General features: G+C 47.5%; 6 protein-coding genes, 1 long non-coding RNA gene and 1 pseudogene across 25 annotated transcripts in view; 2 read left to right on the top strand and 6 right to left on the bottom strand.

Moving 5' to 3' along the window:
- PPP4R4 (protein phosphatase 4 regulatory subunit 4) overlaps positions 1-16,366 on the bottom strand; it is a 120,608-nt gene extending 104,242 nt beyond the window's left edge. For all 3 annotated transcript variants that reach the window (XM_027120456.1, XM_027120455.1, XM_027120454.1), the window contains exons 1-2: positions 16,097-16,366; positions 14,550-14,623 (exon numbers count right to left, since the gene is read on the bottom strand). Coding sequence is in view for 1 of the 3 variants with exons in the window: in XM_027120454.1 (XP_026976255.1) it covers positions 14,550-14,623; positions 16,097-16,213 (191 nt within the window). In the remaining 2 variants the exon portion in view is untranslated. The remainder of the gene's footprint in view (positions 1-14,549; positions 14,624-16,096) is intronic.
- A 42,094-nt stretch (positions 16,367-58,460) lies between these two features.
- LOC113627618 (interferon alpha-inducible protein 27-like protein 2A) lies at positions 58,461-60,357 on the top strand. The gene is given in 5 exon segments (XM_027120453.1): positions 58,461-58,657; positions 58,797-58,826; positions 59,397-59,558; positions 60,082-60,182; positions 60,184-60,357. Coding segments are annotated over 5 exon segments (459 nt in total). The 5' UTR covers positions 58,461-58,650; the 3' UTR covers positions 60,343-60,357.
- Positions 60,358-70,228: 9,871 nt separating this feature from the next.
- On the bottom strand, positions 70,229-75,114 carry LOC113627803 (uncharacterized; the record flags this gene model as incomplete). Its single annotated transcript, XM_027120866.1, has 4 exons — positions 70,229-70,487; positions 71,008-71,232; positions 73,648-73,848; positions 74,754-75,114. Coding segments are annotated over 4 exons (870 nt in total), but the record flags the coding sequence as incomplete, so codon positions are not given.
- A 1,594-nt stretch (positions 75,115-76,708) lies between these two features.
- LOC113627615 (interferon alpha-inducible protein 27-like protein 2) lies at positions 76,709-91,649 on the bottom strand. Of its 16 annotated transcripts, none has more exons than XM_027120443.1 (7): positions 91,569-91,649; positions 86,983-87,108; positions 86,434-86,583; positions 85,668-85,881; positions 78,702-78,731; positions 77,517-77,678; positions 76,709-76,966 (listed from the first exon to the last, which is right to left on the bottom strand). In XM_027120443.1, exons 2-7 carry the CDS (start codon positions 87,019-87,021, stop codon positions 76,758-76,760), a joined length of 804 nt encoding a protein of 267 aa, XP_026976244.1. In that variant the 5' UTR covers positions 87,022-87,108; positions 91,569-91,649; the 3' UTR covers positions 76,709-76,757. The 16 variants fall into 16 exon arrangements, with proteins under 16 accessions (XP_026976244.1, XP_026976242.1, XP_026976236.1 ...); XM_027120441.1 differs by lacking the exon at positions 91,569-91,649 and adding an exon at positions 89,673-91,547; XM_027120435.1 differs by lacking the exon at positions 91,569-91,649 and adding an exon at positions 90,914-91,547 and having other exon boundaries at positions 86,983-87,922.
- Positions 91,650-91,657: 8 nt separating this feature from the next.
- Positions 91,658-111,453, top strand: DDX24 (DEAD-box helicase 24). 2 transcript variants are annotated; one of them, XM_027120434.1, is made up of 10 exons: positions 91,658-91,766; positions 92,371-92,468; positions 93,066-93,785; positions 100,944-101,450; positions 102,526-102,679; positions 102,940-103,455; positions 105,468-105,543; positions 107,697-107,885; positions 109,273-109,402; positions 110,898-111,453. In XM_027120434.1, exons 3-10 carry the CDS (start codon positions 93,071-93,073, stop codon positions 111,167-111,169), a joined length of 2,559 nt encoding a protein of 852 aa, XP_026976235.1. In that variant the 5' UTR covers positions 91,658-91,766; positions 92,371-92,468; positions 93,066-93,070; the 3' UTR covers positions 111,170-111,453. The 2 variants fall into 2 exon arrangements, with proteins under 2 accessions (XP_026976235.1, XP_026976234.1); XM_027120433.1 differs by having other exon boundaries at positions 100,911-101,450.
- A 1,722-nt stretch (positions 111,454-113,175) lies between these two features.
- On the bottom strand, positions 113,176-116,054 carry LOC113627617 (uncharacterized). Its single transcript, XR_003435623.1, has 2 exons — positions 115,117-116,054; positions 113,176-114,502 (listed from the first exon to the last, which is right to left on the bottom strand). It is a non-coding gene; the product is annotated as an uncharacterized LOC113627617 (long non-coding RNA).
- A 29-nt stretch (positions 116,055-116,083) lies between these two features.
- Positions 116,084-135,561, bottom strand: OTUB2 (OTU deubiquitinase, ubiquitin aldehyde binding 2). Its single transcript, XM_027120432.1, has 6 exons — positions 135,348-135,561; positions 122,949-123,044; positions 121,461-121,579; positions 118,054-118,138; positions 117,278-117,472; positions 116,084-116,429 (listed from the first exon to the last, which is right to left on the bottom strand). The coding sequence occupies exons 1-6, from the start codon at positions 135,348-135,350 to the stop codon at positions 116,223-116,225; spliced, it is 705 nt and encodes a 234-aa protein (XP_026976233.1). The 5' UTR covers positions 135,351-135,561; the 3' UTR covers positions 116,084-116,222.
- Positions 124,428-135,156, bottom strand: LOC113627790 (regulatory factor X-associated protein pseudogene; annotated as a pseudogene).
- Positions 135,562-136,159: the final 598 nt, after the last annotated feature.

Raw genomic sequence — 136,159 nt, 5'->3', positions numbered from 1 at the left:
TTAGTATTTTTTTAGAAAATACTAGTCAAAAGAATCAGAGCTGACTAATATATCCTGAGTTTGGGGGGGGGGGGCGGTTAGCTAGAGAAAAGTAAATAATTTTGAAGGAGAAGAGAAATGTATGTACTAACCACCTGAGGAAAGCTGATAACCAGGGTGAGCACGGAGTTAAGTTTACAGAGTCACAGAGCAAGGAGAGTCTCGGCAGCATGATTAGTACAGCTCCCTCACTTCACCGACAGAATTCAGAGGAGCTAAATGATGCTCCCAAGGTCACACAGGTGGTTTGTGGCTGTGCTCTGTGTTTCTTAGCAACAGGGATTAAAAGAAAAACGCAAGTTACATAGCTCTCACTGCTGAATAAAAAGAGACATAAAATTAGCCTAGAGACGGATTATATATACTCCTGTATAATAAATAAGAGACTAGAGTTAACTAATAAAATATATGCCATTTTGGAACATTAAGAAATATTTTTCTGGAAGAAAAAAAAAAAAAAAAGAAAGGAGGCCACATCTACTTACCCACCATTATACCGAAAGAAATGAGTAAAACGCTGGAATTTATGACCCTCCAGCAGGTTTCTGCTAATCCAATATTTGAAAACCATCTTGATGAAACAAATGTTTTTTTAAACAATGTGTATCTCAGAAAACTACAGAAACCGTGTGAATGTTCCCACTTTGTTAAAAAAAAAAAGATTTATTAATCTGCTTAAATAGCGACGAGGAACAGGAAAAACTGAGGATACTCCCAGGTTTTTAACCTGTGACATTAAGTAGATGTTGGTGCCATTTATCCTAGATAAGTAGACAACCCAAATTTGAGAAAAGATCTGAAGGAAGTGATAGAGCTAGCAATGCAATGCGGATATCGAGGAAAAAAACATTAAAAGCAGAAGGAACAGCAAGTGCGAAAGCCCTGAGGTAAATGTGTACTTGGTGTATTTAATGAATAGCAAGGATGGCTGGAGAACACACTAAGCGAAGAAGGGAATAGTAAGAAATGAAGTCAGAGCTGTAATGGGGAAAAAGGGGAGGTCATAGAAATCAGAGCAAGTACATGCTCAAACCATAATGGAACTAAATTAGAAATCAGTAACAAAAAAATATGCAGAAAATCTCCAAATATATGGAAATAAAACAACACACTTCTAAATGACTCATGAGTTTCATGAGTCAAAGAAGAAGTCTTGAGATAAATTTAAAAACTTTTTCAACTAAACAATAATGAAGATACAACATATCAAAATTTGTAGGATGCAGCTAAAGGGAAACTTATAGCATTAAAATGCATATATCAGAATAGAAGAACGATCTAAAAATCAATAACCTGAGCTTCCCTTTAAGAAACTAGAGAAAGAAGGGACTTCCCTGGTGGTGCAGTGGTTAAGAATCTGCCTGCCAGTGCAGGCGGCATAGGTTCAATCCCTGGTCCGGGAAGATCCCACATGCCACAGAGCAACTAAGCCCATGTGCCACAACTACTGAGCCTGCGCTCTGGAGCCCGCGAGCCACGACTACTGAGCCCACGTGCCACAACTACTGAAGCTCGCGTGCCTAGAGCTGGTGCTCCACAACAAGAGAAGCCACCACAATAAGAAGCCCATGCACTGCAACGAAGAGTAGCCCCCTCTCGCGGAAACTAGAGAAAGCCCACACGCAGCAACGAAGACCCAATGCAGCCAAAATTAAATAAATAAATTTTTAAAAAACTAGAAAAAGAAAACTAAACGTAAAGCAAGCAGAAGGAAGGAAATAATAAATATTAGAATAAAAATCAGTGAAATTGAAAACAGGAAAACATTAAAAAATAATAATAATAAATAGAAGAAATAAATGACCCAAATACCCATACATCTATTTATTTCAAGAAGAAATAAATGACCCAAATACCCATATATCTATTTAATAAGTAGAATTTTTAGTTAAAAATCTTTCAAAAATAAAATTCCAGGCCCAGATGGTTTAATGGGTGAATTCTACCTAACATTTAGGGAAGAGATAATATCGATTCTAGACAATCTCTTCCAGAAAAATAGAAAACCACTTCCCAAGTCATCTCATGAGCATTCCCCAAAAACTAGGCACAGATATTACAATAAAACTGCAAAACAATATCTCTCATTAAAATAGATGCAAAAATCCTCAAAAACATAGTAGCAAATAGAGTCCAGAAACATATAAAAGACTCATACATCATGACCAAGTAGATTTCATCCCAAGGATGCAAGGCTGGTTCATCATTTGAAAACTGATCAGTGTAATTCACCATATTAAGGACTAAATAAGAAAAGCCATATATGATGTCAATAGATTCAGGAAAAAAACATTCAACAAGATTTAATATTCATTCATGATTTTAAAAAAACTGTCAGCAAATTAGGACTTGAGGAAACTTCCTTAACTTAATAGTATCCATAAGAAACCTACAGCCAACATCATACTTAATGACTTAATGATGAGAGACTGAATGCTTTCCCCCAAAGATCAGGAACAAGGCTGGGAGGTCCTCTCTCACCACTCAAACAGTGGAGGAATCTGGCAGATGCAACTTCAACTAAGTGATCAAGATTAACATCACCAGTGATAAGTCATGCTGATGTCATGTACCCCTGAAATGATGGGATGAGAGAGGCACGTCTCGTCTACGGCATTCTTCCCAAAAGCCCATAACTCCAATCTAACAGTGAGAAAAACATCAAGACAAACACAAGTTGAGGGACATTCGACAAAACACCTGACCAGTACTCTTTAAAACTATCAAGATCATGAAAAGCAAGGGAAGACTAAGAATGTGTCATAGCCCAGAGGAGATTAAGGAGATGGGATAACTAAATGCAATGTGATATCCTGGATTAGATTTTGAAACAGGAGAAAAAGCACATTAGTGAAAAAACTAGTGAAATCCAAACAGAGTCTGGCACTTAGTAAATAGTGTTACACCAATGTTAATTTCTTACTTTTAACAAATATACCATGGTTATGTCAAACGTTAGCTTTAGGGGAAACTGGTAATAGGCATACCGTAACTCTAAACTATCTTTGAAACTTCTCTGGAAATCTAAAATAATTCCAAAATAAAAATTATTTTTTTAAGAAAAGTAAAAGGTCATTAAAAGATATACTGTGTAAACACTAACCAAAAGAAAGCTGGAGTGAGTATATCACTATCAGATAAAGTAGACTTCACACAAGGAATATTTCTAGGGATAAAAACAAACATTATATAGCTACCAGGGGTTACTTCACCAAGAAAATATAACAACCCTAATTGTATATGCGTTAATTACAAATATCAAAATACAAAAACGACTGGTAAAAATGATATATTTGAAAGCAGTAGACAAATCTGCAATTATAGTTAGAGATTTCAGTATTCCAGTTGTTTAGTCAGTAGAACAAGTAGCAAACATCCTTAGAGATACAGAAGATCTGAAATATATCAACCAAGTTTACTAATTGACATTTATAGAACATTACACCAACAACGGGAAAATACACATTCAAATATACATGGAATAATCACCAAGATCGACCCATGTTCTGGCCAAAAAACAAACCTCAGCAAATTTAAAAGAAATAAATTCAAGCAAAGTGTGTTCCGTGCCCATTACGGAATTAAACTAGAAACGAATAACAGGAAGGTATCTGGAAAAACCCCGCAAATAATTGGAAAATTATGTGAGATACACACACACACAAACTGTATGTGTAAATCATCCCCCCTCCCTCCCTCCCCACCATCACCAGAGCTACAAGGAGAGATGCCCAGGCTGTACTTTTGTGAATCCTTTTCCTCTGCAACAATGTCTACTACTCAAGGAGATATAGTTTATAATTTTATTACCAAAAGTGTTTCCAAGCAAATACAGTTTGCAAGCTTATTACCAAGAGAATTTCGATGAAAATTCTAAATCCATCAGACTTCTCAGTCTAATTTTTCACCTGAATATGTAAATGTTTTTATGCTAGCCATATAACTCTCATTCTGCCCCAAACATATTAAAACCAAATATACAGAACTCTTTAAAGAAAATATTGTTCTACTCTGATATTTTTTCGGTGACAAACAGTATTTTAGGTTTTATTATAATATTATTGCATCTACTCCTTAATGAAACACAGGCACTTTCTGAATTATGAATATCTTCTTCAAAGGTGACCTTTTTTAAAAGCTCTGAAACTGTTCACCTATCCAAGGAGTTTTTGCCCTTACAGGGATGTCCATTAGCACCGCCTAGTGGATGAAATAAGAAACTGAGGTTCAACATCTTTTCCTTATCTTCTTTCTTAGAATTGAAGACAGCCTGCTGAAACAAGATGGAACTTTAAATTCTGAGGTCCAACCCATCATATCCTCTGGAGAGAAGAGGGGGAAACGATGTCTGAAGAACTTAAGTGACTTGAATGTGATAGCAGAGATAAGACACCAGGTCCCCTGATTCTTACAGTAGCAAACTGGCCCTTTTCCACTGTACACTACAAGCTATGTGGAAAAAAAAAATTAACTTCAATGCTTACCTTACACCACATACAAAATTTAAGCGGAAATGAATCAGAGACCTGAAATTAAGAGCTAAAACCTCAAAACTTCTAAAAGAAAGCACAGGAAAAAAATGTAATTGACCTAGATTTGGCAAAGATTTCTTACATATAACACAAAAAGCACTAACTATAATGAAAAAAAGCAATGAATTAGACCTCATCAAAATTAGACCACAGCAATCTGACTCATAATCACATGTAAAGACGTTCAAATGTCCACTGGTCGTTTGGAAAATCTGAATTATAAATACAATACACTAGACCACTGGTAATACCACCAGAATGACCTAAAACCAAAAAGACGTATCATACCAAGTGTCGGTAAGTATTATGGAGCAATTCAGACTCTCACACTCTCCTGGTGGAAACGTAAAACTGTATAATCACTTGAAACAGTTTAGCAGTTTCTTGAAAATGTAAACATACGCCTACTATATGACCCAGCCATTCCACTGCTAGCTATTCACCAGAGGAAAGAAAGCACATGTCCACACGAAGATCTGTACATGAATGTTTACAGCCACTTAGTCTGTAATCGCCAAAAACTTGAAGTTACCCAAATGTCCATCCACTGGTGCATGGATAAACAAAATGTGCTATATCTTTAAAATGGAATAATTAACAATAATAAAAAGGAATAAACTATTGATACATGCAACATCATGAGTGAAATTCCAAATAACTACGTTGAGTAAAAGAAGCCAGACGGAAGAGTAGCTACTGTATGATTCCTTTCTATAAAATTCTACAAACTGAAAACTAATCTGTAGCGTCAGAAAGCAGGTCAGTGGTTGCCTGGAGCGGAAGAGGCTATCAGAAGAAAGGGAGAAGCAGAAACTAACACACTATTGTAAAGCAATTATACCCCAATAAGGATGTTAAAAAAAAAAAAAAGAAGAAAGGGAGAGGATATTACAAAGTTACTTTGGGGAGTGATGGGTATGTTCATTATCTTACTGGTGATGATAGCTTTATGGGTATATACATAGAGGTCAAAATTCATCAAACTGTACAGTTTAAATATGTGCAGGTTATTAGATGTCAATATACCTCAACAGAACTGAAATGAAGTGTATATATACTCATCCAGTGATCCAGCATTCCATTCTTAGGCATTTATCCAAGAGATATGAAAACATGTCTACATTCTAGAGCAGAAGAATCTGTCACTAATGTATAGTGACAAAAAGCAGATCATTGGTTGCCTAGGGTCACGGTGGAGAATTAACTGCAAAGGGGCACCATCTGGAGAGAAAATTTTATAACTGCATGAAGTTTCTGGACAGGAAGTTGCCTATGCATCCAAAGTAAAGTATGCTCTGAAGTGCCAACAGTTGATTTAAAAGACCAACAACAATTATCCTTTACTGAACACAACTCTACACCAAGCATTGTGTCCTCTGCATGCACTTCCTCTAATCTTCTCAACAATCCTGCAATGTAGGTTTTACTCTTCCCAGTTTAGATTAGGAGGCTTGGACTCAGATAAGCAACTTACCCAAGGTCTCTCAATAGATAAATGAGCAGGCCTCGGCCTCCAAGAATATTTCTGGGCCTGTCTTAGAGCATTTCCGACACTACATACTGCCTTCTCAATGCCCAACATACTTATTAACTAGAGGTGACTACTATTCTAGTGAAACTTCAGAAAAGTGCATTTGCTTCTTTAAACAAGTACTTCCTTGAACACAAGTATCTGCTGGTACAATGCCACTTGTTCTCCAGGAGACGCCTAACACATACTAAGTACTCAATTAATATTTTGTATGTTTTAACCTGAACTCCTAAGATTCACTCTAAAGTAACTATTAGTTGCATTATAAATCTCCATTATTAACATCTCTGATTTGGAGGGAAAATTACACTGTAAGGCACAGCCACAGACGAGGATATAATAGATTTTGCGATTATGTCTGACCTGATTACCACATACCAATATCATAAAGCCAAAAAGGCGGTGACTGTGAAGAACTAAGTCTGAACACTCTCTCCCTGCCTCCCACATTTGGTGGCCACCACGTACAACAAAAGGCACTGCAAAAAGCAAAATATGCAAGTTGAAAGAGGTACAGATACAAAGATCACTGGACTTTCCTCTGCGGTTTAAGGGTACTGAAGGTGGTACGCATGAAAGAAGACCTTCTAACCAAGCAGTCTAGCAGAATAAAAACTAATTGTAGAGACTTCCCTGGTGGCGCAGTGGTTAAGAATCCACCTGCCAATGCAGGGGACACTAGCCCTGGTCGGGGAAGATCCCACATGCCGCGGAGCAACTAAGCCCGTGCACCACAACTACTGAGCCTGCGCTCTAGAGCCCATGAGCCACAACTACTGAGCTCGCGAGCCACAACTTCTGAAGCCCGCGTGCCTAGAGCCCGTGCTCCGCAACAAGACAAGCCACCGCAATGAGAAGCCCGCGCACCACAACGAAGAGCAGCCCCTGCTCACCACAACTAGAGAAAGCCCGCGAGCAACAAGGAAGACCCAACGCAGCTGAAAATAAATAAATAAAAACTAATTGTAAAAATTTATTGAAACTCTCTTATAGGGAAAGAAAAAATTTAGGTGACCTAAGTAAATCATACACAGAATAACAGAAAATTCTATGGGCTATTAGGTAGGTAGTTCATTACGGATATACTAGAAATTTATGTACTAGAAAGTTTGTCATTTTTGTTTCCTAAAAAATATAGGGTGGGACCACTCCTGCACTGCTGGTAGAAGTATAAACTGGTACAACCACTTTGGAAAATTGTTTAGCAGTAACTTCTAAGCTGGACATATGCATATGCTGTGACCAACACTTCTAGTTCCATGAAGACACCTAAAAGAAATGCCTACATATATTCACCAAAAGACTTGTACAAGAATGTTCATAGCGGCATTAATCATAATAGCCAAAGACTGAAAACAAGAGAAATGTCCACCAAGAGTTAAGTAAATGATATGGTATATTCATATAACGGAATACCATACAGGAATGAGAATGAACAATCTATTTCTCCATGCAACAATATGGAAAGATCTCTTTTTTAAAAGGCTGAGAAAAAGAAACTAAACACAAAACAGTATATTCCGTGGTTCCTACTATATAGAGTTCAAATTCAGGCAAACTAACCTACGGTGTTAGAAGTTAGGGTAGTACAGTTACCCTCTGCAGGGAACGGGGAAAACTAGACAAGGGTAAATGGGAACCTATCAGGCTAATACAACAGGTTATATCCTATTTCATAATCTGGATGCTGGTTAGATGGGTGTTTTTTAACTTGTGAAAATATAACAAGCTGTATATTTATGATGTGTGCTCATTTCTGCATATGTTCCAAAAGTTTGTTTTAAAAAACAAATAAAATATATGTTTATGAAAGTACCTCTTTAACTGAGATTCTTAATCCATTAATTTCTTTTTTTTTTTTTAAGAATAGAACGGTGAAGGAAGAACAGACCAGACCAAGAACCCAACTCAATGCAGAGACAAGAGAGGAATATCATGGGTATCCAAGGTTGAAGCAAGATCATCTCAGTGCATGTTCTGAAAAGGGATGGTATCTCTCTCAACAAGGTGTTAAAAGACTCTCCCAACTAAGCAACACTCTCCACTTCCCTGCCAAAGGCAAACTGAAAGCTTATAGCTAATAGGCTACTCTCTGAAATGCCCACATGCTTCTGCTCTAACCAGTTGAGTTGTAACCAAGAGTCAGCTGTGTTTGTTCTCACACCAGCTTATCCCAATTTACTTGATACTGCAATTACATAATTAAGTATTACATAAACATATGAATGCAAAGACAGAGTCGTTTCTATGACAACTAAATTGAAAGTTTTAGAAAAACTCAACAAAGATAAGTTGCCAAAGGAAACGGCTATTGAATTAGGAAGAACAAGACAACTTGCAAAAGCGGAGTAAAAAATAATCAAAAACAGGGCTTCCCTGGTGGCACAGTGGTTGAGAGTCCGCCTGCCGATGCAGGGGACGCGGGTTCGTGCCCCGGTCCGGGAAGATCCCACATGCCGAGGAGCGGCTGGGCCCGTGAGCCATGGCCGCTGAGCCTGCGCGTCCGGAGCCTGTGCTCCGCAGCGGGAGAGGCCACAACAGTGAGAGGCCCATGTACCGCAAAAAAAAATTAAAAAAAAATAAATTTAAAAATAATCAAAAACATCTAAGACAGGCTTTCAGACTGCTTCATAAGCATCTTTAAATTCTCACTCAACTTTAAAGCTTCCCTGGCGGCGCAATGGTTAAGAATCCACCTGCCAACGCAGGGAACTCGGGTTCGAGCCCTGGTCAGGGAAGATCCCACATGCCACAGAGCAGCTAAGCCCGTGCACCACAACTGCTGAGCCTGTGCTCTAGAGCCCGCGAGCCACGGCTACTGAAGCCCGCGCGCCATAGCTACTGAGCCCATGTGCTACAACTACTGAAGCCCACGCACCTAGAGCCCGTGCTCTGCAACAAGAGAAGCCACCGCGATGAGAAGCCTACGCACTACAACGAAGAGTAGCCCCCACTCACTGCAACTAAAGCCCGCACACAGCAACGAAGACCCAACGCAGCCAAAAATAAATAAATAAAATAAACAAATTTATAAAAGTAAATAAACAGTTATTAAAAAAAATTCTCACTCAACTTTAAAGAAACCTGAACGTGACATTATAAATGCATTATGGGGGTATTTATGCAAGAAAAAGGATTATGAACTGTATTAAGCAGACCCATACTCAAAAGGTAGTGGACCTACAACAAAAGATAAGCAAACAAATGTGTTTTTTTACACTAAAATGAAATCCTGAAAGTATGGATCCTTTTTATGACTCCCCACATTAATATTAACCAATTTGGGGTGATTAACCACTTCATCCCAACTGTGAGGGATTAAAAACTGTGATGTGCCTCTCCAGCACAACACTCGAGAAAACCGGGCATGCAATCCTGGCTACTCAAGGCCCCCTCGCGCGCACACACACACACACTCTCTCCCTCTCTCTCTCTCTCCGTCTCTCTCTCTCTCTCTCTCTCTCTCACACACACACACACACACACACACACACACACACACACACTCTCTCTCTCTCTCTCTCTCTCTCTCTCTCTCTCTCTCTCTTTCTCTTTCTCTATCTCACACACACACACCCCGTAAGCACCCCACCTCACCAAAACAGTACTAAATGACAGGTGTCAAAAAAAAAGAAATCAAAAGAATAGTAAAGGCAAAAGAAATGTGGAGATACAGAAGATCTTAGAAATAAGGGCATACAAAGGAGATTTTCACACAACTTTTCCCATTTGCCAAGCAAATAGGACAGGTAGTCTTAAAGATAAAACAACCAAAAGCTAGCTGGTAGCAAAGTTCTCCCTCATGACCTCCTTGCTACCCTGTGCTAGTCTTGAATGCAAGAGCTCCCAAACGTGATCAGCAATAGGCACAGTTCACAGCACTTTTATTTCCAGATTTGGCTGCAGATTCTCACTCTGTGCTATCACTAGGGGGAGCACTTACTCCTGTTTTTTTTTAAAAAGGGGAGGGGGGTGGGGGGGAGAGAAAGAAAAAGGAAAAAGTTCCTAATTAACGATGTACTTTATCTGACTGTCCCTAAAAGGCAAAGGGCGAAATGTTTTAAAACTCACAGTGCAAAGTGACAAACGGTTTTTAAATGACCGTAAAAGTAAGCAACATAAAAGTTAGGTTAGGTACATTAACCAATCAACACATTTAACGCATAATATAAATAGCAAATATTGCTTAAACAGGCTGACCTTACCATCAGTTTAAAATAAGTATAACATGTGAAGATTCTGATAAATACTATTAGCAAAGGAAGTTAATAGATATCTATCACAAACTTCAGTTGATATACTTTACTTGCCTATTACTTTATTAAATTATTGGAAGACAAAATTAATACTGCTATCCTCTTTTAAAAGTTTGTAATGTACCTTGAGCACCTAAGGAGTAAGGAATTAGGGACATGGCAAAGGAAACAGAAGGGAATTAATATTAATTGGGTACCTTTTTGGTGTTTGGGGCTAACCACCTTGGGAAACAAGAATTATTATTTTCCACTTTGCAGATGAGAAAACCAGGATTTAACAACCATCATAACTTGCCCATGGTCACGCAGATAGTAAGTGGGAGGACATAACGTAAATCTGTCTGATTCTATTGCCTACGATACAAAAAAGTCAAAAGTTGCTTAATTCATCTGGCACTTCGGTCATCTTAAGGTAAATAAACACACTTTATTCCATCAAGAGGTATATATTTATATCATAGCACAGAACAAGAAAGAACCAAAACAACAATAAAAAACAGCTTACCCTCTAAGAGCTTACAGTCTATTGACGACAACGTATGCGCACACACACGTTAAGGAAAACAAAGGCATGCAGCCACTAAGTGATATGGGAGCTCACAGAGCCTGAGATCCCATGTAGTGTCAGCAGTTAGGAAAGGCCTTAGGAAAGATGCAAGATTACAGCTGGATCCTGGGGATGGAAAATACTGGAGAGGTATAACGAAAGGTATTCCAGGATGGGGAAAAGCAGAGTTAAGGATGAACGTGATGTATCTGAGTAACAGTGAATAAGGCAGCACGACTGCTTCAAAAAGTGAAGGACTGCGTGGAGACAACCCGAGTGTATGAACAAACAAAATGTGATACACTCCCACGGTGGAATACCATTCAGCAGTAAAAAGAAACAAAGTACTGACACGCTACAATGCCAGTGAACCCTGAAAACATTATACTAAGTGAAAGAAATCAGTCACAAAAGGCCACATATTGTATAATTTTACATAAAATGTCCAGAATAGGCAAATCCGTAAGAAGGTAGACTAGTGGTTCCCAAAGGCTGGGAAGATTGGGCAGAAGTGGGGACTGACTGCTAACAGGTACAGGGCTTCTTCTGAAAATGCTCTAAAACTGATTGTGGTGATGAACACACAACTCTGTGAATACATGAAACCACTCAACTATAAATGGGTGAACCATATGGCATATAAATGACACCTCAATGATGCTATTAAAAAGAAAAGTTGAGGGCCTGGTGGAACATTCCATTGCAGAGCTAAGATGGAGTCACTGATGCCAAGCTTAAGGGTCTGGAATTTATCTGACAGGCAACTAGAGATATGTGAGTAAAGGTTTACCTAATGAAAGCACAGTGTACAAACTTAGGACCCTTCTCTAACAAAATTATTCCTAAAATATACACCAAAATCACAAAGAAGAGAGAGAACTAAAAGAAGATACTGTGATATGATTTTGACTAAGCCACAAGCTGTGACTATTAGGAAAGTTGTTTTGTTTCAGTGCTAAATGCCACAGATGGGTACATTAGCATCATATTCACGTAAAACCACAGAATCATCTTTGTCAGATCTTCAAATACTGTAATGTTCTAAACTTAATTATGAAAATAGCATTAATAATTGATCTGCCATATTTTAGGGTAATATAATGAACAGTGTAATTTGTTTTTCATTGGACAGCAGTCCAATATAATGCTTTTTTAGTTACTAGGTTCGGTTTAAATACTATCAGAACCTCCACTAACATAAAGCATTTCCTACTGATACTTATACATTTGACCCTAAAATCTAATGTAACATAATCTTCCAAGATAGATTTAATGTACAAAAATAAGAGAGCTACAGAAACAAATCTGACATTCAAAAACAAAGAGGAAAATTCTGGATATTAAATATCCAAAACAGACGAAAAGGTAAAGCACTCAAAAATAAACCTGAAAATCATAGAGGGAAAAAAAGGACTCAGTATTAGATTCTACAGCCTTGGGAAGTACAAATAGGAAAAAAAAGGAATAAATTACATTTAAAATAGAAGGCTCAATACGTGAGAGAAGAGGCTTTAACAGCTTTAACAGAGGCAAAGTTTGGAACATGTCCATAAGACAATCCCACACCCTCTCCAGAATCCCAGGGAAGAAAGAACCCTTCAGGCAGGAGTCTTGTTATCCCTTCAGAAGCTGGCCTAAAGGTGAAATCCCGCTTTCCCCCAGGAGGTGGTGAGATGGTAGGAATACAAAAGAAGAACTCAGCTGGAGAGCCCACGCACAACCAAGGTAGTGTTTGCCTTTTGAGTCACCTTGCAAGCCTCCTTCAAGGTAGATGCGCCACTAGAAACTAAAGAAGATATCAGATCTCTTTTAAAACTCTCTTGCCTAAGAATGAGAGGACCCATCTGCCTCTGTAAGGGCTTTGTCAGTTCCAGAACTGGATGAAACTTACGTTCTTTGTCTGAGAAATTCAAACAACTTAGACGACCTGGTTCGCCAACAATAAAAGCAAAATAGAAAATAAGCTATCCTAAAAAAGAAGCCTTGTCACTGATACCTAAAATAAGGTATCTGCTGTCGCAAGTAAGTAGAGCAAAACTCTCTATTTCCTCACTGTCAGCCAGCATTTATACGGAGAGAATTAAGTAGGAGTAAGTAGGCACTGACTTCAAGTCATTAACTGCTGTATGCTAAAAGAAGCTTATCCAAATTTTCACCCGTTGTCTACCTACTCCAAACAAAAGAAATGTGGGAAAAGGCAGATGCTTACAACTACTGTTCACCATATTGGACATGTTAATCATTAAGGAATAAAGTACTTCAAATATTACACAATTACCAAACTAAGTTAAAAGGCATATTCTCTATGAAACATCAAAAACACATACTGTTAATTCATACATAGATAAAACCATTTTCCTTTAAAATAAATAGGTAGATATATACCTGAAACTGACACAACGTTGTAAATCAACTATACTCCAATGAAAATTTTAAAAATAATAAAATAAAACAAATAGGTAGAAACGATGAGAGCAGGCTACCATAAATCACCAAAAGATGAGGGGAAATAACCCTAACATAAGGTCTAAGATCCAGAAACATTTTAAAGTAACAGAATTACTGAAGAGAATGGTCTAAATTGTAAGCATGCTAAAATTCTGACAAGAATAGAACCCAAGATGTCACTAATGGGCTACAGAATAATTAAGAAAATGGAAATCAAGGAGAGATTTTTTTTTTTTTAACAGGGTCATTCAGTGAATATCATGGGACTAGAAACATGATCTATAAAACAAGAAAGAAGAAGAAATTTGCCAGCACCTGAAACCGGCAAAGTAGACCTGAGCTAAGGAAACAAGGATGACAAATATCCCAGGAGGTAAATAACACCAGTTTTCAAAATCTGATTCCAAAAAAAAAAAAAGCGAAAACTAATTTGCCAAAAGGGGGTAAAAAATGTGCAAGAAAAATTTTAAAACAATGTACACAAAATGCCTTAGGAAAATTTCTATTTCTGAAGTATTTTTATAGATATTTTCACTAATGTTCACATCAGCTTTTAAGAAGTTAAATCCACAACACAATTTTTAAAATAGTTGAGAGAAATCTTGTAAATATTTGTAATAACCATTTGGCTTAGGCAATTCTGTAGAGCTTGTAAGATGAAACTTAAGTGAGAGTAGGTGCAATTAAATTTTAAAATCTCTCAGGCAAAATTATAAAGCGCACATAGCAGAAGTAATATAAACAGGATATCCTGAGGGAAAAGAATTGAACTACCATATTTGTGGATTTTTTTTTCTGTACAGTAAATAGCATATAAAGTTCATACTCTGCAATTAACTTAAAATTAATCACTGGATATTCTTAAGTCTCATCTAAATTTATTGGATCTTATGGGAGGACAGCCAAAGCTGCAAGATTTTTTTTTTAATGAGATTCAACTCAAACCATTAGTTGCTCTGCTCCTCCTCCAAGCAATATTCTATAAGCTAGGTATCTGATTTGATTTCGGTTCTCAAGTTCATAAGTCCATATCTAAATCTTAATTTATAACATAATTAAGTGCTGCGCATGCAAAAGTACTCTGTTCAAGTGGTTAAGTAAATCTGAACAGAACCGTAACATGACATTTCAGAAATCATTTGTGGATGCTGCCACAGGAAAAGCAGCAATTATCACAAAAAGACTTTATGAAATACCTGAGCAGATAAACAGCCCTTTCAATATCACTGAGGTCTTCATCAACTGTCAATCTTTCTATTTCTTCTGGTGTCTGTCAAGTGTAAAACACAAATTATGCACACAAACATCGCATCGGTCTTGCCTCCAGGGACCCTATCTGAGTATGGACTAATGAAAAAGTTTCACAATTTAGCGTTGTCACTGAAAACTAATCAAGGGTCTGACGCCCTCAAACCTCAGACATCTCTAATTGTTGGGTTTAGGTGGTGGAGTTTGGGGGGTTGGGGGCTTTTTTTTGTTTGTTTACTCTTCTAGCTTCTAGATTGAAGCCTGAGAATCACATTGTGGGCTTCAGAACCTTGCTGAAATCAATTGTATGTATATATATATAAAATATATACATACTTTTAGTCTCTAATATCCAAGACTGTTTCGCCAGCATTTCCATCCCAGGAAATGCTTAAAAGGGGGAATGAATACTGCAGCCGAGGGAGAATGAGAAAGACGAAATCTGGAGTGGGGGAGGGAAGGGAATAAACTCTGGGACTGGAAGGAAATCAAAGATTCGAGATATTGCGGCAGGTGGGAGTGAAAAGAGCTATAATGGGGGGCGGAGGGGGGCGGTCACTAGTTTTGCCAGCATTGAGGGCTGGAGCCTCTGGGAGGCTGGGAGGAAGATGACTCTGCGGGGTCGGGGAGCTAGCGGGAGGTGGGGGGCCTAGTGAAGGTTGACTCTCTTAAGGAGGTTAGGGAGCAGGGTCCCAGCTAGAGTCCTGGAGGGGCTGGAAGGTAAGGACACGTGGTGACTCAGGATCGGGACAAAGGGTCGAGAGGGCTTTGAAGACCCGTAGCAGGACGGCTCTAGTATGGGTGCTAGTTGGGAGGAGAAGGGAGGCCCGGGCTGACTTGGGTACTGGGGGACCGGAGCTCGCTCTGATGGGGGAGGAGGGGGATGGGATCTGGGGTGTCTCTGGGAGAGGTAGGGGAAGAGTCGGGGCCGTGTAGACTGAGAAGTGGGACTGGGGCCTGAACCCGGGCAGCAGCACCGGGGAGCCAAAGCGGGGGGAGGGGGAGCCCCAAGGAGAGGAGGCGGGATAAGCGGGCTGCAGCTGCGAGGGGCAGCTCCTGCAGGGCCGGGGGAAGAAGGACCGCAACCGAGGGGCTCCGGCTGTGCGAGAGGGACGGCGCGGGGGAGGACGCCGGGCTGGCCCGAACGACAGGGGCTCGACCGGCCGTTCCTGAGGGGCGGGTTGGGGAAAGGGCCCGGGGCGGGCTGGGCCGGGGGACTAGAAAACCGAGGGCGTCCGAGGGATCGCGGGCTGGCTCCGGATGCCCGTCCCTCGGGCCTGGGGGTCCAGGCTGGGAGAACCCGAGCCACGTCGAAGAAGGGGGCCCGAGAAGGGCCGGGTTAGGGTAACACGGCGGCCGGGGACTGGAGGAGGACTGGGGGGCCAGCAGGACTCCGAGAGGGTCCCGGGCCGCCTCGGGGAGCGGACGGGCTGGGGTCGGGGTAGGGGCAAGCCGCCGGGCGCCCTGCGGGCAGTTCCTCCTCCCCGGGGCGCACCTTGAGGCTCCGGCGGACCGGCCTCTCGATGATGGTGAGCTCCTGCAGGTCCTCCATGTAGCCGAACAGACTGTTCTGACTGAACTCCATCGCGGCGGCGGGCGGCGGCGGATGCATGGACCGCCGGGCCCCCTAGCCGCCCGGGCCGGAGCGGCACCGGGATGCCGGACGCGCGCAGCCCCGCGGCCGCCCACCAGCAGGACTTTCTCCCGCTCTCGGCCGAAGGAGCCGGGCGAGAGGCGAGCAGGCGGCGGGAGAAGGAGCGCGGCCGCCGAGGGGGTGGGGCAGCCAAGGTGAGGGGGCGGGGCAGCCAAGGCGAGGGGGCGGGGTGAGATGCGCGGGTGGGCCTAGGGGGCGGGGCCTGGGTGGGGGCGCCGGCCTCAGCCCCGCCCCCTCCCGGGCGTCGCGTGCACGCGGGCCAGACGCAACTGCCGCGCAACGTCGCGGCGGCCCCCTACCGCTCTCGTCTCTCTGCTCTTCTCTCCCCTTGCCCCGCCCCCGACCGAGCGCGCCCGAAGCCGCGGCGCGTGCGCAGAGCCTCCCACTCCCTGCGGCCAGTGGAGGAGTGGGGTCCGTAGCCGGGGGCGGAGATGCTGAACCAATAAGAGGCGAAACAAAGAAGAGGGAGGTGGGCTGGGATCTTGCTTAAGTTGCTAGAATTATCATGCGGTTATTCGTGGGACCGCCCACCCCAGCGCACGATCTGTGGACGCGAACATCTCCGTAACTCTGCTCTATCCCTGAGGGAGGGGTGTGTACCCAAAATAAGGAAATAGAACCTGATGTGGGCGGGATTGATGCGGACGGGGTGCATGGGCATACAGTCCGGGAGGCGTTAGCATGTGGGAAGGGCAGCCGTCAGAAAAAGGATTCCTGGAGAGGAGACGCTTAAACTGGATCTTAAACAGGATTTTTCCAAGAGAAGTAAGAGTAAGCCCATTTCGAATTGAAGTCTGGGTGTGTTTGGGTTGTAGGAAGTGCAGGCAGAATAGAGCTTGAAGTGCGGGGAACCGAGTGCTTGGCAAGGTAGAGAGGTAGGTCCTTTACGGAAAAAAGCCCAGGTCTGGGCAGCCACGCTGAGTTGCTTGCATTTGATTCTGTTAAGAGTAGGAAACGATGGAAGGGGGATTGGGGCCATTTTTTTGGACCTCAGCGACAAAAGTTTTGTTGATCATACTCTTCCCTCCTAAGAGTCAGCAACACCCAACTCTTTTATTTTATTATTTTCCACTCATTCCCTCTCCACCCTCCCGTTTCTCTACCCCGCATATGCATTCTCTCTCGTTTAAGATATGTCCCAGTACATGTATATGTCCTCGAAAGATACTGCTTTTAGTTTAAGTATCTATTTTTAATATACACGAATGGTATTGTGATAAGAACTCATTCTGTTTCTTGTTTTTCCCCTCAACTTGATGTCTTAGCGATCTGCCCGTGGGGCTGTGTATACCAGAGGTTCATTAATTCTGACCACTAAAAGTATTTGATTTGTGTGTCTAGCACATTTTACTTACCAGTTCCTTAATCAATGAACACTTAGGTTGCCAGCAGTTCCTTGTTATCACGGACAATGCTGGAATGGGTATTACACGTGTCTCTTATGGACCATAAGAGAGAAATGGAGTTGGTAAATCATGGAGTCTACACTGCTTGGTTTCACTCTGCCATGGTACTCTCCAGAATGGTTTTGCCAGTTTGCGCTGCCACCAATGGCACATGAAGATAGGAAGGTTCCTGTTTCTCCACTTTATACGCTAACATATGTCCCAATTTCTATTAATCTGGCATTGGTAAAGTAGTATCACATTTTAATTTTCATGATGAGTGATAACCATTTTTCCATAAGCTTAAGAGCCATAGAGATGTTTTTCCTTCCGTGAACTACCTGCTACATCTTTTGTCTATTTTTCTGCTAAATTTCCTATTATTTTTCTGAGTGAGTTTTTAAAGTTTCTTACATATTCTAAATATTTATCCCTTGTCAGCCTTGGACATTGCCAGTATCTCCCAGTCTTTCTTGCATCCTTTTAACTTGGTCTTTGCGTCTTTGCTATCCTACAGTGTAGGGGAAATCCTTAATTTTGATGTAGCCAAATGCATCCAATCTCAGCCTTGTGAAGAGTGCTTTTAGGGTCTTGTTTAAAGATCTTTTCCTACGCGTGGCTGCAAAATATTCTCCTACATTTTTCCCTATTTTGCTTCATACTTCTACCTGTCACATGTCTTAACTCATCTGGAATTCACCTCGCATGTACTGCAAATAGGAATACAATATTATTTTCTGTGCATGCTGAGCCAGTTTTCCCAGCAGTACCCACCAAACAATCCATCTTTTCCCCACCAAGATGTGACGGCATCTGTGTCGTAAGCCAGGTCTCCATAGACACCTGTCTCTGTTTCTGGGCTCTCGTTGCTCTTCTGTTGATCTAGATCTGTTCCTATACCAGTGCTACATGGATTTTATTGCTATGACTTCGTTATATATCCTAATATCTGGTAGAGTGAATCCTCCCACTCTTCGCCCTTTTTCCTTTTTTCTTTTTCCATATTACCTTGAAAGTCAAAGCAAAAAACGGTCAGGCGTTACCCCAAAGCTGAAAGTCAGGTTTTCTGATACCCACTCCACTAAGGAGAATTCAAGGGAAAACGAAAAGAGGTGCATCTTGATGGGATCAGGATGGAGAAGAAGCAAAGACCTGGTGGAGGTGGTTTTCCTTAGCAAGTACCTTGCAGCCTCCCTCTTCTGTCAGTTTCTGAAATTTTCTTCCTTTTCCCCTTGATTTGTAGCTGCTACTAAATAATACTTGTACGCTTTACCCTGTCTCAGCTAAGAAGTGTTAGCTCATATCTGAATTTTGTAACAGCATCCTCTGAGACTTGATGACATTCTTAATGAACAATTGATTAGCTACACAGACACAGCTTTCATGGGCTTGAGGTTGATGAAGGGCAAATAGTCTCTGTGAACAGTTGTGCCTGCTATAGTTACCACCCTGTGGTGGAAATAGACCACCTTGCCAGGAAACCTGAGTCCCAGTCCTGGCTCTGCCAGTGACATGCAGTGGAATGACTCTTGGAGCCCTGTTTTCCTTATCTGAACCGCTTTGTTACAGCTTGTCTCAATGTGTCCTCAAAGCAGCCCCGTGAAATGCAGAAGAGCTGCACCACTTTTCCAATTTTATAGAGAAAGAAACCGAGGCTCAAAGAAGTTATGGGACTTAGGCTTGAGCAGCTAAGGAAAGCTAGATTTATGTATTTATTTTGTTCATTGAACAGTAACGTGGTGGTTGGGTGCATGGACTTAGGATCCCAACTGCCTGGGTTCGAGTCCTGGCTCTGCCATTTCCTATTGTAGGGAAGGTACTTAATGACTTTGTCCCTCACTTTACTCATTTCTAAGATAGAAATAATAGTACTGGCCTTAGCATAAAGTCATGTAAGTATTAAATGAGGTAATATGCATACAATGCTTAGAGAAATTCCTGGTACACAGCAAGCATTCAGTGCTTGCTATTATTATTATTATTATTACAACCAGACCAGTGTTTCCCAGTACCCAGGTTCAGAAAAGGTTAAATAAATTGTGCTGAATCAGTTGATTATTGTGGGAGGCAGAATAATGCTCTCCCAAAGATGTCCACATCCTAATCCTCTGAATGTGTGACTGTGTTACCTTACGTGGCAAAAGGGACTTTAAGGATGTGACTAGTTTAAGGATTTTGAGGTGGGAAGATTATCTTGATCCAGATGGGCCCAGTGTAATCATAAGGGTCCTTATGAGTAAAAGAGGGAGGCACAAGGGTCAGTGTCAGAGTGATGTGATGCAGGAGAATCTTGACCAGCCATTGCTGGCTTTGAAGATGGAAGAGGGCTCAAGGGGACAACTTCTAGAAGCTGGAAAAGGGGGGGGGGGGAACTTCTCCTAGAGCCTCCAGATGGGAATGCAGTGCGGCCCCTGCTGACACCTTCATTTTAGCCCAGTGAAACCCAGTTTTAAGTTCCAGAGCTGTAAGATAATAAATTTTTGTTTTTCAAGCCACTAGATTGGTGGTAATTTGTTACAGGAGCAGTAGGAAACTAATGTAATTATAATGCAATAATGAGAAAAATATTTAAATTAGATTTCTACCTCAGACCATAGACAAAATCAATTTCAGGTGAATAAAAAAGAACTAAAGACAAATCTTTCAAACTTTTGGAAGAAAATATAGAAGAATAGTTTTATGACGTCAGAATAGGGAGAGTGTTCTTATACAAAACGAAAAGCACATACTATAAAAGTGATAAATGTAACTATCTTAAAATTAAGAACTCGTATTCATCAGAAGACACAAAGACAGTAACAAAAATAACTATAGACCGGAAAAGATATTTACAAGAAAATAACCAAAGAAGAATTGCTGTCCAGAATTAAGAATTCCAAAAAAATCAGTAAGAAGACAACTAAGTGGAAACATGAGCAATATATATACAACCATTTTGCAGAAGAAGAACCACTAATAAACCTATGAAAAAAAGCTCAACCTCATTAGTAATCAGGAGAAGGTAAATGTAGACACCCACCAGAGAGGCAAAAATGTTAAAGTCTGGCTGCATCTGGTGTCTGAAGGATGTAGAACAAAAGGAACTCTTGGACAGTGTCGGTGGAAGTGAAAATTGGTGCAAACACTTTGGAAAATAATTTGGCATTAACTTGTAAAATGGAATTTACCTCTTCAAGGTATGTACTATGTACCCTAGAGGAACTCTTTGCACACTTGCACAAAGAGACATGCACAAGAAAGTTCACAGCAGTACGAATTATAATGGCAAAAACCTGGTAACAACTCAAATGCCCATCAACAGTAGCATAAATTAGTTATATTATACTCAATCAATGGAAACTATGACGGTAAAAATGAACCCGAACTACGTAATTCTACAAAGATAAATCTCACAAACATGTTGACCAACAAATGCAAATCACCAAAGATTTTCTACAGTGTGATACTATTTACATCATGTTCAAAAACAGTAGTATATGTAATATCCATATGTGGTTAAAGTGATGAAAAGGAAAAAGAGATGATAGACACAACATGCAGTCTTTTGTTAATCTCTAGGACTGAGATGTGATCAGGGAGGGGCACGTAGACATTGGTGATGTGTTTTTTTTGTTTTTTAATTTTTTGGTCACGCCGCACTTGGCACGTGGGGTCTTAGTTCCCCGACCAGAGATCAAGCCCCTTGCACTAGAAGTATGGAGGGTTTTTTTAGTATTTATGTATGTATGTATTTATTTATTTGGCTGCGCTGGGTCTTAGTTGTGGCACGTGGGATCTAGTTCCCTGACCAGGGATCCAACCCAGGCCCCTGCATTGGGAGCACAGAGTCTTAACCACTGGACCACCAGGGAAGTCCCAAGTGATGTGTTATTTTTTGAACTGGGTAGTATAGTGATAGGTGAGTGTTTTATTGTTAGGCTTAAAGTATACATATGTTTTCCATATCATGTTTTATGCATGAAGTATTTTAGAATTTTTTAGATCTGGGAGATGATATGGTCTCCAGTTGTAGTGTAGCCACTGTACTCGTCCATTCATTCATTCAAAAAACATTTCAAGAATTCTACTTTGTATGTTATATTAAGGCATTAATTATAGGTATATTATCGGCATTGTTCTACGTCTAGGGATACGTAGCAAGCCGGGTACAGGCCCTACCATCAAGGAGCACACACCCTAGGGATAGCAATAGAAATTAATCCAATAATCATATAATGAAATAGATAATTACAAAGTATGATAACTGCTATGGAAAAAATAGAGTTAGGAGACTGACGGATGAGGACCACCTTACCTACTTTTGCGTAAGTCAGAAATAAACCTTTTTTGTGTTAAGCCACTGAGAATTCACTGAGTTTTCTGTTACTGCAGCATGGCCCATCTGTCCTAACTAATAAAAGATTCTGGGGGCACAAGAGTGACGATAGAGGCACCAGGTAGGAAATGACAGTTGCTTGGACTAGAGTCATGATGATAAAGATGGAGCAATGTGAATAGCTACAAGAGAGATTTTGGAGGTAACTGGGAATGGATTAGGGGTGGAGGGGTGGGGGTCAGGGAGACAGAGGCATTAGGATGATTTCCAAGTTTTAGGCTAGGTGAGCTGTCACCCACCCAGTGCTCGTTCTGTGTTTTCTTTAGTGTCTGAGTAGACAGCGACTGCTGACAACTGCTGCAGAGGTCCACCTGCAGCCCCAAGCGGACGTCCCCAAGTCAGCACCTGCTCCCTGTAACAGCTCCCTTCTCGCCAGCTTGAGTCTGGGTGAACTAGACGAGGGTCCTAGTGGGCCACAGCTGTTGGAATCTGCCCAGCGCCTGGGACAAGTTAACACATAGTAAGTGTTCTGTTAATGTTTGTTGAGAAAGTGAAAAGAGAAAGAGGGAGGAGGCAGGGAGCCCTAAGCTGGCATAGTAGATCTTCTGCCCCCCTGGCCAAGTCACCTGGATTAACAGAGCCTCTGTTCTTCTTTTTTTTTTGGCTGCCTTGGGTCTTCGTTGCTGCGTGCAGGCTTGCTCTAGTTGCAGAGAGCGGGGGCTACTCTTCGTTGCGGTGCCCGGGCTTCTCATTGCGGTGGCTTCTCTTGTTGTGGAGCACGGGCTCTAGGTGCAGGGGCTTCTGTAGTTGTGGCACGCAGGCTCAGTAGTTGTGGCTCGCGGGCTCTAGACCGCAGGCTCAGTAGTTGTGGCGCACAGGCTTAGTTGCTCTGTGGCATGTGGGATCTTCCTGGACCAAGGCTCAAACCCATGTCCCCTGCACTGGCAGGTGGATTCCCAACCACTGCGCCACCAGGGAAGTCTGCCTGTTCTTCTTTTGAAGTCACTCCCAACACAGCCAGAATGATCCTGTGCTCTAAACCAGGGCTTCTCAACCTTGTTACTATGCGGACCTTGGTCATTCTTTACTGGGGAGCTGGAGGGAAATGCTGTCTTGTGCATTGTAGGATATTCAGCAGCATTCCTGGCCTCTACCCACTAGATACCAGTGTCTGATCCTGACCTCTCCTCACTCCTCCTCAGTATTGACCATGGAAAATATCTTCAGGCATTGCCAAATTTGGATGCAAAATCCCCTTCCTCCCAATTGAGAACCACTGCTCTAAACTCCGCAGTAACTCTTCATCTCATGCAGAGAACGTCCTCCCACATCCCGTCACGTCTCTGGTCTCACATCCTCCCGATTTCTGCCTCACCCACTCTGCTTTCTGTGTGCACACTGGCGTCTTTGCTATCCCTTGAACACTTGAGGTATGAGCCCAGTCAGAGCCATGAAGCCTGAGGTCCCTCTGACTGGGATGCTCTTCCGTCGGAGTTGCAAACAACTCACCCCATCACATCCTTCAGAGTTTTCCTCAGATGTCACCTCAGTGAGGCCAGCTCAGGACACCTTTTATGAAAATAAAATCCATTTTAGTTTGCTAAGGTGACCATGACAAAATACCACAGACTGGGTGACAACAGAAGTGTACTGTCTCACAGTCTAGAGGCTGGAAGTCCCAGATCAAGGTGTTGGCAGGGTTGGTTTCTCCTGAGGCTTGCAGATGGCCGCCTTCTCACTGTGTCCTCACAGGGTCTCTTCTCTGTGTGTGGCATCCCTGATGTCTCTTCATGTGTCCAAATTTTCTCTTCTTATAAGGACACCAGGCATATTGGGTTAGGGCTCACTATAATGGCCCCATTTTAATGACCTCTTTAATGGCCCTATCTCCAAATACTGTCACATTCTGAGGTACTAGGGGTTGGGACTTTAACAGGTGAATTTTGGAGGACACAGTCCAGCCCATAATATCCAACCATCACTACCACCAGCCCTTATCAGTCTAACATTCTGAGTATTTTACTTATCTCTTTTACGGTCTTTTTTTCCCTCTAACCCTCCGCTCAAATGTTGTCTTCCATAAAAGGAGGGATTTTGTCCATGTTATTCACTGCTGCATTCCCAGGGCCTAGAATAGTGCCTGGTACGTGGTAGGTGCTCATTAATTCGTCGTTAAAGTGATGAATAGGCATAGCTTCTCCATTAACTAGCTGTGAACTTGAGGAAATCACTTAACTTCTCTGGCCCTCAGCTCCCTCTGTCAAATGAGGGAATTAGGCTAGATAATATCAAATGAGGATTCAGTCCTCTTTCAATCTTAGTCCTGACTTAGCCCAGATTCCCTAGAAAACCCTTCCTTTGGAGGTGCAACCCTAGGGCAGCCAGAGAGAGAGTGAAGCGAGGTGGGGCAGGAAAGGAAGCAGATGCAGGTACTGTGCTGCCAAGCTGGCCACCAGTTCGTGAAGAGGCACAGCCCGGTGCTCAGCCACAGAGGACATCTCCAGGCAGGCTACGCAGAAGCCCGGCCCGGGGAACCGCCCGTGGGAAGCAGGTGGGTAAGGCTTCCTTCTGCTGTCTACCTTCTGTTGGTCACAGTTGGCTGCTTGGGGAGTTAAGTCCCGAGCACTCTAATGGTTTCACCTGGCCCTTTCAGCAGCTTCTGGGGGAGCCAGATTCCAAGTCCTCAAGAGTAAGGTCTCAGTCCCAGTTAGGAAATGAAGGCTTCAACCCCTCAGGCTGCAGGGAACTGAGAAAGTTAAGGTAATCAGGACAGCAATCCCTGGTCCTTAGGGTTGAAGAGGCTCAGAGCCTAGGAGACAGTGGAGACACAGAGAATCTGAGACGGCCTAAGATGTGCCCAAGCAGGCGGACGAGGGAAGGAATAATGAGGAGGGGAACAGCTGAGGTGTCTGCCGTCCAGGTCAGCATGGAGCTGGTCAGGAGCATTGACTGGCTCCAGCCATTGAGGAGGGAGATCAGAGAAGTTCAGGCTAGCAAGCAGGGCATTGAGTGGGCTGGATGGAATTGGTCCTTTAGAAGTCCTGAAGGGGACTCCATGGCCCCAGCAGCCCAGCCTCGTGAAAGCATCCTGGCAGGTCCTTGCACGGGGCGCCCAGCCCCATCACCTGCAGGGGCAGGCTCCAGGTGACTGTGGTGATTGAGGGGGTCCCGTTTCCTCGACAAAGCACGCTGGGGTTGGGCAGGCAGGGGGCTGCTTCGTTAATAACAGGATCTGGGCACCCAGCTTCCGCCCAGTCCCCCCCGCCCCGTTAGCTGCCTCAGCCCCTCTCCTGATCATCACTTTGCAAACTCTTCCAAACTCCAGCCGCCCCCTCAGCTGTCTCTGGAGGGAGAGAGGGCGTTCGCTGCCACCGCGCCCCTCCTCCGGGAGGGGGTGTTTCTTCTCATGTGTGGGCCACGTGTGTTGGGCTGTGCCCCAACTCGAGGGCAGATTCCTCCCTCCAGAGGTGATGGTACGCACCAGAAGCAGATTGCACAGTCGTCTCCTGGGAGGCAGTGGGCGAGGGAAGCGGGATGCAGCGTGCGAGCGTGGGGAGGGGTGTCTGCAGTTCGGTGATGGGGTGATGGGCCCTGAGAGCAGGGAGCTGGCGCTGCTGCCTGTGTAGAGGCGGCGGGAGGCTGATTACAGGGCTGGGTCCCTTGGCCCTGGATGTAGGTGCAAGAAGCTGCGTACGCACTTGACTGTCAAGCTGGGGGTAATGGTTACCCTGGTGACGGGGCTAGGAAGTGGGCTGGCCTTGCAGGCGGTAATGCTGGAAGGAAATACAGTGAGCACCAGTTAGGGCTTCTCTCTTCCAGGTTAGGTGGGGCCTTGTCACCGTAAGTGAAGAACAACGTTCAGTGCTTGGGCCCACCGTATCCTCTGCTGGTGTCCTGTGAGCACCCCACTCCACACCTTGAAGCCCACTAAGCTGGTGTGCAAGACCTGGATGCTAGTCCTGACTCACCCTGGGACCCCGGGGAAGTCACTTCCAGTCTCCAGGCCCCACTCAGATCTCTAAGACCCGCAAGATCCCTTCGTGTTCTGATTGCTGGGCCCCCAGACATTCTGATTCAGTAGGTCTGGAGCTCTGCCCAGGACTCTGCATTTTAGCCCTTCCCCCTCCACACCCCCAGGTTCGCCGTACCTACATACAGTTCAGAACCACTGAAACTCAGCGCTGAGAGCACAGGCATGGGAATCAGACAGACCCAGATTCTCATCTCAGCTCTGCTGCCTATGTGGGCAATTTATCTACAGCCCATCTGAGCCTCAGTTTTCTCACCTCTGTATTGGGGGAAAGAAGACTGCCAGAGCGTTACAATGAGAATCAGCTGAGATGAGGCTGCAGCAGTGCCTGGCACATGAGGAGGGTCCCATAAGTGTTACGCTAAATTTTACTTGTTATTCTGTATGAATCTGTAGTGTCTCTACTATTCTCTCCCCTTCCCAGCAGACCCGTTCCATCTGCTTTTCTTCTCCAGCCAAGTCCCACGTCCAGGAAAATGGTCTCTGCAGTAAGCAAGGGAGCATCCGGCTGGAACTCAGGCAGAGGAGGAGAGACAGTACACTCACAGCTGGGGCCCTCACACCCTGTTCCATCTGTTTACTCTGTTGCCACGACAACTCATAGCTTACCAACCTCTGTGGGGTAGAATGACTTCCAGCATCAGGGGCTCTGGATGTGAACGGTCACTTTCCCAAGGCACCAGGAACTGGGAGAGTTCCATGCCCACCCCCCATCCCGTCCACCACATTTTCATTTCAGGGTAAACTGAGGGCTTCTCCAGGATGAGTATTTAGCTGAATTTTGCTTCAAGGCCCCAGCACCTAACACGGTGCCTGGCCTACAGCTTGAGAAATGCCGGCTGAATGAATACATAAATGTAGTGTAAATTTGATTCTCTTGAGTTTCTTAATCAACGACGATATTCACTTAGGAGAGAGTCAAAATGAAATTCCAGGCGTACGTCATTTGATTTCTTCCCCACCTACCCACTTTGGGAAAATTGCATTCCAACCTCTTTCAGTGGCATTGTTTTCACCTTGGCATCGACACATGAATACATAGGAAAGCCCAGGGCCTCCAGGCCCCCCAAAGGATTGTGGTAATGTTGCCTCGACAAGTTTGTTCAACTAAGCTTTTCTGAATCAGGGTGGTTATTAATGTATCAAATTCTGTACACCAAGAACATTAATCTTTCCTTTGCAGGGACTTGCTTCCCCCAACCATGAATTTTCCATGCCCCCCTTTCCCCCCCAGCCCAGTTAAAAGTAAATCTAGGATTGTCAGTCCATCAGCTTTCATCATAGTGGCCTGTACTTTTCAGATAACATATCCTCCTGTCTGGAGACAGAGGCATAGCTGAGTAAGAGTCTCTGACTTTTTAGACACAGTTGTTTCAGGTGTATCTGATCCCTATTTTGTTAAGTCACATGTGCACAGGGAGAAACGGAATGGTGTTCCTACCTTTCTTGACTTTTAAAAATTAAGAACAAAAAAAAATAATTGAAAGCAAAACAGAACAAAATCAATTCCCATCCTCCTGTCTCGAGGACTACCTCTCTCTAGCAAAAGACGGAATTGGTGAAACTCAGATCTGCTCAGTACCGCAGCTGATTAACAAATCTCAAAAAAAAAGAGATTAAAACTCTTGACTCCGAAGTTTTTTTCAATATCTGAGAGAGAAATTTTCTATGAGGTCCGCCATAATAGACAATTGTGAGATAATAGAAAATATATACATTGGTCTCTGCCCCTGGTTCCTGGCACAGAGTTCCTAAAACCCTTGTAATTTCCTAAGTGATAAGCACACTAGGAGTGGGGAGTTCCCTGCTGGTCCAGTGGTAAAGAATCCGCCTTACAATGCAGGAGACACGGGTTTGATCCCTGGCCAGGGAACTAAGATCCTACATGCCTCGGGGCAACTAAGCCCGGGCATCACAGCTACTGAGCTTGCGTGCCGCGAGCTACAGAGCCCATGTGTCCTGGAGCCTGTGGGCCACGACTAGAGAGAGAGAAAAAAAATAACCCGCACACCACAGCTAGAGAGAAGCCTGCGCACCTCAAGGAAGAGCCCGCATGCCTCAACAGAGATCCCACGTGTCCCAACTAAGACCCGACACAGCCAAAAAAAAACAAAACTCTAGGAGCATCTTTTGTTCTGTTGAGGCCACTCTGGGTGAGCTCCTGGATGGGGGCTGGTCACCAGCATGACCAAGCCTTGATTAGAAGCTTAGGATTTTCAACGCCCCGCCTTGTCCTCCAGAAAGGGAGAAAGGCGGGAATGGACTTAGTAATTGATCATGTCTCTGTGAGGAAGCCTCCATAAAATCCCAACAGCAGGGGCTCGGAGAGCTTCCAGGTCAGTGAACAGGTGGAGGTGATGGAAGAGTGGTACACAGAGAGCGTGCGGAAGCCTCACGCCCTCATCGCTTCCATCTGGCAGTTCGTCTGTATCCTTTATCATACCCTTGTATAATAAACTGGTAAATGTAAGTAAACTGGTCTGAGTTCTGTGAGCCGCTCTAGCAAACTAATCAAACCCGAAGAGGGGGTCGTGGGAACCTCTGATTTACAGCTGATGGATCAGAAGCACTGGTGACAACCCGGACTTGTGATTAGCAACTGAGGTGGTGGGGTGCAGAACGGGGGGGCTGAGCCCTTAACCTGTAGGATCTGATGCTACTTCCAAGGAGATAGCACCAGAATTGAGTTAGACTGTAGGACGCCCAGCTGGAGTCGAGGAGAATTGCGGTGGGTGTATGAGAGAATCCCCCCACCCATATTGTAATTGGGTCCTAGAATAATTCCGACAATTGAGCTTTGGTGAATTAAGCCTGGTCTTGAGAAGTAACATGTGTTCATTCATTAACCAAGCATTTGAGTACTTAGTATGTGCTAGGCAGGGCCAGCTTCATGGGCCTGCAGCCTGGACAGTAGCACAGGGAGGGCCTTGTGCTCAGAAGAGCCCCAAGCTTGAGGTTTAATGCTCTGCTGTCACCATCCTGAAATTCTTGGCAACTTTATCTTTGAACTTGTGTTTGGTAAGTGAGGTCCGATGGGACACTGGCATCTGTGCGGAAGCAGAGGAGCTAAGCACAGTGTGTGGACCAAGGCAAGCTTCCCTCACCTGCTGGGTTCTGAGGCTGGGTTCTGGGTTTGTTTACCAACGCAACAATATTTTGTTTTGTTTTGTAGTTTGGATTTCAGAGCTCTGAAGGGAAGCAGTGCCACCTAGCTGCCTGCAGCCTCACCGCTCCCTGTTGGCATAAACCTGGCCACATCACACACTTGTTACTTGTCTGTGTTTTTATTGTATTATTTTTTAAATATATAGATAGATAGATACAGATTTTTTTTTTTTTTACCACGCCGCATGGCTTGTGGGATCTTAGTTCCCCAACCAGGGATCAAACCCAGGCTGTCTGCAGTGGAAGCTCGGAGTCCTAACCACTGGACCGTCAGGGAATTCCCACTTGTCTGTGTTTTTAACCGTGAATTTATTCAGCAGTTCCTTCAACAAGCAGAGTTAAAAGCTGGTTTGGGTTCCTGTTCTGCATACCCAACTCTGTTGCAAAAAGGAAGGGACTCCTTTATTCAAAGCCAATGCAAAAGCATATTCCATCTAACAGAAATATCTGTAAGGCGTCACCCAGCACCATGCTTGGAGCTAAGCAGGAACAAAAGGGGTGAAAATGAGATGCAGCCCCCGCCTATTTGAGCTTATGATCTAAGAGGAGAAACAACATACGCAAACCATTAACAAAGGCAGCTTTATGTAATGACCATATAAGTGTTTTAATACCAAAACTGATTTTAGTTACTCAAGTGTTATTTCTTAGACAAAGCAGGAGCGTGGGGCTGGGGTGGAGGAGAAAGTGTGTGATCAAACTTCTATCCGTGGATAAATCAATTCTTTATACTACTCCATTGTAAATCAACTATATTTCAATAAAAACTTTAAAAAATAAATTAACTTTAAAAATTAAACAAAATAAAATTAGTAAAATACATAGATATACTACTCACTCTTTCCCCTTAAAAAGACAGGTAGGACAGGGAATAACACCAAGGAGGGTGCTTCCTGTTCAAGGAGGTTGCCTGAATGAAACTTTAGCCAGCACAGGTCTTCCCTGAATCATTTAGGGGGCAGGAAAGAAAGACACCCCTGCTGAGGAAGAGGGGAGAGAGGAGATACCAAAACACAAGGCATAATCGTGGAAAGACTTTTAAAGACAGTGATGTCTAACATTCCATATTAAGTAGTTGGCATTGCTGAGTTGTAAAGACCCCTCCTTTGCCCGAAAAACTTTGATAAAATCTGCCCCACAGACCAGGGCACCGTGTCCCATGAGTGGGGCTTCTTCCTTCATTTTTACATCTCCCAGTGAGCCTGGCACTTGGCAAGAAATTGATGAGTATGTATTATAAGAGAGAAAAAAAATAGAAAAAATGTTTAATGAATAGACACAAATGAGAGAGTGATTGATGGTCCACTAGCTTCTCCAGACGGCACATCCAGGTACAACTTGGAGATACAGAATGTGCTATGAGGTGCTTCCAGAGGGTGTGGGTTGGATGGGGGAAGTGAAGCGGAGCCTTTGTTCATTTATATTTGGAGACCCAGCTATAAATAGGTGCCGTGGCCCAAAATACTCAAAGCACCTTAGAAGTAAGCTTATATCAGAAGGGGCCGCATTCAGGGTGAAACAGATTGAGCTGGTGTCACATACTTCCACACAATTTCTCAGCAAGACCACGCGAGGCTCTTTGACGCTGTGTGCTGTGACAGAGCCCAGGCTGTCTGCCGGCACCTGTTTCGCCCCAATGCCTGATAAGGCTCATTCCTGACTCACGCCAGCTCGCTGTTTCATAAGAAGGGGCAGCTCCGTTTCTCTGCCTGTGTCACCACAATAATTATTGAGAACAATCACCTGAACAATGAGAATTTACAATTCTCTGGTAACGTGCAAAATACTGTCGTTTATGGCAAAGCAATCTCCTGAGTGTTGGGTAATGGAAACCATTATGTTCTGCTTCGGTTTGCATGGCAAGCGTCAACCCTGGCTGTGAATAGAATTAGAATCACTCGTTCACTCCCTCACTCACTCCAGCACATACTGATAGAACGCCAGTGACGCGGCAGGCAGTGTATACTGTGGAGTCGACAGTCTGCCTTTATTCCCTCCCAGGGAATCTTGATCCAGAAGGAAGGCCTTCCAGAACAATGACCATTTGATGCTGGGCTCTAGGAGAGTAATAAAATACTTCACAGACACCCGAGAACGCACCGGCTACCATCTTTGAGGGGTCACACTAACCAAGAACCTCCTGCATACCCCACACACATGACCCAGTGGGCTGATCGGGGTCTGAATCCTAGTCCAGCCCCACACTAGCTAAGTCACGTGGGGCATGTGTCTTCTCCTCCCTGAACCTTTATTATAGGAGTTGAAGTAGAAATAAGGCATGTGCTTAAGATCACTCAAGCAATAGGACATGGGACGGATTGATGGCCCTTAAGAACAAATATTCTATGCCACTTCAGGCAAATCGTTATAACTCAGAGCACAGCACACATTAAATGGTAAGCATAGGGCTTCCCTGGTGGCTCAGTGGTTGAGAGTCCACCTGCCGATGCAGGGGACACGGGTTCGTGCCCTGGTCCGGGAAGATCCCACATGCCGTGGAGCGGCTAGGCCCGTGGGCCATGGCCGCTGAGCCTGTGCGTCCGGAGCCTGTGCTCCGCAACGGGAGAGGCCACGACAGTGAGAGGCCCGCGTACCGCAAAAAAAAAAAAAAATGGTAAGCATAAACAGATAAGATTGATTCCTCTTAAAATTAGCTCCAGACCCATAAAGCAATTTCAAGAATACTCCAGCCTTTCAAACTCGTTGTTAGGTGATTGCATTGAAATAGAATCTCAAGAAGAAATCAGCCACGTACGAAATGTCCATCTACATTCAACAGTCACTACAGCTCTGAATGCACATGAACCCAGACCTACTTAACAAAGTTTCTAGCTTGTTGCTAAGAAACCACGACTGCCTGGTATGCGTGTGACCACTCTGTGTCTTGTGTCAACTCATTATGCCCACATAATTAGAGTGAACTTAACATTGGAGAATGGAATGCGGGATTGTGTTTCTCATCACCTGTAGTTAGTCTATTATTGTCCAGAGGCCTAAAGAATATTTTCCAGAACCAGGTGGAAGAACAGAGAAGTCAAGGAAGAATTGAGATCATGTGGAGGGGGGGAGGAAGGAAATATGATTCTTCACGTGCCGATCCACAAAGACCTAACAACTGGGTGGTGGCCTTTCATTAGCTGTCCTTTTTTTCCTTTCAAATACTGTGCTGTCATACTGGTCAAGCATGGACACCCAGGCCTGGACGCCATGATGTAAGTGAACCAGAAGAGTGAGGGGCAATATTCCCACAGTGATGGTCATTGTCACCCTAAGCCACTTCTCTTGTAGGAGAACAAAGACTGGTGGAAACATGGCTACATCTTCCCCCCCGGGAGTGAAAGGGTCAAAGGTGACTGGCATTTCCTCCTAGCAGCCCTGCCCCAACGTCCAGCCCATCCCAGCTGCCTGAGCATCCTTTAGCCTGTGGGTGGCTGCAGTTTCCCAGAATTCCACAATTACTCTGGAGCCCAGAAGCACATGAGATGGTTTCTTTCTGAGCTTGGAGAAGGCGTTTCACAAATCACTTCTCTTAGGAAAGCAAATGGTCTCAAGAGAACTCAAAATTATTCCTCTGCTCCCCTGGCTGGATTTCAATTTCCTTACCCCGTTTTACTGGACAGTCAACTTTTTAAGACGTTGATCCAAGCGATGATGCATGGGAGACAGATAAGTTAGCAAACAACCATTTGGTGTGGTGAGCAACGTGATCAGGGTAAACACACAAGGCTGTGGACCCCAGAGAAGGCGCCTATTCCTGAATGGGACAGGTGTGTGTGTGTCAGAGAAGGGGTCCTTGCAGAAGTGACATCTGAGAACCCACAGCTGTGGCTTCTCCACTTGAGGGCAGATACTTGGCCTTAGTCGTTTTTGCATCTACCCTGTGCCTAGCACAGAGCCTCACACTTGGTGGGTGTGCCGTGACCATGGCCTTGGACTGTCACCTACTTAGGCATCTCAGATGACCACTTATCATCTCAGCCATTGGTCGCACCTTTCTCTCGCTTGCTCATCCTTTGAGCCCCAGGGAAATTTCATTTATATTTGCTTAACTTTGATTTGACAATTTTATAAAAACCAACTCAAGGCCAGCTTCCAACTCTTACTGTGTCTTGGAAGAGGAGCTCTTCCACTAAGGGTCTAAGCAGGGTCAGGCAGGCCAGGCCCATTCTAGGCATCAAAGCCCTGAGGCTCCCCAGAGCAAGCCCTCCTATTCAGTACCTGCTGAGGGTTCGGGCAAGTGAGGGGGCAGATGGCAGGGCTCTAGTGATCGGTGCCCACCATCCCCATTGTCAAATAACAGGGCTTTTCACACCGCTCTGTGGGCACACACACACATAGGTTGTGGTTGGGGGCAGTCGTTTTCCAGAAAAGTAGTAAAACAAGTATCAGTTAAATTCATTAAGTCAGAAAAAGGAAAAAACACCTACTTCATACGTTAGCTGCATTTTGAATGACAGCCTTTTAACAAACATACCCAGTGCTAGAGGGGAAGCTTAGACAATGACTGTGCTTAAAAGTCACTTGCTATTAAAACCTAACTCATAATATGGACATATATACCCTTCCAAATGTAAACTAGAGAGCTAGTGGGAAGCAGCTGCATAGCACAGGGAGATCAGCTCGGTGCTTTGTGACCAGCTAGAAGGGTGGGATAGGGAGGGTGGGAGGGAGGGAGACGCAAAAGGGAAGAGATATGGGGATATATGTATATGTATAACTGATTCATTTTGTTATAAAGGAGAAACTAACACACCATTGTAAAGCAATTATACTCCAATAAAAATGTTAAAAAAAACACAAAAACCTAACTCATATCGCTGTATCATGTGCATTCTTCAAAGTCCTGTCTGCGGGGATGGGGGGGGGAATTGTGTACCTTAGATTTTTTTTTTTTTTTTTTGTACCTTAGATTTTAATCTTCCTTAATCACTGCTTTAATGGTGTCACTTTTCTGTTCAAGAACTTGAACTGGGGCTTCCCTGGTGGCACAGTGGTTGAGAGTCCGCCTGCCGGTGCAGGGGACGCAGGTTCGTGCCCCAGTCCAGGAAGATGCCACATGCCGTGGAGCGGCTGGGCCTGTGAGCCATGGCCGCTGAGCCTGTGTGTCCGGAGGCTGTGCTCCGCAACGGGAGAGGCCACGGCAGTGAGAGGCCCGCATACCGCAAAAAAAACACAACAAACAAACAAACAAACAACTTGAACTGATGCCTAAGTCCCACTGAAGCCTGTCCAAAGTCTCAGCCCCCATATTTTCTATTGTAAAGTCCTTCCACAGTTCAGCCACCTGCTCTCACCAGGTTTACTGCCTCTGCTTGTGCTGGAAACCATGCTCATTCCTGCCTCCAAACACTCGGTTACACATTTCCCCCACCATGAATACTCTTTCCCTTTTCTCCACTAGTAGTAATCTACCTTGTCCTTCAAAGTTCAATTTATGCCTGCTTTCTTTCTGGAAGGATCCCAGATAATCTTAACTCTCCTCTCCTCCTCAATCCCGATACCCCCATCGTTTATGCACATGGTCTTGTCCAGTTTTCTACACTTCCATGTGTTTCATGTTTCTGTTTCAGAGATAGAAGGCAACATTGTCTAGTTGGAAGTGCATTGGATTTGAAATTGAGCCTCAGCTCTGTCACCTATTAGCTGTGTGGTCTTGGGCAAGTTACTAACCCTCTCTGGACCTAGTTTCCTCATCTATTAAAAAAGGACGATAGTATCTACTCTGCAGGATTGTGGTGATTTTTAGAGGAAATGGGCAGAAACACATCTGGCATACAGGGAGCTTCACGATGACGGCTACCTTTGGTATCAATGATCTCCAAGGCCTCCTTCTTCTGGCCTGGCCTTCTCAGAGGGTGTGATTAAAGAGAGCTGGATGGGGCTTCCTGGTGGCGCAGTGGTTGAGAGTCCGCCTGCCAATGCAGGGGACACGGGTTCGTGCCCTGGTCCGGGAAGATCCCGCATGCCACGGAGCGGTTGGGCCCGTGAGCCATGGCCGCTGAGCCTGCGCGTCCAGAGCCTGTGCTCCGCAATGGGAGAGGCCGCAACAGTGAGAGGCCCACGTACAGCAAAAAAAAAAAAAAATAGGAGACGGAGGGCAAGCTGCAATTTCACTCACACCCGACGTTGATGGAACGCACGTTCGCAACTTGAAGTTACGTACGCAGGGGACTTACTGTATTGGTTTTTATTATTATTACGATCGTCCTCCATCACCTACTGTGCTGGATGCCGTCAGTCCTTCATTCCGTGTGCCTCTCCAGACCTAGTCTCTGTCCATGGAGGCTGATGCCCAAGGATGCAGGACCTGGATCCTTGCTTCTAGCTTCCCTTTGGGCTCAGCTAATGAGGAACCCAGAGGAGGGGAGGGAGGGGAGCGTTGTCAGGGTATAGTTTTCTCCCATCTCCTTCCCTGAGGCTGCTGAGGGTGAGGCCACAGAAGGCCCCTCCCTACAGCTCTCTCCCCCTCCAAGTCCTGGTAACAGCTCCTCTCCAAACCCCCTCAGGGCCCCTAATGTTACTAGCCCCAAAGTACTGCGTGGTCCCTTTATTAAATTCTCCTGAAATCACCCAAATTGACTATGTCATCTGTTTCTTTCCAGGCTCCTGTTTGAGACACCTACTTTCTAAATATTGTACCTAACACTGTTAGGCTTCGTCAAATGTCATAGGTCGGTCAGGTTCCCTGAGGCTCTTCTGAATTTCTCTTTTAAAGATGACTTGAAATATATGTGTATTTTAAAGATCGTTATTAGGATGAATTTAAGAATTCATACTTATTTTAAAGATTTAACCATAAGGCTCCCTGAGACTATGTCAGAAACCCCTGGGATCTGGAGGTTCCTCGAGAATGCCATGCAAAGCACTAAGGCAATGCCTGGATGAGGGTGGCTGAGGAGATGCCAGGGAGCCACGCTGTGAAGTCCATGACCTTCACGGCTGGGGCATGAGTCCCGTGGCCGAGTCCTCAGGAAGAGATGTCTTCTGTCCCCTCCTTGGAGCCATAGTGCCCCTCAGAGAAAAAAAGCAGTGCCCTGGGCAGCTGCGCTGGGCTGCAGAGGGAGCGGTGCACAATACCAGCGGTCTCTCTAGACCGTGGAGCCAGGCTGTGCTGGAGGGAGCCCCACAGTAGACAGTCAGCCTGCCCCAGACCTTGACAATGGCAGCTCCAAGCCAGACTCGATTTGTTTTTAAAAAATAAAGAAACGAGACATTTCTTGAACCTCAACGTTAGAGGAGAGACGCATTGTCACCCCTCCTATTTTGTAGGAGAGGCTTGTGATGATGGCCACCCAGAAGCAAGGCCTTAATTCCCAGAATCCTTTGCAGATGGGTGAGCAGAATTTCCAGGTCCTGCCCTTAAGGAGAGGGGCATGATGATAGGAGGTTATTCTCTCTCTGTTCTGTGAAGTCTCAGGGGCCCATGCTCCTTCTAGCCCTAAGATATTGCCTTCTTCTACGGGGTCTGAGTTGTCTCCCCATTTATGTCTGCATGCCAGTGGTTGCCAGAGCCTTGGGATGGGGGATGAAGGTCACTGGAAAGAGATAGCAGGCAGGAATTTATTGGGGTGATGGATCTGTTCTGTATCTTGATTATGGTGGGGGTTACGTGAACATATACATGTGTTAAAATTCATAGAACTGTACACCAAAACGGGGGAAAAGTCAATTTTACTGCATAACCTAAAGAATAAAATTACTACACACACGCATATATGTAGATGTGTATGCGTGTGTGTATATATACACACCTAGTGTTTAGTTGTATGCCTGATGCACAGAAAGTGATCTAGAACAGTTCTCCTCAATGACCAGCAGCCCACAATTACTATCAGGATCCCTGATGAGATAGCACCTCACGCTAGAGGATAAATCAATTACTTTGCTAAGCACTCTCTTCAGGCTGGAGCCAAGTTTTCTTTTTCACGGGAAGACTTTCCCCGTGGAGTTAACAGCTTGTTGATTTACATGACGGTGCAAGCTCCCTCTGTAGAAGCAGGTGGTTGCTTGGAGAAGCACTGCTCTAGAAACTGTAGCTGTAATAACATTCGTGTTATTTACATGAGAACGTTGTAACAATGGTCACTGAAGGCAGAGACCATGGCATGGGTCTCTGGTGCCCAGCGCCGGGCACAGGACGTGGCTGGCAGACAGGAGATGTCAAATCAGGTTTGCTGGAGGAGATGAAGACTTGTACTCACAGTTCATCCACTCATGGGATTGACGAACTGAGGGGCAGACAAATACACAGTGTAGTGTAAGGCAAGCCATATGGAGATGCCAGCTGAGTAGTGGCCCAAGAAAAGAGTCCTGCACAAGGACCAAAAGGGGTGACAACCTGTTGGAATGTGTCTTTCCCTGGTGCCTGAGATTTTGCCTTTTTTCCACGTGTGCCCCCAGAACCAGTCCTTCTCTCCAAGTCTCTACAGGCTGCTGCCCTGCTGCCACCTGTTTTAGTCCAGAGCACCTTATCCTGCTTAAGAAAATTCATACAAGGGAATTCCCTGGCGGTCCAGTGGTTAGGACTCCGTGCTTCCACTGCAGGGGGCCTGGGTTCGACCCCTGCTCAGGGAACTAAGATTGTTCTGCAAGCCGCACAGTGTGGCCAAAAAAAAAAGTAACACAAGATCTGGTCCATGAAAAGGCAAAGAGGTGAAGCAGAGGGGAAAATTCAAGACTACAGTTGAGAAGCCAGCACCCTGGCACCCGCGTTGCCCACAATAAGCAGGGTGGCCTCGGGCAGGCATCCCTGTCTACGGGCTTCTGTCTCCCCAAGTGGATGGGCTGGGATGTCAGACTCTCTCACTTTCACCCCTCCAACCCCGACATTCTCGTATTCACTGGGGCTGAAGTCATATAACTCATTGATCGGACCCTTTTCGTCCTTCTTTTCCTGCCCAAGATATGCACCTCTGGGTATATTGGTGCTTTGCCGAAGTCCAGCAAGCTTTGACCATAAAGAAAAGCATGTTTCACTCCCAACAGGAAATCCAGAAGTTGAATACGCCTGGCACCTAACTTCTTGAGTTCTCTGGGTGCCCTCAGCACAGCCAGTTCCCCAGCAAATAAGTCCACCATCTCTGCCATCACAGACCTTCTGGTGGATTGCAGCAGCCTCTATTATTTCAATGTATAATTTATATGGCCCATTTCCACTGCCAAGGACAGCCCACAAAGCACACTTGATCCCGCACAGGGAAACTGGGAGCTCTGTCCTCTGAGATGCGCGTGCTCTCCACCCATGACCACACACAACTTTTCCGAAGTCTTTCACTTTACTGGGACACCTCACTAGGCCAGGAACAACGGGACCTGGGAATAACAGGACAATCACTGCAATTTCAAGGCTGCGCTTAGAGACAGGGACGTGGGTGACGCTAAACATATAGAATGTGTTTGCAGCAGCTGCAGGGCTGTACCTGGCAGGCTGGAGCCCACAGTTTCACATGGTTACATCTTAGCAGCCAAGCAGCATAGCCAAGCAGGCATCAGGTTCCTAATCAGAAGCCTGCGTTCCAATCTTGCTGCTGCCCGCTACCCAGGAGTCCTCGAAAACGTCACGCCGACTCTCTGGACTTAAGCCTCCTCACCTTTAAAATATAAATACACTAGCTCCTGCCCTCCCAGCCCTGCTGGTTTGCAACAGGGTGGAGAGGAATAATACATGATTTACTGGGTTGGAGATATTGGAAAACATGAAAACTTAGACAAATAGGTAAGACTTAATTAAAAATTCTTTAGCAAAACTGCTACATTTTTGATATAGTAACTACATATGTTGCCATTTAAAACAAGGGAGGCATTATGTAAATCGCATAGCTGTCTATGCCAATGCGTAAGTATCAACTTGCTTAAATACAAAGATCTTCTGTGCTTAAAAAAAAGAGAGAGGAATAATACACATAGAAGTTCTCTGTAAAACACTGCACTCTGGCTACTCAAAGGGTGGCCCAAGGACCAGCAGTATCAGCACCATGTGGGAGCTTGTTAGAAATGCAGGATCCCAGGCCTCTCTCCAGGCCTGCTGAGTAGGAATCTGACTTTTATCGAGACCCCCAGGTGACTTGTGTGAGTCGCTGTGATAAGCAAACCTCAGCGTGGAGTGGGGACGAGAATGTGCCGAGTGGAGCCTGCAGCTCTTAATTCAAGTTCAGTTCTGCCACTGCCTGCCTTTGTGGCCTTGGGAAAGCTGCTGGAGCCTTGTTTCTACAATTAGAAAACAGTCATGCTGTTTTCACTTTCCTGGCAGGGCAAAAGGAAAGTAAGGGGTAGCCAGATATAGCCAGATGGGAAATGGAGACGATAAAATGATGGAGAAGAGCAGGAAATAGGTCAGTGCTTCCTTCTGCCTGCCCTGGGTCACCTTCACCCATATTTTCCCCAGTCGCCAAAACCTGTTGACCAAAGGCAGCTGAAGAGTGAGCAGTTCCTGCTCTGCTTGCAGGTATCCCGAAGTGGCAACCAACACAGATGGAAAGAGAAGGCCAGGAGCCTGGGGCTATGAGGGTCCCCAATTCCTCCAGGAGAGCTGGTGGGTTGTCACCTTGTTCCCAGACCACAGGGCATCCCCATGAAGGGTACCTGGAGACCCAAGACTGAGGTCAGCAAGTGAATGGGAGAACACAGAGCAGCCTCATCCTCTGAGTTACAGGCTGTCTCGGAGGCCTTGCCTGCACGTTTAATGAGTGACATTCTTATTACACTGGATTTTCTATTAAGCAGGCTTCTTGGTATAACCTGAACCTGAGAGGACTTGACCCGTGTTTCAAAATTTTCCAGCAATGCTGGGAAATGGACTGCGTCACACTCGACAAAATTCCATTCGAGCAATTACCCAGGGAGAGGTATTATAATTGCACAGATGTAAGTGCTGCATTTTGTGGGCTTAAAAACACGAACTTTACAGAGCTGTGGTGAGGATTAAATGAGATAACGTGTGGACTGCTCTTGGCATAGGACTTGTTATTAATTTTTTCCCTGCAATCTTGCAGATGAATTGAAAGCTTTGGTCTGCCCCAGAGGCCTCGTCCTTGGCCTCAGCCCTGGCAGCTGCATTGTAATGGCTCTGCTAATCGATGTTTCTAGTTCATGGTGATGGAGTCCCCGGCCCTGATCCTAAAATCCCTGACTCATGGCTGATGGAGTTTTTTTCTGAAAAATCTCTTTTATTTTTTTCAAGTACCACAGGTAGCCTGGCCCTCTGTGCTTTCTGCAGCTAAAAACGATCCCTTGAGGAAATCATGTTAAAGAAGTCCTTGCAGACAATCATTTTAAATGCTCCTGGGTGCACGCTCAAAACCCAGGGAATATATAAGCCAACATGTGGGATAAATAGCATGGATTGAGCACTGACCAGGTGTGACAGATTGATTTACCGGCCCCAATTCTTCACCCCTCCCTATATCCACACCCTCGCCATGGCCTCATTTTGGACAGGGTAGTTCCACAGTCCCGGATTTTGGGCCTGTGTGACTTGCTTTGGCCAATGGAATGGAATAGAAGTGACAGCATGTCAGTTCGAAGCCTAGACCTTAAGAAACTTCATATGGGGTCTTCCCCGGTGGCGCAGTGGTTGAGAATCTGCCTGCCAATGCAGGGGACATGGGTTCGAGCCCTGGTCCGGGACCACATGCCACAGAGCAACTAAGCCCGTGCGCCACAACCCCTGAGCCTGCGCTCTAGAGCCCGCAAGCCACAACTACTGAGCCCGCATGCTGCAACTACTGAAGCCCGCGTGCCTAGAGCCCGTGCTCCGCAATGAAGAGAAGCCACCGCAATGAGAAGCCCATGCACCGCAACGAAGAGTAGCCCCCGCTCGGCACAGCTAGAGAAAGCCCGCGCGCAGCAACGAAGACCCAATGCAGCCAAAAATTAATTAATTAAAAAAAAAAAGAAGCTTCATATGTTTCTGCCATCGCCATATAAAAACTTCCCCTGGGCAGCCGCTGCCCCACCAGGCTGGACTCCAGAATGAACCCACTTGGATCAGAGCCACCCCAACTGCCCACAGACCATCAGGGAAAATCAAAGGTACTGCGGATGCCGCAGCTTGAAGCAGAGTCAACCAGCCAAGCCCAGCACAGACTAACAACTGCCCCATGCCGCCTGCAGGGCCAAAGGGAAAAAAAGATTGTTGTTTTAAGCCACTGCATTTGGGGATGGCTTATTACGTGGCATTCTTGTGGCTGTAGGAAACCAATACACCATGTGATGAAACTGGAAAAATAAAACGGGAGGAAAAGAAATAAGGAGGGAGACAAGGAGAGCAGGAAAGAGGGGGAAGGCGAGAGCTCCTTACACTGTGTCAGCTTATTCCGAAGATGGACTTGGGCTGTCGGGTGTTCTCAGCTACAGGCGCACGTAGTGATCATACACCTTGGTACCACAGAGCCCGGTTGTACCAGCTGCACGTAATCCTGGGAACCTAAGACCAGGAATGGAGTTCACAGGGGGGCAGGAAAGCAATGGCAGAGCTAGGAACACCCAGGACCTGGGATCAACAAGGCCCACATCTGCATTGAGGTGAGAGAAGATGGGAAATGAGAAGTTACATCTTACTGAGACTCAAGCCCAGCTTTGGAAGGCAGGACAGGGCTGGTCAGAGTGTTAGCCTTGGGCCGAGGCAGGCAAGGGAGACCCAGAATTGAGCCTGTTTCCTATGGGTGCGGGCAGGGCAGGGACAAGGCAGGTGCCAGGTTTCAGGAGGCAGGACTTGAGAGCGGGAAGGAGTCAGATGGGTAGAGAGAGTGTATGAGTCAGGATTCTCCAGAGAAACAGAACCAATTGGATAGATAGGTACATAGATCGATAGATAAGCAGATAGATCTAGATATAGATTTATTATAGGAATTGGCTTACATGACTTTAGAGGCCAAGAAGCTCCAGGGTCTGCCATCTGTAAGCTGGAGACCCAGGAGAGCTGGGGGTATCACTTCTGAGTCTGAAGCCTGAGAACCAGGAATGCCAATGTCAGGGACAAGAGAAGATGGCTGTCTGAGCTCAAGCAGAAAGACTGAATATGCCCTTCCCCAGCCTTTTTGTTCTATTCAAGCACCCAGCAGATTAGATGATGCCCACACGCATTGGTAAAAGTTCTTTACTCTGTCTACCAATTCAAATGCTCATCTCTCCCAGAGACACCTTCACAGACACCTCCAGAAAGTATTTCACCAGCTATCTGGGCATCCTTTAGCCCAGTCAAGTTGACACATAAAGTTAACCATCACACAGGGGCACCCAGGGGTTGCATTTAGGGGACCTTGCAGGTTTGGGGTACTTGCCTACTAGAGTGGGTTGGATGATGGCCCCCAAAAGATATGTCCATGTCCTAATACCTGGAACCTGCAAATGTGACCATATTTAGTAAAAAGGTCTTTGCAGATATGTTTGAGTTAAGGATCTCAAGATGAGATCATCCTAGGTTATCCACGAACTCCAATAACAACCCATCATTTTAAAAGAGACAGGGGACTAAAACTCTGCACTTCCATTGCAGGGGGCCCAGGTTCAATCCCTGGTCTGGGAACTAAGATCCTGCATCCCTCAGGGCACAACCAAAAATATAAATAAATGAAAATTAAAAAAAGAAAAAGAGACAGAAGAGGAGAAGACCATGTAAAGACAAAGCCAGAGATCAGAGTGTTGAAGCCACAAGCCAAACCTAGAGCCTCCAGAATCTGGAAGAGGCAAAGAAGATTCTCCCCTGGAGCCTGCCAACGCCTTGATTTCAGACTTTTGGTCTCAGAGACTGTAAGAGAATAAATCTCTTTTTAAAGCCATGAGATTTCTGCAATTTGTTATGGAAGCCTTCAGAAGCTAATACACCCCTTCACCCTGATTCACAGCACAGAATCATCTACTGAGGGAAGAGTTCCCCCAAAAATATATCCCTCAGAAAATAGTCCCTTCATACATGAGCAAGTGTAAAGTGTCTCATCCTGATACCACCTCATGCCTGTCAGAACGGCTATTATCCAAAAGACAAGAAAGGGGCTTCCCTGGTGGCGCAGTGGTTAAGAAACCGCTTGCCAATGCAGGAGACACTGGTTTCAGCCCTGGTCTGGGAAGATCCCACATACCACAGAGCAACTAAGCCCGTGTGCCACAACTACTGAGCCCGCGTGCTACAACTACTGAAGCCCGTGCGCCTGGAGCCTGTGCTCTGCAAAAAAGAGAAGCCACTGCAATGAGAAGCCCGTGCACCGCAATGAAGAGTAGCCCCCGCTCACCGCAACTAGAGCAAGCCCACGCACAGTAATGAAGACCCAGCACAGCCATAAATAAATTAATTTTAAAAAAAAGACAAGAAATAACAAACGTTGGTGAGGATGTGGAGAAAAGGGAACCCTCATACACTGTTGATGGGAATAATTCGTGCAGCCATTGTGGAAAAGTGTGAAAATTCTTCAAAAATTGAGACTAGAACCATATGATTCAACTATCCCAATTCTGGGTATTTATCCAAATATGAAAATTCTAATTTGAAGAGATATATGTACTCCTATGTTCATTGCAGCATTATATCCAATAGCAAAGATATGGAAACAACCTAGGTGCCCATTAAGGGATGAATGGATAAAGAAGACATGGTGTGTATACACAATAGAATACTACTCGGCCATAAAAATGAATGAAGTCTTGCCATTTGCAGCAACGTGGATGGACCCTGAGGGCATTATGCTAAATGAAATAAGTCAGACAGAGAAAGACAAATACCGTATGAGTTCACTCATATGTGGACTATAAAAAAGCAACCAACCAACAAACGAGGTGAACAAACGAAAGCAAACATTAACAGGTACAAAGATACAGAGACCAGAGGAGTGGTTACCAGAGGAGGAGGAGGGGAGGGTGAAATGGGAAAAGGGATTAGCTGTATGGTGTTGGACGGAAAATGAATTTTGGTAGTGAGCACGCTGTAAGGTATATAGAAGTAGAAACACGATGTTGTTCACATGAAACTTACGTAATATTATAAATCAATATCACTTTGGTAAGATAAATAAATAAGTGTCTCATCCTAAGGGGTGGCTTCTCGTTTACTTTGTACAGCAGAGCACCATGGGACTCCTTCAATCAAAGCTAGTTTCAGATGCATGTAAAGATCACTTGGCAGAACTGGGAAAAAGGAGTTTCATAATTTTTCCCAGGGAGGGTGGTCTCACTGTGCAAGTGCTAGACACGAAGCCACGAGATTTTTAAAGCATCGCGGTAAGTGGTTATGTAGCGAGATTACAAACACTTGAAGGAGAGCTGTCCCAATGTTGTGCAAACGAGGACTCGTGGCTTGGGATTAATTTTCCAGTGACAGCATCTTTAATAGATTGAGAAAGTGGGAAAATGGGACATTACTGAATATTCAGGACCACCTGCATGGCATTGCACCTGCTCTTCAGGAAAAGGCTTTTGATAGATGCTCCACTAACTCCACTTTGGGGATAAACAATGTTTGACATGTAGGAAATGTAAATAAATATTTGCTGAGTGAATAAATAAACCCCACATTGATACAGGCTCCATTAACCCCACTTTAGGGCCATGAGAGTTTATCCCACAGACTGGCAGGCACTCTGCCTAATTCTCTAGGATGGCAAGGAACAGACCAAGGCAACCCTAAAATAAGTTAACACCCTCCCATGCAGAAGAGATGGAGGTGGGTCATTCCAGTGGAGGACACAGGCCTGGCCCCACTGAGCATCAAAGGGAAAGACTAATGCTGGGGGAGGAAAGCCCTTCTCCAGAGGCCTGGGGCCCAGGTCTGGTGGCCTGTGGGCTGGATCTACCCAAGGCTGGGATGGCCAGGATGCGGTAGTTGTTCTAGATGCTGATGCTGTCTTAATGGAAGACTGTCCGGAGACTTCACTTGTCTTCAAAATTCAAAAGTTCTGGCCTTATTGGACCCCCCATCCCACAGGGCAGCATCTCAGATCTGACCCCTCCTTTGCACAGGACGGCAATTCTCTGAGTTGCCCAGTCCTCTCCAGCCTCTGTTGCCATTTATTATGGCATTTGGGCTATAGTTTTTCTTGTATTAAGACACTTTCTCAGTACATGTGTCTATCAAAAGTGGGACAAAGAAAGATGCACTGGGAGAACCCTGTGTGTCAGTGAAATAGGAGAGAGGATTTATATTGTGAATTCGAGAAAGATTCCCAATTGTTTAAAACGCAAAGACCGGAACTTCTCTGGCCGCCCAGCGGTTAAGACTCCATGGCAACCTAAGTGTCCATCATCAGATGAATGGATAAAGAAGATGTGGCACATATATACAATGGAATATTACTCAGTCATAAAAAGAAATGAAATTGAGATATTTGTAGTGAGGTGGATGGACCTAGAGTCTGTCATACAGAGTGAAGTAAGTCAGAAAGAGAAAGACAAATACCGTATGCTAACACATATATATGGAATTTAAGAAAAAAAAAGTCATGAAGAACCTAGGGGTAAGACGGGAATAAAGACACAGACCTACTACAGAATGGACTTGAGGATATGGGGAGGGGGAAGGGTAAGCAGGGACAAAGTGAGAGAGTGACATGGATATATATACACTACCAAATGTAAAATAGATAGCTAGTGGGAAGCAGCCGCATAGCACAGGGAGATCAGCTCGGTGCTTTGTGACCACCTAGAGGGGTGGGATAAGGAGGGTGGGAGGGAGGGAGACACAAGAGGGAAGAGATATGGGAACATATGTATATGTATAACTGATTCACTTTGTTATAAAGCAGAAACTGGCACACTATTGTAAAGCAATTATACTCCAATAAAGATGTTAAAAAAAAAAGAAGATACAAATGATGGTAGCAGAAATAAAATTTTAAATGATTATACACCAAAAAACCCCTCAAAGAATCTACAAACAATTAAAGTGAATATGTAAATTGATCAGGGTTGCTGGATTATGAGAGCAATACATGGAAGTAAATTGTATTTATATATTCTAGCAACAACCAATTGAAAAATAAAATTTGAAAAACAGTACTATTTATAATAATATGAAAAAATTAAATCTCTAGAAATAAATCTAATAAAATATGTGAAAGACACTGAAAACTACAAAGCATTAATGAGATGGATTAAAGAAGACCTAAGTAAATGAAGAAGAATATCATGTCAAAAAAAAAAAATAGACTCCATGCTTCCACTGCAGGGGGCGCAGGTTCGATCCCTGGTCAGGGGAGCTAAGATCCCGCATGACTCATGGTGTGGCCAAAAAAATAATAATAAAAATAAAATAAGATGCAAAGACCTGGGAGGGTCCATGATCTGTCTTGCCTACTGCAGGCCTCCCCTTCCCCCTCAGCCGCACAGTCCCCCTTGTCTACTGAGGGAGATCTGGGCAGAGTGAGTGGTCCCTCCTCCCAAGCAAGAGGAGACCAGACCCGGCCCACATTTCAGTTCCCAGTCTCATGGGAGAAGAGAGATGGAAACTCCTAAAAGAGAATGAATCAAATGGGCAGACCTGAAGATGCCAAATGGCTGGTACCCAAGCCCAGCCTGTCTGAGCCCCCATTCTTCCTACAAATACATCCCAGTTGCTGCCAAGGACCCAGACCTGCGCCCTCCAGGGAGTGTTAGCCACCCACCCACACCCTACGATGCTTTTGCAATTTCAGAGTCTCGAATGGATCTCCCCAGGCTCTGAAATGAACACTAATGTCTGATTACATATTACCTTTAAAAAAGGTAGTAGGATCATAACACGTACTTAAACCCCTCCAGTTGTTTCCTATGTAACTCAGAGCAAGAGTCAAAGTCCTTTCAAATGCCCAGAAGGCCTTGTGCCACCTCCACACATATATACACGCAGTCTCCCTCACCCCACGCTCCCTCCGCGACTCTGACCTCATCTCAGCCCTCACTCACTCCTCTCATCATACGTGCATCCCTACTGTTCTTCAAACACCTCCTACCTCAGGACATTTGCACTTACTGTCCTCGCTATGAGGGAGTTGAGAGCACATTGTTCTTTTTCTTCATGGCTCTTTCCCCAGATTCTGTAGCGATATCTGATACATACAAATGGTCTATAATTATTTGCTGAATGAATAAACGGATGAGTGAATGAATGAGTAGCACTACAAGCCGGCACCAGGGCGGATGTGGTGGGACTTTAAGTAGCTTAAGACCTGAGACCATAAATAATAAGGCCTAGGAGCATCTCAGAACCCAAAAGCTGGATGCAGCCAGACCTCAGTGGGGTCTAGAGTTGAGAACACAGGGAGGGCTCTCTCCGTCCTCACTCTGGCTTCTTTCTGTACATTTGCTGTACAATTTGATCAGCTTTCTCTCCTACTCAGCCCACATGGACATAGCAAAAAACAACTCTGTGAGCAGCTACCCCATGACTCCCATGTCCTTTATTATAGACCCAGCTACTCAGTTAGTGTCTCTGTAACATTTTCTTTCCAAATTTCCAGGGAAAGATCCCCAGTTGGTCCAGCTTTGCCAAGTGACCAGCCCTGGTCTTATCAATGTGGTCTGGGAAGTGAGGTCATGTTCACGAGCATGGACTCTGGGAGCCCACCCTGTGAATGGGGAAGAAACAACATTTAATGGCATGGGTGAGAGTTGGGGAGATGTCCAAAAAAGAAGGTTCTGGAAAAACCTCTTCCATCGAGAGATCTCTCCTCACCCCATACAAAAGTTTGCTCCAAGAAAGGGAATTAGCCTTGCAGCTTTTTCAGTCTGAGATTCATGACAAGTTTGCTCCAGCCCTCAAAACAAATCTCCGTCTCAACCCAGTTGGGTGCTGCACGTGTGGCACCCAGCCCACCTGCAACTGTGCTTCGGTTTGAGGTACCGCCACAAGAGGGCGCGCCAAGTCAGGAATCTAGTTCTCCCAAAGACTGGTCCTCAGATCTCCACTGCAGTAGGCCCAACTAGGTTAGCTGTTGGCAGTCAGTCTGCAAGGCTGGCGGAGACTGTGAGAGGGTAGGATCCAGGATCTCAGAAATCTTGGCCTGCCACCCGGCGCTGCCACATCTTCTGAAGCATGACACGTCCCAGGCAAGTTCACTCACTTGATTATGACTTGGGTGATTGGCTCAAACCCAATAGAATTTTCAGAAGAGCAGTGGGAGGAAGCCTCAGTTAGAGGTAGCCCTAAGGACAAAATGACAGGCAGGCAAAATGGGGGCAAAGCTCCACACCCAAAAACATCAACAGGGGTTAATAGCAGGAAACTGGAGACCTTTAATTTTTTTTCCACTTTGCATACCATTACATTCTAAAAGTTCTAATGAGCATGGACTGCTTGTATAATTCACTTGTTACTGTACGCTTTGGGTTCTTTTCACATGGGGCTATTCTAAATAAAGCTGTTTTGGATATTGTGTACAAGTCTACAAGTGTGGACTTCATTTGTCTTCAATTTCTCTTGAGTAAATACCTGGGAGAGGAATTAAGGGATTGCGTTGAATCTATAGGTCAATTTGTAGAGTATTGACAACTTAAAATTCAGTCTTCCAACCCATGAATATGGTTTATCTTTCCATTTTTTAGGTCCCCTTTCATTTCTCTCAGCAATATTTTCTAGTTTCAATGTACATGTCTTGCACATATTTTGTTAATATATCCCTAACTGTTTTACAATTTTGACGCTATTGTATGTGTCATTTTGAAGATCCTTTGATGCTACTGAAGTGTCATTTTTACTTTTCTTTTTAGTATTTATAAATACAATTGATTTTTGCAATATTTTAAGTTCACTTGTTGGTTCTAGCGTTTTTTGTGTGTGCGGATTTCTTAGGACTTGCTACATAAACAATCATGTTCTGTATGAAAAAGATTTAGTTCTTCCTTTTCAATCTTCATGCCTTTCTCCGCACTCCCCCTTTTCTTCGTTGCACTGGCTAGGACGTCCAAGGGCAATACTGAATAGAAGTGGTGAAAGTGGACATCCTTTCCTCCTCCCAATGAGAAGGGGAATGCATCCAGTACAGCAGCATTAAGAATAATATTTGTTGCTGATTTTTTCATAGAAAACGTTCGTAAGATTGCAAAAGTTTCTTTTTATTTCTAAATTGCTTAGAATTTTTAATCAAAGCTCCTATTGAGATGAGTATGATTTTTTTCCCTTTATTCTGTATATGTGGTAAATTCCTTGATTAATTTTCAAATGTTGAACTAACCTTATTTGCCAGGATAAACCTCACTAGGTCATGATACAGTCTCTCTTATATATTGGTAGATTTCATTTGCTAATATTTTGTTCAGGGTATTTTCATCTAATTTTTAAGAAACATTTGTCTGTAGTTTTCTATTTCTGAAATGCTTTTGTTAGATTTTGATATTGAGGTTATACTGATCTCAGGAAGTGAGTTAGAAATATTCTCTTTTCCATTTTCTGCAAGTGTTTGTGCAAAACTGGTAGCTTTTCTTCCTTTAAACATCTGATAGACTTCATCAGTGAAGCTATCTGGGCTGGGAGTTTTCTTTGTGGGAATAATTTCAGTTATGAATTAAATTAATTTACTGTATAGAGTTTTTCAGGTTTTCTATCTCTTCTTGGGTCCGCTTGTTAATTTCTCCGGGAATGTGTCCGTCTTATTTATATTGTCAGATTTATAGGCATAAAGTTGGTTTCAGTATTTCCTTCTTATCCTTTTAATGTCGTGATAACTATTCTTTCATTCTTGATGATCGCAGTTTTTGTTTTCTCTCCTTTTTTTCTTGATCAAGGAAAACGCTAGATAGAGTTTTAAAAAATGTTTTACTAAAAAAAAGTTGGGTTTGTGCATTTTTTTCCTACTGTTTGTTTTCTATTTCATCGGTTTCTGCTATATTTCTTTCCTTCCACTTACTCTGGATTTAATTTGCTGTTATTTTAAATCTTTTTTTTCTAATATGAACATTTAAAGCTGTACAAAAAATATTTCTATGTACTAATCAGTTGCATCCCACACATTTTAGTGTTTTATCTTCATTCAATTCAAAATATTTTCTAATTTTATTTGTGATTTTTTTAATCTGTTCCATAGATTACTTAGAATTGTGTTGCTCTTTTCCCATATATTTGAGAAATTTCTAGATATTGTTATTGATTAATAATTTACCACCTTCATGGTCAGATAATGTGCTCTGAAGGTTTTCATATTTATTTTATTCATTTATTTATTTGGTTGCACTGGGTCTTAGTTGCGGCAGGCGGGCTCCTCGGTTGCAAGACGTGGGCTCCTTAGTTGCAGCACATGGGCTCCTTAGTTGTGGCATGTGAACTCTTAGTTGCAGCATGCATGTGGGATCTAGTTCCCTGACCAGGGATAGAAACTGGGCCCCCTGCATTGGGAGCTCAGAGTCTTAAACACTGCACCACCAGGGAAGTCCCAGTAGGTTTTCAGTCTTTTGAAATTTATTAATATTTGCTTTATGGCCCAGTATATGGTCTATCTTGGTGAATATTCTATATGCCTTTTTATATAGTCTGACAATCTCTGTTTTTTTACATGAAGTATTTATTTCATTGATATTTAAATAATTATCAGTATGGTTGGGTTTAAGACTACCACCTTGGTTTAGTTTTCCATTTGTCCCATATATTCCTTTTCCCTTCACTCATCCTTCTCTGGCTTACTTTGGATAAATTAAGTATTACTTAGTACATCATTTTGTTATTCAATTAATTTTTAGCTAAGCCTCTGTATTGTGTCTAGGGTTTTTTCCAGAAACTAAAAATTTATTTTAGATATCTTTGTCCACAGCTCTTTGATGACTTTAAAGCAGGGGTTGGTTAACAGTCCAAATCCAGCTCACAACCTGTTTTTGTACAGATCATGAGATATAAATGGCTTTTATATTTTTAAAGGATTGTCTTAAAGAAGAAGAAGAATATGGGGCTTCCCTGGTGGTGCAGTGGTTGAGAGTCCGCCTGCCGATGCAGAGGACACGGGTTCGTGCCCCGGTCCGGGAAGATCCCACATGCCGCGGAGCGGCTGGGCCCGTGAGCCATGGTCGCTGAACCTGCACATCCAGAGCCTGTGCTCCGCAACGGGAGAGGCCACAACAGTGAGAGGCCCGCGTACCGCAAAAAAACAAAAAAAAGAAAAGAAGAAGAATATGCAACAGAGACCGTGTATAACCTAAAGTATATTCTCTCTGGCCCATTAAAGAATATTTGTGAACACCTACTTAAAAAAAAAAAAAATATATATATATATATAGTTGTTGTTGTTGCTGTTTATCCATGACCTCTTGTTTTTCAGCACTAGCAAAGGCTTTTCACATCCTACATCTTAGCCAGAAACAGAACTCCTTTTATTGTGGTTGTAATTTATATTTCCTGGATTTGTGATGATGCTGCACATCTTCTCACATATTTGCTTATTTGAACAGCCTCATTTTGTGGATTCTTTTGAAGCATCTTGCATGTGTTTCTATTTGATTATCTGCCTTTTTATTGGTTTGTAGGTGTCATTTATCTATTCTGGATATCAGTTATTTGTTATATGTGTGGCAAATATTTTCTCCCACTGTGTGACTTGACTTCTTATTCTTCCAGTGGTGCCTTTTGTTGAATAAAGACTTTTAATTTTAATGTATTCAAATTAATAACCTATCCTATATGGTTAAGTGCTTTTAGTGTTTGGTTTAAACTATAGTCTTTTTTTTTTCAATTTTATTTAATTTATTTTTTTATACAGCAGGTCCTTATTAGTCATCCATTTTATACACATCAGTGTATACATGTCAATCCCAATCCCCCAATTCATCCCACCTCCACCCCCACCCCCCTGTGTTTTTCCTGCCTTGGTGTCCATACGTTTGTCCTCTATATCTGTGTCTCCATTTCTGCCCTGAAAACTGGTTCATCTGTACCATTTTTCTAGGTTCCACATATATGCGTTAATATACGATATTTGTTTTTCTCTTTCTGACTTACTTCACTCTGTATGACAGTCTCTAGATCCATCCACATCCCTACAAATGACTCAATTTTGTTCCTTTTTATGGCTGAGTAATATGGCCCGTGAGCCATGGCCGCTGAGCCTGCGCGTCCGGAGCCTGTGCTCCGCAGCGGGAGAGGCCACAACAGTGAGAAGCCCACGTACTGCAAAAAAAAAAAAAAAAAAAAAAACTTGGGATCATAACTCTAAAATGGCACATATACCAAATTCTTATGCACAAGTTAAATGTTCAATATGCACTAATTATTCTTAAAATGAATGCCCAAAATATGAATAACATTGGTTGTATTTATTTTATTTTCTCTTTAAATAGTTATAAACATTCCAGGTTTTTTAAGCTACTGCCTAAGATGTTAGTTTTTAACTGGGATGGTACTGCCGCCTAGGGGACATTTTGGAAAATTGCTGGCATGTTTTTAATAGTCACAGTGATGGAGGGATGTTCTAGTATTTAGCCTACCCGGACCAAGGATGCCTGACATCTGAAATACACAGGACGGAAATACACAACTAAAAGTGATCCTTTAAAAATTTCAAAGGTCCCTTCACATAAGCAAAAAACTCGTAAGTATCTAAGCCTAGAACTTCACCATGTTTTACCTGCAAGTATTTTTTGCATAATTTTAATACAGATTGAATTTTCTAGGAATTGCAATTATCTTGCAAATCGGGGAGACATTGTACTTTGATTTGTTCTGGACTTTACCGAGAGTTATTTTTTTGCGGTATGCTGGCCTCTCACTGTTGTGGCTTCTCCCTTTGTGGAGCACAGGCTCCGGACGCGCAGGCTCAGTGGCCATGGCTCACGGGCCTAGCTGCTCCACGGCATGTGGGATCTTCCCGGACTGGGGCACGAACCCGTGTCCCCTGCATCGGCAGGCGGACTCTCAACCACTGCACCACCAGGGAAGCCCTTACCGAGAGTTATTAACCACTTCAAAAAGTTGTATCATAGTAGCAATGTCACTACTTGACATGGTACTTGAATCAGTCTGTATGTGCAGCTGTCACATGCATGGTGATTAGATATGGATCTATGAATGTATAGGTATATGTCTTAAGCCCTTGCTTCAAAGTATCAGCTATAAAAAAAGTGTTAATAATTTTTAGTTGATTAATTATATTAACCTAAATCTAAACTTAAATGGATGCAAACAACTGATTCATTTTATCTTCTGGTATAATTGTGCTTGGTCACATACATATTGAAATATACACTTTTTAATTATAAATAGATTCCTTTTACTTCTCTTTCCTATTACTTTTTTGGCAATGTATTGTGTGTAGCTAGATGATGTTACCTATGAATTCCATTTCAGGACAGTAGAGATCATTACAAAGTATTTTTAAATGTTTACAAAAAATACATAGCACTGGTTTAACGATTCTGATACTGCTATGCTATACACTGGAACTGAACAATTAAGTAAGTGGATGACAGGTGGAGAGAGCAATGTTTTTCCCCATTGGAGTGGGAATTAAGATAAAGGAAGAGAGGTTAGAATGACCCATGAAGTGATGGATTAGACTTGGAGATATCAGTGTGAACTCATGTCTGACTCAACATCAGTACACATAGAAATATTTACGGATGTGTGTACATATATGGGTTAGTATACATACCTATATTTCTTTGACCTGCAGCTGAGAGGACGTAGAGGCAATGATACCCCAGCAGCAATGAGCACACCTAGCTTGCAGAAGTTGCTGTCTAATACCATGCTCCAATGAAAGAAACCAGGGCTCCAATTCTAGGACTGGGCCAAGGACTATGCAAAATATTTCCTGGAGCATCTTATAGAGGCAGAAAGTAATGAAGTGCTACACACACACACACACACACACACACACACACACAATGCTGAGGGTATGTCAAAGAGACACAGAAATCAACTGAGAGACACCCAGTGGCCAAAGCTGGAAAAACTTGAGCAACCAAATAATTAAGGTAGTATCGGATTATGCACCAAAGTATAAAATAAATATTAATGAGTCCATACTGATATAAACAAATGATGAAATTAATAAGTAGGGGAGAAGAGCCAAATCTCCTGGGCATAATTCCAAATAATTTATGAAGATACGCCATCCTCAAAGAGGTGAGGCGTCACCTCCCATTCCTGAGACGTCGGCTGCAGTGATTTCCTTCCTTAGAGGATGGTATGGAAAGGAATGGGGGAAAGTAGCTTTGTGGCGGAGACACCTGACAAACACTACCTCAGCCAGGTGATCAAACTCAACATTGTCAGTGGAAATAATCAAGAAGCAGTCTATAGTAGGAACAGAAAAGAGTTCTATTCAAGCTAAACGAAGGACTATAGTGCGGGAAATACAGATTCAAGAAGCACTTGAGTTGTGTTCTGCCGGACTACAAAATGGGGGAGGCCTATCTAGGCAAAAAGCACGACGTGACGTAAGCTGTTTGTCGAGAATTAGGATTGGGATGGACCTAGAGTCTGTCAGACAGAGTGAAGTAAGTCAGAAAGAGAAAGACAAATACCGTATGCTAACACATATATATGGAATCTAAAAAAAAAAAATGGTGATGAAGAACCTAGGGGCAAGACGGGAATAAAGACACAGACCTACTAGAGAATGGACTTGAGGATATGGGGAGGAGGAAGGGTAAGTTGGGACAAAGTGAGAGAGTGACATGGACATATATACACTACCAAACGTAAACTAGATAGCTAGTGGGAAGCAGCCGCATAGCACAGGGAGATCAGCTCGGTGCTTTGTGACCACCTAGAAGGGTGGGATAGGGAGGGTGGGAGGGAGGGGGACACAGGAGGGAGGAGATATGAGAACATATGTATATATATGGCTGATTCACTTTGTTATACAGCAGAAACTAACACACCATTGTAAAGCAATTATACTCCAATAAAGATGTTAGAAAAGAAAGAACTATGATTGGAACTGGCAAGAAGTAAGGGTGTTTCTTAAGCAAGAATTGGTTGGGGTCCAACCAGTTGCATAGTTACCAGGAGAGACCTTGAGACCACAAGGTGGCAGCTGTTAGCTGTTAGCAGATACCGTTTTGAGAATGACTAGTGGTGTCCTTGAGTTGGATACACTTCAGAAAATTCAAGTTCTCAGTGATGCAGGAATGTGTCTGGAACCACACCCACAATGGCCAGCTGGATCCATGTTGGATGCCTGAACCACAGTTCAACATCTTGTCAGAACAAAGACCGAACATGAAACATGACAGGGGTGCATTCCTTCAAGGTTTCAAAAGAGACAGTCTAGCACGTGCACATGACCTTGGTGTCTAGTTGGGGGAATCTCATCTTCAAAGGAGTACTAGCATTGATGTCACGGGAAGGGGGTAGGCATCCATCCATATCTTCAAGGTGGACATTCTAAACAATCGGGTATAACTGCATTCTTTTTGTTGTGGTGGTTAAGGCAGATATACAATGGATATTTGACAGGCCGTCCTAGTTATCATCATAAAGTTCAAGCCAAATCACATATAAGCCAAAATGACTTCCCCATACCTCAATATGTGAAAATGTCTCCCATCAACATCAACAGTTATAAGTCAAGCATGTACCTTTGATATGCTGCGATGAGAATCGCAATTTACCTCTGTGACCTTCCTCCCCAAAACTCATAACTCAACTAATCATGAGAGGGAAAATTCAGACAAATCCCAGTGAGGTAACATTCTCCAAGATACCTGACCAGTACTCCTCAAAATTATTAAGGTCATCAAAACAAAGGAAAGCATGAGAAATTGTCACAGCCAAGAAGAACCTAAGTAGACATGAAGACTAAATGTCATGTGTTATCCCGGATAGGATCCTGGAACAGAAGGACATTAGGTTAAAAATAAGGAAATCTGAATAAAGTATGACTTTGATAATAACATGCCAACATTGGTTCATTAATTGTAGCAAATGTACCCTATAATATAAGATGTTAATAATAGGGGAACTTGGGTGCAGGGTATATTTGAACTCTCTGTACTATCTTTGCAATTTTTCCTTAAATCTAAAATCTTCTTTAAAAATAAAGTTTAGGGCTTCCCTGGTGGCGCAGTGGTTGAGAGTCCGCCTGCCGATGCAGGGGACACGGGTTCGTGCCCCGGTCCGGGAGGATCCCACATGCCGCGGAGTGGCTGGGCCCGTGAGCATGACCGCTGAGCCTGTGCGTCCGGAGCCTGTGCTCCGCAACGGGAGGGGCCACAACAGTGAGAGGCCCGCATACCGCAAGAAAAAAAAAAAAAAAAAAATTAAAAAATAAAGTTTATTTAAAAATATGTAGTCCTTGTACAAAGACAACTACAAAACCTTACACAAGGATATGGAAAAAGAATAAGTAGAAAGACTTATCATATACCTTGATAAAAAATCACTTTTGCAAAAATGTTTCTCCCGGAATATTTATTCAAAAATTTAGCTCAATTTCAATCAAAACAGCAAAAAAAATTTTTTTGAAATTAAAAAAATTTCATCTGAAGAACTAATAGGAAGGAAGAGCCAGAAGATTTTTTTAAACCTAAATGAAAATGAACACAGATATTAAATATTAATTATTATTATATATTTTATTATATTATATTATAATATAATATAATTATATTATGTTATAATATATATAATATTATATATAATATTAATATTAAATTTATAAACATTAGAAGTGTGATCTTGTTGCCAGAAAAGATGGCTCATTGGAACAGAATACAATATTCCAAACCAGGTGTACTGGCATATAGACAAGTATACGAATATTGAATATAAGGTTGGAATTTCAAATCAAAGAGGAAATAGAAGATGATTTAATGAATAGTGTTGGAATTTAATAAATGGTGTTTATATCTGAGCTGGTTGTCTAAGACATACATAGATATGTAAAGTACCCTATATGTACCAAACTAGATTCCATATGGATTAAATAATTAATTTTAAAAAGTGAAAAAAAAAACCCAAAATACAGGTGATGATGTATCTGATAGCTGGCAGAAATAGCCTTTTTAGGCACACAAAGGAAAAAATAATAAAGTAAAATGTTGGCACATTTGCATAAATATTAAAAACTTTTCTGTGTTAAAAAAAAGTCCCCCTACCCCCTCAAAAAAAGTAACACTGCAGCGGAAGAAAGGTCCAAGAATACTAGAAGATAATTCACAAAATAAGACTGCATAAGCCTAAGTAACTTAAAAATGGTTTAGCCTGATTAGAAGTAAAAAAGAAATGTAAATTAAAGTGTCATCATCTTTGACCTTCCATCAGCAAAGGTCTTTTTTATTTTAATGACAAAGCTAACTGTTGGTTAGGAGTAGAGAAAAATAGATCCTCTCTCATACTTTTGGGGGGAGTGTAAACTGATGCAGTATTTTTGGAGGACAACCTAACAATGAAGTATCAAGTGGCATAAGACATGTACAGTTTCTGACCCAGCAATTCTTCCTCTAGGACTATATTATCAGAAAATACTTGTGAACCGTGATGTAAGCACTTCAAGCCAGGATAACTTATAGAGGAAAAATAAGAATTTAAACCCTTAAAAAGGGAGTCCTCCCTGGTGGTCCAGTGGTTAAGACCTGGCACTTCCAATGCAGGGGCACCAGTTAGCAAAAATCGTGTTGAAATTATACAAAAAGGCAAATGTTTAGGGACGGAAAACTGATCATAGGCCGCTACGGCCGGAGCTCAGGGAGGGGTTGATGAGGAAGGAGCATGAGAGAATTGGGGGATGGGGGAGATGGGTGATGAAAACGTTGTGTATCTGAGCCGGTGTTTCACGACTGTGAAAGTTTGTCCAAACTCATAGAAAAGTACACTCAAAAGTTGAGCTTTGGGACTTCCGTGGCGGTCCAATGGTTAAGACTCCACCCTTCCATTGCAGGGGGTATGGGCTTCATCCCTGGTCCAGGGAAAGCAGGGCGGCCAAAAAACAGTTGAGTTTTTCTCTGTGTAAATTATACCTCAATAAATTTAACTTAAAAAAATTCTGTTGAAGGATATTAAACAGCCTGGGGAAACAAAAACGGCCGATTAAATAAAATGAGTAATTTACAAAGTAGTGTGCAAGTGTGATTGGAACTTGGAGGTGAGGTTACACATTCAGAGAGTGACGGAGATGGGGCGGTCCTAGCGAAATAGCCTGGAAATGCACCAAAATCTACGACTGTCTCCCTCCGGAAGTGAAATTAAATTTTCTTCTTACGTTCTGTTTTTTGTTTTGTTTTGTGGCGAACAACTCTTCTGTCATCAGGGGGCAAAATGTTACAACTTGGAACCCCGGTCCGCTTGCAACGGCTTCCAGGTGCTTTAGGGCTCTTTTCCTTTCGGTGGAGCCACCAAACAAGAGAGAACCACCCGGGGGGAGCCAGCAGAGGCGGCGCCGGGAGGAGAAGGACTAGGGGGATGAAGGCGGGAGGCGGGTAAGACCGGCGAGTAGCGGTGGGAAGCGGGATGGGGGGCGGGCGAGCAGGCGCGCAGAACGTGCGTTCCTGCGTTTTGCTGGGGTCGAGATGCTGCGAGACGCCGGTCGCGTCCCTAGTGGTTCTCCAGGAAATAACAGCATCTCGTGGAGCTTAGTCATTTCCTGAGCTCAGCTGCTGCGAGGAGGGCGTCACCATGATAAGTAAGTTTCTCTTCCCCATCAAGCTGGTGGCCTGGGCAGGGGGCGGGCCTCCCAGACCCCAACCCACGGAGGGCCAGAGGACTCGCTTCTTTCCCTCACTCCCTCAATCAACTCTCTCTCTCTCTCTCTCTCTCTCAAGAACGGGCAGCTGCTGCTGCGATAGGAGGAGGTGACTTTCCTGGATCCCCACATCGCCAGGCCTTCAGCTGGCCTGGGTCCCAGGGTGGGAGGGAGGCCTTAGAGAGGTGGCGCTGCCGGGCGTGTGAGAGCTGGTCCGTCAGCCCCCCTCCGCTCCGGGAGCCACGCGGGTGAATCTTAGGGGCCGAGAGCCGTACTCGCTCGGAAAAGGTCACCGCGATCCCCGACGTAGCCGCAACTCTAGTCCTTATATGTAATGAGCATGTAGAGATTTCATTTGAAACGGGGTTTGCTGCTAAAAACAGCAGTGGTTTATTGGTTTATTTCACCTCTACATTTACACAGACACAAACCTGAAGCCCAGGGTGGGGTAGTGACTTCCCCGTAGTCACCCAGCAAGTTAGAGACCCAACCAGGGGCCTACTCTAACCTACTGTCCCAAGCTGGCTCCACAGCCCCATCTTCTTTACCTTGGGACCCCTCTCCAAGCGGCTGCCTCCCGTCTGCTCCCAGCAGACAGTCCCCAGAAACTGTCAAGGAATTCCTAAGGGAGTCCACTCCCCTGAGCCCACGCCCCGACCCAGCTCCTCTCCCCCTACAGCCCTGGCCGTGGGGGCTGTGCCCGTGGTGCTGGGCGCCGTGGGCTTCACTGGGGCAGGAATCGCAGCCTCCTCCTTAGCGGCCAAGATGATGTCAGCGGCCGCCATGGCCAATGGGGGTGGAGTTGCCGCCGGCAGCCTGGTGGCCACTCTCCAGTCCGTGGGTAAGTGTCCGGGCGGGAGGAAGCGGGGAGGGTGTGACACAGCAGCACAGGATTCAGCCCAGCGGCTAAGCCGGAGGGAGGGCCTGTCTGCTTCCTCCAGTTTCGTGGGCATCAATGTCCCTGGTCCTTTGCCTCTGCCGCAGTGTCCTCCCTGAGTCCTGGGTGAGGTTTGGGGTCAGGAGGGAAGCGGAGCGGTGAGGGTGTTCTGGAAAAGAGAAGGAGGGAAGGAGCCCAGGATATGTGATAGCTGGGCTCTGGGTCTAGCCCTACCCAAATCTGACACCTGGGTGGCCTAAGCAGGTCCCCTCCCCTCTCTAGGCCTCAGTGGGACCTGTAGCTCTTGGGGTCTGTGGCTGACTCTCCCTCTGTCTCTCACTTCCCATGAATTCACCCCCTCCCTCTGTCCAAAGGAGAGCCCTGGGGCATTCAGGACCCAGGGGAGGCATCCAGGTGGGATCTCTGGGCCTCAGGCCTCCTGAGGGGCCCCAGCACCCTTCCTGTGCTCACCCTCTGTCTCCCACAGGGGCAGCTGGACTCTCCACATCATCCAACATCCTCCTGGGCTCCGTCGGATCAGCTTTTGGGGCTTTGCTTGGAGGTGCAAAAGCGGCACCTTCTTCCTCTCCTCCAGGTAGACCCAGAGCTGAAGGGGACCAGCCAGGAGAAAACGTACCCCAAGTCGAACCTCCAAAACTCCCACTCGGTTCCAAGAAGCATGAGAAATAAAGATCATCTGCAGATGCACCTGCCTGTCTTTGTTCCTTGCAGCCCTGGGGGGTTGTGAGTTGTGAATTGGAAGTTTGGAGTTCTCCCCATCCTCCCAACCTGCCTTGTGGTAGAGGGGCAGAGGGGGGTGGCAGGCTGATCGAACACAGACTCACTTGGCAAGAGGCTCCGGTTGGTCCCCATCCTACAGGGGATGGGCTGTATAACCCAGGGCCATTTGTGCACCATCGGTGGGTCTCAGTTTACCCCTCACTCAATGATGGGGTCGACAAAGCTTCCTAGGGAGGCAGAGGTGAGGGGTAGCCAGGATGCATATCGAGCCACTGACCCCAGAGCCCTCGGCCCTTGCTCATTAATGGGCACCAGACATCCAGAGGTGAGCAGGACCCTATACAAAGTGCTGTGGGGAGGCTGACATGCAGACCACCAGGGCAAGGACAGGACAGTGTGCCAGTGTTACAGTGGGGCTCTGGGCACCTCGAGAGGAGGAGATGGAATCAGGAATGGTCACTACGCTGTGTCTGGAAAATCGAAAGGCAACTGGCATTCACCCGTTCCTTCGCGGCCGACAGGCGTTCCTGGTGTCCCCTAAGACTCCATTCACCTTCAGAGTGAGGTCTCACTTCCTTCCAGAGTGGCCTCATTTTCTGGAGTCTTTCTAAAGGATGAGATATCAGTTCTAGCACTTCTGCTTACACCCCCAATAGATAGTCTTGAGGAGGCGTCCAGCGTGCAGGCGCTGCATTCTGTGGGCCACTCGCCGACCTATCAAGAAGGAAGAGCTGCTTAGGATACAGGAAGCTGGAGAGAGCGTTACTCCCACCCGACAATAAGAAAAAGCCGGAAAACCTACAAAAGCGTAACTTTCCTTGAACCCCTAAGAGAGCTGAAGAGGCAGGGCCACCAGATGGCCTGAATTCTCAGGGAAGTCAGGTGCCTCCAAGGAGAGCACTGAGCCACCTGGGGCAGAGCACAGGAGGGAGGTGCGGCCAGAGCAGGCAGTGCAAGTTCAGCTAAAAACCTTAACTGATCGCTCAAGGGCAAGGATGGGCTACCATGAGCGCAGGGAACTCTGGGAGCTACAGTCACAAGGATGGATGCTTCAGGCCAACCTTAAGGTTTTTCTCCAAGGACCCTCTGGGTGCTCCCGAGGAAGACTGGAGTCAGGAGAAACTTCCTTCACTGAGGCAAGACTGGCGGAGGGGAGCTGCAGCCCTACCCCCTAGGGAACAGAAGCCTCATGCTGCTGGGGGAAGGGCAGTAAACTCTGCAGCCTGCAGAGCACAGGTGAAGGTCAGTGTAGATGGGAAAGAAAAAGGGAAAAAAACCTCTACCTCTGAATTTGGGGTGTTAAACTTTCCGGGGCTCACACAGTAAGGATCAGTCCACTACTAGGGAAGCAGGGGGAGGGGAACGCTTCTGAGAAAATCCCGCCCCCAGGCCCAGGCCTACAGCGCCTGCGCAGACTGAGGCTGGGTGGGACCACAGAGAACACTTTTGCCCTTGCCGCCAGGCTAGCTAGTGACAAGCAACAGATGTTTACACTGCGGGTGGAGCAGGCGTGCAGAGACCCTCTCCAAGATACACAGACCAAACGGAAGCCTTTAGCCAAGGGTTGAGCAGACACTGAGAAAAATCAGCCTGCACCGCAAGCCTAGGGAACCCTAATTGGAAGCTGGTGGATCACAGACAGCAGCCATAGCAACAGCAAAGTCCAAACCCAGATGAACTCCTGATAAGATCGACCTCCCATGTGCAGGTCCTGGATAAATACTGTTCACCTCTGTCTCTACTGAACTTGGGCAACAGACACTGTCGGAGCCTAGCCCGTGTCCCCCGGGCATGTGTCTCCCAGTGTCCGCCTGCTGTTCCCACTGCCAGGCCCCACCCCTGAGGCCTACAAGGCTGGCTGGAGGTGTCAGGTGTTGGTCCCCCCCAGAATAGCCCTCAGCCAGTGATGGATTTTAGTTGGGGGATAAACCACCCCAGAGGTCTGCAGCAGGAGTCAGCCTCAGTTGCCCCCAGTGCAAACTTACTAATAGGCCATTTCTCAGCTGCCTGTCTTTCCCTGTCACCCCCCATTTCCCTGTTGGTGCTCTCTGGGGTCACCTCCCAAATTAACTACTTGCACTCAAATCCTTGTCTTGGGATCTCAGCCTAAGATAGCTTCCTGCCTTCTGCTCAGGCCCCACTCAGGAGCCCAGGGGTCTGACCCCAGACAGCCACAGTGCTCTCAGATTACTCCTGAAACCCACCTATTTTCAGCCTTCACCCATCTCCTTCCATCAGGATGAGGCACACACAGGAGGCTCCACAGTCTGTCTCATGGTGACCCACCAGGTCAGGACCCCAGATGGGCCCAGATCTGTTGGAATCCCAGCAGAGAACACAGCTCAGCTTTGGGGCTGGTCCCCAGCTGGCCTACCCTGCACAAAGCCACAAGCCAAGGGCCTTGAGGGAGATCACTCAAACCAGTGGACAATCCCTAAGTCTCTGCAATTTGTCAGGGAAAGCCTGGCACAATTTCAGTTTGAAAAATGTTCCTTCTTAGTTTCCTTTTCTGCTGGAAAATCCCTGTTACCAAAGACACTGATGCCAAAAAATATTGACTCTCTGTGCAGGACGCTGAAAAGAAATACGGAGACAGAGTTTTGGAGGAATGAGGAAAATGGCTTTAATCGTTGCCTGGCAAAGGGGGTAACATAACAGTCTAGCACCTCAAGAACTGTGCCCCATTCCCTGGGGAATAGGGAAAGGTTATATAGCCCAGGGTTCGTGGTCTTGGGTAGGTGATAAGGCTCAAAGTAATGAAGGTCTTGCATTCCTTTTCTTCTGCAAATTCATGGCCAAAGCTGGTGTCAGCTCAGCAACCGGGTCTGGTGTCCCTGAAGTTATCGGCCCCGACCTTCTTTCTTTCTTTTTTCTTTAAATAAATTTATTTATTTATTTATTTATTTTTGGCTGTGCTGGGTCTTTGTTGCTGCATGTGGGCTTTCTTTAGTTGTGGCGAGCGGGGGCTACTCTTTGTTGCGGTGTGCTGGCTTCTCATTGCTGTGGCTTCTCTTGTTGCAGAGCACGGGCTCTAGGCACGCGGGCTTCAGTAGTTGTGGCACGTGGGCTCAGTAGTTGTGGCTCACTGGCTCTAGTGCGCAGGCTCAGTAGCCGTGGTGCACGGCCTTAGTTGCTCTGCAGCATGTGGGATCTTCCCGGACCAGGGCTCTAACCCATGTCCCCTGCATTGGCAGGAGAATTCTTAACCACTGCGCCACCAGGGAAGCCCCATGACCTTCTTTCTGATATGAAGAGTGCTTTGAGGGAGTGTAGGGGGAGAAGAAATGCCACGTGCAAAGCGTAATTCGTATGGAGTCAGAGAGTAATCAGCCTTGTGAAGGACACGTGTAGCTACAAGTGTGTGTTAGTAGTAACAGCTAAAGAATAACCAAGATTGCTTAACTCTTTCAGGCCTGTTTATGCTGTTTCCCAAGCCTGTTCACTGTTTCCTTATTTTCCTTGGCAGAAAAGCCTCTTTTCTATTTCTGCTGCAACCAACATTCGAGAGAGTCTGTCCGTGGCTGGCTGGACAAGAGTTGTAATTGTTGAACTACTCTATCCCCCACGCCAAATCTCATCAATTTGAAATTGATTCATTATGAAAATTATTTTATCTTCCTGAACACAGGCCGACTGCTTGAGAAGGCAGCTGGGACAGAGCGGGTGGGCAGCAAGCCAGGTAAAGACTCCAAACCTCCTGGAAATAACCCGCAAAGTAAATGCGAGTTATGGAAAGATGCCCGTCTTCAATAGCAGCAGGAGTTAGGGGCTTTGGATCATCTCTTATAGGTGCTTTCAACAATGTCTATGAAAACAGGGGCAGCAGTGTTGCCTGTCTTGAAATAGTGTGCGGATTTTATGTGGTGAGTCACGGGCAGTGTCTTAACCAGAGTAAATATATTTTTAATGTTATTTACTTTGATCCTCTTGTCCCAGGGCGTTCAGAATTGCTCTGTGGGTATTTAGGTTGCCCCAAAGGTGTCCCGGAAGTTGCTGTGGGGACTCAGGAGGACAGATGGTGGGGCTCCTGGGAAACAGAAGCCCTTTCCTCCCTCCCCCAGCCCAGGTGCCATGGATGTCCTGACACCTTGGTCTGCATCCCTTCTGGGCCCGCTGCACTCCCCCCACCTCTGTTTTCCAGCCTCAGACCAGCCATGCGGCCCCCTTGGTCCCTCGAGTCTTTCAGGGGGTGGGTAAGCCAGTGGTGAAGCTGCACTTCTGTCAGAGGGTGAGTGCCCCAGGGCCGAGGGTGAAAGGTGGGAGAGGGCCAGAGACGCGGGGGGTTAGTCTGCTTCCCATTTATGTCTGAGGTCTTCACAGATGTCCTATGACAGGCTCTGCCGCAGGAGCGGCTCTTGTCAACTTCGGGACCGTGTGTGGTCTGGATGAAACTTTCATTGGGCCTCCCCTTGCCAGGTGTCAGAACATGAGCATTTCTTTTCTTGGGCTGGTAAGATTCCCAAGAAGAATCTTCCTCCTTCTGTTTTGGATGTTATAACCTGGCTGCAGCGTTCTGGTGCCTATCAGTGAAGAAGACTGAGGGTCTCAGCGCTTGTGTGGAGACTGTCATTCTTACTGTGCAGCTCCTGGTGCCTCCTGGCCCAGAGACCCAACCTCACCAAAAGTAAACCTCCAGGCGTCTGCTGGAGGGGGCTACCTGGGGGTCTGCCTGCTTCCTAAATAGACATCCAGCCAGCCCTCTTGCTGCCAGTCCACCTTAATGCCAACCTCCAGTAGCCACTCCAATGGCCGAGGTTCTGGTGGTCCTAAGGGCAAGGTTGCCTCTTTCTCCCCTTCCCCCCACTGACACCTTAAGATTCAGCTTTCTCGGGACTGCTAAGTGGAACCCTGTGTCCAGGTGATTTCTGGCTTCTAAATTGTGTTACTCTCATCTTCTCTTCCTGTCTCTTTGTTGTTGTGGATTTAAGCCTTTCTTTAGTCCTTTACTGTTATTTTAGTGGGATTTTGAGAAGGAACAGGTAAAAGCAACTCTCTTTGTTGGATTGATTCTTCTGCTGCTTGCAATCAAAAGATCCCCCCATGTTCATGAAAATCTACATTTGCTTGTTGTAAAAGACGCCCTCTTGGCTTAAACAAGAGAAGTTTCTTCCTCTGTTACTTGGTTGTGTAAGTGTCTCAGCTGGAGGGGTGGTTCTGCTCAGGGAGGCCCAGGCTCCTGCAGTCTTGTTGCTCTGCTTCCTTAAGGTGCTGCTGTCATCTGCAGGGTGGAAGATGGTCACTCCCCCACCTGCAGCAGAGCCCATGGGAAAGGGCCAAGGGGCAAGGCGGACTCACCCACTCCCCTTACGTGCATACCCAGAGAGTTGCATACTTCAGTTCCACTCACATCCCACTGGCCAGAACCCAGTCTGGTGAGCACACCTTCCCACAAGAGGACTCGGAATGCAATCCTTGGCTGGGAATCATGCACCTGGCCAAAAATCAGGGCTCTCTTCATATGCACCAGAAGGAAAGGGTAGGCATCGGGTGACTGCTAGCAGCCTCTGCCACCCTGATGAAGACAGGAATCTATCCTAGGTTCCCCACAATGAGAATTTGCCTCTGCCTCCCCGTGTCCTACTGAAACTGCACAACTCAGATGGGACTCAAATCCAGCTGAAACTGAGATTGGGACTTGAACCCACGGGCTGGGACTCTAACCCACACGATCTTAATTAAGATCACACACCTGGTCTCAGGACTTAATGAAGCTGGGGTCCTTTATGTTTCAGCACAGAAGGAATTCAGCAAGAGGCAAAGTGATAGGCAAGAAGTGGATTTATTTAGAGAGAGACACATTCCATAGACAGAATGCGGTCTGTCTCAAAAGGCAAGAGCAGCCCTGGGAGAAGCACACTCCACAGACAGAGTGTGGGCCGTCTCAGAAGGCGAGAGGCCCGGAAATACGGGGTGGTTAGTCTTTATGGGCTGGGTAATGTCATAGGCTGATGAGTGGGGGGATCGCTCCAACTGTATTCCAACTGTTTTGAGGATTATTCCACCTATTTTGGCCACTGCCCAGTATTTGCCCTTTAATGGCCTCAGAACTGTCATGGTGCCTGTATGTGTGTCACTTAGCGTGCTGATGTATCACAGCTAGCATATAACGAGGCTCCAGGTCTACTGGAAGTCGGATCTTCCACCCTTTTGGGCCTAGTAGGTGTGGGGGAAGTTAACAGGCTTGTTCAGGCTTCAGAGGCCATAATAGGCCTTTGACTAAAAGAAGACCCTGAAAGGAACTACATGCCGAACTGCTGGACTACGTGCAGGTCAACAGAAACAGCACTAACAAGTCTTCAGAACCAACAGATAAGGAAGGGAGTAAGTCACGAAGCTCCCTCGGCCTAGGGAATCTGGCCAGTTCCCAAGGATCAGTGAACATTCTGAGACTTACACTAGAGAGCAAAACATTTCTGATAACAGCCAGAGCTGCATATTTGCACATAAGCTGGTGATTATCAGCTTGTGGCTTGGCATTAAAAGCAGGACTCATGGGTGTCCCTGGTGGTGCAGTGGTTAAGAATCCACCTGCCAATGCAGGGGACACGGGTTCGAGCCCCGGTCCGGGAAGATCCCACATGCCGCGGAGCAACTAAGCCCATGTGCCACAACTACTGAGCCTGAGCTCTAGAGCCCGCGAGCCACAACTACTGAGCCTGCGTGCCACAATTACTGAAGCCTGCGCGCCTAGAGCCCATGCTCTGCAATAAGAGAAGCCACCACATTGGGAAGCCCGTGCACCGCAACGAAGTATAGCCCCTGCTCATTGCAACTAGAGAAAGCCTGTGCGCAGCAACAAAGACCCAATGCAGCCAAAAATAAATAAATAAATATATTAAAAAAAGAAAAAAAAAAAGTACAGGATTCCTTTGAGCAGTACTCTGAAGCCTCACCCATGGGGTGACTGCGCTGCTCGGGACCTTCCAGCTGGGACTCCAGATCGCTGTTCCAGGGACTTCCCAGTGTTGCTTGGAGCTGGATGTAGGCGTTTCCCCACTTTGGTGATGTCTATACATTTATTTCTTGCTATGTTGCTTGTCCTTATGCTGTAACTTACTACTTCCAATCGGGACTCCGGATCGTTATTCAAGGGACTTCCCAGCCTTGCTTGGATCTAGATGTAGCTGTTTTCCCAATTTGGTGATTGTAAATTCATTTATTTCTTACTATTTTGCTTATCTTCATGCTACGATTTATAACTAGCCTAATAGACTTTCTTATCTCTTACTTAATTAAGGGTAGAGTGGTTATTTTGCCAACAATCCTCCGAACCTGAAACCTGAGAGTAAGTCTCTCAGCAAAACAGTAGGTTCTAACCAGTTTGTGTTGCATCCTCCATGGCTGTGTCATTCTTTGAAACGTTGTGCCCTGCCCCCTTCCCTCCTGTTTCACTGCCCTGCAGCACACTGGGCCCCTGTGTGCAGGAACATGGTGATCAGTGGATGTGCCTGGCTTCTGACACTGGGGACTCCTGAGAGCAGGCAGGAGTCCACAGGGGCAGGGTGGGAGCCAGCTGAAGCCAGAAGTTTCAGGAATCCTGGGGTGGCCAGAGTGTGTTCAGCCAGCTCCTGAGTGAACAACCTCAGCTGGGTAGAGAGAGAGGGGGAATCAAAGCTGTATTAGTTTCCAGTCTTGTGTAATAAATTACCACGCAATTAGCAGCTTAAAATAACACGCTTTTATCATCTGATAGTTGTCAGTCAGAAGTTCAGATGGTCTTGACCTTCCAGGAAGGTGGTCTCCATCCTTCCAGATCCAAATCAGAGCAAGTGCCCTTCTTGTGGGAGACTCGGACTTGTAGTTAAGGCGGGGCTTTTGCCCTTAGCGCCAGGAGGACCCTCGGAGGCTCTAATGAAGGACTTGAAGTTAGAGCATTATTTTGGGAATGTGTGCATTTTGGGGGGAAACGTTCACAGCTTTTCTTAGATTCTCCAAGACATCAAAAAAATGGCGGAAAGAAAAAGAATCAAGTGTTGAATTAATTACTCCCCTAAGGAGTTTACTCCTATGGTTGGGTACAACGATGCTTCACTGACCTCACTAGGAGCCACTTGAGCACACGGATGAGTTAACGTTTAAAAGGTCCATAAAACCAGACTCACAAGTTTGGTTCTTGTTGGAAACTGAGATCCTGCCAGGCTGCTGATGGCATCTAGGACAGGGTGTGCAGGGGTGTAGTGTTAGGGGAACCACGGACCAAAACTGCCCACCCTGGCCAGGCAAGATAGTAGCCACTTGCATGAGTTATCCTACAACAGGAGGTCCTGGTAAGGACACAGAACTAACAAGATATCACTAACCAGAAGAATTCAAGGAAGGTCAAAAGGAGAGAGGATTCGCCCGTCCATGTGTCCTGCCAAACTCCCAGAATCCTTCTCACTGGAATCCATCTTGGCTGAGCAATGCCCACGCCACCAGGAAGAACCCTGAGTCAGAATGATTGGCCAGAGACGATCCAGAAGCTAACCCCATTACCATAAAACCTGAGACTGCGAGCCACGTGGCAGAGCAGTTCTCCTGGGTTCCCTGACCCTGTTGCTCTCCACCAGGGCGCCCCTTCCCAATAAAGTCACCTGCTTTGTCAGCACGTGTGTCTCCTTGGACAATTCATTTCCAAGTGTTAGACAAGAGCCCACTCTCGGGACCTGGAAGGGGTCCCCCTTCATGCAAAATAGGATCTGTGGTAGGGTCACGGTCATGTTGAAAACCCTTCAGTGTTTCTCCAAAACCCTCAGATAGAATCCAAGCTCTCCTTCCCCAATATGCTTGCTATGGTCTGAATGTCTGTGTCCCCCCAGAATTCAGAAGTTGAAATATTAACCCCCAAGGTGATGGTATAAGGAGGAGGAAACACTGGGAGGTGCTTAGATCATGAGGGTGGAGCCCTCCTGAATGGGATTAGTGTCCTTCTAATAGAGGCCACAAAGAGCTCTCTTTCCCCTTCCATCATGTGAGGACACAGTGAAAAGACAGCCACCTAGGAACCTAAATGTGCTGCAGCCTTGATCTCTTGACTTCTCAGCCTCCAATACTGTGAGGAATAAATTTCTGTTGTTTATAAGTCACCCATTTTATGGTATTTTTGTTATAGCAGCCTGAATGGACTAAGACACTGCTGTGATGTGCCTTCCCTCTGGGCACCCCCAAAGCCCTGGTGTGGCCTCTGGTGTCATCAGAGGGCAACATCAATGGCTGTGTGCCTGTTGGTCCACCCACGCAGCAGACCAAGAGTGCTACCTAGGAAAGGCCAAGTTCCCTAGTGCACAGCCCAGTGCCTGACCCACAGCTCACGCTCAAAGAGTTCGTGGAAAGGAGGAGTGAATCAACATGCAAGCGAATTTTCTGATGTTCTGGGATAGATCCCATCCTGGCGATGAGAAGTTTCTACAAGACCTTGTACTGGGGGGAGAAGGATATTTAGGGACCATGGTCCTGAAGCAGAAAGATCAGAGCCCTTGACAAACTAGATTTTCTTTCTAGCTGTTGGGGGAAAAAGGCCAGGGCGCTGGACTTTGACTTTGGGAGGAAACAGTGACGTCCTGGGGCCGCTGCTTTCTGAGCCTCAGCCAGGCCACTTAGGAAATAGCCATTGCATATGCAGAGGGTAGGAGTGGGGTGCGTGCAAATGAGGCTCCAAACAGGATGCTCCCTCCCCTTCCATTCCTGACTCTGCACAGGAACTGAGCCAAAACACCCACCCTGGCTGGGACCTTTGAGGTCTTTCAGACCAACTCCCCATATAGAGAGGGCCGAATGCAGGCCCAGAGCGGAGGTGACCCACCCGGGGTCACACACAGAGTCTGAAGCTGGGCAAGGACAGGTTCCAGGCTTCACCGTTTGACTCAGTCCATCTCTGGGCACCCCGACACCATGTCGCTCTAAAAGAAGTGAGCCTTCCCCCACCCCGACTTCAGGCAAACAAGAAGGAAGGGATGCGGAGGGGTTGCAACAACTCATTTTTATTTCTTATTTTCCTCTGGGGGTGCAGCGTTTGGTCCCTTCCTGCATCAGGCTGGCGAGCAGGGCACTACCTGGTCCTCTTCTCTGCAAAGGGAGTGACAGGGAGCTGTCACAAGCCCACCACGAGGGACACAAGGGCAAACCCAGTGGATCCCAGGAGGACTTTGGGTGACAGGGAGAGTCCACCTGATCCTGGGGGAGAAGCAGAGGGTGAGTAGAATGGGACGGGCAGGCTGGGGCAGCTTGTGGGGCAGAACCATAGGGTCCGAGACTCCAGGGCCTGTCAGGAGAACCTCAGGCCCAGAGATCCCACCCAGAACCCTTCTCTGTTTCCCCAACCCCCAAGGATCTCTGTTTGGGCAAGGCTGCTGCAAGCAGGTACCCAAAGGCATGAACTCCGGTGGTGAAACTGAGTGCTGGGAGCTGCCTCTCTCTCTGGGGAAGAAGGCCGAGCCCCAGGTGGGACAGAGACGCCCCAGCTAACTCAGAAAGTCTGCTTTGGGCAGAGTCAGCCTGAGCTGAGCACACCCTAGGCCAGAGCATCTTCCCCCAGCAACGCACCTGCTTCAGAGACCCAGAGAGAGAGTGACCACGGAGGGTGAGACAAAGGCACAGGCAGACTGGGGCTCACCAGGGCTAAGGTCAGGGCTGGATGCTCTGAGGCTCTTGTCCTCCCTCACCTTCCACAACAAGCCCCATCGGGGACACTCACCCACGGACTGGAGAGTGGCCGCCGGGCTGCCGGCGGCAACTCCGCCCCCGTTGGCCATGGCGGCCGCTGACATCATCTTGGCCGCTAAGGAGGAGGCTGTGATTCCTGCCCCGGTGAAGCCCACGGCGCCCAGCACCACGGGCACAGCCCCCACGACAGGGCTGTAGGGGGCGAGGAGCTGGGTTGAGGGGGAGATGGACACGCTCCCACAGCACACACGCAGAGCACATCAAGCTTGGGGGACTTCAGGGAGCCTGGAGAAGGGGTAAAGCCTGAGCTTGGGAGAGATTCGAGGCCCGGCCCGCAGTCAGGAGTCGAGGGCAGCACAGCTGGTGGGGAAAGCGGAGGGGAGGGCCGCGGGGTCACCGGGGTCAGGCCTCTGATCCGCAGCAGGACCTTCCTCGGGAAAGGCCTCAGCTTCTGCCTTAGTAAAATCCTGGAACTAAGTTGGGGGCGGGGCGGAGGTTTGCAAGCTTCTTGTCTTCGCTGAGGACATCTTTAATACAAGCAAATCCTACCCAGGGCCCAGCATAAAGCAAGGAGCACGTTCTGAGCCCGGCTTGGATCCCAACTCTGGGTCTCCACGGCATCACCGCAGAGCAACTGGGAGCCAGAGTCGCTGAGCCAGTGGCTTCCCCTTAACACACCTCCTGGGTCCAGACTGTGCGCGTGTCTCATCCTACGTAACCCTCACAATAACCCTGAATGGGCAGCCTTGGCCTGATTTTCACGAGGAAAGCTGAACCCAGAGGAGTTCAAAGCCACGGGGCGGAGGCTCAGCAGGGAGGTTGGGCCCCTGCTGGGGCTGCCTCTGTGCCACATGGAAGCTCGCCATTTCCTCACTGTAGCGCCTCCTCCGCTACAACGCACAGGAAGCCTGGGGCAGGTGCAAGGCCAGCGGCTCCCCAAGTCCCAGGGCCTGGGGATGGACGAGGCGCAGGTTTCCGCGGCAGAGACTTACCTCCTCCCGCCACAGCTGCAGCAGCCTTGGCTGGAAACCGAAAGAACATTCTGTGAGTGGATCCACACTGGCTGCCCCTCCACTCCCTGAGCCCACAGCCCACCTATGGGGGGGCTTCCCCAGGCTGGGAGACACAGGAAGGAAGGACCCCTGCCTGCTTCCTCCTGAGAAGGTGAGCCACAGCCCTGAGCTTGGCAAAGGCTGCTGGGTAGGCGGATGACCTGTCCTGAGTGGACCTGCATGCGTCGGCCTAGAGTAATCTGGAGACGGGGTTTGAGGGCCTTGTTCCAGAAAAATCCAACCATCAGACAGGGGTTTTGTTGCGTGTTTTTTAATGTCTGCGGACTGGTTGCTTGGGGGTTGTTTGTGGGAAGCACAGAAGTTCTTTTTTCTCTCTGCCTTCCTAGCCAGGTTTGGTCAAAAAAAAAACAACAAAAAACCTTACCAATTTGGGAAGGAAGGTGTGCCGCTGCAGCCCCCTTCACAGTGAATGCGGGACTCTTGGCAAAGTAATTTAGGGCATGGTGGTTTGACTGGGGCAGGAAGAGGCGAAGTGAGTGTCACGCCTTCTGAGCCGGGATGTTAGTTCATCTGAAATAGGGTTGGTGTTTTCGGAGTGTGTGTCTTGGGGGGGCGTTATATAACCTTCTCCTTCCGTCCACGGAAACCTCTTCGACAGCAGTAAATCCTTGTGGAGAGGTGTGTTTCATTTTGCAGGACCCGGCTGAAATCAGGGCAAGCACTGCTGAAGGCCTGAAGGCTGCTTGAGAACAGTGCTGGGACGCATTGAATGTTCCTGATTCTCCAAGGCCCCACCTATTGCCCCTTCCTCTGGAAAGCTGACCCTGACCCTCCCAATCAGAACCATCCTTGATCCCCTGTGGCTGGAGCCGCTCACAACACTGGACCATAGTTGCCTGGCTCCCCAACGCTGAGTCCCTGGAACTCCCTGGCAGAGGTCTTGGTCTGCAGCAGCCAGCGGGGACCAGTAGTTCTAAAACTAGCAGGGTGTGCAGGAGTGAGCTCAGCCAGCTCCCCAAGAAGAGAGCTTTGGGGTGGCAGGGAAGGAATTACAGAGATTAAGGGGTATGAAAGCTAAACCCTAAGTGACCAGTGGGCCACCTGGTTGGGGTACAGAACCAGAGACTCAAGAATCAGGAGCCCAGTTAAAGGGTATTTGAGGCTCAGCATTATTGTTTGGGAGGAGAGACGATGCCAGGCTGGCCAGCAGCTTGGCGCACCTGGGCCCCAACACACAGACGGCCCAGGGGAAAGGGTGCTGTCTGTCTGATGGCCTGCCTGCAGGGCTCCCCCAGTGGACATCTCCGAGTGGAGGAGCATGGCCCTTCTGGGCTGTTCAGAACCTGCCCTGCCCTGAGCCTTCCTCCCAGGCCCCGGCGCCTGCCTTTCTGTTCTACTTCCTGTCCCAGGCTCCGGAACAGCTACCCACCCCACCTCACCTCCCAGCTCAGGGCCCGTGGACAATGCTCCCTTCATTTGTAAATAAGGGGCAACATCATCTTTCTCTGGGGTTGTTATGAGAATTAAGTGAATTGATAAATGTCAAGTGCTAAGCTTAGTGACTAGGATATCACAGGGTTTGATCAAATTCAGCTGTTCTGATTCTTTTCATCTTATGAATCGTTTCTCGTAAGCTGAGGAGTCCTCATATTTCTGACCATGAGGACTCCTGCCAGTTGTGGCCCAGGTAGGCGTCCAAGGAGGGTTATCTATCACCCAGGGCCAGTTATCTCCTAGTGGGAAAGTGGTCAGGGCCGCAGCAGGGCATCCTAGCAGGTAGGAGCCATTCAGCGTCCCCAGCAAGGATCCCAGGGTAGATGTGGCCCCAGCCAGGGCAGCGTTGGATGACAGGGTGAGTCCTAAGAACAGAGGGTGATGCACAGGAGTCAGAGGTCAGAGGTTGGGCAGTGGTTGGAGGCTGTGTCACCGCCCACAGCCCCCAGCCAATTCCATCCTGTACAGCTTCCGTTGGCAGAGGTGGGAGGACCCCGGGGGTCCACCCCAGGGGCAGAAAGTTGAACGGTGGCGGATGCACGCTGGAGCACTTTGCAGCGATTGAAAGCAAGGATTAGAAGCTCACCTATCGACCCTGAGGGATCTCAAAAACATAGCTGTCAAGTGTGGAATAAAAGAAATAAAATGAGATATACAGTACACTCTTCTGTATGTAAATTAAAACACATCCAAACAAAAAGCGACACCCATTTTACAGAAATATATACGAAAAACAGATACACGTTCAACATGTTAGAAAGGCTGACGTTCTAATATGAGAGGGGGGAATTGCAGGCAAAAGGGAAGATAAACAGCGAGAATAAATAAATAAAGCCAGAAAGGGGGCTTCCAAGAACTAATTGAAGAAAATGGGCCTGAATTGAAGAATTTTGTTCAAATCAACGCTCTGGATCTGAGATCCATCAGGACAAACTTACGAAAGGCTGGTTGGACGCTTAGGTAAAAACCTAAAGGAGGAGAATTCTGGTGGTGAATCCCGGGGAAGTGAGAGCCAGAGAGTGGGCCTCAGCCGCAGGGTCCCCCCCTCTCTAAGAAGGAGAGGGCAGGGCGCCCAGATCCCCTGTGCCCAGGGACCTGCCTCCCTCTGACCCCTCGCAGAGGGAAAGCCAGGGCGGACACCCAAGGGGAAGGACAGGGGAGGGAGAGAGACTGAAGGTGATGCTGTTGTCCCCTCCCATGGGTCCTTGGGCAGGACCCTGTGCCCTCCCTAGCCCCCAAGCCAGCTCCCACCAGTCCCTGCCAGGAACACTTAGCCAAGGAAGTCCTGCCAAGACACCTCCAGAGGCTGCCCCGCCCACTTTGACCAGGCTCCCTGCAGACAATATCTTGGAAGCCAGGTTAGAGGCTAAGAGGACAGCACTGGTAAATTCTATGGCATAGAAATTGACCGGCACCCAAACTCCTGAAACAGTGGAGCTTTGATAGGGAGATGAGGACACCAGAACTGGGGTCACACCCACTGCCCTTAAAAATCTCAAGGGGCTCCAAGGGGTAGAGAGGCTGCTCTGAGCTTGTGGAAGATGCAGGCCTGGGAAGGGTCCAAGATATGGTACTGGGGTTACAGAAGGACCTGTGTGAGGGGAAGGTGGGGAGGGGGCTGGAGGGAGATTTTACTTCCCGAGGTGGGCTGCTTCCCTCCTCCTGAAACATAGATTTCTAGAACTCCCTTAGATCTCCATGGAGTAATTTAAAATGTGCCAGAATTAGGAAATCAGAACGAATTACGTTTTTAAGGCCTATACCACAGTCAGGTTGTTCTGGGTTCCTGTTCTCATGCACTCTCCTCACTAACTCAGCGAGAAGGATGAGATTACTATCCCCATTTACGATGAGGAAATACTGGCACAGAGAGCGTAAGAGATTCATCCAAGATCACAAAGGTTGGCTTGGCAAAGCGGGATTCGACCCAGGTCCAGCTGCGTCCAAAGCGTGGGCTTGAATGGCTCTGATTCGGTTCCTCTTAATGCTTGTCTCTTCCCCCTACCCAGGCTCACGGCTTGAGGGTCACCCGGGCACGGACTAGGCTCATGGCTTCCAGAGTCCCAGAGCCCAGTTGGGGGCTTAAGTCACTTCCCTCCCAAGACCCAGCTTCTCTGCCTGCAGCCACCCAGATGAGAAACATGAGACAGTTCTTCCAGTGGATGCAGACGGGTCTCCCCTCCACTCGCTGAGCTCCCCGCCCCCCGAGGGTAGGGGCGGCAGGAAGGAGCCACCCCTGCCCACCCCTGCCTGTCTTACCCACAGGAGCAGACTTTCTGAAGATGTGGAACTGACCTGTGGGTCTTGAGCTTGTCTGTGTTCTGGGAGCCCTTGAGGCTAGCTGGGAGCTGTATGAGTGAACTGGGGCAGCATCTGAGGGAGAGAGCCTGGTGGAGGACGGGCCGTGAAGGAAGACGGGGGTGAAGGCCAGAGTGGGGACCTGGGCCGGGGTCCTGGAGCCAACAGGACGAGATCTGAGACTCCAGTCTAAAGTGGAAGCAGGGCTGCCAGAAACTGGGTATGGGTAATCTGCATGGACAGACAGGCAGGTGGCAGAGGCCAGGTCAACACACATAGAATGCCTGCCACCTGACCCAGGGCCAGGCAGCCCGTGGGCCTTAGGAGACAGCTGAGCGTTCTGCACTGACGAGCCTCTTGGGAGCCCCACCAGGGGAGGGAGGCCTGTCTGTCCTTGCAGGTTCTGGCCAGTCTCCCTTGGACCCCAAGGACCCTGAGCTCTACACCAACCGGGACAGAGCTCTCTGGAGAAATGCAAATTCTCTACCTACCTGAAGAGCTCCAAAGGCCACCAGGCCAGGCAGACAAGTGTTGCTGAGTTCCTAGACTCATGATACAGTCAGACACAGAGTCTTGGGTGGGGAGGGGAGGGGTCAAGAATCCCTGAGGATAAAGTGTTTCATAACTGAGGGTCAATGGCTCAAACTGACCCCAGGGCCAAGCCATCCTATATTGCTGCCTCTGGCTGACATCTTTGAAGACATGTGATCCACGATCCCATCCAAAGAGCAGCAAACTGAGGCTCAAAGGGGAGGCATGACCTTCCCAGGATCACAGCTGGGTGGCAGGACTGCAACAGACCTGGCTTCCTGTCGCAGACATCAGTGCCCATTCTTACAGACTTCCTGCTGCCCCCAACCCTGAAGCCATGGCTCTGCAGATGCACTGCGCCCTGCCTGGTGGACAAGAATGCAGTGCAGACACTCGTGAAGGTCACAGCATCTCTTCTTTATTTCCTATGCTTCTTTGAAGGATTTTAGGAGGCAGAGGACTTGTCATTTGGGGGACTGACATCCTGAGGCCCTGGAGGGTCATCTCCAGCCCGGGAGCCCCTCTCTGCTTCAGTACTGGATCCTGGTGGAGGAGAGGAAGGGGCTTTCTTTTTTCTACCCCACAGCCAGGCCCCAAGAGCTGACCCAGCCGAGCCCAGGATGATGTTGGATGACATGGAAAGTCCGGCTGCCCCTGGGAGAGAGGAGGGGGTTAGAGCACAAGGGGACAGGCAGCCCCGGCAGCTCCCGGCAAGACTGGGGAGGTCAGAGAACCCAGGACCCACAGGAGGCCCAAGACCCAGACATCCCAGTCCTGTTCCCTCCTCAACTTCCTGAAACCCCAGGAGGTCTGCTCTGGGGAGGGGCTGCTGCCCATGGCTGCCCGAAGAGGAGACACGCACTCTGGTGGTGACTCCACCAGCGACAGGACAGACCCTCTGAGAAATGGCACAGGGTCTCTGCCTCTCCCTCCCCAGCACGAGGCTGGGCCCAGCGAGGTGAGGGCCCTACGCAGGTTTGCAGGGCTGATGGGGAACGCGCACCTGCTGCGCTGCACGCCCCCAGTGCCCCCAAACCCACCCCCAACCAGAAGAGGGAACAGTGAGGGAGAGTCAAAGGACCAGGGACATTGATGCCCACGAAGCTGGAGGAAGCAGACAGGCCCTCCCTCCGGCTTAGCCTCTGGCCTGAATCCTGTGCTGCTGTGTCACACCCTCCCCGCTTCCTCCCGCCCGGACACTTACCCACGGACTGGAGAGTGGCCACCAGGCTGCCGGCGGCAACTCCGCCCCCATTGGCAATGGCGGCCGCTGACATCATCTTGGCCGCTAAGGAGGAGGCCGCGATTCCTGCCCCGGTGAAGCCCATGGCGCCCAGCACCACGGGCACAGCCCCCACGGCCACGGCTGTAGCGGGAGAGAAGCTTTAGGGTTGGCCACAGGGGACAGACTCCCCAGTTCTCCCTGATACCTTCCTGAGGGGGATGAGGTGAGGGGTCCACGTCGCCCTCGTGAGAGCCACGGGGCCTGAGGCAAAGGAAGGCTGTAGAAGTGGACACGAGTGCACGGGGCCCTGCCAAGAAGCTGGAACCCAGGCCTGTGCATTTCTCTGTGTTGCTGTGGTCCTGGAAGGCTCACCTGTCCTCCCTGTGCCTCAACCGCCCTTGTGTGAAATAAGATTAAAGGAGCAGTGGTCTTCAAGCGCCCCCTTTTGGCAGGGAAAATAGCGTCTTTCCCCCTATCACAGGGCCCACAGAATAAGAACAGAGCTGCTCTTCTGAAGAGGTGCTGGGGTGGTGGCTTCTGCCCTCTGCCCTGCAGCTGCCTGTGGGCGTCCCCCCAGGGGTCCCCTACATCTCCAGAGAATGCAGTCATAGAACCTTCTGCAACCAGGAAACGTTCCGTATCTGCACTGTCCAACACGCTGGCCGCCTGTAGCCAATGAGCACCTGAGACTGTGGCTGGTGTGACAGAAATGTTTTCATTTTCTTGAATTCTGGCCACCGTGTTAGAGGATGCTGGCCAGGGGCACAGCTGGAAGCCTCTGGGCTCACAGGATAAGCTAGAGGGTTTGTAAAGCAGTCCGAGGAATCCCTACAGCTCAGCTGACACATCCCCTACAACCCTCCGGAGGTACTACTGGCCCTGCTTTCTGGGGAGGAATCATGGGTTGAGACAGATTTAACAACCCGCCTGGATCACACGGTTTGCACTTGGGAGAAGCTGAGATTGGACCTGGGTGCTTTGAATGGCTTTGCTTCGGTTCCTTCTCGGCAAGGTTCTTGTCACCTCGAGTGTTCCAACTCTGTCCCCTGCCCACGGCACCCTTACCCACCTATGTCCTGGGGCTCAAGGCAATCTTGGGCTTGGTCAAGGCCAGGTGGTCCCAGGGTCAGATGAGGGCCTGAGTTTCTTCCCAAAGAGACTCACCTCCTCCAATCACGGCTACAGAGGCCATACCTGGAGACAAAAAGCACCCCCATGAGTGCATGGCACTGGCCTCCCCCTGCACCCCCGCTGCTGCCACAGTGGGAGGGGGTTCCCTGGAGTTGGGATCAGAGAAGAGAGCAGCCCCTGCCTGGCCTCTTCCTGCTCTTCCTGAGAAGTCTGATTTTCTGAGAATGCAGAGGTGGATGGACGAGAGTCTGGAGCTCTGTTATGCTCCAGATGGCGAGGGGCACCTGCCTTGAAAAAGTTTCATGCTGCTCTGTGAAGTCAATACATTTGGTATCATTTTCTCAAAACAAAACAAAATCAAGAAAAGCATGCTATTTTCATTTGCGATGGAATAAATTTGACTTTTCTGGTCTTTCCCTCTTCCAGACACCCTATACCCTTCTCAGGCTACAGTTGGAGCGAAAGCCCCCCGTCCTCCAGGACTCAGCCTACTTGTCACTTTCTGCAGGAAGCATCTCTAATTCCCCCACCAGAAGGGACCCTGCTTTGGTTCCTTCTTGGCAAGGTTCTTGTCACCTCGAGTGACAAGAACCTTAAATAAGGTAAATAATTACCTTAAATGTAAATGGATTAAATGCTCCAACCAAAAGACACAGGCTCGCTGAATGGATACAAAAATAAGACCCACATATATCCTGTCTACAAGAGACCCACTTCGGACCTAGGGATACATACAGACTGAAAGTGAGGGGATGGAAAAAAATATTCCATACAAATGAAAATGACTGCTTCCTGACAGTCATTGCCAGGAAGACACTGGAACTCACCAGAAAAGGTGCCCCACATCCAAAGACAAAGGAGAAGGTGCCCCACATCCAAAGACAAAGGAGAAGGTGCAACGAGACGGTAGGAGAGGCGCAATCACAATAAACTCAAATCCCATAACTGCTGGGTGGGTGACTCACAAACTGGAGAACAATTGTACCACAGAAGTCCGCCCTCTGGAGTGAAGGTTCTGGACCCCACGTCAGGCTTCCCAACCTGGGGGTCTGGCAACGGGAGGAGGAATTCCTAGAGAATCACTCTGAAGGCTGGCGGGATTTCATTGCAGGACTTTGACAGGACTGGGGAAACAGAGACTTCGCTCTTTTTTCCTTTTTTATAAATTTATCTAGTTAGTTATTTTTGGCTGCGTTGGGTCTTCGTTGCTGCAGGCAGGCTTTCTCTAGTTGTGGCGAGCGGGGGCTACTCTTCGTTGCAGTGCGCAGGCTTCTCATTGTGGTGGCTTCTCTTGTTGTAGAGCGTGGGCTCTAGGCGTGGGCTTCAGTAGTTGTGGCACGCAGGCTCAGTAGTTGTGGCTCACAGGCTCCAGAGTGCAGGCTCAGTAGTTGTGGCACATGGGCTTGGGTGCTCCGCGGCATGTGGGATCTTCCCGGACCAGGGATGGAACCCGTGTCCCCTGCATTGGCAGGCGGATTCTTAACTGCTGCGCCACCAGGGAAGTCCCAGAGACTTCACTTTTGCAGGGCACACACAAAGTAGTGTGCATATCGGGACCCAGGGGAAGGAGCAGTGACCCCAGGGGAGACTGAACCAGACCTACCTGCTACTGTTGGAGAGTCTCCTGCAGAGGCAAGCGGTGGCTTTGGCTCACTAAGGGACAAGGACACTGGCAGCAGAACTTCTGGGAAGTACTCCTTGGCGTGAGCCCTCCCAGAGTCTACCATTAGCCCCACCAAAGAGCCTGGGCAGGCTCCGGTTTTGGGTCACCTCAGACCAAACAACCAACAGGGAGGGAACCCAGCCCCACCCATCAGCCGACAAGCAGAATAAAGTTTTACTGAGCTCCACCCGCCAGAGCAACACCCAGCTCTACCCACCACCAGTCCCTCCCATCAGGAACCTTGCACAAGCCTCTTAGATAGCCTCATCCACCAGAGGGCAGACAGCAGAAGCAAGAAGAACTACAATCCTGCAGCCTGAGGAATGAAAACCACAATCACAGAAGCTAGACAAAATGAAAAGGCAGAGGACTTTGTACCAGATGAAGGAACAAGGTAAAACCCCAGAAAAACAACTAAATGAAGTGCTTTCCAGAAAAAGAATTCAGAATAATGATAGTGAAGATATCCAGGACCTTGGAAAAAGAATGGAGGCAAAGATCGAGCAGATGCAAGAAATGTTTATCAAAGACTTAGAAGAATTAAAGAACAAACAAACAGAGATGAACAATACAGTAACTGAAATGAAAACTACACTAGAAGGACTCAATAGCAGAATAACTGAGGCAGAAGAACGTATAAGTGACCTGGAAGACAGAATGGTGGGATTCACTGCCGTGGAACAGAATAAAGAAAAAAGAATGAAAAGAAATGAAGACAGACTAAGAGACCTCTGGGACAACATTAAACGTGACAACATTCGCATTACAGGGGTCCCAGAAGGAGAAGAGAGAGAGAAAGGACCCAAGAAAATATTCAAAGAGATTATAGTTGAAAACCTCCCTAACATGGGAAAGGAAATAGCCACACAAGTTCAGGAAGCATAGAGAGTCCAATACAGGATAAACCCAAGGAGAAACACGCCGAGACACATAGTAATCAAATTGGCAAAAATTAAAGACAAAGAAAAATTATTGAAAGCAGCAAGGGAAGAACAACAAATAACATACAAGGGAACTCCCATAAGGTTAGCAGCTGATTTCTCAGCAGAAGCTCTACAAGCCAGAAGGGAGTGGCATGATATACTTAAAGTGATGAAAGGGAAGAACCTACAACCAAGATTACTCTACCTGGCAAACATCTCATTCAGATTCGACGGAGAAATCAAAAGCTTTACAGACAAGCAAAAGCTAAGAGAATTCAGCACCACCAAACCAGCTATACAACAAATGCTAAAGGAACTTCTCTAAGTGGGAAACACAAGAGAAGGAAAAGACCTACAAAAACAAACCCAAAACAACTAAGAAAATGGTAATAGGAACATACATAGCGATAATTACCTTAAATGTAAATGGATTAAATGCTCCAACCAAAAGACACAGGCTCGCTGAATGGATACAAAAATAAGACCCACATATATCCTGTCTACAAGAGACCCACTTCAGACCTAGGGACACATACAGACTGAAAGTGAGGGGATGGAAAAAAATATTCCATGCAAATGAAAAGCAAAAGAAAGCTGGAGTAGCAATACTCATATCAGATAAAATAGACTTTAAAATAAAGAATGTTACAAGAAACAAGGAAGGACACTACATAATGATCAAGGGATCAATCCAAGAAGAAGATATAACAATTATAAATATACGTGCACCCAACATAGGAACACCTCAATACATAAGGCAACTGCTAACAGCTATAAAACAGGAAATCGACAGTAACACAGTAATAGTGGGGGACTTTAACACCTCACTTACACCAATGGACAGATCATCCAGACAGAAAATTAATAAGGAAACACAAGCTTTAAATGATACAATAGACCAGATAGATTTAATTGATATTTATAGGACATTCCATCCAAAAACAGCAGATTACACTTTCTTCTCAAGTGCACATGGAACATTCTCCAGGATAGATCCCATCTTGGGTCACAAATCAAGCCTTGGTAAATTTAAGAAAACTGAAATCATATCAAGCATCTCTTCCGACCACAATGCTATAAGATTAGAAATCAATTACAGGGAAAGAAAACGTAAGAAACACAAACACATGGAGGCTAAACAATACATTACTAAATCTCTTCACCAAGAGATCAGTGAAGAAATCAAAAAGGAAATTAAAAAATACCTAGAGACAAATTACAATGAAAACACGATGATCCAAAACCTATGGGATGTAGCAAAAGCAGTTCTAAGAGGGAAGTTAATAGAAATACAAGCCTACCTCAAGAAACAAGAAAAATATCAAATAAACAATCTAACCTTACACCTAAAGAAACTAGACAAAGAAGAACAAACAAAACCCAAAGTAGTAGAAGTAAAGAAATCATAAAGATCAGAGCAGAAATAAATGAAATAGAAACAGAGAAAATAATAGCAAAGATCAATAAAACTAAAAGCTGGTTCTTTGAGAAGATAAACAAAATTGATTAACCTTTAGCCAGACTCATCAAGAAAAAGAGGGAGAGGACTCAAATCAATGAAATTAGAGATGAAAAAGGAGAAGTTACAACGGACACCACAGAAATACAAAGCATCATGAGAGACTACTACGAGCAACTCTATGCCAATAAAATGGACAACCTGGAAGAAATGGACAAATTCTTAGGTATAACCTTCCAAGAGTGAACCAGGAAGAAACAGAAAATATGGACAGACCAATCACAAGTAATGAAATTGAAACGGTGATTAAAAATCTTCCAACAAACAAAAGTCCAGGACCAGACGGCTTCACAGATGAATTCTATTAAACATTTAGAGAAGAGCTAATACCCATCCTTCTCAAACTCTTCCAAAATATTGCAGAGGAAGGAACACTCCCAAATTCATTCTATGAGGCCACCATCACCCTGATACCAAAACCAGACAAAGATACTACAAAAAAAGAAAATTACAGACCAATATCACTGATGAATAGAGATGCAAAAATCCTCAACAAAATACTAGCAAACAGAATCCAAGAACACATTAAAAGGATCATACACCATGATCAAGTGGGATCTATCCCAGGGATGCAAGGATTCTTCAATATATCCAAATCAATCAATGTGATACACCATATTAACAAATTGAAGAAGAAAAACCATATGATCATCTCAATAGATGCAGAAAAAGCTTTTGACAGAATTCAACACCCATTTATGATAAAAACTCTCCAGAAAGTGGGCATAGAGGGAACCTACCTCAACATAATAAAGGCCATATACGACAAACCCACAGCAAACATCATCCTCAATGGTGAAAAACTGAAAGCATTTCCTCTAGGATCAGGAACAAGAAAAGGATGTCCATTCTCACCACTATTATTCAACACAGTTTTGGAAGTCCTAGCCATGGCAATCAGAGAAGAAAAAGAAATAAAAGCAATCCAAATTGGAAAAGAAGAAGTAAAACTGTTACTGTTTTCAGATGACATGACACTATACATAGAGAATCCTAAAGATGCCACCAGAAAACTACTACAGGTAATCAATGAATTTGGCAAAGTTGCAGGATACAAAATTAATGCACAGAAATTTCTTGCATTCCTATACACTAACAATGAAAGATCAGAAAGAGAAATTAAGGAAACAATCCCATTCACCATTTCAACAAAAAGAATAAAATATCTAGGAATAAACCTACCTAAGGAGGTAAAAGACCTGTACTCAGAAAACTATAAGACACTGATGAAAGAAATCAAAGATGACACAAACAGATGGAGAGATATACCATGCTCTTGGATTGGAAGAATCAATATTGTGAAAATGACTATACTACCCAAAGCAATCTACAGATTCAATGCAATCCCTGTCAAATTACCAGTGGCATTATTTACAGAACTAGAACAAAAAACCTTAAAATTTGTAGGAGACACAAAAGACCCCGAATAGCCAAAGCAGTCTTGAGGAAAAAAAAACAGAGCTGGAGGAATCAGACTCCCTGACTTCAGACTATACTACAAAGCTACAGTAATCAAGACAATATGGTACTGGCACAAAAACAGAAATATAGATCAGTGGAACAGGATAGAAAGCCCAGAGATAAACCCACACACCTATGGTCAACTAATCTATGACAAAGGAGGCAAGGATATAAAATGGAGAAAAGACAGTCTCTTCAATAAGTGGTGCTGGGAAAACTGGACAGCTACATGTAAAAGAATGAAATTAGAACACTCCCTAACACCATACACAAAAATAAACTCAAAATGGATTAGAGACCTAAATGTAAGACCGGACACTATAAAACTCTTAGAGGAGACATAGGAAGAACACTCTTTGACATAAATCACAGCAAGATCTTTTTTGATCCACCTTCTAGAGTAATGGAAATAAAAACAAAAATAAACTAATAGGACCTAATGAAAATTAAAAGCTTTTGCACAGCAAAGGAAACTACAAACAAGACGAAAAGACAACCCTCAGAATGGGAGAAAATATTTGCAAACGAATCAATGGACAAAGGATTAATCTCCAAAATATATAAACAGCTCACGCAGCTCAATATTAAAAAAACAAACAACCCAATCCAAAAATGGGCAGAAGACCTAAATAGACATTTCTCCAAAGAAGACATACAGATGGCCAAGAAGCACATGAAAAGCTGCTCAGCATCACTAATTATTAGAGACATGCAATCAAAACTACAGTGAGGTATCACCTTATGCCGGTCAGAATGGGCATCATCAGAAAATCTACAAACAACAAATGCTGGAGAGGGTGTGGAGAAAAGAGAACTCTCTTGCACTGTTGGTGGGAATGTAAACTGATACAGCCATTATGGAGAACAGTATGGAGGTTCCTTAAAAAACTAAAAATGGAATTACCACATGACCCAGCAATCCCACTACTCAGCATATACCCACAGAAAACCGTAATTCAAAAAGACACATGCACCCCAATGTTCACTGCAGCAGTATTTACAATAGGCAGGATATGGAAGCAACCTAAATACCCATCAGCAGATGAATGGATAAAGAAGATGTGGCACATATATACAATGGAATATTACTCAGCCATAAAAAGGAACGAAATTGGGTCATTTGTAGTGATGTGGATGGATCTAGAGTCTATCATACAGAGTGAAGTAAGTCAGAAAGAGAAAAACAAATATCGTATATTCACGCATATATGTGGAACCTCGAAAAACCAGTTTACAGGGCAGAAATAGAGACACAGTTGTAGAGAACAAGGGGGGACAGTGGTGGGGGGTGTGCTGGTGGGATGAATTGCGCGACTGGGATTGACATGTATACACTAATATGTATAAAATGGAGAACTAAGAAGAACCTGCTGTATAAAAAAATAATAAAATAGAATTCAAAAATTCAAAAAAAAAAAAAAGAGAGAAGTCACCCTGCTTCCTCTGTGTGTCCTGCCTTGTGGCTGGAGCCCCTGGCACCACGGGGCAGAGCATGCCTGGACCATGTCGAATTGCTGAGAGCTCTTGGGGCTGGCAGGGACATCTGACAGCGGCAGGGACTGGGGTGCTGGGGCAGCTGGGACAAGGAGTTCTGGAGATTTCAGGAGTTGCAGGAGTGAGCTCAGCCAGCTCCGCACGAAGAGGAGCCTTGGTCCCAGGCAAGGGAGAGAAGGTACGAAATCAGCCTCAGACCTCATCATTTCTTGAAGGCTGCAGCTCATGGCTCACCATCACCTCTCCCTCCATCAGTACCCCTGACCTGTCTTGAGGGTTTCCGTTTCTGCACAGATGATATTTCCAACAAACTGGCCTTGAAGTTCTCACGCCTCACTTCCAAGGATCTTGAACTCTATGCCACACACACCCAAGGTCATACACTAGGCCCATGCTGCCCACTATAGGAACCACTAGCCATGTGTGCCATGTAAATCTTAATTAAAATGAAATAAAATTTAAAACTCAGTTCCTCAGTCCCACGGCCCACATTTCAGGGACATGTGGCTAGTCCACATGTGGTTCCTCTGATTCTAGAGCATCATTGATTTCATCTCTCATGTATACTGTGCCCTTTTTCTGACAATGTGAGTGTCAGAGAGATTCTATCAGGAAGGTGGGCCTGACACTGACAACTCAGAAGGCTGAACTGCGCAGTGGGGAGTTGGGTGAGGGCCCGTGGATTGATGCTCAGGGATCAGTTACCTGCGTAATGGGCGAAATTGCTTCCTCCAGCCTTGGGTGGGTCTCTGGGGTCAGAGCCAGATCCATCTGGCCCTTGGGGTGGCCCCTGTGGTGGCTTCCCAGGAGAACCATCAGAGGCCTGGTCGGTTGACTGGGAAGGTTCATCCTCCTCTGGAAAAAAAAAAAAAAAAGAGGAGGGGGAGCTCCCAGCGGGGTGGGCAGCTGAGGGACCAGAGGCCCCACACGGCGCCCTCGACCATCTCCCGAAACTCCCAAGAACTCTGACGTCGGGAGGGGACCTCAACGGCAGCTGTGCTAAGAGGTGACAAAGATGCTTGGAGGTGAACCCAAGGAGAAGACAGAGAGAGCGAGACCCAGCACCAACGCAGAGCTGGCAGATTCCAGACTTCACAGAGCAGGAGTCTGAGGCCCACGAGGTTAGAGATCTGATGGGGCACAGTGCAGCTGGTGGCAGGTCCAGGCCAGAACCTAGAAGACCCCCTCTGCCCTCGTTCAGGCACCCCAAGCCCTGGGCCACCCCACCCTCTGGAGCTTCCCTAGAGCACTCACCATCAGAGGGATATTCCAGCGGGCTGAGCTCAGTGGCATCTCCTTCCCCGCTCTCTATGGCTTTAGCTGACATCTTGGAGGCAGTGTGGGAACACCAGGTGCAGAGCCAGGGACGCCACTATCTTTCTGAGAAACAGAGTATGAAAATCGGAAGTGCTCTGCCTGATTTATGATGGACTGGTGGGGGGAGGGCAGGGGCACCTCTCTGTTGCCCCAGCCTTGCCCTCTGTCCTATAGGAGCCTGTGGGCACTTCCATCTCTGCCCATACTGCCTCCTTGGTTATCCATCTCTGCCCCACCCACTGCCCGGCCAGCCTAAGTCCTAGGGGGCTTCAGAGTGACCTGGGTTGATACAAGACTGGAGGTACCCAAAGTCTCCTGGTAAAGGTGGGCTCAAGCCCCTTCCCAGCACACTCACCTCTGGTCACAGTAACAGCTGCCCTGGATGGAAGCAGAGAAGTAAATGTAATGATAGCACCTATTTTGTGAGTGCCTATGTGCGTCCAAACGAAGGCACGTCAAGGGTAATTTACTTGCCAACGGTCACAACTAAGGATTCCAACCCACGCACTGGTCAGAAATCATGCTGTTAACCATCAACCCGTACTGCCTCCTTGGTTATTACAGATATGAGATTAGGGCTCTGTGCCATTTGTCAGCCAAGGTAAAATGTTTTGGGCTATAAATTTGTAAATCATGGCAGGCAGGGGAAGGATGATCTCATACAAAATAAAGTTCACACGAATTGCAGTCGAGTTTTATAAAAAGGAGGACTATGGATTTCTCACATATCCAAGAAGGGATTTTGAGAGGGAAAATAATGCTCCCGCAGAATGACTCACCCACGCAGGCCTCATCGTTGCATTAGCATGCCAAGGTGAGTTCCGTCTGGCACCAAACCTGGGAAGAGATAGACTCACTTCCTCCTTGGGCTTTTGGGCTTAGACGTCATGCAGCATGGAGGGGATGGAAAAAGATATTCCATGAAAATGGAAATCAAAAGAAAGCTGTAGTAGCAATTTTCGTATCAGACAAAATAGACTTTAAAATAAAGACTCTTCCAAGAGACAAAGAAGAACACTACATAATGACCGAGGGATCAATCCAAGACGAGGATATAACAACTGTAAATATTTATGCACCCAACATAGGGACAACTCAATACATAAGGCAAATGCTAACAGCCATAAAAGGGGAAATTGACAGTTACACAATCATAGTAGGGGACTTTAACACCCAGCTGGTGTCCTCGGCAGCCTCACTACATGCAGAACTTCTGACACTGCTCTTCCTTCCCAGACAGTGACCTCCCAGGGTAGGCAAGGGCATAGGAGGTGGGGAAGGGGAGAGAGCGACAGGACTCTGCTTCCAGATTAGTTCCCTAATCTCATATCTGTAATAACCAAGGAGGCAGTATGGGTTTTATTTTTTATTTTTATTTATTTATTTATTTTTATTTTTATTTTTATTTATTTATTTTATTTATTTTACTTTTTATTTTTATTATTACATTTACTTCTTTCTGTTCCTTGCCCCTAGTGGATTAAGTCTCATGAAAAGCATAGATTTGTCTGTCTTATTCCCCTGGGTCAGGAGCTCAGTAAATATTTAAAAAAAAAATCTTTTTTGATGTGGACCATTTTTAAAGTCTTTAATGAATTTATTACAATATTTCTTGTTTTATGATTTGGTTTTCTGACCGCGAGGCATGTGGGATCTTATCTCCCCAACCAGGGATCAAACCCACACTCCCTGCATTGGAAGGCGAAGTCCTAACCAGTGGACCATCAGGGAAGTCCCAGTAAATGTGTTTTGAATGAAAGAATGAATAAGGAGAAAAAAGGGGGAAGTGAGAATCTCAGTGTGAAGCTGGGGGGAAAAGGAGGAGCAGGAAATGAAAGAAGGGGCAGAATCAGGGCCGGAAGAGGGCTCTGCTTGGAATATGCTTGAATGTCCTGGGAAATGAGGCTTTGTCCCTCGTGCAAGACAAGGACATGAGGGACCAGACCTAGGACCTGTCTGTTCCCCACCCCCACCCCTGCTTAGCTTTAGGACAACAGCCCCAAACAGCTCAGCAAAAACTGCTCCAGTTTTCCCTGGGATACTGGGTGACACTGTCCATGGGACACAGAGGGGAGAGGTTTTCAGAGCAAGGTTGCAGGAGCCCCTCTTCTGTAGTGGAACAACTGAGGACATGGAAAGGAGACGTGACCCATGAGCCACCCCTCCCAGCAAACTGGGGGCTGGCGAATAAGCCAGAACTGCAAACAGTCCTGATTGCTTTGAGCCCCCCCGGCAAACCGGGGGCCTGCGAAGAAGCATTGAGTGCTTTGGGCACTGATCCATGAGATGTCCTCAGTCTAATCAGAGTGGTGGGAACGCAAGAAAATGTCCTTGTGCTACTTCAGTATAATCAGAATAATGGTGGGAACTCTGTGCTGCTTTTGCGCTCAAGGACGAAGCACGGCAGGTGCTCACGAAAGCCAATTATTGCTTCTATAATTAATAAAAACATAGGTTGCTGCTTTGGCACTTCTGAAATGTTAAGAAAACAAGTCTTAAAGTGTAAACCTAGATAATGCTTTAATAAAAGCTACCACAGCAGGACAGACGGCGCTGTTTTTGCCTGAGCGAGCGGCAGCCCTCTACTGCTGTGCTTCGGCACAATTCATCTCGTGTGATGAGCTTACTTTCGGCCCTGTCCTAAGATAAACTACAACATTCTTCCTCGTCACTTGGTATCCAATCTACTTTCCTGGCAGAATTCAAGGCATGAGAGGCATCCCCCTCCTGGAGAAACAGGCCTATTGGTTTCTGTGAATTTCCTGTCACTAGAAGACAGAAAGACAACCTATGGAACAGAAGAGACTGGTACCATCAGACCACATGTGACATTAAAAACACCACAAACAAGGGTAAGAGACATGTAATCTACTGAGAGGGGAAAATAACCCACAATACCCTTTGCATCATTAGAATCCCCAATGTAAAGAAAGTTTTTATGAAACAATTTTTCAAAAGAACTGTCTTTAAAAAGGAACTCAGACTAGAAGAGGTGGTTCCTAAAAAAAGAATTATACATGGCCAATAAATATTGGAAAATGTGTTCAATCTGCTAATACTAAAAATAATTTTTAAAAGAGAAAACTGTGTGTATGTGTTCCATGCACCTGTTAGTCAGGGTTTGGCTGCAGATAACAGAAGTCACTCCAGGTAACTTAAGCAGAACAGGTTTTTTGGGTTGTTTGGGTCGAACTCTTGGGGTTCTGGGCGCCTGGGTCCCTCAGTGATGACGGCTGGGCAGGGTTTGGGGACCTGGCCCAGAGGGCGCCACAAGCTGAGATCTGCCTCCTTAGCAGGGCCTGGGCACTCGCGGGAGAACCCAGACTGGGTGCTGGACTAAGGGTCCCGGGCAGGGTAACCTGTCTGCACAGAGACCCCCTCCTCTTAAGCACTGCCTGGACCTTGGAAGGTGAAAGTTGTGCCTTGGGACCTTGCCCTTCCTTGTCAGAACAGAGAATAACCTTTGTTTGGTGGAGGTTTACAGGAACATGGTGACCGTGACCTGACCTCAAGAACGAAGGATGTGACACCCAGAAGTTTGCAAACACTAACCACGCCCCTCCCTCACCCTTCCTATAAAAGGGCTTTGCTGAAAGCTTGGGGAGTTCTGGGTTTTTAAGGCATGAGTCACCCGTCTCCTTGCAGGACCCTGCAATATACCTTTCTCTGCTCCAAAATGACGTTTTGGTATTGTTTGGCCTCACTGTTCGTCAGGCACACAGACTTGGGTTCAGTTACATGACCTCTTCCTTGGGTTTGATAATTTGCCAAAAGGCTCACAGATCTCACGAAAGCACTTTACTCACCATTACTGATTTATTACAAAGGCTATTAAAGGATACAAATGAACAGCCAGATGGAAAAGTACCTATGAGGAAGTCCGGAGCACAGGAAGTGCAGTCCCCGTGGACTTCAGGCGCCAGCTGGGCGCAGACTATGCCACCCAGGCTCTTGGGGACACACTGGCAAGTTCCTCCAAGAAATGAGTTGAGCTGTGTCCCATGGTGGCTCCGGGGTGGTGGGGAGGCTCACTCGACCTAAGCTTGGTGAATTCCCCCGTTGTCCTTTAGGACTTCCCAAAGTCACCGGACATAGAGACACTGTATGGGAAAGGTTTCCCAGATGGTCTGGTGATCCCCACCTCGAAAAACAGAGTAACTACCGTGAAGCTGATTTCTCTGCATATAACAAAGGACCCAGTTTAGCTTGATTACTGGAGGCAGCCCGACCCTCCCCAACCATCAGTGAGCAACAGGCGAGGCATGAAAACCTAGCGAAAACAACACCTCCAATACAGGCTGGTTGAGTTGTAAATTACATGCTAAAACTTTTGCGAGGCTCCAGGCATACAGCCAGTACGTAAACAGCCACTGCACTAAAACCAAAGCAAGAATACAAGAACTTACGTTCCCATACCTGAGCTAGAACAGAGCCCCTTCAGAGGAAGTACGGCGGGCTCCACCTGTTGCTCCCGCTCCCTAAGCCCGAGAGGAGGACCTATCAGCGCGGCCCCTTACACTCACCGTCTGCGCTCTTGGTACCCGCACTGCGGAAGCCCGCCGCGCGCAGCGAATTAAGTGCGGGGTCTAGAATGGGGGCGGGACTTCCTTCCCAATGCGCACGCGTGCGTGGGCGCAAGCCCCTCCCCGGAACTGCGGTGGACGCTGCCGAGGAGGGCTGGTGCGGCAGTGTCTGAGGCGGTTAGTCGGCGTCCCTACACGGTGAGTACCAAGGCCGGAGCCGGAGCGGGGCCGGGACCGGACCCGGCACCCGAGAGGAGCTGGAGGCGGCCGCGCAGCGCGGGTCTTTCCAGGCCGTTGGGTTCTCGGGACCAGAGAGGGCGGCCGCCGGCCTCATCAAGCGGCCTGGCCGACCCTGCGCCGGGGTCCCCTCGGTTTCTCAGCTTCGTGAGCCGGTTCGTGCCTGACACGAGGCGCCAACGCCGGGCGCCTGGCCGGGCGCCAGGAGGAGGGACCCCCTCCTGCTTGCTCTGCGGGTCGCAGTCCGCGTCCTCGCCCCCATGTGCCTCCCTCCTACCCCCCGTCGTTGATCCGGGTTGATTGTGATCGCGGCGTAGCCGATGCTGGGGGTGAACCTTCGTTGCGCTCTGGTTTGCTTTGCCGTCGGGGCGCCATGCTGAGCGGTTCTGGACCTGCGTCATCTTTTTGTCTTCGCGTGATGTTCCAAGGAGACACAGACCCTCATCATACCCATTTTCCAGACGAGGAACTGAGGCTCACAGTGATTAATACGTGCACCCCAGACCCAGAGCTGGCCAGTGACGGGTTCAGATTTGAACCAAGATTTCCCTTTGTCTTTCCACAGGATCTCGTTTTCTCGGCCTTTCTGAAAAGGGAGAACGTGGCTCGAGTTCCAGTCTGACGACTTGTGCATAGATCACTTGTTTTTAAATCACTTAAAAGGTAATGAAAAAGCTGGTTGGGTTTTAAGCCATTTGGCAAAGGCATCTGCCCTCTTGGGGCAAGGCTTGAGAAGGAAGAAAGCTCTGTGCACTCTTAGTAAAGCTGCCCTCCTCACCCACCCTCCAGCGACTCCCCGCAGATACTTATTCAGCCTTCAAAATGGCTTGGGTGTGGCAGGCTTCACCCTCCATGCTTTACATAATGTTATTTATTGCAGAGAACATTTTGGGACTTAGCTAGTAAACCCCTCCCCCCTTTTTAAAATACGAGAACACTGAGGTTCAGAGAGGATTAAGCAGGACCTGCCAAGGGCACACGCACAGTCAGTGTTGAATCTGGAATCCAAACCAGATCTAGCTCATGTGTCTTTGCTACACCTCCTGTGTCCCCTCTGTTGCAGACCAAGCTGCCCACTGTGTGGGTACATTTCTTTCCTTCTTTGATCTTCTCTAGCTGGCAGCATCACCGTTAGAGCCATCTTTGTGTCCACTTCTTTGCAGGGCCTGATACTCTATAGGCTGCTTAGAAAATATTTGTTGCCTCAGAGCCCTGTGCTTCTCAGTTGCAAATCTAGTGGAACATTTCTCTCCTTTTCAGCAACCATGAAGTTGAAAGAGAAAAAATCGAGACCAAAGCCATCAAACTATGGCCGAATTCAGAGGAAGGGCATCAAAGTTGTGGGAAAATGGAAGCAGGTGAAGATTGACCCAAATATGTTTGCAGACGGACAGATGGATGACTTGGTGTGCTTTGAGGAACTGACGGATTATCAGTTGGTCTCCTCTGCGGAGAGTTCCTCCAGTCTCTTCTCAAAGGAGGAGCCCAAGAAGAGAAAGGCACAAGCTGTTTCAGAAGGAGAGGAGGAAGGAGAGTCTACCTCCTCAAAGAAAAAGATGAAGTTGAAGAAGAGTAAAGATCTGGAAACTGAAGGAACCAGTGCCCAGAAAGTGTTTGAGGGCAAAGATACTGAGCCAGGGCCCCAGGGAGATGGCACAGTTTGTCCTGATCTAGAGGTAGGGGAGATGGCATCAGAAAGCCCGGCCCAGACGGTTCCAAAAAAGAAGAACAAGAAAGGGAAAAAAAACCCAGAGCCTTCCCAGGGTACTACTCCAAAGGCGCCCAAAAAAGCAAAGACCTGGATGCCTGAAATGCATGATCACAAGGCAGATGTATCAGCTTGGAAGGATCTCTTTGTACCCAAGCCAGTTCTCCGAGCGCTCAGCTTCCTAGGCTTCTCTGCCCCCACACCAGTCCAAGCTCTGACCTTGGCACCTGCCATTCGTGACAAACTGGACATCCTTGGGGCTGCTGAGACAGGTAAGGGCATCCTTACCTGGCGGCCAGGGCAAGATTGCTTCTGGATTGAGCTTGTGGCTGCTAACAGGCTGGTTGGCTGGGAGACGGGAATGTTGGGAGCATGACCACAAAAGCACTGTTGAGTGAAGGTTTTTAGAAGTCGGCTAGCTCTGGGTAGAAATAGGCCATGTCCTGATTGGTGCCCTAGGCAGGTCACTTTATTTCTCTGAGCCCTGCAGACGCTATTATAAAATGGAGATAGACAACTGCAGTACCTCCTTCTTTTGCTATGTGGGTTAAATATAAGTGCCTACTAAATTTCTACATTTACACAATAGTAAACTAGTAACAAAAAACAATAGTAAACTAAAATTTACACAGTACATTGTAAGTGATCTGCGAATGGTAGTTTTTTTCCAGGTCTTGAGCCTTTTCTGAATGGCTCAGAGGTAAAGTAGGGCTAATAAGATTAGTCCTCTGGAGAGGTCGATCTTCATTAGTATAAGGAAGAAGTGTCTCTTTCGCAGGAGTTGTCCAAAGATAAAAAGGGCTGCGTTGGGAGTTGGTGGGTTTATTGGCATTGGAAGGATTTGAGTTTGTGTGACCATTGGGTCGATTTTGTAGGCAGATTGGGGCAGGAGGTGACTATTGCGACTAGGCATTGCTTAAAGCTCCCTCATTCCTTGGGCCACCTGAGACTTTGTGAAGCAATGACAGGTACACTCACCCTGGGGAGACTAAACTACTGATGGGGGAAGGAGCAATACAAGCTTGGAGCTGTTAGTCTAACTTGACCAGCAGTAACCAATAGAAATGTATACGTAATGTGAGCCACATATGTAACTTAAAATTTCCTAGGAGCCATATTAAAAAAGGTTTTTAAAAAGTGAAAATTAATTTTAACAATATATTTAACCAATTACATAACATATTTCAGTACGCAATGAATGTAAAATTATTGAGATATTTTACATTCTTATGTTTATACTGTTTTCAGACTCTGATGTGTATTTTCAAGTTGCCGCCCATCTCAGTTTAGAGTAACCACGTTTTAAGTGCTTGACAGCGGTATGTGGCTAGTAGCTACTATATTGTATGGCATAGAATTGTAACCAAAAGTGGGGTCCAGCTGCTCGCCGCTCAAAAGCCAGTAAAGAGGCCAGGTTGGTAAAAGGAAAGCTTGCTTTATTTTGGATGCCAGCAACGGAGGCGGGGGGTGGCGGGGCGGGGGGTGCTCCTGTCTGAAGGCCGACCCCCCCACCCCCCCAACCAGTGGGCAAGAGCTTTTATAGATGGAGGGGAGGGGGCCGCAACAGAAACAGCACAGTCGGCTGTTGACAGTCACCTTGAAATTGGTCATTGGTGGTCTGACCAGCATCGTCTTCATTGTTTTAAGTACAGTTGATCTTCAGTTCCAGGGTCGGTTTGTTTCCATTTTCTTGAGGCCAGTTCTCGGAATGGCAGCTTATGTCATGGCTACAGTCTGGTCATCATGTAGTTAACTTTTTCCACCTGGTGGGCGTTTTATCTGTAGATACACAGAGAGTATCTACAAGACAGCTCACAGGATATGGCTCAGAATATTATCTATAGCCCTTGAGAAGGAACTGAAGGTCCTTAGCTATGCTTATTGACTAAACTATTATTATTTAGTCTTGTCGGACTGCTTTCCTTTGCTTCTGCATTTTCTCGCTTCTCTGATTAAACTTATTCTTTGGCTGAAGTTTTTCCACAGACAAAACGCAGGCAGAGGACATGGGCGGGAAGGACCATAGAGTCCTGCTCCATTTCAGAGCTGGACCATGTAGACCAGCGGTCCCCAACCATTTTGGCACCAGGGGCTGGTTTTGTGGAAGACAGGTTTTCCACGGAAGGGGGTGGGTGGTGGTTTCAGGATGATTCAAGTGCATTACACTCATTGTGCACTTTATTTCTACTATTGTTAGTGACATTGTAATATATACTGAAATAATCATACAGTTCACCATAATGTCGACAGGAGGCCAAGCTCAGGGAGTAATTTGAGTGATGGGGAGCGGCTGTAAATACAGATGAAGCTTCGCTAACTGGCCGGGCCGCTCACCTCCTGCTGTGCGGCCTGGTTCCTAAGAGGCCACAGACCGCTACCGGTCCATGGCCTGGGGGTTGGGGACCCCTGATCTAGACACTTTGTGCCTTGGATTTCTGGAAGAGTGGTCAGGAAACTTGAGGTGAGGTCCTGTATAAGAGTCATGAAGATGGAAGAGGGAGGAATCCCCAGGAAAGGGGGATGGAGGTAACAGTAATAGCTTAGAACATTTATTTAACATTTAAAATATGTCATGCCCTGTGTTACATGCATGAACTCAGTTTCTGAAAACCACCCTGAGGTAGATTCCTTTATTCCATCTTACTGAAGAGGAAACTCGGCCTCACAGAGGGTAGACAGTGTCCCTAAAACTGCCCCACTGAAAAGTGGTAGTGCTTGAATAGTTCTAGGCTAGGTCTATGTGCTGTTAAGCATTCTGCTACACTACTTTGGTAGGTGCAGAGAGGCCTGGAAGTCTGTTTCTGGAAGGCAGCTCCTATCAGGCTATTTCTATGGAATGCTGTGAATCCACAGGTCCAAGTCTCAAAGAGTTTTGGGGCTGTGGGCAAACTGCTGCCAATGCAGATAATGAATATCCATCACCCCCAAAAGATGTTTGGGCCCCTTAATAAATCCCTCCTTCCCTAGGTGCCCCTCCTTGTTCATCCCCAGGTAACCTCTGATAGTCTTCCTATCGCTATGAATTAGTTTGCATTTTCCAGAATTTTAAAATGGAATCATACAATATGTACTTTGGGGAGGGAGAGTGTCTGCTCTTTAGCTCAGCATACTTTGAGATTCAGCCATGTTATTGCAAATACCAATGGTTCATTTCTTTTTATTGATGAGTAGTATTCCACTGTATGGATATAGTGCAGTTTGTTTATCTTATCTATTGATGGATAGTTCTGTTCTTTTTAGTTTTTGGCATTTACAAGTAAAACTATCATAAATATTGGCGTAAAAGTCTTTGTATGGATATATGCTTTGATTTCTGTTGGGTAAATACCTAGGTGTGGAATGGCTAGGTCTTATGGTAAATGTAACTTTTTAGGAGTTTTCCAAAGTGATTGTACCATTTTACATAATCACCAGGTTATAAGAGTTCAGATTGGTCCATGTCCTTGCCAGTACTTGGTGTGGTCAGTCTTTAATTTGATTTAAACTTTAAAAATTTTAGTGATATTTCCTTGTGGCTTTCATTGGTATTCCCCTAGTGACTCCTTGAGCAGCGTCTTTTTCAGTGCCTAATTGTATCCATATTATCTTCTTTGGTGGTGTCTGTTTAGTTCTTTTGCCCATGTTTTAATTGGATTGTGGTTTTCCTATTATTGAATTCATAATATATTCTAGATATACCTCCTTTATCAGATATGTGATATGCATTTTTTTCTCCCAGTCTGTGGCTTATTTCTTCATTCTCTTTACAGTGTCTTTCGAAGAGCAGGAGTTATTTATTTTGATGAAGTTTAAATGATCATGTTTTCTTTTACAGATGTGCTTACCTAAGAATCCTTTGCCTAACACAAGATCACAAAGATTTTCTCCTGTATTTTCTTCTAAAAGTGTTACTAGTTTTAGGTTCTGTGTTTCAGTCTGATCCTTCCTGTGTTAACTTTTATGGGGAGAAATACAGATCAAAGGTTTTGTTTTGTTTTGCACGTGGCTATCTAATTATTCCAGCACCGTTTGTTGAAAAACTACTTTCTCCACTGAATTGCCTTTGCATCTTTTTTGAAAATCAGTGACCGTGTAGGTGTGGGTCTATTTCTGGAGCCTTTTCTTTTCCAGTGATTTATTTGTCTATCTTTACTCTTTTCCCAGTACCTCACTATGCTGGATACAGTAGCTTTAAAATCAGGTAGTATAAGTCCTCCAATTTTGTTCTTTTCAAAAGTTATTTTGGCTGTTCTAGGCCCTTGGCATTTCAAGGTGAATTTTAGAGTCAGTTTTTCAATTTCAACCAAAAAGTCAGCTGGTATTTGGATTGGGATTGCCTTGGTCATAGAGCCAACTGAGGACATGACATCTGGACAATATAGAATCTTCCAGTCCATGAATGTGGTATAGCTCTTCTTTTTTTTTTTTTTTTTTGCGGTACACGGGCCTCTCACTGTTGTAGCCTCTCCGGTTGCGGAGCACAGGCTCCGGACGCGGCTCACGGACCCAGCTGCTCCGCGGCATGTGGGATCTTCGCGGACCGGGGCACGAACCCGTGTCCCCTGCATCGGCAGGCGGACCCTCAACCACTGCGCCACCAGGGAAGCCCTCCATTTTTTTTAGGTCTTCAGTTTTCCTTAGCAGCGCTTTGTAGTTTTCAGTGTATGCACATGTATTAGATTTATCCTTAAGTATTTCATATTTTTGATGCTTTTGTAAATGGTAATTTAAGATTTCCTATTTCTGATGCTAATAAATAGAAATCTGCATATTTGTATGTTGATCTTGTATCCTGCAACTTGGTACCATCAACTGGTTTCTTGAAGATTACATAGGATTTTCTTCAAAGATGATTATTCATCCAGTCTGGATGCCTTTTGTTTATTTTTGTCTTATTTATTGCACTGGCTAAAACTCCAGTACAATTGGAATTGAAGTGGTATAGTGGACATCATTGCCTCGTTCCTGATCTTTGGGGAAAGATATTCAGTGTTTCATCATTAAGTGTGATGTTAGCAGTAGGTTTTTTCCTATTTGTCCTCTATCAGGTTGAGAAAATTCTCTTCTGTTTCTAGTTTGCAGAAAGATTTGTATCAGGAATGGTTACTGTATTTTTTTAATCGCCTTTTCTGCATATATCGAGATATATGTTTTTTCCATTTTCAGTTTGTTGATAATGGTGATAAACTGAACTTAGTCACAGTGTATTATTTGTACATTGTTGGATTTGATTTGCTAAAATTTTGTTGATGGTTTTTGAATTTCTGTTAATGGGATATTGGTTTGTAGTTTTGTCTTGTAATGTCTTTGACTGGTTTTGGAATCAGAGTAATGCAGGCCTCAGAGTGAGTTGAAGTATTCCCTTCAATTTTCTGAAAGAGTGTGTATAGAATTGGCATTTTTCTTCCTTAAGTATTTGGTAGAATTCATCTGTGCTTGCCCTTTTCTGTATAGGATGGTTTTTAATTATGAACTTAATTACTTTACCATATTAGAAATATTTTTATTTTTTCTTGAGTGATAGTTTTCTACTTGCAGTTCAGTTAGTTTTTGTTTTGTGAATGTTGAAACCCTGTTATTAGATGCATAAATGTTTAGGACTATTGTATCCTCTAAATGAGTTCACTTTTTTCATTAAGAAATGGCCCTCTTTTTCCCTGAAGTATTCTGTGTTCTAAAATCTCCTTTGTCAGGTTATTAATGTAGCTTTTCCAGCTTTATTTTGACTAATGTTAGCATGGTGTGTCTTTTTCCATACTTTTTGTACTTTTGTCCTATTTATATCTTTATATTCAAAGTGAGTTTTTTATAGGCAGCATATAATTGGGTCTTGCTGTTTAATCCAACTATCTTGTCTTTTAATTGTGTTAAGGTCGTTTACATTTCATGTGATTATTGATAATGGTTGGGTTTTAATCTGTTTTGCTATTTGTTTTCTGTTTCTCCCAGCTATTCTTTATTCCTTTGTTCCTCTTCTACCTTCTTTTGGATTGAATATTTGTGATACCATTTTATCTTTTTTATAGTCTTATTAGCTATAACTATTTGTTATGTCCTTTTGGAGGTTGCTTTTGGGTTCGCAGATGATGTCTTCAGTATATTATACTCTACCTTCAAATGATAATATACTACTTTATATATAGTACAAGAACGTTACAAGAGTATATTTCCATTTTTTCTTTGCTTTGTGCTTTTTGTTTTATACTTTATATGTGTTAGAAATCCCCAAACACATTTTCATTATTTTTCCTTTAAATAGTTATTTTTTAAAGAAGTTTTAATAAGAAAATGACTTTTTATATTTATCCATGTGACCGTTTCTGGTACTCTTCATTCCTTCGTGTTGATCCAGATTTTCAGCCAATATCATCTTTTCTTCTACACGAAAGACTTCCTTTAATATTTCTTGTATACCAGGTCTGCTGATGATAAATTCTTTCAGCTTTTGTATACCTACAAAAGTCTTTATTTTGCATTTTGTTTTGAAAGAGATTTTTGCTAAGTGTAGAGTTGTAGATTGTCAGATTTTTTTCCCCAGGTCTTCAGATAAAGATGTCATTGCACTATTTTATAGCATTTGTTGTTTCTGATGAAAAGTGCTGTTTTTCTTCTCTGAAGTTTTATGAGTTTGTTTTTGCTTTCTTTCTTTTTTTTTTTTGTTATAGTTCTTGCTTATAGTACCTCGTTCCTGAGAGATGCTCATTTTCCTCTGAAAATTATCTGTGAGAGTTCTTTGAGGTCTGTGATAAAAGTTTCTTTATACAGAGATCACTTATTTGCTTCTGCTTGGGGCATTTTAATTTTGGAACCACTTTAAATTCTCAGCTTGAAGTGGTTTGTTTAGTTTGTTTGTTTTTGTCCACACAGATGGTGTGAATACTTGGGCTCCATATACATTCAAAGGCTAGTTTGAAAATGTTCAAGCATAGACAAAAGTTTTAAAATTTTCTCGAAAACTATGAAAATTTTCTTTTACTCCCTCCTTCCCCACCAGAGAAAGGTTTTGGGAAAGTATTATACAGATTTCCATTCCTTACCCTTCAATTTTGTGTTCCTGTACAACAGCAACACACACACACACACACACACACACACACACACACACACACACAAACGCACAAAACTTGCCCATCTCTTTAGGGTTTCATTGTTTGGACATTTGTCTGTAGTTTATTGGTGACCTCAGCCCGCAATGCCAGTCTGTCAGACTCTTCCTCAGACTCCTAATTACAGGTGCCCTCTGGTTGCAGTGCTGTAGGGGTACCATACCTGTGTAGGGTAGAAGGAGCTTTGGATTGGTCAGGGTGGCACTTGGCTATTTCAGGGTCCCTTATTCGGTGTAAAGGATAGAATCAGGCAAAAGTATGTACATCTGTTGATTCACACTGTTTTTGTTTGTTTTTTGTTTTGCTTCTAAGGAAGTGGGAAAACTCTTGCCTTTGCCATTCCAGTGATTCATGCAGTGCTGCAGTGGCAGGTGAGGAAGAAGCCTATCCCAGCTCTAAGTAACACAGGAGCACCGCCTGGGGAGACCAGTAATGAGGCTGGAGTTGAGACGGGATCACCAGGCAGGGCTGGAACTGAGTCTGGAGCTCTGCCTGTTGAGATTGGAATTGAGGGTGAAGCACTGCCCAGTGAGGCTGGAGCGAAGGCTAGAGCACCGCCCGGCCAGGCAAGAGCCAAGATTGGAGCCACAGTCTCAAACCAGGTGCTGCCCTCCTGTGATGATGATGATGCCGGTGAAGGACCTTCTTCCCTGATCAGGGAGACGCCCATTCCCAAACAGGATGAAAACAAGGAGGAGAAGCTTGATGAAGAGCAGACTAGAAAGTTAAAACAAGAATTGGGTGGCAGAATTGCACATCCAAGGCGTCCTCTGCTTGGACTGGTTCTGACTCCCACTCGAGAGCTAGCCGTTCAAGTCAAACAACACATTGATGCTGTGGCCAAGTTTACAAGTGAGGTTTAATTCCGTTTAATAAATGTTGCCTGAAAGGATTCCAGTAGCTGGGGTGGCAGAGGTGAATCAGCTGTGCCCGCCCTCTAGAGGGAACCTTTCTCTTCTGCCAGAGAATTAAGCCCGACAGAAAACTGTTTGAGTGACACATTCTTTATTCTCCCAAGTATAACACATAGCTAATGCTATTCTGGCTGCGTAGGAAATTAGTTAACTTATTGGATACAGTAGATACTTGGGGCAGCGTTTGGCAAACCACTGTTTGGGTTTTTGTGGGGTTTTTTTTTTAAATAAAGTGCTGCCACACCCACTTACTTACATATGTCTATGGTCACTTTTGCATCACCAGTGCAGAGTGGAATAGAGGTAGTAATTGTACAGAGACCATTTAGCCCACAGAGCCAGAAATGTTTACTGTTGGAAAAGTTTGCTGACTCTTGCCTTCGGGCATTAGAACTTAACTTTTTCAGGGAATTCTTTGGGAAAGGCTGCAGAGTCGGGGTTTCAATTTTATAGTAAAAGGAGCAGTTACTTGTCAAGCTCTGACTGTATCTTACAAGGCACTTTACTAAGCGCTTTGCTTGCATGACCCTTTGTGTTCCTTCCATACTGGCTACCTTGCAAAGTCCTCCACTAGAGAGGAGAAGAGAACACTAACCATCAGAGGAGATTCAGTTTAATTTTAATTGAGGGGCATGGGCAGGAACTCCTAGGGGAGGTGTGTCACAGCTACAAGTTACATCTTCCCCAGCACTGTGGTGCACCACTGCTCATTTTTTCCAGAGCTTTGGATGTCACCATGCCTGGGTTCAAATCCAGCCCTACTGGTGTGGTTGGAGGGGAAAGAGTAGAAAAAAATGAGGTTGGGGAAATAGTCAGGGCCTAGATCATAGAAGACCTGGTAAGCCTTCTAGCAATGGCATCAACAGGGCAGGCCAGCTCTTAGCACTTCCCTGGAGAGGGGAGCTGTGCTGGTGACTCGCAGCCTTTACTAATCTGGGGGCGCCTGTGTCAGTGTTGGAAGAAATAAGCAATCAGTCTGAATAACAGTGTCCCTTATGTTTTGTGTACCACAGGCATTAAAACTGCTATTTTGGTTGGTGGAATGTCCACACAGAAACAGCAGAGGATGCTGAACCGTCAGCCTGAGATTGTGATTGCCACTCCAGGCCGGCTGTGGGAGCTAGTTAAAGAAAAGCACCCTCATTTGAGCAACCTTCGGCAGCTCAGGTGAGAAACAGTACCTCCCCTTTCCCGCAGCCCCCGTTCTGAAGTGGACCTGAGGTGACATGGCCCAGTGTGCAATGCCTTCTCCCTGTTACAAAGTGCCCTGGTGTGGCACTAGCCAGACTTGGGCCTTTAGAAAGACGAGCGTGTGTGAGGGGGGTTAGCTGAGGGCCCTGGGGGTGGTGGGGCGGTAGAGTATATGCCGTGGGGGACTTCTCTTACCTGCTGCTGACCAGGTGATGTGGGTCTGTCTGGATCTGTAGGTGCCTGGTGGTCGATGAGGCTGACCGCATGGTTGAGAAAGGCCACTTTGCTGAGCTCTCACAGCTGCTAGAGATGCTCAGTGATGCCCAGTACAACCCGAAGAGACAGACGCTTGTTTTCTCGGCCACGCTGACCCTGGTACATCAAGCTCCTGCTCGAGTCCTTCACAAGAAGCACGCTAAGAAAATCGACAGGTCTGCCAAACTTGACCTCCTCATGCAGAAGATTGGCATGCGGGGCAAGCCCAAGGTCATCGACCTTACAAGAAAGGAGGCCACGGCAGAGACACTGACAGAGACCAAGATCCACTGTGAGACTGATGAGAAAGACTTATATCTGTACTACTTCCTGATGCAGTATCCAGGCCGCACCTTAGTGTTTGCCAACAGTATCTCCTGCATCAAACGCCTCTCTGGGCTCCTCAAAGTCCTGGATGTCATGCCGCTGACCCTACATGCCTGCATGCACCAGAAGCAGAGGCTCAGAAACCTGGAGCAGTTTGCCCGTCTGGAGGAGTAAGTCAGGCCTGTCCACAGATTAGCCATTGGGTCTGTGTCGCCAGGATGGTGGGAAGCTACCTTCTCTCATGGGAGCCTTATCGTAGAAGGTAGCCTTTTTTTTTTTTTTTTTTGCACAGCGTGAGGCAGGCTCACTCTCATCTAGTACATTTGGTTGCTGGTAATACCCAACAGAAACTTCTTTAATAATGAGTAATGGTGACAATAATACCTATTATTATTGAACACTTAACAATAGATTAAGTATTGTGCTTGCATTTTAGATACATTATTACATTCATTCACTTCTAACATCCTCGAGAAGAATAGAATCATGGTTAAGAGCACAGACTGGAAGCAGACTGCTTGAGATCACATCCTGGCTGTGTCACTTCTAGCTGGTCAGATTACTTCTTCGTGTTTCAGTTTTCTCAAAATCAGTATAATAATAAAAGTTATGGCAGAGGGTTGCTCTGAGGAGTAAGTGAATTTATGCATTTGAAGTGTTCAGAACAGTGCTTGGCACATGGTATGAGCTTGCTAAATGTTAGCTTTAATACTTAACCACTTGTCATTATTCTTATTTTATAGATAAAAAAAGTAAGGTCTAGAAAAGCACATAAGCTTGCCCAAGGTTTCTCAGCTTGGAAGTGGTAGAGCTGGGCCTCAGACCAGCCTGTCAGACTGTGGAGCTCATGCTGTCATGTCCATCTGCTTTTGGGCCAGACTGATGGTCAGGCAGGTAGCACGGTGCAGACTGTCAAAATGAGGGCCTGGGAAGCTGGACTTTAAACTGGTTTCTGCCCACATTGTTTTGTCAGGTTACCGGTTACAGATTAGTTTCAAGAACAAGTGGTTCACTTCCCTCTCAATGTTAGTAAGTAGAGTTAGTGGTTCATTGGATCAGGAGTTGGCAAACTATAGCCCATGGGCCAGATCTGGCTTGTTACCTGTTTTTATCAGTAAAGTTTTATCGGAACACAGCGAGGCCTATTTATGTATCGTCTATAGCTGTTCTTGTGCTATAATGGCAGAGTTGAGTAGTTTCAACAGACATCACCCGTGAAGCCAAAAATAGTTTACTCTCTGGCCCTTTACAGAAGAAATTTGCTTACCTTGACTTAGAACGGTGGTTTAATATTTTACAAACTTTAGTTTGCATCATATTCCGTAGCCCTATCTCAGAGATGCAGGAAGTGGGGACCCTGAAGGGCCTAAAATCTTTAGTTTTTAAGACATACCTCAGGTGCTTTTGACTCCCCTTAAACTACACATGCATTAAGAAACATCACCCAGTACATATCATTAAATGCTTGCTGTGAACCTGGCACTGTTCTAGGGGCTGGTAATAGAATAGTGAGTAGTGCAAAGTCCCTGCTCTCGTGGAGTTTACATCCCAGGGGACAGAGGTAATAAACTGAAAAGTAAGTATACAGTTCGTCAAGTGGTGCTAAGTGCTAAGAAGTAAAGTTGTATAGGGAGTTGTGCAGACTGTGGGTGTGTGGTCTGGGAGGCTTTTCTCATAAGGTGAGATTTGAGCAGACAGTGGAAGAAAGTAAGGAAATGTGAATATCTGAGGAAGACCTTTATGGCCTAAGGTGCACTAAGTGCACAGGCTGGGAGGTAAGAGCAGGTTTGGCATGTTTGAGGAAGAGCGAGGAGAGCAAGGACGCCTGTGTGACTGGAGGGAATTAAGTGGGAGGGTGATAGGAGATGAGGTCACCGACCTAGAGTATGGCCCCATTTAATGCACTTGAGGTAGTCTTTAGTATTGCAGAGTGTGGCTTGTCGATTGCGGCCAGTGAAACCCAGGTTTGGATCCTGGCTTCGCTACTGAATAGCCACATATATACCTTGGGAAGTTCATCTCTGAGCCTCAGCTTCTTTATCTGTCTAAGGGAGATGTGTAATAGTATTGTCTCATAGAGTGTTCGTAAGCATTGTTGTGTTTAGAGTACTCAGTTGGTGGTAAGAATTTGACTAATGACAGCCGTTAGTCGTTATTAATGAGCTTTCTCTCTCCACCACAGTTGTGTTCTCCTGGCGACAGATGTGGCAGCTCGGGGCCTGGATATTCCTAAAGTCCAGCATGTCATCCATTACCAGGTAGGGACATTAGGGAATTTGTAGGCATCTCCCAACATTGAGTGGGGAATTTTTAAAGCAAGGGTTGAGGGAGGGAGGAGGAATTGTTGGTCCCAAGGCCTCATGCAACAGAGAATACCACGAGCGTCTGGTGACCAACTGGCTGCTGCCACTTTTGGAACACTGTGGTGAGAGTTATCCTCCAAAACCTCTTGACACTGTCTGATGTCAAATATCAGATAGCCCCTTTCTTTTTGACTTGGGCAGGTTAGAGTCTTAGTTTCTTCCATGAAATGGGCATAATAAGTTCAGCATGTAAAATGATTCCCCTGCTTGTAGAGAAATAGAAGAGTGTGGTAATTAAGTCCTGCCTGGGCTTAAATCCCAGCTGTGCAACCTCGAGCAAGTTACTTAGTCTCTTTGTGCCTCAGTTTCTTCATTTGTTAAACGGCGGTTATTACAGTATCGACTCCTCAAGTTCTTATTAAGGTGAAGTAAGTTATTATGCGTGAGGAGTTTCGAAAGCCAGGTGGCACTTCCTGAACGTTAGACGCTGTTGATACCAACATGAGGATCAGCGCGTGTACCTGGTGAAGGTTAGCCTAGAGCGGCCGTCAGGCGTGCGGGCTGCAGAGCCACGCTTCCAGCGCTCGAGTGCTTCTCGGCTGCTGCCTAGCGGGTGAGCTCTCGGCACGTTACTTCGTATCTCTGGTTTCAATGTCATCGTTTGTAAATTGGGAGTAATGATGCTACCTACGCCATAGGGTTATCACAATTAAATGAGCTAATGCCGACGGATCGCCTAGCGAGTGTAAGTACTCTGTAAATGGGAGCTGTTCTGGCATGATTATTTCCCCTTTAAGTCCTTCATGCTTTTAACCATCTTTGAGGGTACCAGTTCAGTTTAGCAAATCTTTATTCTTCCTCTTTTGGGGACAGAGTCTGGGTCAGTCTCTAGGAAATACCCAGATGAACAAAATACTGTTGTAGCCCCTAAGAAGTATCACATCCACCAGAGGACGTGAGATGACCTTGCCCAGAATTTAAGGCAGAAGATATTAGAAAGATGCAGAATAAAATCGGAGAGAGAGATAACTGCTAGTTTGGGAGGTTAGGAGGTTGGAAAGTGCTTTCTAAAAGATGCTTGGCATTTACGGATGGAGAGGATTTGGGCATGTAGAGGTAGAGAAGGAAGGAGAAGGAGAAAACGTGGAAGGGGGCAGCTGACAGGGAGTGAGAAGAAGAGGATGTTATGTGTGTATGTATGTTAGAAGAGGAAAGTGAAGAAGGCATCATTTCCCACACCATTACGAACCACTGATAATCGTGCTTGGAGCACTGCATTGGAAAAGATACTGAGCCTTATCGGGGCTCAGTGGAGGAGACTGCTCTTGGTTAGTGGTGTGTGCCGTGGGTGTGGGAACGGAGGGGTTGTCGGCTGCCGTGCCACATTATCTGTGGATAATATGTCCAGTTTTTATTGGAGTAGAGGCAGCATAGCCCAGGCGTTAGCATGGTCTTTGGAGCTGGACTGCTTCGTTTCGAATCCTGGCTCCACCATTTAGTTGGGTAACTTAGGGGAAATTGCTTAACATCTGTGTGTTTCAGTTTCCCGGTCTATAACATGGATAATCCTGAAAGCATCTATTTCACGTTATTGTTGTTGAGGGATAAATGGGGTAGTAATACATGCAGAGTGCTTAGAATTGCCTGGCACATTGTAATTATTTAATAAATGTTGCTTATGATTACCATCATCAACCATCCATGCAGAGTTAATGAAGAACCATTAGAGTTTCTTTAGGTAGAGGGGTTACGATGGTCAGAGCTTTGACTCAGGAAGATGACACTGGCAGCTTTGGGTTGGGTCAGGGGGGCAGTGGCAGGACTGGAGACCAAATAAGAAGTGACTGCCATTGTCCAGTTGAATGGTCATGATGACCTGAACCAGGGCAGGGGGCACGGGAGGGCAGAGCCTGCACAGTGAATGGGCTAAACCTGGGACAGTTTGGATGTGAGACTTAGGGACAAGGGCTGGATCTGCCCACAGTGCTGGAGAGGTTTCTAGCTGCCTGGCTGAGAGGGGGGAGGGTCCAGCCTCGGGTTGTTGGCCTTGAGGGGAAGAGCAGTGCTTGGTGACAGCCACGATGACCTCCCAGCTCCTCCTTTGGCAGGTCCCTCGTACCTCGGAGATTTATGTCCACCGAAGCGGTCGAACTGCTCGTGCCACCAGTGAAGGCCTCAGCCTGATGCTGGTTGGGCCTGAGGACGTGATCAACTTTAAGAAGATCTACAGAACCCTTAAGAAAGATGAGGACATCCCGCTGTTCCCTGTGCAGACAAAGTACATGGATGCAGTCAAGGTAAAAAGAAAAGTTCGAAGCCCAGTGCTAATGAGGGGAGGGATTGGGCTGCTCCCTCACTTTGCTGTGAGATCCTTGCAGTGCCACCCTTGGAAACTAATTAGTAGTTCTGCCAGTAGCTAAGCAGGGAGATTTGTAAAAAACAAAAAAAAATGGGTGGGGGGCACCGTGTCTGGCACAAGGGGGGATAGGGCGAGTGGCCAGAGTGGGAGGAGTTTTCTTCATGAACCCTTCCTTCCCTCCGCCCCTGAAACCTCCACCATCACCACCCCACCCCGCCCCCATGGACAAGGGCAGTGAGCATGGCTGTCTGGACATGCCTTTGGATGGAGGGTTATAGGGAAGTGAGGTCAGTATGTCGTGCTGAGGCAGAAACTAAAGGTTTGTCACATCCCTGAAGCAGATGCCTGTAATTCCTACCTTCGGGGGTTTATTTTTAACTCAATAAACATTCCCTGAGTGGGTGCTGCTTATTATGGGCTGCAGCGTGTCAGGCACCAAAACAGGGTGGGTTCTCTTCCATAGAAATCCACTGGCTCGTGAGGCAGGTTGAGTCTGGCTGAAGTTCAGGTACAAATGGAGCACTGTGGACTGGTGGGTATATGGTAACATTGGTAGGAGATTTAGTTTCCTTCAAGCCTCCTGCAGGCAGAGATGTGAAGGGGTGAAGAAGGGATGGACTTCCAGGAATTGGGGGAGCAAAAAGCAAGGAATGGTTCCAGCTCTGCTGGCTCCTCTGGCTCGAAAGGACTGTTAGCTGTGCAGGGAAATAGGGCGGGAGGTGAGATGGAGCGGTGGGGAATGCAGAGGGGATTAGGAGCCACCCTGGCTTCCCGTGGCTCTTTTCCCTATATCACAAGATCCTTCCCATTTTCCTGCTGTATCCTGTCGCTGCGGTCTGAACCCAGAACCCAGGAGAAGGAGAACGGAAATGTTTTTGGCAGAGGACAGTGTGGAAGAGGGGATGGAAGTTCTGTTGACAGTTCTGTGTTGTCCCTGTGAGTGAGAGCGGGGCCCTAACTGAGGGCTCTCGGGGTGTCTCCAGGTCTCAGCTCAGCTATGGAAGCCAGCTGCGGTGTCTGCGGAAACAGTTCCCTTTGGCACGTGTAGCTCGGGAGTCTGACGGAGGTGGGCTGCCAAGAAGAGGGGCTGTTCGAGCAGGTTTGGAAAGCCAGCTCTTGTGGCTCGTGTGAACACGCTCACAAGTAGCAGTTGCCCTCTGTGCTTTAATCAGGAACCAAAGCAGATGCATTGTGATGGGAGCTGAGGTGCATCTCACTGAACAGTGATCTCAAGAGCTTGTTGAAAAACACAACTTAAATGAGACTTTTCTTCCCAGAACCCTGAATCCTCTGTCAGATGAATACTTTCTGTTCCTTTCCTCTAGGAACGAATCCGTTTAGCTCGACAGATTGAAAAAGCTGAGTATCGCAACTTCCAGGCTTGTCTGCACAATTCTTGGATTGAGCAGGCGGCAGCTGCCCTTGAGATTGAGCTGGAAGAAGAAATGTATAAGGGTAAGGGGCAAGACGGACTTGAGGAAGGGTTCGTTCAGCTTGTATCTTTCGTTTTTCCCTTCAGCTTCTGTCTGTTGGAACCTCCCCACCACCATGGGTCCTATCAAAATCGGCAGGATGCCTTTTCCTCCTTTGTGACAGGCCCTAATCTCAGATGAGCCTAAAGCCCTCAGCCTTGGTCTGCTTCTGTCATCGTTTGTCCGGAGCCTATAGTTCCACCCCTCGTGTGGAGAGGCAGTGGAGTACAGTGATGTCAGGCAGGCTCTGTGGCCAGGCTGCATGTGATTGACTGCTGCCTCATCCCTAACTAGCTGTGTGACCGGGTCAAGTTACTTAACCTCTCTGTCGTACCTAGGCTGTCCTCATTTATAAAACGCAGGTCGTAAAGTACCTACCTCATGGGGTTGCAAAGATGGCTTGAGTTAATGAGTATAAAGTGCTTATAACCGTGCCTGGCAAATAGAAAGTGTTGGGTACATTTTAAGTTATTTATTGTCACCTGTCTTCCAAGCTGACAAAGCACTTCTGTCATCATCTCATTTGATCTTCTCCAGCCTCGTGATGTAAACAGAGCAGGAATTGTTATTACATTTGGGAACTAGAGGCTCACAGAAGCGATTTGTGCAGGGAAGGAGCTCCAGCACCAGGTGTTGACTCAGCCCCTGCTCCGAACCTAGGCCAGAGACTAAGGATTCAGGGATGAATCTGTGTGGTCCTTGCTCTGGGAAAGCTCCTGACTCTAAGAAGTGGTAGAACCACATCTAGAACTAACACCAGAATTAGGTCCAGTGCTCTCTCCACCCCACAAGTGGGCAGCTCAGCTGAGGTGTTGGCATCTCGGTGCCAACGCCAACAAATTCAGAGGCAGGCTTAACTGCTCTCTGCTCAGCGTGGAAGCCAGGAACCAAATCACTAGGCTCGATGACAGTCCGTGGTCCTCCTGGTAGCTCAGGCTTGGGGCTAGGGCTGTGATGTGAGGCCCTGGCTTCCCTTCCTGAGGCCAGGCTGGCGTGGAGCCCTCTGGCCATGTCCGCCTCTGCAGGTGCAGTTACAGTGCTGGCGGGGAGATGCAGGGGAGCTGGGCTGCATAGGTGGCTTTCACTGTCTCCTGAGGGGTTTGTAGCCGTCCAGTCACCAAATTCCAGGCAACCAGTGGGGGGTCATAGGAAGAAAAGTGATCTTCAGGTCAGGAGACTGGGGGAGTAATCCCAATTTGGCAGCTAGCTCTGTGACCTTCGGCAAGTGACCTGGATTTCCTCAACTGTAAAATAAAGATAATTCCTGTCTTAGAGGGGTTTTTGGAGGGGTAAAGGACAGAGTGGCCCTGAGCGGTTCTCCTAAACTGTGTTGGAAGTTAGCCAGCACTAGTTTCTGCAGAGAGCTTTCCTCCCCAAGGGTCCCAGAACATGTCCCATCACAAGTATTATCCATCAAGGGACACAGAATGCTCCTACAAGTCCTAGTAAACATGATCTATCTTGAATTGTGTTTCAAGGAGGAAAAGTTGACCAGCAAGAAGAGCGTCGGCGACAAAAGCAGACGAAAGTCCTGAAGAAGGAGCTGCGCCATTTACTCTCCCAACCGCTGTTTAAAGATGACCTGAAAACCAGGTATCCCACTCAGTCTGGCAAGCTGCCCGAGCTCGTGTCCGCCCCAAGAAACGGCGAGTCTGCGCTGAGCTGCCTCTCCAAACAGAAGAAGAAGAAGAAGAAGCAGCCGAAAGAGCAGCAGCAGGAACAGCCACGGCCAAGCACAAGTGCAGGCTAACCGCCCCCCAGGTCAGAGTCTGCTGGTGACCGCACGTTGTGTCTGTGTCCTCTGGTTGTACGGAAAACCTTCGCACCTTTGACTTCACGCCACTGTCAGCCCCAGTTACAAAAATCTCTCTTGCACACACCACCTCCCACAGCAGGAGAGACCTCATGCAGATCTGTGTTGTTTCACAGTACGAATTCTATGTATACCATCTTATATATTTCTGCGTTCCAGTGTTCACAGGCTCCTTGTATGGTTAACTTGATTTCCTCAATTAAAAACAGTGGTCAGAAGCAGCGCATTTTCTTGAGTTTTTAGCCAGGATATGGGGACACAGTCATAGTCCTCTGGCTGCAGGATGCACGCGGGGTGCGTCTCACTCCGCTGCACGGTGTGGATAGAGCGAGAGGCTGGTGAGCTTCGCAGGTCACTGTAAAGTCATTTCTGCCTGGGTCCGCAACGTGTGTTCCCGTTTTTCTCCACAGAAGAATCCTAACAGCTCCTTAGCTCTACCGCACAGCTGCTGTCTTGTCTTAGCCTCGCTGGGAGGTGGGCAGGGAAGAGATTGCCGGCTTCCAAGAGAACACAGCTTCCGTGACATCACAGAGCCACGTGTGGGGAAGCCAGGAGCAGTCTGCTGAGTCTGGCTGTGAGGCACCTGGGATCTGGCCCTGGCCAGTCTCTCCAGCCTCGTCTCTCTGCTTCCTTCCTCTGTGTGACAGAACTGGTTGCTGCCCACGGTCTCACGCCCCCATTCTTTTGCCCTGAGCCTTTGTCCAAGCTTTTCCTTGGCCTGTTTGCCTTTTCCTGCCCCTGAGCACTGCTGGCCCCTGAGACCCAGGAGGTGATGTGTTCCTCTCGTGAGCTCCCACAGTACCCAGGCTCACCCTCTTCACGGCACTTGCCACACTGGTCTCCGGCACCTTGCTGAGCTCCCTGCGGGCAGAAGCTGCTTATTACTCCTTGCAGCCCTTGCACTTAGATCAGGGCCTGGTGGAAATATGTGCTGAGGGAACCCGAGGCCTCCCGGTGCCACCGCAGCTTCCTCTGGGTCAGCCTGGGTGAGTAGCCACAGTCATGGGAGAAGCACTGATTTCTGCACAGCTAAGTCTGGGCTTCTAAACAGACGTTCCCTTGGCCTCATGGTTGGCAGCTGTGTTCCCTCGGTCCCTGTGGGCAACTGCAACAGGGTAGTTGGCCTAAACTCAGATTCAGATATCACTGAGTGTTGGTTAGGTACTTTTATCTACTTCGATTGTCATTTGGTTTTTCCATCAAGGCCCTGGGACATGAGTCTTATAGTACCCTTTTTTGCAGTTGAGAAAGCTCACTGTGAGTGGCTAAGACTTGCTCAGGGTCACACGGCAGTCAAGTGGCAGAGCTGGGATAAGAACCTTGGGTATTTCCTTGTAGGCCCAAGGGAAGTTCAGAAAACTGCTTTGGTTTTAAAAGTCAGCAGTGTTGCCAGAGCCTGTCTCCCCAGTGTCACCAGTGACTGGGAGAGGAGAATGCAGAAGAAAACAGCCCTAGTCTGTGAAGCTCCTGAGTGACAGCTATCAGAGGATGGCAGGGGGGCTCTCCATTTTCCAAATGGTACAGTGGAAGTATATGCAGGGTCAGGGTCCCTTAGCAGCACCTGAGCCATGAGCGGCCTGAGGATATTGTCACAGGCCAAACAGAGCCACTAATGTCCTGTGACAGCCTGTCCTTGCCCTCTAACAGCAAATTCCTTTTTGTGGGGTAACATGTTAAAGAGCTAGGTTTTAAAAGATAGGGCCAGCCTCCCTGACAGTTTTGCTGTCTGACCTGATGAGGTGAAGCTTTGGTGAGGCCTGTGGTGCCTTTGGCACCTCCAGCCCAGCCCAAGGACAGAATTCCCTGAGTGTCTGGACCTTTCACTAAACAAGGATACTCCTACCCGTGCTAGTCCACTCACACGTACAAGCCCCATGGGATAGTAGTATTGATTTTTGGTGCATGCCAGGTACCAACTATTAAGAAGCCAGGACGAACAGTTGTCATGGAAACCATTTTAATGCTAGGAAAATGTTTTTACCCATTGCCCAAGGAAGCTGTGGGCCTGGCCTACGTCCCACGGGACAAGGGGCCCCTGGGGAACCATTTACTGAGCCACAGCCCCTGCCCCTATTTCCGCTCAGCACGGGAATGCGTTTGGTCCTTAGACTTCTTCCCTGTTTGGGAAACCACAGTGCCACTGCCAAGGTGGCGTGTTTTCCCATCTTGCAGTGTTCTGCCGCAGCCCGCTGGGAAGGGTCCGTGGGGGGAAGAATCCCACTTGCAGGGCGCTCGCTAGGCGCCAGGTCTTGTGATTGTTTTCACATGTAATCTTGTTCCACTTGAACCGCTAATTCTGTGCCGTGTTGTCTCCATTTCACTAATGTGGGAACTGGAACTTGGAGGTGAAGGGACTTGGTCAAGGTCATATAACTAGTTAGTGGCAAAGCTGAAGATCTGAACCCAGGCAGCCTGGCTGCAGAGCCACTCTGTGCTTAAAGTAGGAACCAAAAGCAAGGACAGTGGTTTTTGTTGCCAGATATTCGCACTGGTTTGTAAAGTTCCCTTTGGAAGGAAGGTAACACATGTGCAGTTGTAAAGACAAACTCTGAAAGCAACCTTCCTTCCAGCTTTTGGTCTGCAAAGAGAAGGCTTTGTGGGGTGGGTGAAGAATTACCCAGGAAGTGTGATTGCGGGCGTGACTGGCTGCGGTACATAAGCAGGGCAGTGTCCACGGGTGACTGGATTTTACATTTGTTACTTAAAGCTTCTCAGAATTCTGCCGCTCCTTTCCTCCATAGTGCTTTCCCTTCAGAGGCAAGATCTGAGGGCAGATGTGAAGGGAAGAGAGCAGTGGTTTGGATTTGCCCAATGGTTTTATGAAAAACGGGAGAGCAGAGAGGAAGGTCATGAAAACAGCCTGCCTCTCTTGGGCATTCTGATTCTAAACTGATAGGATCTCTCTTGGGAAGAGGGTCCCACATGAGCACTGGCAGGCTCTCCGGCCTGGAAACACAGCACAGACACACCTCGGGGAATTTCTCCAGCCTGTCTGCCAAAGAGAAAGCTTTGCTTTTGTGAATGCTACACAAGCTACAAATGCAGTTAAGTGGCCGCCAGTGCTGATTATACTGTGCTCGAGAGCCCAGCTGGAGGCCCAGGACCCATCTCACAACTGCTCAGAGCAGCCAAGATTCAGCTCAGTGTCCTTCAGTTTGGAAACAGGGATCGTGATACTCACAAAACATGTAACATGTTACCCCACTCTTACAGTGTACTTGTCACAGCACTCCTGTCCAGTGATCAGAGATCAGGGTCAGCTTTACATTCCTGCGAAAAAGTGACAGTCACTTAGCTTGAGCCCTTGGGGTCCAAGTTCCAGCCAAGGGCAGTATGGGAACCTGGGTCCCTGCCTGGCATTAAAAGCACCCTGACATCAGTTTTCACAAAGGCGGAAGACTGATACCAATCTGACATTTGTATACAAGGGTTGGGAGCAGTCTGTCACCCAGTCCTCCTGGTGCACAGTTTGCCTGTCGGCAGACACCACAGCCTGGCACTGCAGCACCAACAGGTTCTAACAAACCCCTGCAGAACGGAACGTGTGAGGCCTTCGATTAAGGAAGGCAGTTCCACACCCTTGCATTCTCCATTTCTTCCCAGAGGAAGAGAGCTTGCTGGCAGCGCCCCAGCCCAGCCAGGGCTCCTCGAGATCCTGAGGCAGCAAGGTGAGGAGGTTATTAAGGGGCGTACGTCCAGGTGGATGAACAGGGAGACCGGCGAGCGCCAGGGCTCTTGGCTACCAGGCGGTTTCCCCAGAGGTGATCTCCCCACGGCCAGTCTCCTCGGCTTATCTCTGTCCTTTCCCACTAACCTCTAGCCAGCCCGTAAGCCAAACAGAAGCGGGGGAAGGGGAGAGGAAGCCAAAGACAGCCTCAGAACACCTTGTGTGTGCTGCTCAGCTGGCGTCTACGGCTGCACGTGCTGATCGATGTCTCCACCCGGCTGAGGATCCATGTTCTACTTGCAGGATGTGTTGGGGACGATGAGACACCTTCTTGGCCCCAGACCTTAGGCTTTCTCAGTGTCTGTCCAGGTGGGGCTGGCGGCAGAACCCTGCAGGGCTGCCCGCCAGAAAGCAGGCAGTCCTGGCCCTGAGGGAGATAGAGGGGCCCGACAACTCGGGCTTCACGCTGATGGCTACAGGCCTCTTTCTAGACTTTGGCATAAAAGTATCTTTTTCCTCAAGTTAGGGGTAAGAAAACAGTCATGAATGCTTGGAAGTACACTGAAGCCCTCGCATTCAAATTGGCCTCAATTCACCGTGTGCCCAAGTCCAGTCCAACAGCTGACTGGACTTGATTTTTTATAGAACTGGTAAGTCACTCAAGACAGCTGATCTTGGGCTTTTCTTCTCCTACAGAGAGGCACTGCCCCTGGTGAAAATAAACCAGAGGACCCCATTTTTATACCACAATGGAATGTCAACACTGGCAGGAACCTCCTCCAGATGAAGAATTGGGCCCAGAGAGAGGAGGTGTCCTATGCAAGGTCTCAGAACTGGGGTAGAGCCAGGGCATATGGCTTCCTAGCCCAGAGTTAGAAAACATTTGATCCTCCATGAAAATAAATATTAAAAATACGGCCAAGTTACCACCAGTCCATAGTGAGTAGACCTTATTCCCAGTGACTTTGCCCAAAAGGCTGCACATTTTCTAACTATAGTCTAAATCGCTTAGAAAAATTGAAAAGCTGCAATGTTCCATTCAGAATGCAGTCCCGTAGGGCTTCCCTGGTGGCGCAGTGGTTGAGAGTCCGCCTGCCGATGCAGGGGACGTGGGTTCGTGCCCCGGTCCGGGAAGATCCCACATGCTGCGGAGCGGCTGGGCCCGTGAGCCATGGCCGCTGAGCCTGCGCGTGCGGAGCCTGTACTCCGCAGCGGGAGAGGCCACAGCAGTGAGAGGCCCCCGTACCGCAAAAAAAAAAAAAAGAAAAAAGAAAAAACGCAGTCCCATTAGGTGACAGGCTCCACTGCATGGTCTAAAATTAATCAACGTTTATCGGCTGTATAAAGGATGTTGTAGTGGGACGTTTTATAGAGCAGGTAAACGGAAGGGACGGCACACTCGGGGAACACGTGGTGGTTCAGGGCCGTGTCCATTTCGTCCACATACTCCACCTGCAGGGCAATGTTCAGTGCCTGGGACAGGGCCGTGATCTGGATGTGGTCACACTCCGTGGCCATGGGCTCTACTTCCTGCAAAGGTCACAATGAAAAAACAACCCAGTTGAGGATGGAGGCCTGGCAGAGGACAAGTGAGAGGTCCAACCCTGGCTTTCGTGGTCCTAGGTCAAAACCTCTGCGCTGGGAAATAATCTCCACAACAACCTGTGAGGCAGATGTTGACATCTGCATTTTCTAGAGGAGGAAACGCAGGCTCACTGAGGAGGTAACGGATAGACATTGCCACAGTTGCAAGGCTTGAATCTAGATCTTTTTGATTCTGGACCCCCTAGTTGTGAGAAGAGGACACTACTTTGAAGAATCTGGAAAGGGGGGCAGGAGTTTTTCAGCTAGGGCTTCCTAATGCACAAAGTCAAAGAATCTCAGCAGAAAGGGACTTTATCATAAAGGGATTTCAAGCTTACGTGCTTACAGAGGGCTGGGTGAGCGAGTGGGTGAGTCAGTGGAGACACAAGCTGCCTACTGAGTCCCAATGACTAGGGCAGCTGCCACTTAGCTCCTGCTGGTTACTGCCGGGCAAGAAGAAGGCCTGGGAAGAACTTCCCTGGTGGCGCAGTGCTTAAGCTCTGGGGTTGCCACTCTGTAATTTTGTGAACAGTCTAGTCCAAAGCCCTTATTCCTCAGATGAGAAATCTGAGGCCCAGAGAGGGAAAGTGACTTGCCCAAAGCCACACAGTTTGGGCAGAAGGAGGATGTGTTCCGGCTTGCTAACCTAGTGCTCTTTGAATTGCAATGTAGACATGACATCCAGGTCCCCTGGTTAGGGAATGCTGGTGCTAAAGTCTCCTAAGGAGAGAGGGATGAGAGCGGAGCCCAGGGCCAGAGGCCGAGTCCCCAAAGCCTGGGCCCCGAGGACCTACATGAGTGCAGAAGTCTTTGATGTCCATCTCCTCATCGATGAAATGTTGGAAGAAGTCTCCGCGGTTCCTGATGAAGGCTGACGTGAGCAGGCGCAGGAACTGCACGATTCGGTCCGAGGAGCTCTGGTCGTTGAACACCTTCAGCAGGCTGGACACGGAGCTGTCCTTCTCCACGAGCTCTACCACACTGTAAAACTGCAGCCCTTGGGCCCTCAGCCAGGGGACGGGCAAGCCCCGCCCCTCCCTCCACGGGCATTTCCATCTTCAAATCCTCAAGTTGAGGCGCCAAAATCAATCAATCAGATCCCGCCAAAGCTCAGTAACAGGGTTAGAGAGATTCTGTAGCGAGTCCCTCAGCCCGGAGTCACGTCTAAGGAGCAGCGGTTAGTCTCCCTCCTCATTGCCGTGGTTGCAATTCTTATTTACAGATTCAGAACTGACAGTCTTCCAACCCCACCGCCTTCACTAGTGGGGTCCGGGGAATGGGGTGGAGAGGGGAGGGGCTGAAGGAGGCTGGGGGAAGTTTCCAGCCTGAGAGCTAGTGCCCCAAAGGAGGTACCTCCTCCCAGAGAGACGGCAGGGCCCTGGGCTCCCTGTTCCCTCGGTGTCCCCACAAGCAGGAAGCAACCCTCAGCCCTTCCCCAGCTGGGAGGAGCCAGAGGGGCGCAACCACAGAGCCCTGGGCGGTGAGGGGACTCCGGCCAGTGCCCGCTCCTGTCTGCTCTGCCAGCGAGGGAGGACCTGGCCCCTCAGCTGTCGTGCCCAGGTTAACTCACAGCATTAAAGAAGTTTTGGAACTTGTGCTCCTCGAAGCCAGCAGCCAGAAGGTCGTTTGGGGTCTGCAGTACACGCTCTTTGAACCTGGAGGGGAAAGACTGGTACTTACAAGGACCTGCAGGGGGCGCTGCTGTGACATCAGCTGTCATCCCACTCACCCACCAACCCCATACACACCTGAGAGGGTACGTGTCATTTTTCTACTAGGACTTTTTTTCTAGTAGGACTTTTCTACTTTTCAAAGCACTTCCACGTGGACCACACACTGATTTGTTCCGTCCTCCCCTGTACAGTCATGGGAGGTGGGTATTATACCCATTTCACAGATGAGGAAATTGAGGTAATCACCACCCACTCCCAGATACATTGATTCTACCTTTCGAAGGTCTGTTGACTCTGTCCCTCCTTCCTGTCCCCATGGTTCCTGGTGTGTCAACACCATCTCTGGCCTGGGCCACACCCAGCCTTCCCTCACTCCTGGTCCCCTCTCCACAGGGACCTTAGAGTGACCTGCCACAGCCTTCTCCCTCAGGACACAGCTCCTCAGCACAGGTGTCCTGGAAGGGCCCCTGCCGAGCTCAGCAGCCTCATCTCTAGTCAAGTCTCACAGCTTCCCTCACACCCCACAGTCACTACCCATTTGCGTTTTCACCCCTTAGCCTCCGCTGTCCCCTTAGCCAGGGATGCTCTTCTCAGAGGCGTGCTAGCGCTGGTTTGTACCTGCTCACAAGAGCTAGTCGTTAAATTTATGCATTTTGCCATCCAGGTGTTAAACGGCCATTATTTAAGAATCAAGTTATGTAAACTTAAATAACTTTAAAACACAAATTATAATCTATGCTCTTGAGGTAATCTTTGTCTATTGGGCGTGGATGGTGGCAATATGATTTGGACTATAGCATGTGTTACGTATCTCTTCCCAACTCCCTGTTCAGTGACCCCATGATGGTAGCTTGGAAAAAAAAAATCATGACAAGAGTATTTATACTACAGAAATCAACTCGCACCACAAATCAGGCCTCCCGGCCAAACAGCCACTAAACTTCTGCCAGCACTGACCATCCCTCGAGACCTGGTCCAGGGACCCCTGCTTTGTTAGTGCTCCCACTGCAGGCCCCCCACTGGCAAGGCCCCATCTGGGACCTGTCCTGGTCCCCTTGGGGATGGCGAGGAGCTGCCCCAGGACACAGAGTTCAGCAGCAGAGATGAGATACAGTCCAAGTGATTGGTCCACAGAAGGGGGTGCATCCCCCGCAAGAAGGACCAAGTGGAGAGGCTCTGGGGGACCAGCTGGCACGGGCGTAACCGCAGCCTGTCCCCTGGGAGGGGAGACCAGACTCTAGGGTTTTCACGAGGGACTAAAGGCACAAGGAGAAAGGCCTGGGAGGCTTAGGTGACTTGTGGGGCAGGGGAGGTGAGGGGAGGGTGGTGTGTGTGAAGTGGAACCATCTAACCTGGGAGGTGAGGCGCTTCTGCCGAAAGGCAAACCACCAAAGGCTGGGCCGGCCGGCGTACCTGAGCCGGTTTGGCCAGGGCAGGTGTAGGAAGGAGTGCTGTGCTGGGAGCCGCAGCCCTGCTGCTAAGTCGCTCTCCGGCTTTGGGCCATAGGCTCCCCTTTCGCATGGCATGGGTGATGGTAACAGGCCTCCACGAGGGGTGCTGGGAGGGCCCCTCTGGCCACTGTTCTGTGAGGCTGTGAATGTGCACAGCTCTGTTCCCAGCTTTCCTACCTTCTCACCCTTCCCCTCCCTGGCCACACACTCCTGAGCCCCTGCCGCATCCCCCCACTCATTCCTCACCAACGACTGCTGGCCCCGCCGTGCCAGCCCTGGAGACACAGAGATGGCGACACACAGACCCAGTCAAGCGAGGGACGAACACCCAGGGCAGGACTCCCGCCCCGACGAGGTGAGGGAGGAGAAGGACGGAGTCAGGACTTGGAGCACAGGCCCTCTCAGCCACACGCCAGCTTTAGTGGGACCTTGGGCAAGTCACTTAACCTTTCTGAAGCTCGGTTTACTCATCTGTAAGATGGGGTAACACCCTCCTGGTACTTCCCACTGGACCCCACTTGGACGGCTCACGGGGATTTCGGACTTAACAACATGGAGCTCCTGCTTTTTTAACTCTCAGGCCAAACCCCGGGCACCCATCCTCGACTCCTCTCTCTGCTCACACACCCCACTCCAGCCACGAGTGAATCCTGTTGGCGCCACCCCTGCAGGGCTCTGCGATCGACCTCCACCTGCTCAGGCCACCGTCACCACCCCTCCTCTGGGCTCTCCCGGATCACGTCCCCTGCTGCTCCCTGGCTGCGCGCCACTGCACTTATCCTGCACGCAGCAGGCCGCACATCAGGCCCCTCGCTCTCTTGAACCCTCTGTGGCTCCATCTCATTCAGGCCGACATTCAAGGTCCTTAAAAAGGCCCGTGAGGCCCTACCCCACCTGCCCCCGCTACCTCTCCAACCCCTACTTAAAACTGCAGCCTCTACCCTGGACAACCTGGCCTCCTTTCCTGCCTGAATTTTCCTTCCCACAACGCTTATCACCGTCTGACACATCAAGTACGCTTCGTATCCACTGTCCCTCTTTTCCAGTTAGGATGCCAGCTCCACAGGCAGGGTGTTTTGTCTCTCTCGTTTGCTGCTGCATCCCCAGGGCCCACAACACAGTCTGCGTGTGGCACCCAGTTGGGCGATGGTTGCAGGAGCAAGGGGGCCCCGGACGGAAGGCAGGGTAGAAACCTGCCTCGGCGAAGGAGTTCTGGTGCCGGAGTCCACGGTTCAACCACAGGGGCTCTGTGACCTGTGGCCACTCTGCACTCTTTCCCAGGGTATGTGGGGAAGGGTGTCTGACAAGGAAGCCCGGGGTCTTCATCCAATCCTGTAAGGGCTGTGAGACCTCCAAGGGCAAGAAGCAGCTCTCAGCTCCTTGCTCCCCAGCAGGGTCCGAGGCCCAGCGGCAGGGGCGGCTTCTCCGGGAGCTTGTGAGAAATGCGGAATCCCCCGCCCTAGACCTACTGAACTGGAATCTGCATCTGAAGAAGATCCCAGGGGGTTTGCACAAATGATGAAGTATGAGAAGCCTCAAGCTAAGCCAAAACCCGAGGGTCTAAGGGAGGATCGCTACGGGCAGCAGCTGCGGGACAGAGGGACCTTGGACAGCATCAGCTCTGGATCCAGGCTGACCAGGTGGACCCCTGGGTTACTCAAGGTCAGCGAGATCATCCAGAACAACGGGGCAACGCTTCTTTGTGTTCTCCTTGCAGTGAGTCTTCGAGAACGCACCCAACGCAACTTGCCTAAGCGCACTGAGACCGGAGGGCTGAGAGTGCCCGCTAGGTCACTGTCCCTCCCCAGCTGGCCCCTTGGCAGCCCGCCCAGCATCCCCTGCGCCCCACTCACTTGAGTATCTCCCTGCTCTTCCCCAGCAGAGATTCCAGGTAGGAGTAGCCCAAGGCCCGGTAGAAGCAGTTCCCATCCCCCTTGGTCTTGCGGATCGCAGTGAACCTTTTGCTGAGTTCCTGCGGGGGGCAGAGGAAATGTGGGTGTCTGCACCAACAGCACCCCCGTCGTGTCCCATCAGGGCCGGGGCCCCTGCCTCCCCCACGTAACACCTGCTCCCTCCTCTCAGACTGGCTGCCCTTCACGGTGTCCCAACTCTCATCCCACAAAAATAAAACTACTCAGAGTGTGTCCTGTGTCAGACACTGAGCACGAATGGGGTGGGGGGGTCCCACGGCCCTGCCCTCGGGAGCCTACAGTCTGAGGTGAGATGGACAGTCAGATGATCGTGACAGGAGGACAGGGGAAGCGCCGGGGTGCCACGGAGCAGTGGCATCTACATCAGACTTCAGCAGTCCAGGAAGACTTCCTGGAGGAATGGCACTGAGAGGAGGTGCAGCGGCGTGCATGGTGGGGCAGTGAGGGTGGGCATGCCTGTGAGGTGGGCCAGGAGGCTGCAGAGTCGGTAGGAAGGGCCTCCCCAGCCTTCTCCAAGCAGTCTGGCCAGTCCTTCAAAGGGTTTCTTGGGAGGTGTGGCCTCCCCACGCCACCCGCTCCGGCTCTGCTCCTGGCTGTCAGCTTCCCTCTGAAACGGCCCGGAGTCCCCATGGCTGCCTCCCAGGCCTGCCTACCATCAGGGTTCTGACAGCAGAGCTGGTTTTCAAGGGGTCGCACCAGAGTGGAGCTGACAGGGCCCACCAGAGGCAGGCCGTAGGGAAGGATGCGCTCCTTGAAAACTCCATCTCAGCCCCCGAGGGGGTTCCAGGGGACACGAGAGTCAGTGTGCTGCCCAGCCTTTGCTCCTGCCCCGGCGGGAAGCCGAGAGGTGGAGAGGGGGCACCAGGGGAGCGCCCAGGCTCCTTCTTGTTCTGTGACTGTCCATGCATCCTTCCAGCAACCCTACCCCCACTTTTTCATAGCCCGGCTGGAGTGGGCTTTCCCTCCTGAGAGATGCCCTTGCAGGGCGGTTACAAAGACGACTTTTATGAGGTCGGCCTGCTGGTCTAAATGCCAGCTCCTCCACGCACTAGCAGTAGGGCCGTGTGCTTGCCATTTAACTTCTGTGCCTCGTTTCCCTCCGCTGTAAAACGTGGGTAATAGAAGTTCTGACCTTGCAATGTTGTACTGAGGTCTCAGGGAGAAAGGAAACACTTAGGAGAGTGCCTAGCTTTTTAAAAACAAAAGTGCTATTTTTTTTTCTCTTTGCAGCGAAAGGATTTCTCATTAAGGCAAATGCCCAACATCACAATATTCTGGGAGCCCTTTAATTTGCCCAGGAACCTGGTCCAAATGCGAAGCCTTTTTTACCTTCAAAGTGTCACCTCTTTCTCTGCTCCCAACTCCAGCCCATTTCATCTAGGCTCCCCTTCTTCTGACCCTCTGCCTTACCTGGATTTTCCTCTGGTAAATCCTGTTTTCAGGATGATCCCGAAGAATTGATAGAGTGTCACATTTTTCTGATATTAGGTTGAAAGATGCTTCACTCTGAAAGACAGAAAAAGGAGCGAAGCTGTAACAATTTTCAAAAGCAGCTGTTGGGCTTTCACCAGCAGAAAGCCTCTGAACTGCTGGCTGCAGGACACAGTGAATGTTACCTCCCTCCGACAGAAGCACCTCCGGGTGTGTGACTAGTATCCCAGACGCCATGGTCCCCGGCGGGCAGGGAGCCAGGGTCAGGCCCACCATACAGGGGTATCAACTTGTAACTTCCAAACTGATTCGTTTTATAGAACATAATACCTCAGTGCACAAAAATAAATTCAAAATGGTTTAAAGATTTAAATGTAAGGCCTGAAACCATTAAACTTCTCTAGAAGAAAACATAGGCAGTAGGCTGTTTGACATTGGTCTTAGTAACATTTTTTGGATATGTCTCCTCAGGCAAGGAAAACAAAAGCAGAAACAAACAAATGAGACTACATCAAACTAAAAAGCTTTTGCACAGCAAGGGAAACTTTCAACAAAAGGAAAAGGCCATCTACTGAATGGGAGAAGATATTTGCAAATAATATATCTGAACAAGGGGTTAATATCCAAAATATATAAAGAAGATATACAACTCAACATCAAAAACACAAACAACCCAATTAAAAAACGGGCAGAGGATCTGAATAGACATTTTTCCAAAGAAGACATACAGATGACCAACAGGCCCATGAAAAGATTTTCAGCATCACTAATCATCAGGGAAGTGCTAATCAAAACCACAGTGAGGGGCTTCCCTGGTGGCGCAGTGGTTGAGAGTCCGCCTGCCAATGCAGGGGACACGGGTTCGTGCCCCGGTCCGGGAAAGATCCCACATGCCGCGGAGCGGCTGGGCCCGTGAGCCATGGCCGCTGAGCCTGCGCGTCCGGAGCCTGTGCTCCGCCATGGGAGAGGCCACAACAGTGAGAGGCCCGTGTACCGCAAAAAACAAAACAAAAAAACCACAGTGAGGTATCACCTCACATCTGTCAGAAAGGCTATTATCAAAAAGACAACAAATAACAAGTATTGGTGAGGGAAAGTGAACACTTGTGCACCATTGGTGGGAATGTAAATTGGTGTAGCCATTATGGAAAACAGTATGGAGATTCCTCAGAAAAACTAAAAATAGAACTACCATATGACCCAGCAATTCCACTTCTGGGTATTTATCCAAAGAAAACAAAAGCACTAATTAGAAAAGATATATGCACCCCTATGTTCCCTGCAGCATTATTTACAATAACCAAGATATGGAAGCAACCCAAGTGCCCATCAACAGATCAATGGATAAAGAAGATGTGGTATATATATGCAAAAGAAGATGTGGTATATATATGCAGTGGAAAATTATTCGGCCATAGAAAAAGAATGAAATACTGCCGTTTGCAGCAACATGGATGGACCTAGAGATTATCACACTAAGTGAAGTGAAAACAGAGAAAGACAAATATTACATGATATCACTTATGTGTGGAAACTAAAAAAACAAACGAACAAATATAGCAGAACAGAAACAGGGTCATAGATGCACAATGTGCAATACGTATTTGTCCCCAAATGCACACACATTCTTAGGAAAATGACTGTTTACTGGCAAATCTTACCCCATTTATCTTTAGTATAAAAATATGTCCATCCACTACAATAAGATAAAAAACGTGTAGGACTTCTTGATAAATTCCCTCACACTGATGTTCCTGGAAACCGCTGTTGTCTTTGCTCCAAAACTCGCTGAATTAGAAATTGCTGCCGTTTCTGTGAAAACTGCACCACTTCTGGACTTCTTAGTAATGACCGTCTTTTCTGATTTAACGCTTGTTCTAAAAGAGTAGGTCTTGCAGGTCGATCCCCAAAAGATCCCGTTCTCTGTTTAACAGTGGAGAGTGTATTACCTGCACTTCCCTCAAGTTTGACGTTTCCTGCGCCATCAGGCTGGGCGGCCCCGCCGCAGTTCAGGGCCTGGTGGCTTTTCTGCTTCTCGTACTTATCCTCGTACATCTGGTTGAGGCGCTTCTTGCACATCCACGGCTTGTGCTGCTTGGCCACCTGGCTCGGGGTCTGGCTGCAGCCCTCGTAGGTGCAGGTCTTGCTCACGCTGCCCCCGCCGCTGCCCCGTCTCCGGGCTCCACCGCTGCCGCCCTCTCCCCCAGAGTGGGTCCCCTCGTCCTCCAGATCCTCCAGACTAGCCGTGCTCTCGCCTCCCCCCGGGGGGTCCGAAGTGTCCAGCAGGTCTGCCTCATCTTCTCCCGCCTCCCCCTCGCCATCCCCCCTGCCACTTGGCACAGGTACCGATCGGGCAGCCCGGGAGCTGCCCCCCAGGGCCGGAGCCTGCCGCGGGGCGCCCTCGGCCACAGCCTCGTCCTGCCCTCCACGGGGGCACGTCACCAACAGGGTGAACTGCGAGGCCGCGGCCAGGCCGGGGGCAGGGCCGGGGGCCCCGGGGCGGAGCGCGGCCCTCGGCGACAGCCTGCACCTCCGCGCTGCTGAGACCTGGCGGGGGTCCACGACCCCGACCCTTCAGCACCTGCCGGGCCCAGCTGCACTTAGCAAACCAACGGCCGGGAACCCACTAGAGGAAAAGTCTCCGGCCATCATTTTTGACAGCTGTCACCGGGCGGCCTCTCAGCCTCCTCACTGACTAGACAGTGGCCTCTACCCAATACCGCAGTGCTTAAAAAGGAGCCTTCGGTGTTACAAACCCCTTCCCATCTGGAGAAATGGGTTGGATTTTGATGATGAGATTCTCCAGAGCTCACCACCGGAAGCAGAGAGCTGGCCCACAGAATCGTACAATGAGGCGTAAGGGACTTCTAGGCTTACCTGGTCTCCACCCTGGACAGACTCTAAACTTCTGTCTGACAATGAGCTTCTTTGGCTCTGATTCCTGTACTCGGCATCCAGGCTCTGTGACTGGGAAGCGGCATTTCTGGGGGACCTGGAAGCTCCCAGCCCTCAAAGGCTCCAAAGTCACGCGGGCCTCCCTTGCCAGCGGGCAGCTGTCAAACCATCTGAGACCTTCCATTCACTTGATTCCCCAGGACCCCTCACAGGGCCCGAAGCAGAGCAGGGGATGAGATGTTTGTTAAATGAATGAATAAAAGCCATCTCCCCGGTGAAGCCTCCCTGGTTGCCCCACCCCATCTGAATCAGGCTTGGGCCCTCCCTTGAACTCATGCTTTGTTCCTTTTTCTCCCTTTCTGGTGGCCCCAAACATGCCCTCCCGAGATGTGGGACGCCCGGGCATCTTCCCAGACGAAAGCCAAACAGTGAGAAGATGAATGTTGTCCCTAAAAACAGCAGGAAAAGTATTTCTAAAAGAAGGAAGAGAGCGTGCAAATGCTTATGGGTGGGCGAAGGGATTCTAGGTGTTGTTTCCGGAAGCTTCTCTTCTGTACCCAATCTTTGTTGCAAAATTAAGTCAGTCTCAGGCTCCTTCCTCACTTCTGCTCTGACACCACGGTGGCAGGCTGGCAGGGCAGGGGAGAGCCATCAGGAGGAATCAAATAACCATCCTGGGGCAGATGCTACGGGCTGCTTTCCCATCAGCCATTACCCATTTCTTCCCTACAGACAGGATTCCTGTTTTACTCTGGGCAATGTGATGGAAAATGCCTGCGCTAAGTCATGACAACCCTAACCTCCTCCTTGCTGATTTTCCTGGCCTCCCTTGCAACTGTGGGCAGCCAAGTGACCGGGGCTGGCCAACTGGACTCACAAAAAATCTGCCGGGGGCTTTGGGGAAGGCTTTTGGTTTGGGATGTAAAGAACAGAGACAGCACGTCCGCCTCCTCCTTCTTCCTGACTTAATACTGATGCAACGTCTGCATTCCAGTAGCCATCCTGTGACCATGAGGTTGAAAGCCAACGCGTGGAGGATGGTTTGATGATCTGCTGCTACCCTAAGCCCAAGATGTATGAAATAATAATGGATGCCATTACTGTACACCAGCTGTGTGGCCAAGCTCTGGGACCGAGGCTTACATATTCCCGCTATTTCATTTAATCCCGTCTGACAGTTACTAAACCCACTCTACTGACAAGGTTGGGTCCCTTGTGCCAGGAAGAGGTTTGCTGCAGATCTGCCTGACTCTGAAGCCCATGGAAATTCTACCAAGCCAAACTGCTGAGCAGACAGAGTTCAGAGTCCAGGAGCTCTAGAGGGACCAAGGCTGCTAGGCCTCAAAGGAACACTGTGTGCAGGGCAGCCTGGGGCCTTCTCACCTTCAGGCTGGGCCCCTGCAGTTCCCCCTCCATCCATTACAGGCAGAGTGCTCAGCCCCGGACCTTGGTGCCTACAGCAGGGTCCCCCAGTCTGAGGGCTGCTCATCACAGGTGGAGTGAGAGATCATTTATAGGTGATGTCTGGACATGGGGGTTAGAAGACATTGGCGACATTGGGAGCAAAACTTAATCTCTTTTCAACTTTCTTCAAACCTTCTAATTGCACCAAGGAGAAAGCAGGCTTCCAGTGTACCTTTAACTCCTTTCCACTGTGCTAGCCTCTTTTGAAGGGTGAGAAGGCCTCTGACTTGGAGCATAAAATGTTCCATTTTCATTTGCAATTTTTTTAACTTAAAACAAAACTTGTTAACTTTTTAAAAAAATTTTGGCCATGCCTCGCAGCATGCAGGATCTTCCCCGACCAGGGATCGAACCCGCGCCCCCTGCAGTAGAAAGCAGAGTCTTAACCACTGCACCGCCAGGGAAGTCCAAAACTTATTAACTTACTAACTTCATTGGCATAGTTATAAAAAGTGAACATGTTTGGACCTATTCTAAATCATGGAAGACTTACATTATTGGCATAATAAATACCAGTGGCTGGTGTACAGTTAATTTTGCACTCACACGGTATGCTCATAAAGCGAATAGCCACGGGGTCCCATGAGTTTCAGAATTTACAAATCCACCTCTGCTGACCCGAGGGTAAGGCGGGATGACAAACAGGTACTATCCAGAAACAGCACGTGTCCCCACTCGACAATGCCCATCTCACGCACTCACCCACCCGCCGTCTCCTTTCATTCCAAAGTCCCATTATTTACCTATCTCACCAACAAAAAGTCTTGTTTTTACCCACAGCAGACTTAAAATTATGGTTTGGGTCTTTTTAAACAATGGGCGATTAAAAAGCAGCGCAGCTGTATTGAACGCTGCTCGCACTTGGAGTGCCCCCCAAAAAAGATGGCAAATGGTGTGGGAGGATGCATAAAATCAGTTCTATTTGATGGGCAGTTTCTGAGAAGGTATCGCTGGGAGAGTGGAAAGGAGTATAAGGAATTAATCTTACATATGTAGAGATAAGTATTTAAGATGTTAGAAAGCCCGCCATCACCAGGCAAAATGAGAATGTTAAAGGTGGGTCAGGAAGGGGAAATGGGCCTCACTCAGGGAAGCCTCCCTAGCTTTTCCCCTTGCCATAGTCATATCTTAGGCTATTTAAAAGTCAACTTAAAAGAAAAATATTAAACAGCAGTTTGGGGGCGGGGGGGGGGCTCTGGGTCGCTGAGAGCCAAGCTCGTCACACGCAGGGTTCCAGAGACCCACTGTGAGCACCAGCCTCTGCAAGGCATTCTGTCACCTTTTGCCCCTTCATCCCTGATCGCTGTTCCCATCCCGCCATCCCCCCACCCTCTACAGGTATTCCCTATGGTACGTCTTTCCATACGTATCTGCCTTTTTAAAATTGTTGTAAAACATACATAACACAAAATATACCATCATAACCAATTTTAAGCGTGCAGTTCCGTGGCATTAAGTACATTCACATCGTTGTGCAACCACTACCGTCCTTTCCAGAACTTTTTCATCATCCCCAGCTGAAACTCTACCCGTGAAACCCTAACTCCCCATTCCCTACCCCTCATCTCCACACGGCCCGGCCCCTGGCAACCACCACTCTGCTTTCTGTCTCCATGAATGTGCCTATCCTAGGGACCTCATGTAAGTGGAATGTACGTCTTTTTTAAAATACAGAGTTGTTTTATGTATGCACGTGTTTTAAATATGCATACAAATTATTCTATAGATATCGTGGCTTTTTTTTTCCTTCACTCAATACTATTTAAGAGCCACTCCTCCTGACAAATGGCTCCCAGGTTGGTTGCCCTGCCCTGTGATGGAGCTGTGAGTTAGCTCCAGCGCCCCCTCGTGGTCCCAGGTGTGTTTACTGGCGCCACTGGGAGGGGTGAGTGGAGTGGGTTTCTGCTTTGGCGCCTTTAAGTCCCTGCCTGGCAGCCCAGAGTGACCCAAGTCAGCCCGGGTGGTCCCCGGCCCCCTCCCCATCGGCACGACCCTGGCCACACCCCCGGAAGAACAGCCTCAGTATACGGGCCCATAAAGCAGGTACAATACTCTGGGTTTGACCTTGGCTGACTCTAAGTGGTGGTTTGTTTTTTTAAATCATGGCCCCAAATTTCCAGAATGTTATGGAAAAAGGACAGGCCTCGCCTGACAACGTCCTGTCAGACCTAATCAGGTTACCTAATCCTAAAGGATTTTAGCCTTCAACTGCTGGTTTGCAAATAGATGCTAATTAACTAAGCCAGGCAGAGAGCACCTCTGCTTGGAAACAGCTTTGAGCTATTGAGTCGAGGAAGATATTTCAAAGTGAGAGAAGAATGTTTCTCCGGTCATCAGAGCCAGCACGGAACCACCTACAATAGTGCTGCTGACCCCGCACTCGATCCCCATCTCTCATCCATATACCCCGCCCCCCCCATCCATATACCCCAATCCATGGATCCTGCCCCACTGGTGTGGCATCTGAAGCCCTGAAAGCTTCCGGTAAGGAAGTGACCAAGCAGAGCCAGAGTGAGGTCCCATTGCCAGGGCGATGCAGGAGCTCCCATCCCACAAGCTGCTGCGCACCCTGCCCACGGGAACCCCACGTGCACAGCATTGTGCGAGCATCTCCAGGGGCCCCCAGCAGACGGTGGGGTGGCAGGGAGCTGCAGGGTGGGGAGGGCCACACTGCAAGGACTGGGCCCTGGCAGCTTAGTCCTGCAAGCCGTAAAGGTCTGACCCATGACATGACCTGTGACCCAAACCAAACCCCTGCCCCTCCTGTGAGTTCTCCGTGGGCCCCTCTTGGAACAGATACAGTTCACTTCAGAGTTTGAATCCAGCTTCTCTGAGCTTTCACGAGAGGCGAAACAACAGGAGAATGAAGTACCACAAGGACAGGGTCCTTTGTCACATTTATCACAGTACTCCGAGTGCCCGGAACAGCAGCGGGCCCCCGGAAGGCACTAAGTAACCACTTGTTGAATGACTTAAGTTACCTTTGCCGGGAGGTCACCGTATGCCAGGCGCTGGGGATGATCTCACTTAGGCCTCGCAGTAGCTCTGTTTTACAAATGGAAACTGAAGCCCAGAAAGGTCAAGCTCTTTGCCCGAGGTCACACAGTGAGGCAATCCAGGGAGAAACTTCGATGCTGGTCACCCAGCACATCAAAGGTATTCAACAGACCTGGGTGCCTTTCTGCCCCAACTCTCCACAAAGAGAACCCACCTGGCCCTCGTGGGCCCTATCATCACTTCCTGATGGCTCCTCAGCAGCCCGGCCTTGGGCTCATGCGTCTGCCTACAAACCCCCCATAACGTACCCTTGGGTGCCTCTGTGTGCACCCCAACCAAGGCTCTGAGGTGCTGGTGGGCCTCTCCTGGGCCCACCCTGGGCCCCGGCGGGCAAGGCCAGCCGTTAGCCTGCCGGACCTCCCTCTGAGGCTGCTCTGCTGGTGTGCTGACCCCGGGCCATGAGTCAGCCTCGTGAACCAGGCCCAGCCCCGAGAAGCCACAATGCACCGCGTGGCCTGACCTCAAGCTACCAACTGCTCCATGGCAGAGGCCAGAGCTGCAGCCTCACCACCAGAGGGCCAGGGCCTAGAACGCAGCCAACCACCTCCCCTCAGAAGGTCCCTGCCACTTCTAGAGGCGCCCCGTGGCTCCCAACCTGGCCTTGCCTGCTTGGGGCTGGGGTCTCCACAGGGGGCTGTTTGCAGGGGCTGGAAGGAAATGGCTTTTTAAATGTCTCCTTCAGGGTATGATGTATAATATACCGACATATGGGATAATCAAACATTTTTATTGATGAGTGATCAAAAACGTTTGGAGGCCCAAGATTCAGGGGAGACCTAGTGTCCTGAATTGCTTCCTATTGCTGCTGTACAAACAGCAACTAGTACAAACTCAGTGATTTAAAACAAGGTTTATTACCTTACATTTCACGGGGAGAAGCCACTCCCTTACCTTTTTCGGTTTCTAGAAGCTGCCTGCATTTCTTCATGATCCCTCCCTCCCACTGTCACGTCTCCTCACTCCCAGCCTCCTGCCTCTTCCTTATAGGACCCTTGTGGTTACATCATTGGGCCCACCTGGGTACCCCAGGGTACTCTGCCCATTTCAGGACCCTTAATTCATCACAACTGCAAAGCCCCTGTTGCCACGTGAGGTACCCTAGTCACAGGTTCTGGGGATTAGAATGTGGGTGTCTTCGGGGCACTGTTACTCAGCCTACCACCCACATTCCCCCATCTCTGCAGTTCAGTTCAGGAAACAGAGAAGACTCTGCATCTGGACCCCTACCCACCTTGGGTCACAGTTATTGGCTGGCCTTGCAGAGACCCCGAAGTCAGATGCTGGCCCTCTCTCATTTGACTCTGGGCTCATAGCATCCTCCTAACGGACCCTCAGATCTCCCGCCCTGACTTCTCCCTAGAGCTCCGGCCTCAAACACCACCAGCCACCGGGATGTCTGACCAAGATCCCAGAATTACTGTGCCCCTAACTGCTTTCTCTCTCCACCCCTGCATCCCCTCCAGGTGTCACCAGATCCTCAAAAGCTCCTCCATCCAGACAGAGCTCATGCCAAAGACCAGGGAGGCCTCTTCTACTCCTCCCCCTTCTTCCGTCAGCTCAGCTCCTGTGTCCGTCCAGAGCTGCCACCATCTGCCCTCAGGGAGGCTGCACCACGTGTCTGCCCAACTGACCTCCTGGCTCCCACTCCCAGCCCCCAGCCCCACCACCCTCCACAGCAGCCAGCACAGGCTCCTACCATGTGAAGCAGATGAGGACATGCCCTTTCCCAGTTCCCTCCAGTGGCTTCCTTCACATGGGAGAAGACTCAACCTCTGGATGACAACCACCCAGGTCCTACCCCATCCGGCCTTGCTCCCCTCACTCTCGTGAGCTCCAGTCACAGTGACCCTCCTTGTGTTCCCCCAAGACACCTCAGGGCCTTTGCACATGCTGTGCCTCTGCATGGAATGACTCTCGCCTCTTTACATGACTCAGATGATGCAACCTCCTTCCTTGGCCACCCTGTGAAAGTTGCCCCTTCCCCACCCCTACTGCCTTGACTTGTTTTATGTCTTTAGAGCTCTCCGACATGTAGGTTCACTCATTTACTTGCATGCTCTCTGTCACCCTCCACGAGAATGTCAACTCCATGAGGGCAGGGACTTTGCCTGCCTGTCATGACTAGATTCCCCAGTGCCTGCCACACAATAATGCCCCCAAAATGGATAACGAGCAGATGAGTGAACAGATGTATGCACTGGTCTCCGACTCCAGCCTGGCCACTTCCAAACCTCTGTCCACTCCATTGCCAGATGGCATCCAAAGCAACCATCTCTTATTTGTCAAAAATATGCTATGGTCCTCGCCCCTCCCAGCCACACCTGCAGAATAAAGTCCAAAGCCCACGGTGCAGCATGCGAAGCCCTTCATGGCACATTCTGACCCCACCTGCTTTTCTAAACTCATCTCTCCTCCCTCCCCCAAGCTCCCTGCATCCATACAGACCGCTCACCTTTCCCAGCATATCCCACTCTTAACTATGTTTACAGGCCTGTAAGCACACTGTCCCACCCTGACCGGAATACACTCTTCCCCAAATCCTTCCTGAAAACTCCTATACATCCTTCAATACCCCATTCAAAAGACTCCTTTGTGAAGCCTTCCTCAACACTCCCCACTCCCTCAGAGTTGGCTCCCTGCTGTGCTCCCCAAGCCCATGGTCAGGCCTCTTAGGTCATGACCAGTAGCTCAAGAATTGCTTGTGTCCAGCTCTGCCTTGTCCAACAGGCAGTGAGCTCCTAAGAGTGGGCAAGCCCCTTGTCTTTCTCATCAGTGCCCAGCATGGGGCTGGACTAGGGTACCTACTGGGGCTTGTTTGACAAACCAAAGAACAAAGCACAGAAGGGCCCTGTGGTTTTGCTATTCACATCCGACCCTCATTCTTCACTGAATGTTAAATGCCCTTTGAGTGAGCATGAGACCCCTCACTACCTACAACCTCTGCCAGTGGCAGCCCCAGGCTTTGTCCTCACCCTGGCCCCTGCATTCCCAAGGGGTTCTGTGTCTTCTACCTGGGACCCTTCATCAAGCTTAGCCCCGTGACTTTGAAACGAACACAGAAAGAAAACACCGTATTCTCCAAAGACATTCTCCTCTGTCCATCACACACACACTCACGTCCATCTACACCACACAGACTCAGAAAACCACCAAAGGGCCCAGCACGGTACCTGCCAAACAGTAGGTGCTCAACAAGTGCTGGGTGAACAGAAGAGAACACACCCTGCACTGCCTCTGCCGCCCCCACCCTCCCAGGATTCCCCGGCAGACGTCCTATTCTGTGAGTTAACAACTTCATCCCTCTCCAAGGCAGCCACGCCACCCCTCACAGGCTGAGGGCTGATGCTCTGACTCCATCTGCCCTCTGACTTCCGGTCTTGTGAGTCCAGGGCAGACCTGAGGATGGAGTCAGAGGCCTTACTGTGCAGCACGAAGGCCAGAAGTTCAGGTCCCAGCCCTCACCACCCCTGCCATGCTCTCAGCTACCCAGTGGTGGCTGGAAGCCCCGCCAGCCTCGGCTCCAGGGTGGCTAAACCCATTATTACCTCAGCTCTGGCCACTCCCTGGCGGGTGATGCAGAAACACCTGGGTCCTCTTCCAGGAGCAGCAGAGCCAGGTAAACCCTTAGGTACTGAGTAGAAGCAGGAAGTTGGTGCTTCCAGATGCCCCAGAAGCCCTCAGCCACACCCAGCAGCAGGCTGGTTTGTCTAGGACAGGCCAGCACAGATGACCTGGCTGCCCACACCACAATCAGAATGTGTCAGACCGTGAACAGTTTCTGACCTGTGCCCCAAGCCAGCAGCAGCCTGCAGTGGTGACCCATTCCTCTGCCCAGACATGGGAGGGAGGAGGCCGAGCACGAAAAACCAGGCACCCGTGCACGTGCATTTGCAGGACCCTGTTTTCACAGGGAAAGCCGTGCCCAGTTATCTGAGCCAACTGATCCACTCACATCACCTCACGTGGTGCTCACAGCAGCCCAGTATACAGACGTGAAAAATAGTGCCGGGGATGGGAAGCCACCAACCAAAGCCTCTTGGCCTTCCAAGGGATGGAGGTGAGATTTGAACTCAGGGCTGTGTGACCACAAGCCAGGCCACCAGTCCTTATACTCTACAAGCTCCCTGAAGCAGGGGGGCTCAGAGTTGAAGAGTTTTAGGCACTCATCACACCCAGTCCTCTGCAGAGTGCCTGTCCCCCACCTCCCCTTGCCCCCAAGATGGACTGATGTAGTAATACAAAGAGCACTGGACTGGGAGTCCAGAGGCTTGGGTTCAGGTCCAAGTCTACCACGATCAGTCCCGGCCCCCTCCCTGTCTGGGCCTCAGTGGCCCCAGCTGACCAAGACCCGGTTGGCCTGGCTCAGAGGGTCTCTAGGGCCCTTTCTGCCTTCTGAATCAGGGGTTCCTCTAGCCTTTGCTTTGCCGGGACCCCTAATTCACGTGTCTCACAACCTGAGACAGCCTCTCCACGTGGGTCCTAACTCCAAAGACCTTCTGTTGACGTGCAGGTCGGAGAGGATGTCCGGACACCCTTGCACTCCCCAGGTCCACTCTTGGGGCTTGGGAGTGGGAGGTCTCTCATGGCTGAGCCCTCGGATGGCTGGGGCCGTGAGCTGCCGACTGGAGGTCTACTTAACAAAAGGGAAGCGACCCTTAGCCCTGGAGCCTCCGGGTGCCCACCGTCGAGCGGCACTCGGGGACAGCCGGGACGAACGCGCCGGGGCGGGAGGCCTGGGAGCCGGGCTGGGTCTCCGTCGCTGGCCGTCCATGGGGGCCTTCCAAGGAAGGACTGGGCCCCCCGTATTCCCGGGGTGTCCGAAAGCGTCAGGTCTGACGGCGGCGGCCGAGCCTCGCGCCCGACCCCCAGTCCCGCGAGTGCACATGCGCCCAGGCGGCGACCCCGCCTACCGAGCCCCTCTTCCCACTCCTCCTTCCCCGCTTCCCCGTTACGACCACTGACCATAGTGACCGGAGCCGTCGGGCCAGGTCCCGCCCCAGAGAGGAGGGATCGGTGCGGGAGGGCGCCCCGGGAACCACTGGCGGGCTCCGCCGTTGGGTCGGGCGGCGGGGTCCTCGAAGGCGTGGGGGCGAGCGGAGAATACACCCGACCGCTCCGCAAACCAGAGGTTAGACCACCACTGTGTCCCAGCAAGACACACGCCCCTCGATTGACGTCTGAGGCGGACAATCAGAAGCCAGGTCACAGGACGTCACAGAAAGCGGGTGGAACTTCACGAGCCTCCAGCCTATCCTTTGGGGCACACTTGACAGGGTACCGCCTCCTTTTAAAGACACAGAAACCTTTTAACTGGCAAAGGAGTTAGCCCAACCCAGGAAGACAGGTTGTAAAGGCTGAAGGGCTTTTGACCAAAACCGCAAATTGAATTCTGAAAGATTAGCTGGCCCTCATTAATTCATAAACCAGGTCATATAAGTATAGTTTGCTCAAGACCAGAGGACAGGCGCTTAGGGAACACGTGTCCAATAACATGAAGTTACCTGCCTGCATGTGTAGCTTCAAAATAATATTTTACACCCTTCCAACTCCTGAATCAGTAGGTTGCCATGCACCCAATTAATGTTTGTGGAATGAATGAATTTCCAGGATCTTTGATTCTGTGCCTGTGGAATTGTACGGCTATATACAAGGCACAGACCGTGAACCACGCTTGGTGACTCACCCTGCATACGAGCTCATTATTGCTGAACGTCAAACAGAGGAATATGTATCGTTCAGAGATTCATTCATTCACCAGCCCTTGACCGCTGGAA

This window comes from Aethalodelphis obliquidens, unplaced genomic scaffold (assembly GCF_003676395.1).
Source record: "Aethalodelphis obliquidens isolate GAN/ISIS:26980383/991018 unplaced genomic scaffold, ASM367639v1 scaffold21, whole genome shotgun sequence".
In the NCBI taxonomy this organism is placed as follows: domain Eukaryota; kingdom Metazoa; phylum Chordata; class Mammalia; order Artiodactyla; family Delphinidae; genus Aethalodelphis; species Aethalodelphis obliquidens.
The sequence above is the reverse complement of the archived record's forward strand: the minus strand, read 5'-3'. Positions and strand labels throughout refer to the sequence as shown.

Coding starts and splice junctions, on each gene's coding strand:
- DDX24 (XM_027120433.1), top strand. CDS start 93,071: ATGAAGTTGAAAGAGAAAAAATCGAGACCAAAGCCATCAAACTATGGC. Junction 93,786..100,910: donor CCTTGGGGCTGCTGAGACAG/GTAAGGGCATCC, acceptor TTTGCTTCTAAG/GAAGTGGGAAAACTCTTGCC. Junction 102,680..102,939: donor AGCAACCTTCGGCAGCTCAG/GTGAGAAACAGT, acceptor CTGGATCTGTAG/GTGCCTGGTGGTCGATGAGG.
- OTUB2 (XM_027120432.1), bottom strand. Junction 117,473..118,053: donor TCCAAAACTTCTTTAATGCT/GTGAGTTAACCT, acceptor CAAGGGCTGCAG/TTTTACAGTGTGGTAGAGCT. Junction 116,430..117,277: donor TCAAAGACTTCTGCACTCAT/GTAGGTCCTCGG, acceptor TGACCTTTGCAG/GAAGTAGAGCCCATGGCCAC.
- LOC113627615 (XM_027120443.1), bottom strand. CDS start 87,021: ATGCCACTGAGCTCAGCCCGCTGGAATATCCCTCTGATG. Junction 86,584..86,982: donor GCTGGAATATCCCTCTGATG/GTGAGTGCTCTA, acceptor TTTTTTTTCCAG/AGGAGGATGAACCTTCCCAG. Junction 85,882..86,433: donor CAATTTCGCCCATTACGCAG/GTAACTGATCCC, acceptor CCTGGGACCAAG/GCTCCTCTTCGTGCGGAGCT.